The sequence below is a fragment of the Dendrobates tinctorius genome, unplaced genomic scaffold (assembly GCF_039654945.1).
Source record: "Dendrobates tinctorius isolate UK_male_01 unplaced genomic scaffold, ASM3965494v1 ptg000162l, whole genome shotgun sequence".
Lineage (NCBI taxonomy): Eukaryota > Metazoa > Chordata > Amphibia > Anura > Dendrobatidae > Dendrobates > Dendrobates tinctorius.
In genome coordinates this window covers 46,367,831-46,512,009 of record NW_027361829.1, presented here as the reverse complement: position 1 = coordinate 46,512,009, position 144,179 = coordinate 46,367,831, and the positions used below count along the sequence as shown (strand labels likewise).

Genomic DNA, 144,179 nt, shown 5'->3' with positions numbered 1-144,179 from the left:
CAATAATTAAAGCAAAATAAGACGACCCTGCTCGTGAGAGCTTACAATCTACAATGATGTGGGGGAGATGAGTACAGGTGTGTATTTACAATGATGGTCCAGCCATGTTGAGGGAGTGAGGGATAGATGGAGATAGTGAATGGGCTACACACGCACGCTTACACATAAAATGACTTTGATTAGTAAACGTGATAGGCCGCTCTGAACAAATGCATTTTGACGGCACGCCTAAAACTGCGCAAATTGTGGATAGTCCAAATTTCTTGGGGTAGAGCATTCCAGAGGATTGGCGCAGCGTGGGAGAAGTCTTGGAGTCGGGAGTGGGAGGTGCGGATTAGTGCAGAGGTTAGTCGAAAGTAGTTTGCAGAGCGCAGCGGTCGGTTAGGCCGAAAGACAGAAATGAAGGAGATGTAGGGGGTGCCGCACTGTGGAGAGCTTTGTGAGTGAGAACAAGTACTTTGAATTGGATCCTATAATAAATGGGCAGCCAGTGTAACGATTGGCGAAGAGCGGACGTGTCCGAGTACCAATTTGCCAGATGGATGACCCTGGCTGCTGCATTAAGTATGGACTGGAGAGGGGAAAGTCGAGTAATGGAGAGGCCAATTAATAGAGCGTTGCAGTAGTCCAGGCGGGAGTGGATCAATGCGACAGTGACGGTTTTTGTTGTTTCCATGGTGAGAAAAGGGTGAATTCTGGAGATGTTCTCTAGGTGTAAGCGGTAAGAGCGGGCAAGAGATTGTATATGGGATGTGAAGCAGAGATTGGTGTCAAACTTAACACCCTGACAGCAAGCCTGCTGCTGGGGCGTTATTATGGTGCCACCCACAGAGAGGGAAATGCCAGATTTAGGGAGGTTAGTAGACGGCGGGAGCAGAAGTTCAGTTTTTAAGGGGTTAAGTTTCAGAAAGAGAACGGACATGATGTTGGAGACTGCGGACAGACAGTCACTGGCGTTCTGTAGTACCACTGGGGTAAGGTCGGGGGATGACGTGTATAGTTGTGTGTCATCAGCATAAAGATGGTACTGAAAGCCAAATCTGCTGATGATCTGTCCAATTGGGGCCGTGTAAAGAGAGACGAGAAGAGGGCCAAGGACTGAGCCCTGAGGTACCCTGACAGCGAGAGGAAGAGGAGATGACGTGGAGCCAGTGAACAAAACACTGATGAGTGCAGTTTCAGTCGAATGTAGGGGGCGGAAGCCAGACTGTGAAGGGTCTAGGATGGAGTGAGTGGAGAGGTAACAGGTAAGGCAGGAGTAGACTAGGCGCTCGAAAAGTTTAGAGATGAAGGGGAGATTGGAGACTGGTCTGTAGTTGTTTGTGCAGGATGGGTCGAGAGCGGGTTATTTTAGTAATGGAGTAATGATAGAGTGTTTGAAGGAGGATGGGAAAATGCCCAAGGAGAGGGAGAGATTAAAGACTGTAGTTAGGTGAGTTGTGACAACTGGAGAGAGACTGGAGGAGATGTGAGGGAATGGGGTCGGTAGTGCATGTAGTCGGACAAGAAGAGAGGAGTCTGGAGACTTCTTCTGGATGGGATCAAATGTGGAAAGTGAGCCAGGGGAAATGCAGGGAGGGATGGTGTCACACTCGCACCTAGGCTGATTGGCGCGAGCCAGGGGGTTGTGGCCCCACTGTGCCACAAACCAGACTACCCTGGAAGGGGCGTGACTACGGCAGCTACCTCGGTCTTCACTGGAGCCTCTGATGGTGAGGTCAGGCTTGTGCGGCAGGTAGCTGCCAGGTGCCACTCCAGGGTGGTGTCTGGCTGTGGCTGCTGATCCCACTTGGGAACAGGACACCTGGACAGGTGCGAGTGACAAGCAGGCTGAGACACAGGGCAAGTGGGCATGGCTTGAGACACAAGGCAGGTGGGCACGGCTTGAGACACAGGGCAGGCGGGCACGGCTTGAGACACAGGGCAGGCGGGCACGGCTTGAGACACAGGGCAGGCAGGCACGGCTTGAGACACGGCAGGCAAGCATGGTTTGAGACACAGGGCAGGCAGGCACGGCTTGAGACACAGGGCAAGCAGGCACGGCTTGAGACACAGGGCAAGCAGGCACGGCTTGAGACACAGGGCAGGTAGGTGTGGTGTGCGAAGGAACAGGTAGGGTCCTGTTCACACAGCAGGAGCGGGTACTGGCTGGAAGGAATGGAATATGGAGGAACAGGTAGGGTCCTGTTCAAATAGGAGGTGCAAGTACGGGTACGGATAGGAGAGTGGAATATGGCAAAAGCAGGAGTGTGGAGTAGGCGGAGCTGCAGGAGTGCGGAGTAGGCCAAGCCGCAGGAGTGCGGAGTAGGCGGAGCTTGCAAGAATGCAAGGTAGGTGGAGCTTGCAAGAGTGCAAGGTAGGCGGAGCTTGCAAGAGTGCAAGGGACAGACAGGGAGGACACAGGGAAAGACACAGCAGGGAAAGGAACCACAGATAAGGAGACTGACAGACAGACAGAGGTAATACAGAGTTCAGACAGATACACAGTACAAGACAAGGTACCGGGACCGAAGGATACAGGGACCAGGATATTCTGCCTCCTGGAGGGCGAGCAAAGAAGTACCAGGCAAGTACTCAGACAAAGCTAGGACAAGACAGGAACCAGGATATAAGCCTCCTGGCGGGCACTCAGAGTGTACTAGAAATGCTAGTAGTAAAGCCTCTCAAGGAAGGCAAGACAAAGGACAGGGCCTGGCTACCTCAGTAGCAAGGAGCTGAGTATAGACATTGCTCAGGCAAAGGTTAGTGGGTGTGGCGACCCTATACAGTAAAGGGCTCCAGGTGATTGGTCGGGGACAGATTAGACTGCTGCACCCTGACTGCATAAGAAGCAGAGCGTTCAGGCGCTGCCCCCCTATACACACAGTCAGGAAACATGGAGAGCAAGCAAGAAAACAAGAGGCATAGCGCATGGAGCTGGCAGCAAACAGAAATCACTGCATGACCTGGAGCAGTGAGTAAGTTGGTGTGCGGGGAATGGAGGCTATGCAGTGATGCCAGCAGGGTTGTTACAGATGGGAGTCACAGCACTTGGTGGATGGGAGCAGATTTCCTGATGGATATTATCTATTTTCTCTATAAAGTGGGAGGCCAAGTCATCTGCTAAAATGTCTGTGATAGGGGCTTGTGCTTTTGGCCTGAGGAGGGAGTGAAAGGTGTCAAAAAGTTTCTTGGGATTTTTGGCTAGTGAGGAGATCAGGGTGGTGAAGTAGGTCTGTTTGGCGAGGTGAAGGGCAGAGTTATAGGTTCTTAACCTAAATTTGAAGTGCATGAAGTCTTCTGGTGTGCAGGTTTTTCTCCATCGGTGTTGAGCACTCCTAGAGCATCGCTGGAGAAGTCGAGTTTGCGATGTGAGCCAGGGTTATTTTACTCTGTGTTTGGAGGTTCTGAGGGTGAGGGGCGCTACTTGTTCAAGCTATCAGTTTTATTTACAGAAACGAAATACTGTTTAATGACATCAAGATTACCCTCCAAAATGGACTGCTAATGGTAACCATAGACTACAGAGACAGGAAGAACTAGATAGAGCAGTAGAAGAGCAACAACCTAGCAGAAGGACTGATATCTGCTGCTTTCAAAAATGAACAGAAGAGCCATACAAAAAAGAACTCCAGTGAACTATTGGCATGCATTTTTTTGACCAAACTGCCAGAAGCAGACTCCAGGATGAGGATGGCTTGAAGACCTGGCATCCAGTAGTGGGACCTGAGCTCACAGCCTAGAACGGGTGCAGCTTCATTCGCAAGAAAATACCAGAATTGGCAGGTGAGCCATTTGCACTACTCGTACTTCACAGATTCACATTGAGCATGTGACAAACATAAAAAGTGTGGAGAGGCTGTGGTGAATGTTGAGCTGTCCACACCATTATTCAGCATGAGTAGTTTGGCAGTGGGTCAGTGATGGATCGGGGATAGTCAGGGTCACACAAACCTCAAGTACCCTACTGTTAATCACCAGGATGAAATCTTCAGAGACAGTGTCAAATCTCATGCTAGTGTGAGCAAGTTGCGGGATGCAGTGATGGACAGGAGGCAGAGCAAGGGTTAACAAATTTTAATAAACACGGGAATACTCCATGCAGAGAGGTTCACAGTTGAACTGGGGATTAAACAGTACAATTTGCAAAGGATATTCTGAATTAAAGAACAAAGGATCAGGTAAAGGCAGTTCTGATGAATACAGCTAGTAAGTCAAGTAGTCCCCCAGACTATGAAGTCAATAGCATCGGTAATGGCTGGTGCGCTGTCTCTTCCAATGGGGTCCTGTGGGCATCAATGCCCCGTCTTCTGGCGGTAGCGGTCAGTCTCCGGTACCTTCCACTGAGCTCCTAGTCCATATGCTGCAGTGGCTGACAAGGGTGCGGACCACAGTCCTGTACGAGCCCAACGTGGCTCAGCAAATAATACACTGGCAGAGTCAGGACGCAAGTGTCTGTCCCGTCACTCGTATTTGACACATGCACTGTACTCACGAACATGTGTACGGCAGCCTTGCTCTCTGGTAGTCACCAGGCACACACTGCACGTCTCCCTCCCTCTGGTCGGTCTCCGGTACCTTCTGCTGAGCCTCTAGTCTAGTCCATAAACACATGCAGCACTCCCAGAGTGACGCGTAAATAGCAGTGCAGCGATTGGCAGGGAAGGCCACAAGCGTATGTCCGGTGCTCAGCTTTCTCTGCTCTGCACGTGTGCGGTATTCACAGTCACGGAGTGCACAGCACCTGTGGAGAAACAGGGTTAGTGGGTGCTCTTGTCCACTGGCCCAGCTGTCATTAGCAAGACTGCATGGACCAGGGCTCATACCACTGAACCCCTGCTCTATCTGTTTGTGGGAAGAACACTACACAGACAACGCAGGGTTATGGTAAAATAGTGTGGCCAAACTTTATTGAACCACAACACCCACTAGTAAACAGAACAATTCCAGCAATTTCCCCAAGATGGTGCACATTACAAGGTCTCACCCTTCCACTGATTCACCGGGATGCTAGTGGATGTTATGTCAGAGCTCTCAGGGTTGCTATTCCACCTGTGGTAGCACAGAAAGGAGGTCACCACAGGCGTAGGGAGATAACCGAAAGCAGTCCTGTGTTCTTTCCAGGGCTGTGGAGTCGGTAAGCCAAACCTGCGACTCCGACTCCTCAATTTCCCTTCCACCGACTCCGACTCCGACATATATTGCTTATATTTAAGTGAAAAATTTATTGTAGTACAATGTGAACATCAGACATTTAATCATTTTTATGATACAATAATCAAGACATTTAGATAGAACATAATATATATTTATTGGAATACAACTTTAGAACACAAAACACTGTAATAAATTGTAAATATGTAATACACTATGTAATATCGATTACATATATATATATAACACTATGTAATAAACTATGTAAGTGGCAAAAAACAGTTTTCAACAAAAACATACTAAATAACATTTGTGCAGTCTATGAAATTGTTCTAAGAAATAGAATTGTCTCCATCAGATCCTCCTTCATAGACCTAATAATTTTAAGGCCAGAGAACAACCTCTCTACACTAACTTGGGTTGGAGGCAAAGCCGTAACTACATGGGCAACATCTCTAACAATTTCCAAGTATAAAGGAATTGCCTCATGCACAGTCAGTTTTGATGAACGGTTGAATTTTTCTTTTTCTTTGAGAGCTAATGAAACATTTTGCTGAAATATGGTCAATCTGCTTGCTATAGGAGACGGAGTGAAATCTTTTTCCTTGCAGCAACGCTTTGCCTGCTCCATATCGTTCAAATACTTGTCAAAGTCTAACTCCTCATCTGATGAGGATGAAGATATGGCAGCAGTAGCACTGTCAGGACCCAAGTCCTCTTGCGCCTGGCAGTCCTCCTGTAGGCCACTCATCCTAACTGCTACCTCAGTCAGAGCTTCTTTTCCTTTAGTAAGCTGTTGATCATCAAGCAATATACGATGACTTGGGTCCACATAAACAGCTGCCAGAAAAAATTTATTTTCCAATAGCTGTGTCTCTCTCCGTTTCATTGAAGCAGAAATGCCATCAGCGATTAAATCTCCTCTTTGGGACAGGCAAAATAGCAAGTTCTTCCACTCCCTTATGAAAATGCCAAGAGTTAAATCCTCAGCTTGTAATTTTTTAGTCACGGTAAATAGGTGATTAAGCAATTCCTTCAATTCAGCCACCTGTGTCCATTGACCTTCATTTAGGGTTACCTGAGGGTTCGCCATATCTATAAGAAACAGTTTTAGCCAGGATCAAAACTAGGGGGGGCAGAACCTCATACTGTTCCACAGAATCTCATACTGCACACCTCAGCTGCTGCGAACCTCATACTGCACACCCCTACACTTGAAAATAAAGCCTGCACCTTAAGATGTGGTGGATGCAGTCTATTTATTCCAACTATCAATTGATGTTGATGTGTTACTGAAGACGAGCAATGCCTGTCCTGGGCGTCCTTTTGGGCAGCTATGAGGTGTACCTGACTGGTGCTAAAAAAAAAAGGAGTGTTAGTCTGTGTGCTACCCGGCTTTCATTCTTTTTGGTACAGATAAGATATGGATAGACAGATATGGATAAATGGATAGAGCAGATTTCTAATCTGCTTTTGCTATTGAAAACATTATCTATGAGCTCAAAAACCTTTCAGGTAATGCGGTTTTTTAAAAAGCTGATCTGCTTTTGCAGCTGAAAAACGTATCCTCAAAAAACGCAGCAAAAACGCTGTGTGTGAATGTAGCCTTAGATCAGGAATAGAACAGCCATTTATAGGACATTTCAGAACTTTCCCAAATTCCTATGAAAAAATACTCAGCACATTCTGCATTGAACTACTGTACCCAATTTATTATATATTTTAGGAGTCGGAGTCGGACCATTTTATACCGACTCCGACTCCACCAAAATGAGCTCCGACTCCACAGCCCTGGTTCTTTCAGCCGGGTCTGACATACCGTCAGCTGGGATCCTGAAGAGTTTCTTGTCCGTTGAGTGTTTAGCAGAATGTCTGGCTGGTGGCTGTTTGTGATGAGATGAGACCCCGTCTCTCTGTCTCAGGGTCTTTTTATAACTCAGGCAGGTAAGCTATTTTTAGAATTACCCAGTTTCCTTCAGTACACCCTCACATCCTTTCCCTATCTACATTCAAAGTTAACAAACTGATTCCAGAATATAAACAAACATTAGATAAGCACACACTATGTTACATGATATATCATTGTGCAAGTCGGTCTTCTTGACCCACCAGAATCCACACTTAAATCCACAAGCCAAATATACAAAGTCAATTCCTCCAGGCCTGCAAAAACATAGCCATCTGGGCAATTAAGATATACTCTGGTTTCTTCACAGCACCTTTCTCGGTTTCTGTCATGGGGCGCAAGGCACCTTTATCTCCCGTGGTCTCGCTGTAGACAGCGAACGTAGCCTGCCGCAGCGCCGATGCTCAGTGGATGGAGCTCGTTGCTCTCTCAGCTGTGCGCTGCTGCTGGTTATCGCCAAACTGACTGCTGCAGCCCACGCTTTTCCTTTTATCTTAGGCTACTTTCACACTTGCATTTTTTGCTGCGCGTTTTTTGCGCACACAAACGCATGAAAAAAACGCATCATGCGTTTGTGTGTTTTTTTGCGGGTTTTGGTGCATTTTTTTAAAAAACGCATGCGTTTTTTGCGCATACGTGCGCATTACAATGCGCACGTATGCGCACCCATAGACTTTAATGGGTGTTTTGCTGTAAAAAAAAAACGCATTGCGTGCGCATGCCGTTTTTTGGGGCAAGTTGGACGCACAAAAAATGCAACAGGATGCATTTTGTGCGCCCAAGCGCACACTGCAAAAAAATACATGCGCATACAAACGCGTACGTGCGCATATGTATGCTTACATATGCGCACCCATGTTAAAGTATAGGGGAAAAAACGCATGCGTTTTTTTGAGCTAAAAAGCAGTGCAAAAAACGCAAGTGTGAAACCAGCCTTACCCCGCCACCCTGGATCATGAGGTTGGTCCGGCTCCTCATTACTGCCCCATGCAACATGGGAGGCAGCCTCAACAGTTCCGGACCAGGCTCGGTACAGGGACCAGGCTCGGTACAGGTACCCACAGCTCGGTCTTCGTCCTTACAACAGCACCACCACCAGCAGTGTCACCGAGCATCTCCACCCCGTCCCATGGAAGTGTTCAGCTCTCCAACACCCAAACCCTATAGAGAAAGAGTAAATACACTACCCGCAGACTGGCCCTGGTCCTGAATAACAGCATTTACAAATTCATGGCTTTTGAAACACTGCATCTATTGGAGAAAAACAGTGTTAAAAAAGTGATGGTGGTGGCTGTTGTGCAGTACATGGTTCCCATCCACGACTAATTTTTCATGCGGGGCCATCCCTGTCCAGCACACACATTTTGCAGCCAAAATCAGGTGTGCACTGCGCAACGCCATCAGTGGCAAGGTACAGATAACTACCGATACGTGGAACAGTAAGCACGGGCAGGGACGTTACCGCGCAGGAGCTGTGGATAGTGATTAAACAAGAGACTGATGAATGGTTGGGGCCACTGAACATAAGTCTTGGCCTGGTGGTGTGTGATAATGTGCGAAATCTAATAGCAGCTCTAGGCCTAGCCTGTTTGATGTACATCCCTTGCCTGCCACATGTGTCAAATTTAGTGGTGCAAATCTTTATTAAAAATTACCCATATGTTAGAACTACTGCAGAAATTGTAGGTCTGTGCAAACTTACGGAGTTTACCTGCAGCTGCTCACCTGTCTGCACTGCAGCGTTACTTCTGCCTTCTTGCTCAGCGCCTCATATGCGACGTATCAACAAGATGGAAGTCAAGAGTTGAATATGTTGTAGACACTGCGAGTAGAAGCAAGCAATAATGGAGTTTCAACTGCAGCACGCATGGGTGAGTCGCTCTGCGGAACAACACCACTTCACCATCATGTAGTGAACACAACAGGGTGGCCCTCAAAGTCGCTCACAAGCATCACTGGAGCATGGCATGGAGGATATAGGACACAGACAAACACCTCCCACAGAGTAACAGCTTGTCTTTGCCTCTGGGCACCCTGGCACAAATGAGCCAATACATGCTGCTGTGCCTGTACAATGACCGCAGAGTTGCCCGATCATACCCCTCCTGATTACTGGGTTGCCACCCTGCTGGATCCCTGCTGCAAAGATAAACTACCATCATTACTTCCAACAATGGAGCGGGATGGCAAAGTGTGTGAATACAAGCACACGCTGGTACAGGCACTACTGACGGCGTTCCCACCTGACATGAAACAGATGGCATATGAGGAGGAAGTCGCCAACACACCTGGGGAACCACCTTGGAAGGGAGGGTTAGCATGGCTGAAATACGAAAAAAAATTCATCAGCACGCCACAACATCCACCACTACCATCTGATATGGTATCCGTACAACCAGGTGCCAGCGTTATAACAACATGGTGAAAGAGTACTTGTCCATGTCCACATGTGTGCAGGTAATAAGTGATGGGTCTGCCCATTTAACTTGTTGGTTTCCAAACTGGACACATGGCCTAGGCTTGTCCTTTTTTACTTGTAAGTCCTGGCAAGCCCCATGGCAAGTGTAATGTCGGAACGTGTGTTTATCACAGCGGGGGATGTAATCACACATAGGCGCATCCACCCGTCCAAAGCCAACGTGGGCACTCTCGCATTCACTAAAATAAACCAGGAGTGGAAAACACAGGACTTGTCTGTACCTTTGGTTGACTAGACAAATGTACCATCTGCACCCAGACATTGTTATACTCTCTTTGCCATTCAATTTAGTTTAGGGCCTCACCAAAAATGAAGAGAAAAAAATCAACAAAAATAATGTTGGATACCATCTGCCCTGCCTCTTCCACCTACACCGCAATGTCCACCTACTGCTCGTCCACCTACTGCTCGTCCACCTACACCACCTCCTCCTCCACTTGGACATCCGACTACTGAATCTACATTGTTCTTTTTTATTTTATTTTATACTATGTTATTTTAAGTGCTGTCCCTAAAAGATAAAGTAATAAAAAAAAACAAAAAAAAACAATAACTGTGTTGGATACCTCATCCCCTGCCTCTTCGACCTTCATCGCCACGTCCAACTAAAACTTATCCACCTACTATACCTTCTCCTACATTTGCACCTACGCCTCTTTGTTTCTAAATTATAAAAAAAATTCTATTCTCTGTTATTTTAAGTAATCTCAATATCCACATGTTTTCAGGGCTATTGTCCTGCTTACCCCCATTTTGTTCCCTTTTTCAGCTTTACCCCTTAATACCCCCCATTTTGCAGCACGAAAGTTCGAGACCACGTTGACCTCTATTGGCTGAGATCTGGTCTCATTAAGCTGGGAATGGCCCAATAAACATGAACCTTTTGTCACAGTCACGTGTGTCTGGACGCAGCGAGTACCGCAAGGCGAACCCATAAGACACCCGTGATACTGGATACACCGCCTCCAGTTGGGCGAATTTAAATAATAGGACGTGAAGCTGGATACACCACCTCCAACTGGCAAATTTAGATATTACACGTATATATAAAGTAGTCTGGAAACGCCGCCTCCAGTAAGGCGAATTTAAATAATAAAGGGGGAACCTGTGTAACAATAACAATGGTGGGCCCTGCAATAGTGAATAGGGAAGTGGAGACCTCCTGTACTCCCCTGAGCCAGTGTCCCTGCACTCCTAACGTTCCCTATGCCAGTTCCGCACCGGGCGACGAACAGGAACCTAAAAACCCTAGCTCGCCCTGAACCTAAACCCTCACTAGGGAATTGGTCGGTGCGGAAACTAATCCCACCACTGCACTAAACACACATGAGGGAAAATGACAATACAGGGGAAACACCACTTAGCTTTGCTCTGTTGCGTACGCTCCTAGCAACAGAGCCCACCACCTGTGTGCATCTTCTCCTCCACCCGGATCCATCACCATAACTGGATCCTTTACCATAGTGCAGCCTTGGAGCAGAGTCCACCACCAGCAGCAGAAGTCCAGTAACAGAGTCCCAAAGATGAGTTCAGCTCCTGCCCAAAAAGTCAAGCATGCTTGAGTCCAGTTCTCAGCAACCAAGTCCCGCATGCTGAGTGCAACTCTCTCCATAGTCATCACTCCACCTGTCACGTCACCGCCGCTCGCGTTCCATCCGACTCACCGGGCCACCGCTCCCCGGCGCGTTCCCGTCGGTGCCTCTGCTCCTCTGCCGGCGCTTGCGGCCTCCCGGGTGCGCGCTCCCCGCGGGTCCCGACGGGCACGCGCACTTCCTCTCTGAACCCGTCGCCTCTCCTGCTGGTAAGGAGGACCCTGACCCGGAAGCTCCTCCCCACTCTCCTACATCAGGCCGTCGCTCGCTAGTGACATTGCCTGATCGTCATTGGAACTTCCCCGTGACTCTGGCCCCACACTTGCTGGCGTCCTCTCCTGATCCCTCTGCGCGGCGCCTGCCTACCTACACCTAGCGCTGTTACCTCTCTCTCCTGTGTTTGCAGTGGGACAATCCTACCCTGGTCCAGTCTCCTGCCGTCCTACCCTGGTCCAGTCTCCTGTCGTCCTACCCTGGTCCTGTCTCCTTTGTTCCTGCCGTCCTACCCTGGTCCAGTCTCCTGTGTTCCTGCCGTCCTACCTTGGTCCAGTCTCCTGTGCTCCTGTCGTCCTACCCGGTTCCAGTCTCCTGTGTTCCTGCCGTCCTACTCTGGTCCCGTCTCCGGTGCTCGTGCCATCCTACCCCAGTCCAGTATCCTGTCTCCTGGCAGCTCTACCCTGTGTCTTCGGCTGTCTGGGTACCAGCTGCCGCGGTAAGTCTTCCCTGGGCCTGTCCCTAACACTCCCTGTATAGGGGGTGGTCCACTCGCCCAGGGGAGGTTCGTTGCCGTGGTCCACCCTCGGGCACCCTAACAGTACGATCAGGCCATGAATCCCGCAGGTACCTCAGCAACCACCCAGAAGGAGCTGGCGGCCCTCCGAGACAATCAGGCCCGGATCATGACCTTCCTAAAATCTATGGAGTCCCGGTTATCGTCCCTCCAGCCCTTGGATCCCGGAAATGCGTCGCAGCTGGCCAGTCTCCAGCAGGAGCTCGCCCAGCAACGCGATACCCAGGCTCATATTTTAAATTATATGGCTTCGGTGGATAACCGACTCCTTGCGCTCCAGTCTGCCGCGGCTGCCCCTGCCCAGGCCCCGTCTCCACATCCACCTCCCCGGTTAGCTAAGCCTCCGCGGTATGGCGGAGACCCCCGATTATGTAGGGGGTTCCTCAATCAGTGCCAATTGCACTTCGAATTGCTGCCTCACCAATATCCTACGGATCGTGCCAAGGTGGCCTTTGTGGTGTCCCACTTGGAGGGTGAGGCATTGGCCTGGGTAAACCCTCTCTGGGAGCGGGATGATCTGGTGGTCTCCCAGCTCTCCACGTTCCTCGAGACCTTTCGCAAGGTCTTTGACGAACCGGGACGCCTGGCCTCAACTACTGAGTCCCTTTTTAATCTTCGCCAGGGTACCCTTTCTGTAGGGCAATATGCTATCCAGTTTCGCACCTTGTCCTCGGTGCTCGGCTGGAACAATGACGCTTTGGTGGGAGCATTCTGGCGTGGCCTATCTCCTCGCATTAAGGATGAGCTAGCGGGTCGCGACACTCCCACGGCCCTGGAGGATCTCATTTCCTTGGCGACGCGCATTGACTTGCGCTTCCAGGAGCACTCCTGCGAGTCCGCCAGGGAGAAATGATTTCCCCGCGTTTCCCTAGCCACCCGCAGTCCTTCCGTTCTGCGGTTTGCCTCTACCTCCGCTGTCCTGGCTTCGGAACCCATGCAGGTAGATCGCCTCAAACCGGCAGAGCAACGTCGCCAGGAGAGGTTCGACAAGGGTCTCTGTCTCTACTGCGGCAGCTCTTCCCATCTTCTGCGCTCATGTCCGGTGAGGCAGGGAAACGCCTCCGCCTAGGACAGGTAAGAGAGGCCTTCCTAGGTGTTAGTGATACCTCTCCACCCTTGACTCAATCTGGGTACCTCCCGCGTGTCTGCTCTGGCTTACATTGATTCTGGAGCTGCCGGGAACTTCATCCAGCTCGAGGCGGTCGAAAAGTTGCGGATACCTGTCAGATCCTTGGCGTCTCCTCAACATTTAGCTTCTGTCGACGGTGCTCCTCTGCGGGAGGTCGTTACAATGGTCACCGAAGAATTGGAATTACAAGTCGGAGCTCTACATTGGGAGAAGATAACCTTCCTGGTATTGCCCTCACTTTCTCACACGTTACTCTTAGGCCTCCCATGGTTAAGGACCCATGAACCCATTCTTGATTGGCGATCCGGGGATATCCTTCGGTGGGGTCAGTAGTGCCACTCTTCGTGTCTCCTTCCTGTCCTGCCCATCAAGTCTCCTAGAACTCCTGTGGCGCCCGTGGGCTTGCCTTCAGCCTATTGGTCCTTCGCGGACGTTTTCAACAAGAAGGGTGCCGAATGCCTGCCACCCCATCGTCCCTATGACTGCTCCATCGACCTCGTTCCAGGCTCTTCTCCACCCCGGGGCCGAATTTATCCGTTGAATCCTCTGGAAACTCAAGCCATGTCCGAGTACGTCCAGGAGGCCTTGGATAAAGGCTTTATTCGGAAGTCTACTTCGCCCGCTGGTGCGGGCTTCTTTTTTGTGAAGAAGAAGGATGGGACTCTTCGCCCGTGCATCAACTACAGGGGCCTTAATGACATCTCTATCAAGAACAAGTACCCGCTTCCTCTCATTCCTGAGCTGTTTGATCGGTTGCGGGGGGCACGAATCTTCACCAAACTGGACCTGCGTGGGGCCTATAATCTTATCCGCATTCGCCCTGGTGACGAATGGAAGACCGCGTTCAACACCAGGGACGGTCACTATGAATATTTGGTCATGCCCTTCGGCCTGTGCAATGCCCCCGCAGTGTTCCAAGAATTCGTGAATGACATTTTCCGACACCTCCTTTACTCTTGTGTGGTGTATCTGGACGATATTCTCGTCTTTTCCTCGGATCTGGCGACCCATAGGAAGAGTGTTCGTCTGGTCCTCTCTCTCGCCTACGGGAGAATCACCTATATGCGAAACTGGAGAAATGCTCCTTTGAACAAACCCCTCTTCCGTCCCTGGGGTACATTGTTTCAGATTCTGGCCTAAGCATGGATCCACAGAAGGTGTCAGCCGTACTCAACTGGCCACAACCCCATGGAGTCAAGGCAATCCAATGATTCTTGGGTTTTGCCAATTACTATCGGCAATTCATCCCCCATTTTTCTTCCTTGACCGCTCCCATCACCTCTCTGATCCGTAAGGGGGCCAACCCGCACGTTTGGTCTTCTGAGGCCGAGGAGTCCTTCCTAGCCCTAAAGCGAGCCTTTGCTTCTGCTCCAGTCCTTCACCGCCCAGAGACCAACAAACCTTTCAATTTGGAGGTGGACGCCTCTGCCATCGGCGTCGGAGCCGTACTCTCTCAGCGATCCCCTTCCGGGCATCTTGTCACCTGTGGCTTCTTCTCGAAAATGTTTTCTGCTCCGGAACGGAACTATTCTATTGGTGACAGGGAGCTTTTGGCCATCAAGATGGCATCGCAGGAATGGCGGTATCTTTTGGAAGGAGCGGTGCATCCTTTTAAAGTCTACATGGACCATAAAAATCTGGCTTACATTCGATCGGCACAAAGACTTAACCCGCGACAAGCTAGATGGTCTTTGTTTTTCGTCCGTTTCGATTTCGAACTGCACTTCTGCCCGGGTAGGAAGAACTTTAAGGCTGACGCATTGTCCAGATCCTTTCTGGCCGTTGACTCCGAGGAGGCCCCGGCGCACATCCTGGATCCCTCCAAGATCATCATGGTGACTCCTCTCAGCCTGTCTACCCTGCCACCGGGTAAGACCTTCGTCCCGGTAACCAACAGGAGACGAGTCTTGCATTGGGGCCATTCTTCTAAGATTGCAGGCCATGTGGGCTTGAAAAAGACTCTTCTTCTGGTCTCGCGCTACTATTGGTGGCCTACTCTTCTCCAGGATGTTCGTAATTTTTTTGCCTCGTGTCCATCCTGTGCCAAAAACAAGGTCCCCAGGCAATTACCTTCTGGTCTCCTGCACCCGCTATCAGTCCCTTCGGCTCCCTGGCAGCATATTGCCATGGATTTCGTCACTGACCTGCCTCGTTCCTCTGGATATACGGTTATCTTAGTCGTTGTGGACAGGTTCTCCAAGATGGCTCATTTCGTTCCCCTGTCTGGATTACCCTCGGCTCCTGAATTGGCGAAGATTTTTATCTACCATATTTTTCGTCTCCACGGCCTTCCCCAACGTATTGTCTCTGATAGAGGAGTCCAGTTCACCTCCCGATTTTGGAGGGCGATCTGCAAGTTTATGGACGTCACACTGGATTTCTCCTCTGCATATCACCCTCAAACTAACGGTCAAGCAGAGCGTACCAACCAAATTTTGGTTAATTACCTCTGTCATTTTTCCAATGCTCACCAGAACGACTGGTCAGACTTGCTCCCATGGGCCGAATTTGCATACAACAACCACGCCAACGAATCTTCAGCCAAGTCTCCCTTCTTTATTGTCTATGGTCTGCATCCAGGCGTACCGCTTCCAGTTCCCCCTGTCTCGGGTGTGCCGGCCGCTGATCTTCTGTCTGGGGAGTTCTCCAGGATCTGGCAGGAGACCAAAACCGCCCTCGAACAAGCTCAGGTTAAGATGAAGAGACACGCAGACAAGAGGCGCTTGGACCCACCTCTCTACCACCCTGGCGATAGAGTGTGGTTATCCTCCAGGTTCATCCGCCTTAGGCTCCCTTCACACAAATTGGGTCCTCAGTTTATTGGACCCTTCGAGGTCCTGTCCCGCATCAACGATGTCTCTTACAAGTTAAAGCTCCCTGCCTTGCTTCGCATCCCCAATTCGTTTCATGTTTCTCTTCTGAAACCTGTGGTCCTCAACCAGTTCCATGCCTCTACCATCCGCACTCCACAGCCTGTTTCCGCCGATGATGTCTTTGAGGTTAAAGACATTCTTGCCATGAAAAGGCTAAGGGGAAAAATCGTTTTCTTGGTCGATTGGAAGGGTTTCGGCCCTGAAGAGAGATCTTGGGAACCTCGGGAGAACATTCAGGCTCCCCGGATTTTGGCAAGATTTCTTTCCAACCTCGGGAGGGGGGCGCGTAAGGGGGGGGGTACTGTCACGTCACCGCCACCCGCGTTCCATCCGACTCACCGGGCCACCGCTCCCCGGCGCGTTCCCGTCGGTGACTCTGCTCCTCTGCCGGCGCTTGTGGCCTCCCGGGCGCGCGCTCCCCGTGGGTCCCGACGGGCACGCGCACTTCCTCTCTGAACCCGTCGCCTCTACTGCTGGTAAGGAGGACCCTGACCCGGAAGCTCCTCCCCACTCTCCTACATCAGGCCGTCGCTCGCTAGTGACGTTGCCTGATCGTCATTGGAACTTCCCCGTGACTCTGGCCCCACACTTGCTGGTGTCCTCTCCTGATCCCTCTGCGCGGCGCCTGCCTACCTACACCTAGCGCTGTTACCTCTATCTCCTGTGTTTGCAGCGGGACAATCCTACCCTGGTCCAGTCTCCTGTGCTCCTGCCATCCTACCCTGGTCCAGTCTCCTGCTGTCCTACCCTGGTCCAGTCTCCTGTGTTCCTGCCGTCCTACCCTGGTCTAGTCTCTTGTGCTCCTGCCGTCCTACCCTGGTCCAGTCTCCTGTGTTCCTGCCGTCCTACCCTGGTCCAGTCTCCTGTGTTCCTGCGGTCCTACCCTGGTCCAGTCTCCTGAGTTCCTGCAGTCCTACCTTGGTCCAGTCTCCTGTGTTCCTGTCGTCCTACCCGGTTCCAGTCTCCTGTGTTCCTGCCGTCCTACCCTGGTCCCATCTCCGGTGCTCGTGCCATCCTACCCCGGTCCAGTATCCTGTCTCCTGGCCGCTCTACCCTGTGTCTTCGGCTGTCTGGGTACCAGCTGCCGCGGTAATAGTCTTCCCTGGGCCTGTCGCTAACACTCCCTGTATAGCCCAGGGGAGGTTTGTTGCCGTGGTCCAGTGGGTTCACCCTCGGGCACCCTAACACCACCAAGCCATGCAAGCACTTTTGCGGATTTCACAAAAAATCTGTTTAAAAAACGCTTAAAAGAAGCTTCCCATTCATTTTAATGCATTTTGCACTTTTTGTGCATATTGATGCGCTTTTTTCCGCAAAAATACGCTTCATGGTAAAAAACGGAGCATGCTCATTAATTTCATGGAAAATTCCACATTTCTGGCTATTTTTTATGTGTTTGGGGACCCGCAGAAAAAAAACATAAAAAACTAACGCTTTTGAGCAAAAACCGTGCAGAAAATGCGCAGGAAAAACACGTGTTTTCTGGGAAGGAGTCCTGCTTTTATGCAGATATTTTCAGCATACGTGTGCACATAGCCTAAATGTCAGCTATAAATGTGTAATCAGATGTCAGACCTAGTCTGCCGCTCAGTATTACTGCAAAAAATGACATGACAGGATTCCTATCTACAATAAGTGTCCTTCCGTCTCCTGGGAGTCAGCATTCTTATAGAGCAGGCTAAAGGACCTGGTCCCTCCGCCAGCCAGGAAACAGCCGAGACCCTGTGTGAGGACGCTACAGCCCAGTGCACAGAGGGACCACGTCCTTTAGCCGTCTGTCATTCCCCCTTTTGTGGGCGGCCGTGGCGTTCGGGCGGAAGCAGCCTGCGTTCCCGCTCCCTCATCCGCCACTCCCTCCTCCCATCTCCGGTCGTACGAGCGGGGCGGGCGGATTCCACAGCCGCAGCTCCTCCCACTCCGTGACGTCACCGTGTGGGCTGAAGTCGCCGCTTCCTTGCAGTCCGTAGACGTTGCGCGCACGGCGACGTCCCGGGGCTGTGTCAGTGACGGAGATCACAGAGACGCGCAGCTAGCCAGGCGGAGGTGAGGCAGAGGGTCCAGCACCGGAGTCACCATGGGTGAGTCTCATATCCGGCCTGTGCGGGAACAGCGGGCTGGGCGCCTCTGAATGAAGGGAAGAGGCCCCGGAGCAAGTAAGAGGGGAGGACAGGGACGGCCTGCTGCTGCTGACAGGCGGGCGGCAGGGACCGGCATTACCGGCGGCTGTGCAGTGTCCACGAGGAGCTGGCGGACACAGCTGGCGGGGAGGATGCTGGACTCTCCCACTGTGGCCTGAGCGGGGGCCACATCTGTGCTGTTTATGTGGACTGGACCATTGTGTCCTCCTCTATCACAGGAGCAGTGGTCACAGTGCACAGCAGGCTGGAAAAGTCACTTCAGAGGAAGCCAGGCCCTCACCATTGGTACAAGCGACATTTCAGTATGTGCCCGCACGGACGAGTGCCACCTCATGCCCGCACAGACGAGTGACCGTTGGGACCTTTTGCCATGTGACCGCACAGACGAGTGACCGTCAGGGATGAGTCGCCATGTCACCGCGCAGACGAGTGACCGTCGGGACCCGTCACCCTGTGACCGCGCAGACGAGTGACCGTCGGGACCCGTCACCCTGTGACCGCGCAGACGAGTGACCGTCGGGACCCGTCACCCTGTGACCGCGCAGACGAGTGACCGTCGGGACCCGTCACCCTGTGACCGCGCAGACGAGTGACCGTCGGGACCCGTCACCCTGTGACAGCGCAGACGAGTGGCCGTCGGGACCCGTCACCCTGTGACCGCGCAAACGAGTGACCGTCGGGACCCGTCACCCTGTGACCGCGCAGACGAGTGGCCGTCGGGACCCGTCACCCTGTGACCGCGCAGACGAGTGGCCGTCGGGACCCGTCACCCTGTGACCGCGCAGACGAGTGGCCGTCGGGACCCGTCACCCTGTGACCGCGCAGACGAGTGGCCGTCGGGACCCGTCACCCTGTGACCGCGCAGACGAGTGGCCGTCGGGACCCGTCACCCTGTGACCGCGCAGACGAGTGGCCGTCGGGACCCGTCACCCTGTGACCGCGCAGACGAGTGGCCGTCGGGACCCGTCACCCTGTGACCGCGCAGACGAGTGGCCGTCGGGACCCGTCACCCTGTGACCGCCCAGACGAGTGGCCGTCGGGACCCGTCTCCCTGTGACCGCCCAGACGAGTGGCCGTCGGGACCCGTCTCCCTGTGACCGCGCAGACGAGTGGCCGTCGGGACCCGTCTCCCTGTGACCGCCCAGACGAGTGGCCGTCGGGACCCGTCTCCCTGTGACCGCCCAGACGAGTGGCCGTCGGGACCCGTCACCCTGTGACCGCGCAGACGAGTGGCCGTCGGGACCCGTCTCCCTGTGACCGCCCAGACGAGTGGCCGTCGGGACCCGTCTCCCTGTGACCGCCCAGACGAGTGGCCGTCGGGACCCGTCACCCTGTGACCGCCCAGACGAGTGGCCGTCGGGACCCGTCACCCTGTGACCGCGCAGACGAGTGGCCGTCGGGACCCGTCACCCTGTGACCGCGCAGACGAGTGGCCGTCGGGACCCGTCACCCTGTGACCGCGCAGACGAGTGGCCGTCGGGACCCGTCACCCTGTGACCGCGCAGACGAGTGGCCGTCGGGACCCGTCTCCCTGTGACCGCGCAGACGAGTGGCCGTCGGGACCCGTCTCCCTGTGACCGCCCAGACGAGTGGCCGTCGGGACCCGTCTCCCTGTGACCGCCCAGACGAGTGGCCGTCGGGACCCGTCTCCCTGTGACCGCCCAGACGAGTGGCCGTCGGGACCCGTCTCCCTGTGACCGCCCAGACGAGTGGCCGTCGGGACCCGTCTCCCTGTGACCGCCCAGACGAGTGGCCGTCGGGACCCGTCTCCCTGTGACCGCCCAGACGAGTGGCCGTCGGGACCCGTCTCCCTGTGACCGCCCAGACGAGTGGCCGTCGGGACCCGTCTCCCTGTGACCGCCCAGACGAGTGGCCGTCGGGACCCGTCTCCCTGTGACCGCCCAGACGAGTGGCCGTCGGGACCCGTCTCCCTGTGACCGCCCAGACGAGTGGCCGTCGGGACCCGTCTCCCTGTGACCGCCCAGACGAGTGGCCGTCGGGACCCGTCTCCCTGTGACCGCCCAGACGAGTGGCCGTCGGGACCCTTTTTGGAATATTTCTGAGAAATGGCGGAAATAAGAAATCTGCTGAATATTAGTGGAGCGCGATGTTTGAAGAAAGGACAACTTTTCTTTCTGGTATGAATGAGAGGAATCCATGGGGGGAACCTGTCATGTTTACTATGGTAGTTGTTGTGCAGGCAGGAAGGCAGTCAGACACCCTGTATTTTATTCCGTGCAATCCCTGGGGTGTGCTAGGAGTCCAGTGGGTGGTGCTACTAGTGATTGACAGCCATCACTGCATACAGGGGGAGACTATGAATCCCTGGGTAGGACTGCCCTCCAGACTCCTATGCATACAATTGCCAGGGATTTCAAAGAATAAAAGACAATTTTTACTGAAACTTTTCCAAAACCCCCTTATATCGTTCTGCTTGGCTTGTCCTCTGTACCACGCTGTTCAGACCCATCTGCATGTGTCCGTTTCTTTCATGGTCACTGCACTGTCAGAGAATATCATCTGATGTGATGGATAATGTTGTAAATAATCTGCAAATCAGTTTATTTCTAAATTCATTTTTCCCCTCCCCCTAACTTACTCTCCATAGCTTCTTGTCACATGTAATCCGTCTCTAGAGGCAGACTACTGGAGGTGGTGGGCCTTTATGGGTCTCTTACTTTTCTGGCTGTCACACTGGGATAGAGTAGAGGAAGAGAAGTCATCAAACAAATGCAGGCTCAGTGCATACTGGGAAGTGAGGGAAAAGTAAGTTCCAGTTCCTGTAGTGCTGGCAGAATGTTGATGAAAGAGGAGCCACCCACTGAAAAGAAAGGCGAGCAGGAGAGTCTGACCAGTTTCTGGGTTTATTAGATTTGTATGTCTGGTTTTACCTTTGGGCTGATGATTGTAGCAGGGCCGTGTTTGTCTATATGAGCTGTGTGAGAGGGGGCAGATTTGCTTTATATATCCATCGTTGTATTTCACTTTCACATTTACACCTAACTCTGCATCTGAGGTCTTCTCTTGTCCTGTGCATGGGTTACATGATGATGTGGGATGGTAGTTGTGGCCTAGAAGGGATGGGTATCCTGTCCATGTGAAAGCCAGCACATGAGGTCATATTTGGCATCCATTACAGCCATTCACATCGCTTCCTTCAGGGTGCAGTTTAGCGTTCGTTTCCCTTACCACACAGACTGGTAGCGGTTTCACAGGAAGCTGCAGATCTTACACAGCAGCCATGGTAATAGGCTCATGGTGCAGAGCGGCCTATAGATCCATCTATAGCAGCCTGTATCCTGGCACAGAAAGCCATGGTTCATCTTCTCTACTGGGTCACTTATTTCTCTCATTAGCGGGAGTATTTTCTGGCAGATAATGGCAGTGTGAACGCTCTTTTGGTTGACAGCTGTCTCCCCTGGCGATACCCGTTACAATGAGATCAACAAGACTGGTTGGCCATATAGGCTGAGGTCAGGAACTACAGCTGTCATGTTGTTCAGGTCCCTAATCTGATGCTTGAGGTCCTCTACCCCATCGGCAGGTATTCAGGGGAATGAAGGATGGATGACAAAGTGTCTTCAAGGAGATAAGCTGCTGCCAGAAGCATTAGTCCAAAATACATAGATGCTCAGCATAGCATGGAGTCGGGAGAAAAATCTGTTGCGAGGACAGGCACTTGCGGGATCTTGTGTGTAGGCGACCCTTACACACAAAGTTCCATGCTTGGAGTTGTGTGTGCAGTTTACCTACATAGGGTGAGTGGGAGATGTGTGTGCAGACAGACCTCTGGCAACTGTATCTCCCTTGGGGGAACAAAGGAAGGGGGTTGGTGAAATTCAATATGCCAGATCCCTTCTTCCTCTGAAGGGATATCCCTCCATGGCAAACTGGCTGTTTAGAAGGCATATGTTGGCGGCTCGTGCCGCCTGTTTGTACTGGTCTGCTTCGCTGCCAGCACACACTACTATACAAGGGAGTATTCCAGGGTGTTTAATTTTAGGGAATAATCAAAAAAAAAAAAAAAAAGCAATACTTGTTGAATCTCCGCTCACTCATGTGGTCCACACTGGTATCAAATCAGTCACCTGACCCCTCCAGCCAATCACTGGCCTCAATCACATGCTGCACATGTCACCACTAAAGCTAGTGCTTGGCTGCAGCCATCATGTGACGGATGGATGGTACTTGGCAAGTTTTTGGTAATGGCGGGGACCACAGGAGCCGCAGGCTATTCAAAGTGTAAGTAATGCTTGTGTTTTTTTTTTACTTTTCCTCTACACCTGTGCGTAAAAGAAGAAAAACAACCTCCTGAAAACCCCTGTCTTTATTTTTCTTTATTTTGGCTTTGCATCATTTGTGGTGTTAGGCTGGGATTAATGTTTGCGCGGACAAGATTCCTCCGGCTTGTAAATACGGAAGTTCTGCAAATGTCAGCATAGGGCAACTCTGCTCCAATTCCTGATCCCTTTGATTGCGACCATTAGGAAGGCTCGCCTGTGAATGTGTCCATATTGCACTGGTGACTGTGGGAATGGGGCTGGACATCAGGAAGCGACTCCTCCCTCATAAAATGACTGGGGATGCGAGGGTTTAGCCGAGGGTGGCTATCAGTGTCCTAATATATGTCTGGGGGGCCGCATTGCTGTCCTGCCGGAAAGGCAGACGACATTGCCTTCATGCGGGAGGAAATGGAAGAACAAGAATCAGAAGGTGAACGCTTTCTTTTGTCGTTTCCTCTTGTTGCTCTGCCTCATGTATGTATCATCTGACAGCAATCCCTTACTTTTCTGGAATGTCAGGTTGGCTCTTGAAAATAGATTTAACTTACAGCGAATTTTGGTGAAACTATGGCAACTGTTTCTTGTAAGAAGGAGATCTGCTTCAGGAGAGGTATGGAAGTGATGTAGTCTTTCTCTGTGTTACTGATGGACTCGTCACACCTTTTCCTGGGTGAGGGATGCTGATCATTAGGATCTTACAAGATGACTGATGCATTCATGAAATGTCTGAAGTTGGGATCCCTCCCCTATATGTGTGCAATGAGAGGAAAACAATCCGGAAAAGCCGGCATGGTGCAAGTCATTTAGCTTTACAGGAGTGCTGTCAAACAGATGATGACATGCGCTTGATCTTGGATCATACAGGCGTATATGTGACTCGTTCCATCATTACATACAGCTGGGTTTTCTCCTTTTGTGTGCTATACTGTGCCACACCACGTGTTGCTGTCGATTTTGTAGATGATTTTCAGTAGCACAGTTGTAGTGAATGTATGCGGTAACTGCTACTGCCGACTCATCCGAATCACACACGTAATAGAGATCCATTGTGACCTACACCAGATGTAGTGTAGAAATTCTACATGTATAGAACGAGAGGGGAGGATTGCGTCTCCTTAAAGCGACCAGTTGAGTAATGAAGTCTTCAGGCAAGGTTCCATAGGAGAAAAGTATGTAAATTAGCTCTCAAAGAAAAAAAAAAATCTTTCCAGTTTTTCATTCTGGGAGAGTAAATCTGCGTTATACAGGGTGTCCCTAAAGTCTGGACACAGACAAAAATACGTATTTTCAAGAAATGAAATTTATTCACATTTTATTCAATTGGAATATGAAATAACTTCAGTATGATTTCCATCATTTGTGATGTAAAGGTTGATGCGCTTTGCAAATTTCTATTATAGTTAATACAAGTTCTTATGTGTCGAGACTTTAGGGACGCCCTGTACAGTATGTCGAGACGGCACTACTATAACCCATGTAGGAATTGGTGACCCTCCTGTGACAGATGCATGTCACTGTATTACTTAGTCTAGGTGACTATTTCCATTTAATAAAAAGCCTCATCCTAATGTTCTGTAGCTCCCGTTTGACTTTATGCATGGACTGTAGCTTTGCGTCCATGGCCATTTGCAGTGTAAATATGATGTGCACATTTGCTGACTTTAGGTTTGTACTCCTCCCCCCCCCCTGTTGAGTTCAGCTCTTGAAATGAATAGTATCAGCATTCTTTTATTTATTTGTTTGAGTTTTGTTTGATTCTCAGTGGATTATGATGATGCCATTGTAGTGAAATGCAAAAATTTCTGAGGGATGAAGATTGTACTCCCAAAAAATACCCCAGGCTTCCTGAGAAGTGAAGCTTTTCTTGGCTCTTCCAGTGGATTACAGAACATTGAGCTTCTGAAGAGAACTGCTTTGTGTTACGCTGGAACTGCAGAATTTGGAGGAACGCTTCATGCAGAGAGCTAAATGCCTCATGACTGCCCGGCCCTGGAACTTGAGCTGTGACTGACAGACCAGTTCCCATGGTTCTCGCACTGGGCAGAGGAAGTCCTCTCATCTGTTTAGTCTGATTCTTGATTCACATGGTTAGTAAAAATGAGAGCGCCAAGTTTTTTTTTTCAATTCATTGTTACATTGTTTTGCTGCTACTATACAACCAGTGGGCATTTTTTTTATAGGAAGTATCAGTGCTAGCCACATTCTGATTAATAAGCCCATTAAATGGGTTTCCTCCTAAGTAGAAAGGTTGACTTATTCGCTTAATGTAAAAGAAGCAAATAAAAAAAAAAGCAAATGTCCAAAATGTAACCTTTAATCAAAAGTATTTAAAATCAAATTTTGGCGAGTCCCAAAAATAGATAAAATCCTCAAATTTATTTCAAATATTTTTAAAACGCACCAGAAAGGCGTTGAGATGTATCCCCAACCTATATGATCTTTTAAAAATATTTGAAATAAATTTGAGGATTTTATCTATTTTTGGGACTTGCCAAAATTTCTTTCTTATAAGTCGCAAGTCACGACTATTGGCTGGAGACCCACTACATTGCAAGACGAACTGAATCATAATATAGGACACGGTGAGGCTATAATTTTTTTGTTTAAAATTAAACATACCAAAATGTTAAAAGTAGGTCACCCTTATCAAATCAGATGACTTGTTCACACACACAAAAACAGATAAAATCCAACTTCCTGTATGGGAGGAAGAACTATGGATTGCAACCATAAAATATATATATATTTATTTTATATCAAAAAAGAAACAGCCTCACCCATTTTATGAAGCAGTTGGAGCAGTCAAATATGTGTCCATGTACAATGGCTCCTGGTGCCTCAAAAAGAGTCCTGGTGTCAACTCTAAGGGTCCCTAATATAATAAGCCCAGAGACTCCTGCCCTGACCAGGGCAGTCCACAGCTGACCTTCATATCCTGAGTGGCACTGGCCGGTGCCTGCGTGCCTCCCAACACGTTTCCTCGTTTAAGATTCATCAGGGGAGAAGGCACCCATCCTGTCTTCAAGAAATACAGGGCTATAGTACCCCCTTCTGGAAATGTGCATAGACAGCTTCACTAGTGCCATTGAAAGCCATGCATGCCCATACCATCACAATGCCGCCACCACCATGATTTACCGATGATGTGATGTGCTTTGGGTCATGAGCTGTTCAACACCTTCTCCATACAGTCTTCTTCCCTTTTTTCTAATACACGATGATTTTAGTTTCATCTGTCTAAAGAATGCTTTTTCCAGAACTGGGCTGGCTTCTTTAGATTTTTTTGCAATATCGAAGCTTTTTTTTCTATTTTTTTTTTTTTTAAGGCTGAGTGTTTGCACTTTGTAGTGGACCCTCTCAATTTGCCCTCATTAAATCTTCTCTTTATGGTAGACTTAGATACTGAAACACCTACTTCCTTGAGTGTTCTTCACTTTGGATGTTATGAAGGGGTTTGTCTTCACAAGGTTCCTGCGATCATCCACCACTGTTGTGTTCCGTGGACATTCAAGTCTTTTTGAGACCCCAAAACTGACCAGTTTGCTCTTTTTTTGCAGACTGTACCAGACTGCTGTTTATCCACTCCTAACATTTCTGCTGGATTTCTTTTTTTCAGCCTAATGGTGGTCTTCTCTTCCATTGATAGGTAATTTGACCACGTGTTCTGGATTCACAGCAATAACTTCAAAATGCAAATGCCACACCTGGAATTCGCTCCAGACTTTTCACCTGCTTAATTGATGATGGATTAATGAGGGAATAGCCAATTACAGAGCTTTTTGAGATAATTCTCCAATTACTTTTTGGTAATTTTTAAAAGAGGCAGCTACATATCAAAGATCTGTTAATTCCTAAATCCTTACTCCTATTAAGATGTGAAATACCCTCCTGAGAGTCTGCACTTTTAAGCCCCTATTGATTATATAACTGTATCTTGACTATGTTTTGGTTTACAGCTAAAACTCCAAAACTTGTCACTGTCAAAATACTTTGGACTTTTCTGGACCCAACTGTAGATAGCTATTTATGTACTGCTCTTGAAAGTGCTGATTAAAGGCCTGGTAGATTAAAGGTGTTTCCTCAAGTTGAATCTTCAGTTACTCACTGCTCCTGGCCTTGGCTGTTTTGCTTTAATTATACTAAATTTGTTGATAGTTTACTGCAGTTGTATCCAACCTTTCTTTTCTTGAGAGTCACATTTCTGCCCTGGATAGAGGGTCTCGAGCCCGCATTTCCCCACTGTAGTAACGCCCAGATCCCCCATTACTGGTATAATGTCAACCAAAGTTTCCCCATAAATACCGCACCAAGACAATATACCTATAGGAGTTCCCACTTGCAGTATTCTTAAATCAAGTACTCCTAACTGCACTTTTACAACCAGCTTCCAGCACCTCTCTAACTGGCAGTATCATCCTATACCAAGGCCCAGCATATGCTCTTCTGTGCCAGGCTGCTCATAGGTCACCATCTGGAAACCTGATCTTCTGAGCTGTTAGCTAGACCCAGTGCTAATGCAGCAAGCTGGCAGACAGCCACGAGCCACATTTGGCTCTTGAGCCACAGGTTGGGGACCCCTGGATTAGTGTGTACATGATTTTACATTTCTACCTCCAGAAGTCGCCTTGTACCTTTCCGGCCTGTGTGCTAGATGGTTCACTCATGCTTCTGGAATTTCCTCTTCTGACATTTATGCATTACTGTGTGGTTTTCCTTTTCTTCTTGATCACTGTATGCTGTATGTCAGGGAAATCTCCTTTTCTGTGCAGAGTGCTGCGTTCACAATTTTCAAAACTGGTGTATAAAAAAGTCTCTGCTTTGCCTTCTTCCCTTCCTCATTATTTTGGAACAGGAATGGCCTTCAGCAATGTGGTGATCAGCCCACAAGCATGCTATTTTAACGTCTTGCTTGCCAGTTCTTGATGTCATTGCCTTTGTCCAGTCCTGAGTGCAGTATTAATATTTCAGTATGTTAGCGCATTGTTATTTTGTAAAGTTATTTTTCTTTTATATTCAGGAAAATCTGAACGAGCAGTATAAATCCAGATACCATAGAGCTGGTCACCTAGTAACTGAGAAATTGGCACGTGCTCCAACGTTGTATTGCATCTGTCTCTTTAAAGACCAAATACATGTGTCATGAAAGAAAATGGCGAAATACTCCATGTGACATTGGTTAATTTTCTTTTTTACTTGTTGCTATTTTAAAAAGCAATTATTTTATCTGAACACAAGCTCTATATTCAGATGCACATGGTAATCTATTTCAGTCTTTTCGGAGACCGTCCCATTATTTTTAATGAGGTTTGCTCCATGTGCTTGTTGTCCAAACAACCCATGTAGATGGATGAAACAGATTTTTTTTTATCACATATTTGGGCTACACGTCTACCATTTATGAGTATATCCTTCATGACATTCTCACAAAGACTCTAATCTCCAGTTGCCCCTAAGAGGGTACATGTCCTAGTGGGGACTTATGACGTCCACCATATTAGGCCAGTTGCACATACTATGAGATTGAGAGTCTCCTGATCCAAACTGCATAGCCTCATGTGCATAGAGAAGGCTGTTGTCCTAGGGTCTGGCGACCCAGTGGTGGAGTCAAATATTGGCTTTTGTGAATGTCGAATATGTGAATCCCACCTCAGCAAGAGCTGCTATCAGTGAGTGACTCTTGTAGACTTGGTCTGTTTATTATAGATTTTGCATAGTGATTCGCAGAGCCCAGTCCAGAGGCCACATCCGTATTCTGTGGTATTCAGACGTGAGCCCAATAAACAGCCTTTTATTTTCCAGCATCCGTGGCTCTTCTTTTGATTAGGTGTCCTGGCACGACGTGACATGTTCTTCATGCCACAATGATGACATATCACCAAGCTGGCTAACTGAAGGGGCAGTCAGTACCGTCATGTAGAAGGCCATTCCCTGAGCTCCCATCTGGCCACCACGGATCATCGAGGTGGCCGCGGGAGCGGATACTTCGTATCTATTCACACCATCTTTACTATTTATGCATTGTTAGGCCATTGATCTAAATGATCATCATGTAAGACTACACTTCCCCTGCAGTGGTCATAAGACTTTGTATGTAAAATAGTATAAATGCCAGTCATACCTCAGATGGCATCTATATAATGCATGGATTTCATTCATTCATTCATTCATTTAGAGGCATGCTTCTAATGATCAATGTGTTTTGTGACCAGTTGCCGTTTGCTGCTTTATTATTATTTTTTAATGGGAGGAATGTCAGTACTGTAATTGCTAAAACCGACATATCAGAAGAGTAGACAGATCTTATTCTATATCCTTTTAGGACACTCCTCTATTAATGGGACATTCCCATCATGTGATGTAACCTGCTGCTATGATAAGCCATAATATAATGCTAGTCGGGAGTGTGATCTCTGGGACAACATTCTATTCAACCATTGCTGTAATAGATATAGGGGAGGGGTCTGTACTGCAGCATGCAGTGGAGCATGACCATTGCTGTAATAGTTATAGGGGAGAGGTCTGTACTGCAGCATGCAGTGGAGCATGACCATTGCTGTAATAGATATAGGGGAGAGGTCTGTACTACAGCATGCAGTGGAGCATGACCATTGCTGTAATAGATATAGGGGAGAGGTCTGTACTACAGCATGCAGTGGAGCATGACCATTGCTGTAATAGATATAGGGGAGAGGTCTGTACTACAGCATGCAGTGGAGCATGACCATTGCTGTAATAGATATAGGGGAGAGGTCTGTACTGCAGCATGCAGTGGAGCATGACCATTGCTGTAATAGATATAGGGGAGAGGTCTGTACTGCAGCATGCAGTGGAGCATGACCATTGCTGTAATAGATATAGGGGAGAGGTCTGTACTACAGCATGCAGTGGAGCATGACCATTGCTGTAATAGATATAGGGGAGAGGTCTGTACTACAGCATGCAGTGGAGCATGACCATTGCTGTAATAGTTATAGGGGGATTGGTCTGTACTACAGCCTGCAGTGGAGCATGACCATTGCTGTAATAGTTACAGGGGGATAGGTCTGTACTACAGCATGCAGTGGAGCATGACCATTGATGTAATAGTTATAGGGGAGGGGTCTGTACTGCAGCATGCAGTGGAGCATGACCATTGCTGTAATAGTTAGGCTAGGTTCACATTGCATTAATGCAGTCCGTTCAACGCATAGCTTTGGCGGACTGCGTTAACGCTACTCCCTGCTGCGATCGAGTTATGCGATCCCGCTAGTGCAGATGTTTCATTTGCGCTAGCAGTGACGGACCCTCGGACGCTGCAGATCGCGTCCGAGGGTCCGTCACAGAATGACGGCACCTCGCTAACGCTTGCCGATTATGACATGCGTTAGCGATGTGCTCGTCTGTAGCAGTCTATGGGTGCGTTAACGCATTTGTTACATAGCGTTAATGCCGCTATGTAACGGATGCGTTAAACGCACCCCCTTAACGCAATGTGTACCCAGGAGAGGTCTGTACTACAGCATGCAGTGGAGCATGACCATTGCTGTAATAGTTATAGGAGGAGGGGGTCTGTACTACAGCATGCAGTGGAGCATGACAATTGTGTTTTGTCAGATTCTGCACAAATCCGACTTAAGATATTACCGCTACATACATCTCGATAATAGCATGAAGCTCCCATGGGTCCTCTCTATCCAGTCATTATTTTTCTGTAACTGTAGCACTAGCACAATAGGTGATGGCTTATGTATTCATTCCTTATTAAGATAACACATTGGGGTTTTTTGCAATTTTTATATTTGGCTAATTCCTGAATGTCGATTCTTACAGGGCAGTTGATATAAAGTAGCAGCTATTCCAAGTCATCAACTCCAATTAGCACTAGATACCATTAGGCTGTCATTGGTGTGACACGTGACAGCACAAATTACTGTACAGAGAGGCTCGCAGGCTGATTTCGAGAATACTGCAAGAAATAAAATGTATTTTTACTTTTCGGAAGTAGCGTGAGATATTTGTTTGTGTAAAGGATCTAGTTACAATGAGGTGGTGGCTGTTTTTAGTATTAATACCAGGGTTAATATAGTAAGTATTGTAGGTATGTTTTCTCCAGCAAGGTATTGGTTCCACTTCCCACTATCATTGTCTTCAGTTATGACTATTTGCTTTCATGACCATAGATCCTCACTCAGCTTGAGCATCCTTAATGGGTCACCACTGTTATTTCTGATGCTTCCTGGAACATTATTCCAGATCTACAGACTTTTTTTTTATTTTTTTTTAGAAATTCTGTACCATATATAGAGGTATTGTAAATGTAGAAAAATGCTGTTAATAGCCGTGTGGGCCGCTTCACTGAGAGCCTGGCTACTGGGAGGAAATTAGCCTTATTCCTCCCTGCAGCCTGAGCTTTCAGTCATAGGGGTGACACCAGCACGGCTTCAGTCATCGCTCTGAATAGTGAGCAGCGGCTGTAACCACGTCCCGGCCCTGACTGACAGCCAGCTCACCATTAAATATACTTTAAAAAAGGCATACATTAAAAGAAAAATAAGGTACAAATTAAAAAGTAAAAAAATTAGACAAAAGGCACAAATGTAACAATCGGAGGCCAAAAATGAATCCTGTTTATTATAGTTGACATAATGTCTTACATGGTTAAGGTAGTTTCCGTAGCCTGTAGAAATGTCTATAGATACACAATCCTTTTCTAATCTGAAGATGGATATCATTGTACTAACCTTGCCGCTGAAGGTTAGTGACGACCTTAGGCTAAAATCTTTACAGTGACAAAGTTACAGGCATTTGTGTAATTGTCCTACATTTTCCCGTGATGAGGTTGTTTGACGCTGTGTCCAACACATTGTATCTGTAGAACCAACGTGATGAGCTGTGCAAGGTTTTCTACTTTTAGAATGACTAAAACTCGGGTTGTGAAGCCTTAAGTGTAGATATGAGATGCCTGCAGATTCTTTGCTATACTCGCATCTACTTGTACCTGACTATTATGTGAAGTGAATCAAGGATCTAATTTTGGTACTTCATGTCCTCAATGTAATAAAGGTTCTCCATTTTACATTTAATAGGTCGGCGAGGTTCTTCATCCATTTGTGTCCTTGAATTTACCTTCATGGCTGAGACTGGAAAAACTCAGCCCAGGCACCAACCATAGATAAGCATGGTTGACCTATGTTGCTTCCATAACACCCATAGAAATGAATATTACTGGAACAGTAGCAAAAGCGCTCTCGGCTATGTCCGTAGCCCCACCTGCAGTGATTGGTGCCTGCATGGGGATTTTTCTGTCTCCACCATGATGGGGCAAGATGAGTATAACACTTTAGTAGGTAGAAGAGGAGATTTATCCATATTTGTTTCGGTATGCACGTGATGAAAATGAAACTGTATTATTACTATTATTATGATCTGAATGTATTTAGTAGGAGGAAGAGGATTTTTTTTTTTTTTTTGTTTGTGTATCTACTTAGGAAAGGGTTAGTATCCTTATGTGGCCCGGTATTGACTTATTAGGTGTTCAAGAATGTGCTGAATGGGTTAAATGTAAAATGTACTTTAGTTTATGTGCACAAATATATTATTTTTGCAGACACAATGGTAGCAATTTTTTTCTTAAATATTCATATTTGTGTTGTGATTTACATGAGATGTTTGTCAAGGAGACATTTAACTGACTTTTTATCTTTCTCTTCTCTCCCACCCCCCATTATGCCTCCTTCCTGCACCTCCTGCGCTCTTTTGGAATGGGTGATTTACCATTTGGACATTGATTACGCTTGGAATCCTTGACTGCTGGAACTATATTATTTACAAAGTAGCTGTAAGTAGCCCTCATATGTCTGATTTATGGTTATTCTCTCTTCCTTTTAGTTTACTTTTTTTTTTTTTTTAAATGACTCCTTGTTACTAGTTCATTGTGCCCTTTTTTATTACTTAGGAACATTATTTTAGTTCCCAAACTAAAGAGGCTGTGTTCACAAATCTGCATCAAAACGCCGTATTTCAGCTGCAGAAATCTGAGACTGACCCTTGTGTTTGTGCCAGAGATGTGCTGCAAATGCAAACACAGATAAGCCCAATCTTAACATCATCATATAGATGTCCGATTTTACTGGCAGTATTGATGAAAAGTAACAATATGGGTCCGTAAAAATCATGGCTAGCACACGAATGGCATCGGTGTGCTGTCTGCGATAAACATTGCAAAGTATTGAAGAATCTTTGTAAATTTTCCTACATGAAAATCACTGGCTATGTGCACATGTCCGGAATTCCCGTAGAAATTTCTGCTGGAATTCCGCAACTCCCTGCCGCGGGAAATACGCTAAAATTCCGCATGTGTAATTCCCGTGTTTTAACTAGCGTTTTGGAAGCATCGCTTGGAAAACTGACAGGTTGGTCACACTCGTCAAACATAGTGTTTGACTAGTGTGACCAACTTTTTACTATTGAGGCTGCCTATGCAGCATCGGTAGTAAAAAGATATAAAGTTAAAAATAATAATAAAAAAAAAAATCGTGTTATTCTCACCTTCCGGCGTCCCGCAGTGTCCCCAGGCCTCAGTGATGCTCCCGGCAAGTCCCGTTCCCAGCGATGCCTTGCGACAATTACCTTTGATGACGTAGTGGTCTCGCGAGACCGCTACATTATCCAAGGTTATTGTCACAAGGCATCGCTGGGAACGGGACCTACAGGGAGCATCGCTGAGGCCTGGGGACACTGCGGGGGACGCCGGAACGTGAGAATAACACAATTTATTATTTTAATACTTTTTTAACAGGGATATGGTACCCAAAGCCAGGAGGAGAATCTCCTCTCATCCAGACCCTGGGTACCATCCGCACATTTTCCGCTTACTTTGCTCATGGTGGGCATAGCCACATGCGTAATGTAAGCGGAACAATGCATTCTATGTGTGCGGAATTCCTGCGATTCCACACAAAGAATGAGCATGCTACGTATTTTTCTGTGATGCGTTTTTGCGGAATGCCATTGAATAGAATGGGTTGTTTATTTTATGCGTTTTCGCCGCGAAAAAACATGGCAAAAACGCATAAAATCCGCGGGAATTCCGGACGTGTGCACATAGCCTTAGCCGTCGTCCTGCTGTAATTGACGTGAATGACGCCCTCTGCACATTATTTCCACTGTAGATTTCTGGCAATAGTCTGTGTTTTGATGCAGAAAAACAGCTGCACTTGAACATAGGCTAATAGTTCTCTCTTCAGAATAGTGTTAATCCAGTAGGCTTAGTGGTTGATCGTAGTGAAAAAGAGATGGATACATTTTTTTACAGATAATTTATTTTTTTAACAGATACTAAAATAAGTTATGGTTTCTGGAAACAAATGGTTTGGGAGGTTTGAATGAGTAAAAAAAAGAGTGGCTGTGGTAGGAAGGGGTTAAACAATAGTTTTCTGATGACACATTACTTTTATCACAGCCACATCCTATGTAAGGGCTTTTTCCAGTCTGATTGCTGTTACAGTAAAGAAACCCTGTTAATTATAATGCCTTGCAGTTTATTATGGGACTTACTCAGAATTAGCTTTTTTTTGTATTTCTTGCTCTTACAGAGCAGTTTATTCAGTCTAAGAACTGTAAAAGGACACATAACTTTTCTATTTGTATATGAAGAATGACACTATTTTTAGCCATTATTTGAAATATGACTTGTATCCTGCTTTTTTGTCAGTTTTTTCCTCAACATGCTCTTTTGTGTGTTTCCGAGCTAGTTGGTAAATATGATGTTTCATATACACCGCGCACATGAACTTGTGGAATTCCTTCCTGTGTATGTAGCACATGTTTAGAAATAGCACAGAGGAACGTATAACTCAGCATAGAGGGCACTACCTCAGTGAGCTGTGTGGCTGTGAATCCAGCTCTGAAGTCAGCTAAAGTAACTACTAGAAGCTGCAGCCCTCCCTGCTTGTTTGTCTTGCTGAGAGCTCCTCACTCATCCTACCGTTCCACTTTCCATAGTTTAGTAGGAGCTGTAATCTGATACTACAGTGAGTTGGAAGTTGACCTTCCTTTGACCAAGACTGCAGAACAAGTTTGAGCTATTTTTCAGAGGGAATGATGAGTTCAAGGAACAGGGGAAGTAGGTCATAAGTAGAAAAAAAAGCATATTTCTATTAAGATTTTTCAAAAATTGTCAAAATTTGTGGAAACAGTGCTGACACTTTAAGACCCAAGTACACATAAGAAAAAAGTAAGCCCAACCAGCAATGATTGAGCGTGTAGAATTTTAATGACATAACATTGTGTTGTCTCAAGAGATAAGATACTGTTAAAGGCGTCTGGGCAGTGATTTTGCCGGATTTACACTTCCATATGTCGCGGTCTGAGTACGGACTGTGATGGACAGACTAGCCCATTGAGGTTGTGGCGTTCCAGTTAAACCCGTGGCTGTTCATGAAGCACAGAATGAGGCCTTACGCCACACTCCCGACTGAAGTGGATGCAAGCTATACTGAACCAACTGTGCATGTCTATGAACTATCAGAGAATATGGGAAGCAAGATGTTCCACAGTCCGCGCTGCTGAATCCACAAAATCACCTGGGATGCAAGATGTAGTAACAAAGTACTGCTTTATTCCTTCCTATGCGTTTCGGCGCCCTTCCTGGCACCTTCCTCAGGGATAGATATCCCTGAGGAAGGTGCCAGGAAGGGCGCCGAAACGCATAGGAAGGAATAAAGCAGTACTTTGTTACTACATCTTGCATCCCAGGTGATTTTGTGGATTCAGCAGCGCGGACTGTGGCACATCTTGCTTCCCATATTCTCTGGCAGTTTTTCCACTTTGGAGTGGTCGGTGGAGGTCCTGCAGCAGCTGATACTGTGTTATGTCTTCAAGCCAGTTGTGGGTCACACAACCGGAATAGGTGAGTGGAACTGCATTACACCACTCACATCGTAGTGTCACTAGTGATAGGGCACTATTGCACCTCTTGTTCCCCCACCCTTTTTGTATTGTCTATGAACTATGACATGCCTTAGCCCAAGAAGGAGTAATGGGGGAGATCCTGTCACCAGGAATGATGCTGTTAGCCTGCAGAGAAAGCCCTTATCTGCAGGTTAACAATGTTATGATGCTGTCCGGCGCCTGCACATAGCCGAATGCTATGATGTTTATTCGCCCCGCCAGGATTTGGTATTCAGTCATAGGGGCTGCGCTTATTCAGCCATTGCCCTGACTATACAGAGCAGCTACTTTGACTGACAGCTGGACGCAATATATAGAGCCAGTTTCAGTCAGGGCTGGGAGCGCGGTTACAATGGCCGCTCTGCATACTCAGAGTGGTGACTGAACCGGTGCCGTCCTCCATGACAGAATACTGAATGCAGGGGACAGTGAAGATCATTTTCTCCCTGCTGCATTTTGCTGCGAGCAGGCGCCGGACAGTGTAATAACGGTGTTAACCTGCAGATTAATCCCATGTCTGCTGGTTAACAGCATTATTCCCAGTGACCGGTTCCCTTAACCAAATTCATTCAGCTTATTTGATTGCTGTATGACTTTAATATTTTTATTTGAATCTAAAAATTGACTTTAGGCCCACCCGTGTTACCGTTAGTCGGGGCAGGCACAGTGAAGTAGGAGCTGCAGAGCAGCACATTCCCTAATAGCTGGAGGTTGTTTAAAGCGAACCTGTCAGCAGTATTTTGCTAAGCAAATTACAAGCTTTTTTAGATTGGCACTGTTTTACTGATTAAAATGATACCTGGAGTGAAGAAATCCGTTTTGTGGTTCTTGTGTAATCGGTGTTAGAAGTTTGCAGCTAATGATATGCTCTTGGTTTGGAGGTGGGACTGTAGGCAGAGTTTTATCTTCCTGCTCTAGGACAGGGAAACCAAGGAAAGACCTGCCCACAGGCCACCCCAAACCACAAATATGTTCCTCATTTAGACAGAGCGAGTCAGAATTTGTGTTTTGGGATAGCATGTGGGCAGGTCTTTCCTTGGTTTCTCTGGCTTAGAGCAGGATAGAGCAGGAATATAAAGGTACTGTCACACTTAGCGATGTACCAGCGATCCCGACCAGCGGTATGACGTGATCAGGATCGCTGGTACATCGCTAAGTGGTCGCTAGTGAGCTGCCACACAGGCAGATCTCACCAGCGACATCACTGGGGACGGGGGTCGCTACTTGCCTGTCACACCAGGCGATCCTGCGTCCTCCCGCCCGGCTCCACGCTCGTCTCTCCACAGGAAGCGCCGCAGGAAGCTGACGACGAGAAACAGTCCTGGACGTTCTCGCGCGATCAGCGATAACCAGCGGGGGAGCGGGTTGTAGGTAAGTATCACACACAGCAATATCGCTATAATGTCACAAGTTATAGCGATATTGCTAGCGATATCGCTTAGTGTGACAGTACCTTAAGACTCTGCCTATAGTCTTGCCCCGGAGCATGGGCATCTCATTAACTGAAAACTTCTAACACTGATTAAACAAGAACCACAAGATGGATTTCTTCACCCCAGGTGTCATTTTAATCAGTGTAACAACTCCAAACTGACAGTGTCTGTCATTTAATTGGCAATATCCTGCTGACAGGTTCGCCTTAAATGCAGGGAGGGTAGTTAAAAAGTAGTTGTCTCCCTGTATTTGCTCCTGTCAGCTCCGGCTGGACGGTTATAAAATAGTGCATTACAAACCTTGGGCTAAGTATCCTTAATTAACACAGGGCCAACAATGAAGTGCTCTCATACTTATCTTCCATGGTACCACATACAGCGGCTTCTCACAATGTTAGAATATCATCAAAAAGTTAATTTATTTCATTTCTTCAATACAAAAAGTGAAACTCCTATATTATATAGTTATTACAAACAGAGTGATCTATTTCTAGTGTTTCTGTTAATGTTGATGATTATGGCTTACAGTCAATGAAGACCCAAAAGACATTATCTCAGTAAATCAGAATAATTGACAAAACACCTGCAAAGGCTTCCTAGGTGTTTAAAAAGTTCCCTTAGTCTGTTTCAGTAGGCTCCACAGTCATGGGGAAGACTGCTGACTTGACAGATGTCCACAAGGCACAAGGAAAGTAAATTTTAAATTTCATTCGGGAATCAAGGTCCCAGAGTCTGGAGGAAGAGTGGAGAGGCAACAATCCAAGTTGCTTGAGCTCTAGTGTGAACTTTCCACAATCAGTGTTGGTTTGGGGAGCCATGTCATCTGCTGGTGTAGGTCCACTGTGTTTTATCAAGACCAAAGTCAGCGTAGGCGTTTAGCAGGAAATATTAGAGCACTTCATGCTTCCCTCTGCCGACAAGCTTTTTGGGGAGGAAATTTCATTCTGCAGCAGGACTTGGCACCTGTCTACACTGCCAAAAGTACCAATACCTGGTTTAAAAACAACAGTATCACTGATTGTCCAGCAAACTCACCTGACCTTAACCCCATGGTGAATCTATGGGGTATTGTCAAGAGGAAGATGAGAGACACCAGATCCAACAATACAGATGAGATGAAGGCTGCTATCAAAGCAACCTGGGCTTCCATAACACCTCAGCAGTACCACAGGCTGATCGCCTCCTTGCCACGCTGCATTGATGCAGTAACTGATGCCAAAGGAGCCCCGACCAAGTATTGAGTGCATTTACTGAGTATACATTTCAGTAGGCCAACATTTTGGATTTTAAAATCATTTTTCAAGCTGGTGTTATAAAGAATTCTAATTTACTGAGATAATGACTTTTGGGTTTCCATTGGCTGTAAGCCATAATCATCAACATTAACAGAAATAAACACCTGAAATAGATCACTCTGTTTGTAATGACTCTATATAATGAGTTTCACTTTTTGTATTGAAGAACTGAAATTAACTTTTTGATGATATTCTAATTTAGTGAGAAGCACCTGTACCTCCCCCATCCTTCAGTGCTTGTGTTCTCTATTCCCCAAACTTCTCTTCCCTTACTGGGCCCGCTTCAAGTAAGAAAATGTATCCTGGTTTTCATCAATAGCTTGTTTTAGCAGTAGTAGGAACGTCAGTATACCAATAATCCAGGGAATACTATCAAATTTGATGGTTAAGCTTTAGGCTTAACCAGACTTGATAATGGTATCTCTTTAACCTGACACATTTGCATTTTTTTTTTTTTTAATTATTCCCTGCGTAAATAAAGGATATTACGGGTTCGCTGACATCCTACAATTTTTTTTTTTTAAATATTGAATGACTGATGTGGGCTGATCTGTGTGATGGAGTTTTGCATTTCCATCCCCCCACCTCTATATGTGCCTTCTGTGCTGGTTCCAGTTCTTTCTTTTGGCATTGTTGTATCAGCACAGGACAGATGCAATTATTTCATGTTACCACACCTTAATGCTGAAGGTCAGTATAGAGAAAGGGCAGGGTGGACACAGAAGGGGGGTGAGTGTAGTGGGTTTTGTTTCATTGTAACTTTAGCTACCCTAAAGGTGGGTTTCTATTACTGGATTTGGTAGCTTTATTCGACCACCAATTGGGGATCGTTTGGTAGTCTTTCAGAGGTAGACCGCATTTAAAAATATGCAGTGAAAGATCTTGAATAGATCGTTCAGTGCACATAGGCTGCCTTTGTTCTGGGCAGTGTTAGTCCTATTTACGAAGGATGATGCGATGCCAAGAACGATGATGTTTTGTGAAAACCAAAGATCATTTCCCGATGAACGAGTGATCGGCGGCCTGTTTAGACTGCAAGATTATCATGAAATGAGTGTACCTAGGAACATTCATTCCTGATAATTTTGCAGTGTACCGTAAAGTCAATTTTAGTTTAGCAAAACGAGTAGAAAATAAAGACCAAAGGCAAGAAAATGGCTCTAATAAAAAAGTTTGAGATTTTATTTTTAGCCAAAATCAGTCCTAGGTAGATGCATCTAGCTAAACAATCTAATAACAAGTGTCATTAAAGGTTCTAAATTATTTAGTTTTGATAGAAGTATTATTGATCTGAGAAAAGTAGAACTTGATATTCTTGTGCCTTTATTCAGTCTAAGTGTCTGTGTAACCTCTTGACTATCAAAGCAAGCTATTCTAACACTGGAGTAAACACAAATCGAAACCCATCTATGAGACTGTGTGCACACGGTGCGGATTCTGCTGCATTTCCGCAGCGGTTTTGCCCCTGCGGAAACGCAGCAGTTCCGCTGACCAAGTACAGTACAATGAAACCCTATGGGGTTTCAAAAACGCTGTGCTGACGGTGCGGTTTACAAACCACAGCATGTCAATTGTTTGTGCGGTTTCCGCAGCGGTTTCACACCTTTAACATAGTAGAGGTGTGAAACCGCTGGGCAAAACCGCAGACCAAGCCGCAGGTCACTTTACCTGCGGTTCCGCGCGGAAAAAAACGCAGCGGAATCCGCAACGTGTGCACAAACCCTTAGTCTCCAAAAGATAGCAACTGGGCAAGCAGCTCTAACTCTGGAGGACTGCTGGCCTCTCTCAAATGACTGGACTTTCATTGCTGTTGGGGAAAAAGACATTTGTCATCTAGTTCCCCTGCCACAGCTGTTTGGTTCTATTCTAGCAGCTTACAAATTGGGTAATTAAATGTACATCTAATGCCGGTATCACACGTTCACCATTCACAGACTATCATGTCCAGTACAGCCGTGGATTTGCTTTCTCTGACTCAACAGCCTTGTGGCATATATTAGTCTGTTGACTTGAGGTCGGGCCAGGAGACCCACAGAAGGTCTGGACACTGTAGCGCTTAAGGGCCTGACACACTAGGCGATATAGCTAGCAATATCGCTATAACTTGTGGCGTTATAGCGATATTGCTAGCGATATCGCTGTGTGTGATACTTACCTACGACCCGCTCCCCCGCTGGTTATCGCTGATCGCGCGAGAACGTCCTGGACTGTTTCTCGTCAGCTTCCTGCGGCGCTTCCTGTGGAGAGACGAGCGTGGAGCCGGGCGGGAGGACGCAGGATCGCCTAGTGTGACAGGTAAGTAGCGACCCCCGTCCCCAGCGATGTCGCTGGTGAGATCTGCCTGTATGGCAGCTCACTAGCGACCACTTAGCGATGCACCAGCGATCCTGACCGCGTCATATCGCTGGTCGGGATCGCTGGTGCATCGCTAAGTGTGACAGTACCTTTACTCGACCTGTGAATGTTGGACCTGTGAAACTATCCTACCAGAAGGTTAAAGCTGTAAGCGTTTTTTTTGCGTTTGTCCCAGTCAAAACGCTTCAAAAACACATACAAGAAGCATCCCATTCACTTTAAATGAATTCCGCACTTTTTGTTCACATTGATGCGTTTTTTCCGCGAAAAAAACGCTTCGCGGTAAAAAAACCGTAGCATGCTCATTAATTTTGCGGAAAAGTCCACGTTGTTAGCTATTTTCTGTGAGTCAGAAGACGCGCGGAAATAAAACACACGTTTTCTGGGAAGGAGTCTGGTTTTGAAGCAGAAATTTTCTGAAAACGTGGGCACATAGCCTAAAGGGGTTTTCCACAAAACAAAATTTCATGGAATAATAATAATTTCCACAATTGCATGTGTTTAAAATGTTCCTGTGCTGAGATAATCTTATAAATGTGCCCCTGCTGTGTACTGTGTAATGGCTGTGTCAGACCGTACAGGAACATGGTCTGATCATACCACAGCTCCTGGGCAGGGGAGGAAGCAAAAGAGGATACAGACATTACAGCATGAGATCACAACTGATTCTTCTCTTTTGAGGTAAAATATGTCACTGCCTGATTTTAAATAATGTTTTATTTCAAAGACTACTTTGTGATCCCGTGCTGTAGTGCCTGTACACTTAACCCCCCCGAGCCCTCTGGCCAGTAGCTGTGGTATGATCAGACCATGTTCCTGTACGGTCAGACACAGCCATTACCCAGTACACAGCAGGGGCACATTTTTAAGATTATTTCAGCACAGGAACATTTTATTTAAACACACAATTGTGGAAATTATTATTCTAAGATCTATTGGTTAAAATTAAATTTTGTTTGTGGGAAAACCCATTTAAATTACCCAGCGGTGCCTAAAGTGACAAAATTAACTAGTGGTGTGTAACAAACCAAAGCCATGTAACTAAAGATAAAATATTCCAAGCAATCCTTGTATTGAAAGCCATTTTCATTCTAAATTCCAGTTTGTGATCTTAATAATATTATTATACATTTATATAGCGCCATTTATTCCAGGGCGCTTTACGTGTGAAAAGGGGAAATAGACAAGTACAATAAACATGTGCAAGACAAGGGACACACAGGTACAGAAGGAGAGAGGACCCTTCCCGCGAGGGCTCCCAGTCTACAGGGATGGGTGAGGATACAGTAGGAGAGGGTAGAGCTGGTTGGGCGGTGGTTCAGTAGACCGAGGATCATTGCAGGCTGTAGGATTGGCAAGGTCTATTCAAAATGTCTTTGTACAGACAGATTTCTATTGAAATTAAAATGTCCTACAATTTACCGGACATGTGGCAAATATAGGAAATCTTTAGAGAACTTAACAAAAGAAGGTGAAAATGTTCCACGTTAGATAAACCATTCACTATGTATGTCTACTTTCCATGGTCACAAAAAAGCCTGTACCACAAACTGAAAAGAAGGCAAAATGCCAAAAATGATGGTTGGATGAATTATAAATATAGTATCCACGCTTGGGTCAATTCAGCTCCTTTTCATACGTGAAAGACAATTTGTAAGACCCGCATATACTATTTTAGGCTGGCATGCGCCATCCGATGCGAGATGGCAATGACCCTTAGCTCCTGCTCTGCTGTGGACGGGAGCCGAGTGTCAGTGCTCTGTGCTCCAAACCTCTGGCATGAGAGAATCGCTGCTCAGATGCAGAGGAGACCAATTAATTTCTCAATCTCCTCCATCGCTTGTCTCAATAAGTACTGCTGGAGAAAAGTTAGGCAATAGGGTCTTATCTGAGATACAAATGATTAGTTGATCAGATTGTACTCCCCAAATAGAGCAGAATGACAAGCTCATAGAAATATTCGTTGCTGCAGATCCACAGGTCCACTCGTGACCACCAGAGAGAGAGGAATTGGGTATCAATATATTGTGGTGTTCCTGATGAGGAAGTCTTGTACTTTGAAACGTGTTGAATAAATCCACAACTGAATTAATACATGCCCGGACCTTGAATCATTCAGCAGTGCAGAAAAAATCCACGGCATGAAAAAATAATCAGATGTGATCTGCCCCATAGAGAGCACTCAGCCCAGTGTCAATGTGATGTTTTCCCTAAAGTGTCTCCTGACCTACAATAGGTTGGAGAAAATTGCTTAAAGAGTAAAAATAAAAGCGCTATCAAAGTGAATAAATATAAAATGTGATACCAAATTTTGGGAGTATCTATCAATTTGTTATTTGCATAACTGTGATGGCATCTCAGGTGTCTACAAACGTGTAGTCAGTCTGCCTATTTAAAGGGTGAAAATTAGTCACCGTGTTTATCATGATGCCTACCACACTGAACATGGACCAAACAAAGCTAAGGAGCTAGTTGTCTCAGGAGATTAGAAAGAACATTGTGCACAAACATTAAAGGTAAAGGATAGAAGACCATCTTCAAACAGCTTGATGTTCCTGTTACTATAGTTGCACAAATTATTAAGAAGTGTAAGGTCCATGGTAGCCAACCTCCCTGGATGTGGCCAAGAAAGGAAAATTAATGACAAATTGAAGAGACAGAGAATACAAATGGTAACCAAAGTGTCCAGAGCAACTTCTGAAGAGATAAGAGGTGAACTTGCAAAGTCAAGGTACATCCGTGCCAGATCGCAACATCCAGAGGACTTCGTGGAAGACGATTAAGGTGGAAACCATTGTTGAAAGCGAATCATACAAAAGCGAGACTGGAATTGTCCAAAATGCATATTGACAAGCCACAAAGCTTCTGGGAGAATGTACTTTGGGCAGATAAGACTAAACTGGAGCTTTTTGTTAAGACACCTCACCAGCTCTAAGTGCAAAGACACAAAAAAGGAATCATATGAAGAAAAGCACATTATACCTACTGTGAGACTTGGAGGATTTTATGGTTCAGGGCTGTTATGTTGCATCTGGCACAGGGGGTGTCGAGTTTGTGCAGGGTACAATGACATCTGAAGACTACCAAGGCATACTGAAGTAAAATGTGCTGCCCAGTGTCAGTAAGCTTAAAAAGGTATGTCGCCCCATTGAACATTTTTAGCTAATATGGGCATACAGGTTGTGTAAAGCTGAAACTAGTCATACCTGTGTGCCTCATTGATGATGCCTTGTTCATTAAAAAAATATCAATTTTTTTCGATTTGATCTTCCAGGCTTTGGGGCGTATGCTGCCCTGAAGATAAGACTGCCTCCTCTCTCATTATGCTAGATTTCTCCTCCCAATTCCCTGCTTGCCTTTGACGTCATGTTTGCGGCAAGAAGTCCTGCACATCCCGGCTGCCCTCTCGCCTCTGCACTGTTTCGCCCTTCTCATGGCAGTGGCTTTGAAGTCCTGATTTTAACTGGTTGATATTCAGTAAATTTAAATAGAAAATTTACTTTTGTCACTTTCAGTGACCTTTTCTGGGTTTTTCTTACTTTAACAGAAGGGCATCAATAATTTTGTCAATGTGTCTACAATCCCCTCGCATGCATAGTATAATGCTTGCTTACTTGGTTCCTTTTAAAGGAGTTGTCCGGTTAAAACCATATAGGTAAAACTGGTTGACCGTGGGGATTAGAACGCTGGGTCCTGTACCAATCGGCAGAATGGGAAACTTTAATGCCCATTATGGAGCGTCAATGCGCGTGTTTGACTGCTGCTCCATTCATTCCCTATAAGGCTGCCTTGCTTTTTTCTGGCAGCCCCATAGAGAATAAATGAAACAATCAGAGGTCAGACGGCAGACCTGCCTCTCCATGTTGTAGTGAGGTTGAGACTGTGTGACCACGTTGCGTTTTTAAGCGTTTCCGCAGCGGCAAGGCCACACTGGAAACGCTTAAAAAAAAAAAGCTAGATAAAACGCATCTAATGCAATCCTATGGGATTCTGCAGTTGCTGTGCCCATGCTGCGGATTTTTCCGCTGCTGAACAGCATTGCGGAAAAATTTGCAGCATGTCCATTAATTTGGTGGAATCACGGCGATTCTGCTGCCATAGGATTGCATTGAAACGCTCACTTCACGCATGTGGCCTTGCCCACCATGCATGAAGTGAGCATTTCATGTGCAGATGGTACCCAGGGTCTGAAGGAGAGGAGACTTTCTTCCAGGCCCTGGGTACCATATCCCTGTTAAAAATAGAATTAAAATAAAAAATAGGGATATACTTACCCTCTGTTGGCCCCCGGAGTCCTCCCGGTCCTCACCGGTGCACACGGTGGCTTTCTTCCCAGGCGTTCTTCGCGCCAAAATGACTTTTGTGACATCAGAGGTCATTCTTGCAATGAATCACTGGGAACGGAACTTGCAGCTTTGAGGATGGTCATGAGAGCAGCGTTTATCAGATACAACTTTCTGGAACTGTGCCAGGCATTCCTGATATCTCAAGTGTATGGGGGCTTTAGTGACTTTTTGGTTTGTTTTGAATTATTTAGGAGAGTTTTAGTTTTTGTTCTTTGCCATATTTTTTAATTGGAGCAATATTTTTGTAAAACAAATGCGTCAGTTTTGCACACATTAAGAAATTGCCAAAGAAACTTTGACCACAGCTATGATAAAGTTCGCAACTGATCAACGGCGTGGGTTCCCCTGTGTTTTTAAATTTTTTAAAAATTTAAAAAAAATCGCGTCTGGTTCCCTCCATTTTTGGCAACCTGCCTTGCTAAAGCAGACATCTGGGGGCTGGTATTCTCAGGCTGGTAAGGGGCCATGGACATTGCCCCCAGCCTAAAAATAGCAGCCCGCAGCTGCCCAGAAAAGGCACATCTATTAGATGCGCCAATTTTGGCACTTTACCCAGCGTTTCCCACTTGCCCTGTAGCGGTGGCAAGTGGGGTGATGGTTGGGGAGGTTAAAGTCAACTTTGTATTGTCAGGTGACATCAAACCCCGAGTGTAGTAATGGAGAGGCGTCAATAAGACAGCCCCATTACTAACCCCATAATCACATTGTAAGAAAACAGACACCCCAAAAAAAGTCCTTTAATTGAAAGAATGACACAGACTCCTTTAATAATCTTAATTAAACCATACTTGCGACCTCGCCTAATTCCACCGAAGCCCTCGCTCACCTGTAATAAAACTAAAATAAAAAAACAATAATATACCATACCTGTTGGTTGTTCTGTCCCACGCCATAATCTGTCTGGGGGATAAATTGTTTTCAACCTGGACGGTGACAAAATGCGACCGTCCAGGCTGAGAACAACTGGTGACTGAGTGGCTGCGAGTGTGGCCTCAGTGACCGGTGGTGAAGTCATCGAGGTTACGTCCGGTCACTGAGGCTCCGTTCCCAGCCGAACTGCGTTTTTCTCATGGTGCTAGCGGTGATCTCACCGATGTCACCGCAATTTAGCCCGGCTGGGAACCCAGCCTCAGTTACTTCACCGCTAGTCACTGACGCTGCGCTCGCAGCAGGTCATTCACCAGTGGTTCTCAGCTTGGGTGGTCGCATCTTGTCACCATCCAGGTTGAAAACTCTCTCCCCCAGACATGGATTACGGCATGTGACAGAATGACACAGGTATGGTATATTGTTTTATTATTTTAGTTTTATTACAGGAGCTCAAGGGCTCTGGTGGAAATTTTTTCCCGTTTTCCAGTACACAATATGGTAAATTTAAAGGTGTCGTTCAAAAGTACGTCTTGTCCCGCAAAAAACAAGCCCTCACATGGCCATTTTGATCAAAAAATAAAAAAGTTATGGCTCTGGGAAGAACTGGAGCAAAAAAAACGAAAACGCAAAAATGAAGATGCCTCCGGTCATGAAGGGGTTAAATACACTCTTAAGGAAAAATGAGAGGTTTGTAGCAAATTGATTTAGCTTTGGAGGGAAATGCCATACACTAGTACTAGCAAAGAAATGTATTGCGAACCTGGGCTATGTGATGTGGGCCAAAAAACTGTACATCAGATTAGGCTGGCTTCACCCTAGCATTTTTTAGCGCTGCAGATGGCCGCCTACTTCCTTCTTCCATCCTCTGTTAACCCCCCCCCCACTGCCGTACCTTTTCCTTCAGCTCCGCCTACGTCTGCATGCGTCCTGCGTACCCCATCTTTAATATTGGGTACGCAGGCCATGCAGATGTATGTTGACGCATCCGCATGCATCGTTTTGACGCTTTACCGAGCTGCGCCAAATGCAACAAGTTGCAGTTTGTTGCGGTCGGCAGACGCGTCAAAACGACGCATGCGGATGCGTCAACATACATCCGCATGGCCTGCGTACCCAATGTTAAAGATGGGGTACGCAGGACGCATGCAGACGTAGGCGGAGCTAAATGAAGAGGTGCGGCAGTGGGCGGTGCTTAATGGGCGATGAAAGGAGGAAGTAGGCTGCCATCCGCAGCCCTGACGAATACTAGTGTGAAACTAGCCTTATCTAAACATTGTTTTTTTTTTTTGTCTAAGTAGAAACAAAATATTTAATACCCAGTTATTACTTTTATATATACTACTTATTGGAGTGAAGTGCCGTGGCTGTTTCCTTTTGCACCCACGATCAATAATGGATGGCCTATGCTATCTATGTTTAATTGCTATAGAGCCTATATTAATGAGGTTTCTCTGGTCTGCAGCCATATTTCTGCAATCATCCTGTGACTGCAGGTTGCTGGACCGTGGCAGTGTGTATTACACCCACTGTCAGGATTCCGTTTTGTTCCCAGCACAAGTGGGCGGTCACGTGATCGCAGGTATCTGATTTGCAGACTTGTGCTCCAGTGCTGACTTGGTTCCCAGCTCCTTCTCTCGATTAAAAAACTGAACTTTGGGAGAAGGGGATGAAAATCTAGAATGCACATGACTGCAACTATGCAAATCACATACTTACGGTATGTGACTACTGGTACTACAGGAGAATCATGACTGTGTGCACAGTGCATACTGTTTGAATTCAGCAAGTTGCAGTCACATGGTGTGACAGCATAAATTTTTCTAAAACCCAGAAAAATCCCTTTAAATTACCATGGTCCAGCTAGGGATCAGTCTCTTGACATCGGATTTGATGTACTTAGACTTGGTGTATGTTGATTAGAGAATGCGGCCTACAGATGACTTCAGGCAGGGATTGTATGTAGTACACCTTATATCTGATTATAGCTGTCATACATGGACTGATGAACTTTACTGCAGTGCATAAACGTTGGGAAATGTCAGTGCTGGAATTTGATCATTATTGCCTTTCACAAATGGGACACCACTTGGCGAGTGCTGACAGATTCTTGCTGGAAATTGCACTAGCCGTAGGCCTGGGGAAGTAGTGACCAGCGAGTGTGAATCGTGTATGACCTGGAAGTCCCGGGGAGCAGGGTTTAGAGCTGTTTGGGAATGGAGTTCTCGCTTCAGACATCTCCACCTCTTCATCACTGTCAGACTCGGAGCAATCCCCTAGGTTTTAGTATCCATCACTCACACTCCTTGACATTGCTTTGTACTCCAGAAGATTCTTCCTTTAACATTGTGGGCCCACCAGGATTTAGTAAAATCATAAATATCTCATTTAACCCCCTTAGTGACAGAGCCATTTTGCAGCTTAATGACCGGGCCAATTTTTACAATTCTGACCACTGTCTCTTTATGAGGCTATAACTCTGGAGCGCTTTAACGTATCCCGCTGATTCTAAGTTTGTTTTTTCGTCACATATTGTACTTCATGTTAGTGGTAAAATTTCTTCGACATGACTTGTGTTTATATATGAAAAAAATAACGAAATATGGCAAAAAATTTTGGAATTTTCAAACTTTAATTTTTTATGCCCTTAAATCAGAGAGATGTCACACACATTTCTTAATAAATAGCATTTCCCACATGTTTACTTTACATCAGCACAATTTTGGAAACAAATTTTTTTTTTGGTTAGGAAGTTATAAGGGTTAAAAGTTGGGCAGCGATTTCTCATTTTTACAACAAAATTTACAAAACCATTTTTTTTAGGGACCATATCCTATTTAAAGTCATTTTGAGGGGTGTACATGACAGAAAATACCCAAAAGTGACACCGTTCTAAAAACTGGACCCCTCAAGGTGCTCAAAACCACATTCAAGAAGTTTATTAACCCTTTTCGTTCTTCACAGGAACTGAAGCAATGTGGAAGGAAAAAATTAACATTTAACTTTTTTTGCAAAAAAATTAATTTAGAACCAATTTTTTTATTTTCACAAGTGTTAGAAAAGAAAATGAACCAAAAAATTTGTTGTGCAATTTCTCCTGAATACGCCGATACCACATATGTGGGGGTAAACCACTTTTTGGGCACACGCCAGGGATTGGAACGGAAGGAGCGCCGTTTGACTTTTTCAATGCAGAATTGGCTGGATTTGAGATCTGACTCCATGTTGCGTTTAGAGAGCCTCTGATGTGCCTAAACAGTGGAAACCCCCACAAGCGACCCCATTTTGGAAACTAGACCCCCTAAGTAACTTATCTAGATGTGTGGTGAGCACTTGCAAACCCCAAGTGCTTCACGGAAGTTTATAACGTACAGCCGTAAAAATAAAAAATCATTTTTTTTCACAAAAATGATCTTTTTGCCCCCAAATTTTTATTTTACCAACGGTAGCAAGAGGAATTGGATCCCAAAAGTTGTTGTGCAATTTGTCCTAAGTATGCTGATACCCCATATGTGGGGGTAAACCACTTTTTGGGCGCACGGCAGGGATTGGAACGGAAGGAGCGCCGTTTGACTTTTTCAACGCAGAATTTGCTGGATTTGAGATCTGACATCATGTTGCGTTTAGCGAGCCTCTGATGTGCCTAAACAGTGGAAACCACCCACAAGTAACCCCATTTTGGAAACTTGACCCCTTAAGGAACTTATCTAGATGTGTGGTGAGCACGTTGAACCTCCAAGTGCTTCACAGAAGTTTATAACGTAGAGCCGTGAAAATAAAAAATAATTTTTTTCCCACAAAAATGATTTTTTTGCCCCCAAATTTTTATGTTTACAAAGCTAACAGAAGAAATTAGACCCCCAAAGTTGTTGTGCAATTTGTCCTGAGTGCGCCCATACCCCATATGTGGCAGTAAACTACTCTTTGGGCACGCGGCAGAGCTCAGAAGGGAAGGAGCACCGTTTGACTTTTTCAATGCAGAATTGGCTGGAATTAAGATTGGAAGCCATGTCGCGTTTGGAGATGCCCTGATGTGCCTGAACATTGGAAACCCCCCCACAAGTGACCCCATTTTGGAAACTAGACCCTGTAAGGAACTTAGCTAGATGTGTGGTGAGCACTTTGAACTCCCAAGTGCTTCACATAAGTTTATAATGCAGAGCAGTGAAAATAAAAAATAATTTTCTTTTTCTCAAAAATGATCTCTTAGCCTGCTATTTTTTTTTATTTTCCTTAGGGTAACAGGAGAAATTGGACCACAAAAGTTGTTGTGCAATTTGTCCTGAGTACGCTGATACCCCATATGTGGGGGGAACCACTGTTTGGGCGCATGGGAGAGCCTGGAAGGGAAGGAGCGCCATTTTGAATGCAGACTTTGATGGAATGTTCTGGGGGCATCATGTTGCGTTGGCAGAGTCCCTGATGTGCCTAAACAGTAGAAACCCCCCACAAGTGACCCCATTTTGGAAACTAGACCCCCTCAGGAGCTTATCTAGATATGTGGTGAGCATTTTGAATGCCCAAGTGCTTCACAGAAGTTTATAAACGCAGAGCCGTGAAAATAAAAAATCATTCTAAGGCTAGTTTCACACTAGCGTATGGGCGAGCTGCGGAGGGCTGCAGACTCTGCAGCTCCGCCCACGGCTGCACCTCCCATAAGCTCCGCCTACTTCGGAATGCGTACCCTATCTTTTGCATTAGGTATGCAGGCTGTGCCGATGTATGCGGATGCCTCCGCATGCGTCGTTTTGACGGTGCGGTGACCCGCGTCGAACGCAACATGTTGCATTTTGGTGTGGTCGCCGCACCGTCAAAACTACACATGCGGAGGCATCCGCATACATCAGCACGGCCTGCATACCCAATGCAAAAGATAGGGTACGCATGCCGAGGTAGACGGAGCTGACGGGAGGAGCTGCGGCCATGCCATAGACGGAGCTGCACAGAGGAAGTCTGCAGCCCGGGCATACGCTAGTGCGAATCTAACCTTACCCTAACCCTAATTCTAAGGGTGTATGCACACGTTGCGGATCCACAGCGGATTTGGCCCTGTGGATCCGCAGCAGTTTCTGCTGCGTTGTACAGTACCTTCATTTTCAATGAAAAATGCAGTGCACACGCACCCTAAGGGTGTGTGCACACTAGGGTGACCGGATCTCATATGGGGGGGAAAAAATGTCAGAATCTTGTTCGTCTGGACCCCACAAAACGATTCCCCTTTCCAGATATTGAGAGAGCCAAAATTTGAGCTCGATCAAACGACGTTAACCCGTGCCGCTCGTCGCTCAAAGTTTGAAAAAATCCAAATTGAGGTATTTTAAGATTTAGGTATTTTGCATAGTCTGTTAGACTATAAAGAATGTGACAACAACATTGCAGAAATAGCCCTGACCAAATTTTCGAACCATTTGTGGTATTTGAATGCAGAGTTGGTGGGATAATCGTTTTTTGATCCCACCATTACAGACAATGAAAAGTTGTTAATGGCTAATAAATTGCTCAGTAGCACAGATGAACCATCAGAGCACGCTAACCTACATGAGTTGATAATTTTACATAGTTATCTAATCTATTCTAGAGCTTTTGTTAAAGTAGTTTTTGAAACGTCAGAATATAATGCTCGGCATTTGCTTACAACTTGCAGGACATATTGCTTTTGTTCTTCATCTTTTGTCAGAAGGTCGTTAAAGTCGGTTACTTCCTACCTCTTTTAATTTTTCTTTCCTAACTTTTGGATTTACAACCCTAGCGTGCTCTGATGGTTCATCTGTGCTACTGAGCAACTTATTAGCCATTAACAACTTTTCATTGTCTGTAATGGTGGGATCAAAAAATGATAATCCCACCAACTCTGCATTCAAATACCACAAATGGTTCGAAAATTTGGTCAGGGCTATTTCTGCAATGTTGTTTTCACATTCTTTATTGTCTAACAGACTATGCAAAATACCTAAATCTTAAAATACCTCAATTTGGATTTTTTCAAACTTTGAGCGACGAGCGGCACGGGTTAACGTCGTTTGATCGAGCTCAAATTTTGGCTATCTCAATATCTGGAAAGGGGAATCGTTTTGTGGGGTCCAGACGGACAAAATTCCGACATCGATTTTTTTTTGCGGTCACCCTAGTGCACACGCTGCGGAATGCTCTGCTGATTTTTCCCCTCGGGTTTGAGAAAAACCGCAGGTAAATCCGCAGGTCAAAAGACCTGCGGATTATGATTATCTGCAGTTTTTCTACGGTTTTGCCTGCGGTTTGACACCTGTCATTGAGCAGGTTGCCAAACCGCAGCAGAATCCGCACAAAGAATTGACACGCTGCGGATTTGAAACCGCAGCAAATCCGCGTGGAAAAATCCGCAGCATGTGCACTGCGGATTTCATTTTAGATAGATTAGAATGGTACTGTACACCGCAGCAGAAACTGCTGCGGATCCGCAGGACCAAATCCTCTGCGGATCCTCAACAGAATCCGCAGCGCGTGCACACACCCTAATTCTAACCCTAGCCCTAACCCGAATTTTAACCCTAGCCCTAATGAAAAATTGGGAAAAAAAAAAATGTTTATTATGTATTAGTGTGTGTGTGTGTGTGTGTGTGTGTGTGTGTGTGTGTGTGTGTGTGTTTTTTACTTTTTTTTTTTATTTTGATCACTGTGATACTTTATCACAGTGATCAAAATAAATGTATGGAATCTGCCGTTTGGCAGATTCCAGGCGGGCGCACTGCGCATGCGCCTGCCATTTTCCAAGATGGCGACGCCCACTGGAGCCCAGGACCACCGGAGGGGACCCAGGACCATCGGTGAGTATAAGGGGGGAATTGGGGACCCTATTTCTCTCTCCTCTGATGTGCGGCAGCCGAGACCCTGGAGAAAATCCGACACTGGGGGGCGCTATTTACTTTCTCCACAGCGCCGTGAATTTGTGGCGCTGTGGTTTAAGTGGCCTTAATTACCGTCGTTAAAAGGCGTTTCGGTGGTTAAGGGGTTAAAGTAGGAAATAAGTTAATTAAGTGCGAACGTAATTTTTGCTCGATGCTTGACATTTGACAATTTTTAAAACATTCTGTTGTTCAGATTAATAGTTTAAAACTAATAAAACCTTACATTTGCCATATGGAAATTCTGGGCACCAATTCAGATACCACATGTGTAGTGCAACCTACTGTAAAAACACTTTTATGCCTAAAATGGCAAAAGTATTCTAGGAGTGATACAAAATATTTATAATTTGCAAGCCTTCAGGCAAGGGTTTGGTTTTTTGGAGCCTCTGTGTTTTGAAGGCTTGAAAATATAAAATGTTTCAGGTTAGTTAATAAAGGTATTACCCCTAGAATCCTTTTGTCTCTTAAGCATTTACATAGATTTTTGTGGCCAGCACTTCACTACAATATAATGTTCATTGTACTTCTGCAGCGTACTCCGATGCCATAGACTGTTGGTTCAGAGATTGGGTTTTGTATGTATTTTGGGAAAGGGGACCTTTATTGATCTGAATTGTTTCATTACTCTGTATAGCATGAATGGGCTATCTAGCAGTTTATGTAAAAGATGACACTATCGTACATGTGCTGTCGGGTTTTGCGACTCAAACCCATTCACCTGAAAGGTGCAGATCTGTAATACCAATATATAGCTCTACTTTGAATAGAAAGTACAGCCCTCCCTTTAACCTTGGATGTTCCCGTTTAATATGATGTCAGCCAATGTTGGCTTACCCGTATTCTGAAATATGCGCAAACATTTCAATAGAAGCGCAGCTGTCCGTGTCTGTAACCTGTAGCACCTAATATTGTTTTCTCTGTGTTGACTGCAGCAACAGAAGAACCTTGAAGGATATGTGGGATTTGCCAATCTGCCAAATCAAGTATACAGGAAATCTGTGAAGAGGGGGTTTGAATTCACACTTATGGTTGTAGGTAAGAGATTTCATTTCAAAATGTATTTGCATTTTAGAACTTCCTTAAAGGCTTAACGACCAAAAATATTTATAATCGTTCCAAAGCATACGTCCATGTCGGATTGCTGGGACCCCCACAAATTACGAGAGCAGAGTCACAATCTCCCATTCACTGCCACATTGTGTAGGAATGGACGATCAGGACCCCTGTTTTCCTGATCAATGAGACTCTCCAGCCATCCAGTATTATTTACCCATCCTGTGAATACATAATAAACATCGTCATATGAGTAACATCCTTTTTGAAAAATCATTGTACTAAATTTTCAAGTTGTTACTCCATCACTCTTGTGTTTTTTTTTTTTCTTTTCCTGGAAACTACGGTTTTCTAACTGTTTGTGTTTTGAGATTTGACTTCCTATTTGCCTTGTTTTAAAGGGTACTGATCATTGAAAAGTGAAAAAAAAATGTCATAGTGCGGTGTCAGAAGTTTTGGTTCATGGGGGTGTTGGTGAAGGGACCCCCATGATCTCTAAAAGGAAGGTACAGAAACACTCATGTGGATCATTGTACTCTGGCTGGCTTTTGCTTTCTACCATTCAATCTGTTCTCCAAGGAAAGTGAGCAGATGGGGTTTGCTGTAGCACAGCACTTGGATAAGCTGTTCAGCATCTTCCTTCATTACTTTCTGAGTTTGTCTGGACCTCCACTGGTCAAACTTTCTGGCAACGGACTTTTAAAAAATGATGAACACTCTTCATAATGTGGGAAACTTTTTTATCTGCAATATATTGTGTAGTCAATGCCTAAAGTTTTGAGAGTGACACAAATTTAGGTTTTCACAAACTTTGCTGCTTCAGTGTTTTCAGGTCTTTTAGTCATAAGTATTTCAGATGTTTTTACACTTTATTGACAAATTCATCAAGTGTATGCAAAGATTTCATATATAGGCTGTGTGCCCACGTTGCGTTTTTTTAAGCGTTTTTGATGCGTTTTTCGGGGTCAAACCGCATCAAAAATGCTTAAAAGAAGCACTCCATTCATTTTAGTGTATTTTGGCCTTTTTGTGCCAATGGATGCGTTTTTTACCGCTAAGGAAACGCTTAGCGGTAAAAAACGCAGCATGTTCATTAATTTCCGCTTAGGTCCGTGGCTATTTCCTGTAGTCCAAAAGACGCGCGGAAAAAAAAACGCATAAAAAACGCGGTTTTTGTGCAAAAAACGTGCAAAAAACGCGCGTTTTCTGGGAAGGAGACCTGTTTCCTGAGCATTTAAAAACGCTACTGTGGGCACATAGCCTTATAGTGCTGCTCGTATTTCAATATTTCTGCAATTCGCCCTGACAGCTACAGTGGGGAAAATAACGATTTGATTCACTGCCGATTTAGTAATCTTTCCCACCTACAAAAAATGGAGAGGTCTCTAATTATTATTGTAGGTACACTTCAACTGAGACACAATCGTAAAACAAAAAAAAAATCAACATTGTATGATATTTTACATAATTTGTATTTTATTGCATGAAATAAGTATTTGATACAATAGAGAAACTGAACTTAATATTTGGTACAGAAACCTTTCTTTGCAATTAGAGGTCAGACATGTCTTGTAGTTCTTGAACAAGCTTGCACACACTGCAGCAGGAATTTTGTCCCACTCCTCCATACAGATCTTCTCCAGATCTTTCAGGTTTCGGGGCAGTCGCTGGGCAGCATTGAGTTTCAGCTCCCTCCCAAAGATTTTCTGTTGGATTCAGGTCTGGAGACTGGCTAGACCACTCCAGGACCTTGAAATTCTTTTTACGGAGCCACTCCTTAGTTGACCTGGCTGTGTGTTTCAAACGGTCATTGTCATGCTAGAAGACCAATCTTCAATGCTCTTACTGAGAGATGGAGGTTGTTGGCCAAAATCTCGCTATACATGACCCCATTCATTCTCTCTTCAATACGTTGCAGTCATGTCCCCTTTGCAGAAAAGCATCCCCAAAGTAGTGATGCTTCACGGTTGGGACGATGTTCTTGGAGTCTTACTCATCCTCCTTCCTCCAAACATGGAGTCGATACCAAAAAGTTCTATTTTGGTCTCAACTGACCACATTACCTTCTCCCGTTCCTCCTCTGGACCATCCAGAAGGTTATTGGCGAGCTTCAAATGGACCTGGACGTTTGCTGGTGTGAGCAGGGGGACCTTCCGAATTTAATCCATGACGGCGTAGTGAGTTACTAACCATAATGTTTGAGACTAATTTCAGCTCTCTTCAGATCATTGACAAGATCCTCCCGTGTAGTTGTGGGCTGACTCCTGACCTTTCTCAGAATCATCCTTGTCCCACAAGGTGAGATCTTGCATGGAGTCCCAGGCTGAGGAAGATTAACAGTCATCTTGTGTTTCTTCCATTTTGTAATAATTGTGCCAAGAGTTGTTGCCTTCTAACCAAGCTGCTTGCCCATTTGTCTTGTAACCTATCCCAGCCTGGTGCAGGTCTACAATTTTTTTCCCTTGTGGCCTTAGACCGCTCTTTGGTCTTGGCCATGGTGGAGAGGATGGAGTGTGATTGAGTGTGTGGACAGGTGTCTTTTATACAGGTAAGGCTGGTTTCACATAAGCGTTCTTGTGCACAGCGCATTGTGCGCAATAGTAACGCATTCAAAAAGCGCATCATGCATTTGCGGTTTTTAGGCCCATTCGTTCTGTATGGGTAAATCCAGTGTCTACACATTTTTACGACAAAAACGCATGTTCATCAAAACGCAGGCGTGCGCATTTCCAAAAATGCAACATGTTGCGACTGGAGTGCAAAGGTGCACACGACTAAAAAACGCATGCGCACGTGTGCAAATGCAAGACCATGCGCCCCCATGTTAAAGATAGGGGCGCATGACACATGCTCATGGATGCGCCGCAAACGCGCACAAGAAAGCTAATGTGAAACCAGCCTAAGGGTATGTGCACACATAGTTTTTAGTCTCTGCGGATTTTGTAGAGAAAACCGCAGGAAATCCGCAGGACAAAGTGCTGCGGTTTTTCTGCGGTTTATCTGCGGATTATCTGCGTTTTTTCTGCGGTTTTGCCCTGCGGTTTTACACCTCATAATGGATGAGGTGTAAAACCGCAGCGTTTCTGCACCAAACAATTGACATGCTGCGGATTGTAAACCGCAGCAAAACCGCGCGGAAAAAAACGCAGCATGTGCACAGCTTTTTTTTAATTTCCATAGGAAATAAAGGTACTGTACAACGCAGCAAAATCTGCTGCGTTTCTGCAGAGCCAAAAACGCTGCGGAAACGCAGCAGAATCCGCAGCGTGTGCACATACCCTTACTGGATCAGAGGTGCAATTAATTCAGGTATTGAGTGCAGAGTAGGAGGCTTCTTAAAGAAAAACAGGTCTGAGAGCCAGAATTCTTGCTGATTGGTAGGTGATCAAATATTTGATGCAATTTAATTGTGTAAAAATCATGCAATGTGATTTTCTGTTTTTTATTTTTTTTATTTTTAGATTCTGTGTGTCACAGTTGAAGTTTACATTTTGTAAAAATTTCTGACCCCTCCATTCTTTGTAAGTGGCAAAACTTGCAAAATCGTCAGTGTATGAAATACTTATTTTCCCCACTGTAGGTATCAGCTTCTGGGCCAAATCTTGACTGATCAGTGCTTGATTATCACAATTTCTGTATTTTTGTCTGTCCAAACCACTTTTTGATGACTGACCAGAGGTTCTCAGTGGGATTGAGATTTGGGAAGCTTCCTTGCTATGGACTCAAAATTTGAATGCATTGTTGAATGCATTGTTGAATGCCACTCGGTCATGACTTTTTAACTTGTGACATGGTCTCCATCATGTTGGGAAAAGCATAGATCACCACCAAATTGCACTTGGATTGCTGGGAGAAATTGCTGTTGGAGAATGTTTAGATGTCATTCTTTATTCATGGCAGTGTTCTTAGGCAAAATTGTGAGTGAGCCCACTCCTTGGATGGAAAGCAATCCCAGATATGAATGACATCAGGATGGTTTACTGTTGGCATGACAGATAACTCATGGGAGTGCTCACCTTTTCTTCAGATGCTGCTTTGCTTCCAATAGGTGGTGCTAGAGTTCTGGTCCTCTTCCTCTCTGAGATGATTTGCTATTTAATTTTCCAGAGTAGCATGCATGGCTTATAAGTCTCCTCACTCTGACATGCCATACTTGGCTTGTCACTCTCCACAAGGAGAAATGTTACCCCTTAGACTGCTTCTCCAGACAATTTTTCAAGCATCACACCTTTTCACGTGCATTGTCTAGTTATAGCAACTCATAGGTCTAGCTGCAATGCTATACACGACCTGTGAACTAGTGGGGCACTGTTTTTAGAAGAATGCAGCCAAATCATTCTAACTTTTTGAAGATTCAGTACAATTTCAGACATTTACCCTATTGTCTATCTAGCTCCTAATCGTCCCAGTGTTTTACTCCATCTTGGGGACAGAGACCATTCCATAGCTCTGTGTCTCCCGGCTGATAATGTGTTGCTGCCTGAAGCTGCATTGTGCTGGTCTGATGTAGCTGCGCTGTGCATAGACTCAAAGAAGCCTGCAGTTAAATGGCATTGGCAAACAAAGACCCATATGTTTCAGCTTGGATAATTTTTTTTCCCCTTCCCACATCTGTTCAAAGCAGCTTTTATTGGTTTACACATGGAGATGGTTCCTTAATGAATTGATTGTCCTGAACTTCATTCTCAGCACTCTGATGTTTGCTGGATTTTGTCTAATTTTAGCTAATGACAGACATAATCTGTAATACATGTAAAAATCACATAAAGGTAGTGTCACCATTTCTTTGGTTTACAGGTTTATTGAGCAAAGAATATGGCAGCAGAAACCCTATAGTTCCTGAACTATAAGCTCCATTGCACTGTTGCAGCTCCTGGAAGCAGAACTATGTTGTGCCTGCAGTAGGGTTATTTGTGCCTCTCAAGCCCATAGTCAAGCAGTCAGATCACTTATAAAATATTCCTATGGATTGCATATATAGCATGGCCAGACACAGCGAAAGAGCACTTTTTAGCCTTTTTCTGCCACTGAAGCACTATGGACACATTTAGCATGTACATCAGGAGATTTCCCAGCGTACGTTATGTGAATGATGCTCTACTATCAGATTGCTCATAGCCTTGATATATGGACATCACATGCTGATCCAGTGAATTAGGCTTCAATCAGTAAATTATTGAGGATGGTATTATGTTCTTACATTAATATTAGCACAGTACATACGGTATGTAGTTATTTTCATCAATGATTCATGAAATTGTATCTTGAAGTGCAATTTGCAAGCTTTAAAATAAAATCCCTAAAGCACAGTAATAAGAAAAGCACGATCAACCAAGTAGAGGTTAAAAACAATTTGTGTCTTGGCATAACTCTCTCCCCATCCCCCAAGTTCCTCTTGGTTTGGTCTGGGAAACTTCCTGTGTTTTTTATTCAGGCAGCCAGAGCTTACAGCTAAAGGACTGAACTGAGCTTTTACTGAATGGATTGATGTGTTGGAATCCTTAATTCTTGAATTTTTAGGAGAGCCACTCCCCACCGAGCCATAGAAAACTGGGCGATACCTGCTCTGGTTATGTAATCAATTTACATCAAGGCACAACAGAGGCTTTTCTAGTTCTAGGCTGTTTTAGGATGAGGTTTTCCATGCAGAATGAGTTCCTCCAGATCGTGCAAGTTAATTAAGATGATGGACTGTTTCCTAATGCCACAAGTGACTAATATCACCCTGAAATGTATTTTTGGTATGGATTAATCATACCCACATTTTTTATACTTTTAAATCTGGTTTGACTGTCAAGGAAATGGGGATGTAAAGTGCCAGATAAAACAGAATCAAGCTTTGATAATGGGTTATATAGTTGTTTGGCATGAGCCGAATCTGGGACCTGTAATCAGTTTGTTTTGCCAGTCTCATATTTGTGGATGGAAGTGGTTTTCTGTACCCTTATCTCCTTAGGCCTGTTTCACACTTCAGTTTTTTTACGTCAGTCAAAATCTGCCAGTTTTAGAAGAAAAAAGGGATCTGCCACTTTTTAGGCTGACCTGTTTTTCCCCCATAGACTTGCATTAGCGGCGGATTTTGACTGGCGGTCATCCGTTGTATCCGTTTTTGAACAGATCCCCCTCTTTCCCCCCCCTCTTTTCCCCCCCGTACTTTGGCGGCTGCAGCGGTTCTGACCTGAAAACGGATCCGGTGCATCCGGATGCGTTAACGCTACTCTAATATTCTGATCGCTTTAGCGCACATGCTCCATCTGCGCTAGCAGTGACGGACCCTCGAACGATGCAGATCGCGTCCGAGGGTCCGTCACAGAATGACGGCACATCGCTAATGCATGCCTCTTATGACATGCGTTAGCGATGCGCACAGTAATGGGAGTGTATGGCAGCGTTAACGGTTACGTTACATCGCGTTAATGCCGCTTTGTAACGCAATCCGTTAAATGGACTGCTTAAACACTATGTGAACCAGGCCTAACTTGAAGTGATGAAGATGTTGTGCTCTACATGACTTTATTGGAATTATTTTTTTTCTGCGTAATAGCATGTCGAGGCAGGTTATTTTTGTTTTTTTTATTCTTTTTTTTTTTTTTCAAGCTCTTATAGGCATAGGCAACACTTTTTTCAGTGCTTCAAAAACATCAAAATGCTGTGTATTATTTTTTTTTTTTATTTTTTTTTTTTTTTAATATAAAGATTAGCAAGGACTAAAACCAGTGCTCAAAAACTATGGAATAAACTACTCAGTAGAAATAACAATAAATGTGGTTAAAAATGAATTGTTATTATTCCCTTAATCCTCTTTCCCACCCTTTTCCCTTTAATTCCCTTTCTTTCCCTTCTTTCCCTCCCCTTTTCCCAACCCTTGTTATTTACTAAAATCCAATAAAAATGTTTGAAAACAAAAATGAATTGTTAAAAATACAGTAACTATCCCCATGAATTACCTTTTACAATAAAGTTAACACCTTTATGGTGGTAAAACATGTTGCAATAAAGGTATAAAATTACTTCTTATCCTGAAAAAAAGAACCTACACATTTGTAGCAACGTAAATGTAATTAAATCGTGAAGTTGGGGCAGGGGATGACAAAAAAATTGGAGTGGTAAAACATTAAGGCCGCGTTCACAAGTTCAGTATTCAGTCAGTATTTTAGGCTAGGTTCACAATAGCGTTAGAGTCCGCAGCGTATCATCCGCAAACGCATGCAAAACGCATGTTTACACAGTGTTTTTATGCGCATCATCTTACGCATGACGGGAAAAAAACGCTGCGTGTGCATGCGTTTGCGTTGTTTATGCGCATGCGTTCGATATGACATCAGACAAAAATGGGCATGTCTCATGGGATTTCTATTTACCTTTTGAAGAACGCATGCGTGTCTAACACATGCGTGCCAATGCGTTCCTATAGACAATAATGTGTTTTTTTTACGCATGCCTGCGCATATTTGATGAATTTTTGACGCCTCAAAAATGCAACATGTGTCTGCCGGACACCGCTGCACACCACGAAACGACGCATGTGTACGCAAAAGCATTCAAACGCATGTAAACTCATGTCCCTGCGTGCACCATGTTAAATATATGTACGCATGACGCATGCGGATCTCTGCAAATGTGAAACCAGCCTAACACAGTATTTGTAAGGCAAAACCAGGAGCGGAACATTCAGAGGAAACGTATATTAGAAACACGTCATCACTTCTGGATTTCTCACCCACTCCTGGTTTTGGCTTACAAATACTGATGGAAAAAACTGAATGTGTGAACGTGACCTAATGGTGTTAACACTGACCACTAATTTCCTATAATCCATTTTAAGCTTAGATCTATATAGGATTCCACATGACTCGCTGAACATTACCGCACCGCGCAGCTCTCCTATTATAAGGCTGTTGTGTTGCATTCTCTCTTCCTTGTGGCTCCGTGTTATGGCTGGCATGTCTAGCGTTTGTTGTATCTACCACGCCTACAGCCTAAAGTGAAAATGACCCCGAATTCTGTGCCAAGAATACGAGCTTCCCTTGGAAAGACTTCCGATTTTAATCCCCACTGAAACCATTTGTTGCCAAAACGTTTGGAGTATGACACCTGGCTCACATTAGATTGAGAGCATTCCATGGAATTTCTTTTAGCCTATAATTAATTTCATAAGAAAGTTATTCATATACTCTAGTCTTGTCTGTGCATACTTTAAATGGGACTGATCTGTAGAAGAGGTTTTATCATTTCCATATATAATGCTAAAAGAACCGATGTTATGATGTGTACTTTAACTAAAGGGTGTATACTTCTACAACCTGTATTTTTTTTTTTCTTCAATGGATCATTGATAAGTGTTTATAGCGATTTATACTTCTATCTATACCGACCTTTTTTTTTTTTTTTTTGTTTGTTTTTTTTTGTGTAGACCGCTCTTATGCAGATGTGTTACCATGGTTACAGAATGTGAACAAACTATGCGGATAGTCTCCCACAGTAATATATTATGGCACTTTTGCACAGTCTGTAAATCAACTGCAGATCAGCTTTTTGCAATTCAATTGGCGCTCATTTACAGATCTGTTCAGACAGACCGATGAACGATGCTCCAATCCCACAGTCGTTCAGTGTGCATACAATCTGGCTATCGGCTGCACATCACCTGTTTACACAGGGTGTAATGTGCTTCTGAGAGCTGTGAGCTTTATGCTGGCTTGCATATTACAATCACCCAATGAATGAGTGATTCCTGCAAACCTTGTGCACTGATTGGCAATACCTATGCCTGCTCTTGTTGAGAACCCATGAACCTAAAAGGCAGAGCACATGCCTATAAGACTATACTCAGATTTTGTTTTTAGTGTGTAACCATGGAGATGCATGGTGAATTTTTAATTAGGTATAACGTCAAAGTTTGAGTTTACTAATCTGTGGAATGTGAGAACTTCCTTACCACTGGGGCCAGAAGAGCTGCATGACAAGGAAGTGGTGGTCAATCTGCGCAGTGCCTCTCGATTCTTGGTGGGTCCGCTGGAGATGCAGAGCGCTGCACTCAGCTAGTCATTGGCTCTCCCAGAAGACTGAGTGGAGCAGCAGTGCACATAATGGACCACCGTTCTTTTCACAAGGCTGAGAAGGCTTGCTAAAGGGAATGCACGTGGTTGTTTAGCATGCGGCCATAAATGTTGGTTTAGCATGCCCTGTTCTGTAAGGAGGTTCTGGTGACAGATTTCGCTGTCTACCATTTTGAAGCTTAGGATGTGATAGTCCTTCTTTTGCCTTCTTTAGGTATCTTCTTTAGCTTGTGACTTGCGGTCTTGTCAGAATTTACAGATTTCTTTGCAGGAGTATCCTTAAGCGGAAGGAAGGGAAAGGAATGTGTAACAAATGTTAACTCTTTGGCTGTGGGGGGGGGGATTCGGTAATTTTGAACTATTTAGAAATGAATTCATTGACTGAGAAGACCGGGACAAAACCGGAGCGATGTAGTGACCTGATAAATGACTGCTGGGTTTCCTGTTGACACAGTTTCATTCTTTTCTCAGTGGATATTGCAGATTATATGGTTTGTCGCTGACTACAATTCATCTTGATAGATATTCAGGAATAGGGTATATCATTTTTTTTCTACTTGCATGTTATCTGAACAAGAAAGCCAATATGAATAACATAACTTGCACTGGCTGAAAGAAAAACGCTAAACTCTTTCAAAAGCGTGTGTTTTTTTTTTTTTTTTTTTTTAGAAGTTCAAAAAAAGTGGAAATACATAAAGCTATAAATGGAATAGGAAATTTACCCTTTTTTTCCTCTCTCCATGGAATAAGACTTTGGGTCATCCATCCAATAGCGCTCTACTTTTTCCTTGTTTTTGCAGCTGCTTGTAGGCATTCTTCCAGCTGCTGCTTGAAGTGTGCTCTTCAGCTAAGGCCTCTTTCACACTTCCGTTTTTGACCATCAGTCAAAATCCGCTAGTTTTTTAAAAAAACGGATCCGTCATTTTATTTGGCGGATCCGTTTTTTCCCCTTTGAGTTGCATTACCGGCGGATCTTGACGGATGGCCATCCGTTGGATCTGTTTTTTTGCGGATCCGCCAAAATGTTTGCGTCCGCTGGCATGCCTGGACGGACCCTGCAACGTTTTTTTGGCTGTAGGATCCGCATTTTACAGTGCGCATGCCCAGAGAAAGGAAGATTTAACCCTGAAATCCTCTCTGGCGGTGGAAAAAATTCTTTCTCTCTCTCTCTCTCGGACTGCGGTTCCTTTAAAATTCTGCAGTCAACGGATCTGTCAAAACAACGGTCCGTTGGCATCCGTTTGCATAAGTTACAAACGGATCCGCTTTCCGCCATTTTGGTGGATTTTAACTGACAAGAAAAAACGGAAGTGTGAAAGAGGCCTAAACAAGGTGAACGGATACAAGCGTCACAGAGCAGCCAGCAGAATGTTCTTTTGTGCTGAATTCTGTGACTGTCATCCTGGACCACTGCACCATGTATGTGCTTTATGCTACGCAGGCCCTATTCCCTCTCCAGCATATAGCAGAATATATAGATCCTCACAAAGCTGCATTGCACTGTTCCTGTTGTTCATCCTAGACATTTCTGAATAAATTGACAGCTGGCCATTAGTTGGGAATGTCCCTCTAAAGACTGACACTACCCGAACAGCTACATGAAGGTGAAACGGAAACGTCTTAATAATTAACGTCGATGCTTGGTTAGCATGGGAATTGCTAAGAATTGGAAAAATGGACTTAAACTAAAAGAATGACGATAAATGGATTTATACACAAATGGGGTAACTGCAGCCTTAACATTCAGATGAGCTTGAAGAGAAAGTGTTTCTTCTGGCTCAGATGGAATGGGAAGAGAGAGCCATGAGACTGGTGGGGGTCTCGTAGATGACTATTTTGTTTTAATGTCCAAATTGATCTAATTTATATACTGGTACATAAAAATATACAGTATTTTATAACCCTTTCAAACTGCAATGGTGATGTGTGCATGTGATAGGATGTCAAGAAGACGCATGGAGTGATTATGCACAGATGTGACATAGACATGTAACGTCTGTGTGAGACCATGGACATGACTTTGACAAGCTCTTTTTGAGGTTGTCTGATGTGTGCTAACACTAAAGTATGAAGTAAGTTTCTAGCCAATTAAATGACTCCGTACCCCTCCAAACAGCTTACCGTATATACTCGAGTATAAGCCGACCCGAGTATAAGCCCACCCCCCTAATTTTGCCACAAACAACTGGGAAAACTTATTGACTCGAGTATAAGCCTAGGGTGGGAAATGCTCCATAGATTATTCCCCATATGCTGCCCCCATAAGAAGCTCCATAGATTATTCCCCCATATGCTGCCCCCATTAGAAGCTCCATATTGTTCCCCCATATGCTGCCCCCATTAGAAGCTCCATATTGTTCCCCCATATACTGCCCCCATTAGAAGCTCCATATTGTTGCCCCATATACTGCCCCCATAAGAAGCTCCATATTGTACCCCATATGCTGCCCCCATTAGAAGCTCCATATTGTTCCCCCATATACTGCCCGCATAAGAAGCTCCATATTGTTCCCCCATATACTGCCCCCATTAGAAGCTCCATATTGTTCCCTCATATGCTGCCCCCATTAGAAGCTCCATATTGTTCCCCCATATGCTGCCCCCATTAGAAGCTCCATATTGTTCCCCCATATGCTGCCCCCATTAGAAGCTCCATATTGTACCCCCATATGCTGCCCCCATAAGAAGCTCCATATTGTTCCCCCATATGCTGCCCCCATTAGAAGCTCCATATTGTTCCCCCATATGCTGCCCCCATTAGAAGCTCCATTTTGTTCCCCCATGTGCTGCCCCCATTAGAAGCTCCTTAAGATTATTCCCCTATGTGCTGCCGCTGCTGCTGCATGTAAAAATAAAAAAATGACATACTCACCTCTCCGTCACTGGGTGTCAGATTCTCACCTGTCCTGCGTCCATGGCTGCTCCCCGCTATCTGCCACGTCATCGGTCAGTGACGTTCAGACTGCAGGGGGCGCGACGCGCACTAACCACGTCACCGCGCCCTCTGCTGTCTGAAGTCACTGACCGATGACAGACAGCAGCAAGCAGCCATGGACGCAGGACAGGTGAGTATCGCTGTACTTACCCGTCCTGACGCTGTCTTGAGCCCCCAGCTTCTCCGCGCTCTCTCTTCCTGCCTTCATCAGTCACGTGGTGCCGCTCATTAAAACTCATGAATATGCGCATATTCATGAGTTTTAATGAGCGGCACCACGTGACCGCTGAAGGCAGGAAGACAGAGCACGGGGAGAAGCTTGGGGGCTCAAGAGACAGTGTCAGGACGGGTAAGTATGACCTGACACCCCCGTCCCCCTTCCCCTCTGACCCCCCGGTGTATATGACGCGAATATAAGCCGAGAGGTGGACTTTCAGCCCAAAAAAACGGGCTGAAAATCTCGGCTTATATTCGAGTATATACGGTATTTGTTTTAATCCATCTATGGTCCAGGTGATACAGCTCCCTGTCCTAGCTGGTAGCAGTGCTAGCACTGACACCATGGATGGAAATAAATTTTTATTCAGTGATCACAAACATCCTGAAAATGATGTAGCATTAAATGCAGAGGTGATATATTTATTGTACTCACTTTATTTGACTCACTTATATAGCGCCATTCATCCCCCAGCACTTTACAGACATGAGCATCACTGCCCCCATTGGGGCTCCCAAGCTAAATTCTCAAACAGTATGTCTGAGTGGGAGGAAACGAGCACAAACACTGGGAGAAAGTAAAAGGTTTTCTTTGTATGGTCCTTTTTTATTCAAATATTTTTTTTTTTATAAACACTTTTCTTCTCTGGCTGCTATTGAAACTTGGACTAAATACTGTAGTTTCCAATATTTTCCATTAACGGGGTTTTTTGTTTTCATAAACCCCACCCTAAGGCAGTTTTTTTTTTTTTTTTTTTTTTTAAATTTAATTTACATAAAACAAATCCTGTGCACTAGTCACTCTCCAGGGTCCAGGTCTGAGCCACTGCTGCTGCTCCCCTTATCTGTTATTTTCCCACGGTCAGTAAATGCTGTGGGTTGGACGCTTCATCCAACTGCAGTGGCCAGATGTTACAGCATAGTAGATGGGATTTCATGTATGCACCGGCACCCGCGGAGATGGACATGTGATGCGTCTTTCCAGACCGCAGCATGTCTATTTATCTTGCGGAGACGCGATAAATGTCACCCGTGCAATGTATAGGATGCGGTGATTCTGCACGGTTCAATGAACACATGTGGAATCGTCTACATTCTGCATGTTTGTTTTTTTTGTTTTTTTTTGGGGGGGAGGAGGGGCATTAAACTTTATCAGCATGCAAAAGAGACAATAAAATTGCAGCAAAACTTGCTTTTTGTATGCAGCTTCTTTACTGCCAAGAGAGCAGGTTTTGCCTGCAGAAAAAATAGCAAAAACTCAACATGTGAACACAGACCAAGTCTCATCAGTGACACTTTTTGGGGGTTACTGTTTTTACATGGCTTCTCTTCTGGGGTTCAACAGCTTATCTATACTTTACTCTTATAACTTCTTAGATCAGATTGTTCATGGAATGATAATGGCACTGTCCACTGGTTGGAGTGCCAGCAGGATCAGGGTGGCACATGCTCAGGCCACTCATGTGGTGTTTTGCTTGGTCATCATGGATTTGGTACCACATAATTCCTCCCAACATGGTATGTAATCCGGAGCAGAGTATTGGTTATATGGAGCTCCTAAATGTGTAAGTCCGGCCAAAGTAAGCATTTTCTTTCTCAAGCACAATCATCTTTGATCTCCTATCCATACCATCTCCAGTATGTAAATTCTTCCACAGAGAAGTGTCTGCCGCAGAAATACCAATGGCTGAATGTGGGTAAAGTGTCGAGGTCTGCATCTGCTCTTAAAACTTTCTACAAACTCTTCCATGTTCTCAATTGGCTGCAGACATAGTTATTCAAAGTTATTAGAACAGCACTAGCATGCCTCAGATTCTTCACAAACCACAAGACCTTCTGACTAGAGAAAGAAGTCCTTCTGTGTGGTCACATGAAGATGCAGAAGAGCGCTCCTCTCTGCTGGCGTTTCTTTACGATCAGTTGTTTAACCTTGCTTGGGGCAATGAAGAGCTTTGTGATGTATGCCTCCGCCATCAGAGAAGGAAGTTCATGATGTTCAGGCTTATTGTGCTGAGAGGTACCCACATATACTGTAGATTAGATAGAAGTCAACCAAACCAATAGTAATGTTCCTGTGCTGAGATAATCTTATAAATGTGCCCCTGCTGTGTACAGTGTAATGGCTGTGTCAGACCGTACAGGGACATGGTCTGATCATACCACAGCTCCTGGGCTGGGGAGGGAGCGAAAGAGAGGATACAGACAGGACAGCACAGGATCACAGCTGCGGCTTTCTGTGAGGTGAAACCTTTCCCTGCCTGTTTAATTTCTCGTTTTACCTCACAGAATCATTTGCGATGCCCTGCTGTAATGTCTGTATACTCTTTTGCGTCCTTGCCTGCCCCAGGAGCTGTGGTATCACAGAGCATGTTACTGTACGGTCACACAGCCATTACACGGGGTAAATTTGTAAGATTAGCTTTAGGTCAGGAACATTTTTTTTCTTTTTATTTATTTATTTATTTTGTTTTACTTTTAACACATTTAATTGTGGAACTTGGAGTAAAAATAAAATTATTAATTAAAATGTACTTTGTTCTTAGGACAATCCCTGTAACACTTAAGGCCACATGCCCCCGCCCCATACACGCACATGATGGCAGATATCAAGAGGGCAAAAAATGACTGGTCATGCTGGATTTCAACATACCTGATTCTTTTGCTTTTATAGGAGATTAGTGGCTGGCAGAGATGAGCCTTCTTCCCAGGAATTGGTGCACATTTTTTATTACAGACCCCAGGATACTGTTTTAAAGCAGCCATATTTATCCTGTGACACATCCACTTTTCTCACTTTTAGCTCTCCAGTGAGTATCTAAATATTTGCACAGAAGCTAGAAGAGTGTAATTTCGTTCCCCATGGCCACCTTCGAGCACAGTTAGTCGGTTCATTGCGGCCTACTTTCCTCCATGGTGCTGCCTGTACATCTCTGCAGAGGGGAATAACCGCAGCATACCTTTGGTTGTAGGAAATGAAGCCAGCGTTGTTCTCTCCGGCAGGGAAGATGCATAGTATAGCTAATTTGCAGTGAGCCGGTGTGGTTCTCCTGCAGGTGCCCTCGCCCTGCTGTATTTGCATCCTTATATGTGCCAGCTCAGGGTTCCTACTGCTCTATTTGAATATTTCAGTATTCAGCATGGTTTCTCTGTATTAGGAATGATTGTTTTCTACTAGACGTGCTGTCCCAGTGCCACGTCTCTCCTATTCGTCTCCTATTTGGAAATATTATTTGAAGGAGAGTTCCTATAAAATATGTACTTTATTTACTCATTTATATAGAGCTAACAGATTCTGCAGCGCTGTACAGAGATTGTCATCACTCACATCCGTCTATGTGCCAATTAGGTTGTTTTGGAGTTGTGAGCCCGTCGGTATGCCTTTGGGATGTAAAAGGTAATGCACACAAAGGCGAGGAGAGCTTACAAACTCCAGACTGGTGTTGCCCTTGGAGGAATTGGTTCCCAGCTCTGTAAGACAACCGCGCTAACCACCCTGCCGTAGGGCTGCTATGAATGTCTGATCGGTGCTGGTGCCATAGGAGTGAATAGAGAGCAGCACATGTACCCGGTTACCACATTATTCATTGTAATCTGGGGGGACCCTAGTTTTTGTCCAAATTACCTCTGGGGCTTCATGTTTGTTATTCTGTGGGTTCATTAAATTGTCCATTTTTGAGTCGCCAATTCTGTTAGAATGAATGCCAGTAGCTTGTACCAAATATGTAGATCTGGTTTTCTCATTCATTCGCTTTACCTTCTGGGCTGCTGAGCAGATCTAATGGGTTCTTTGGAAGTAAGATGAATTAAAACATCTCAGGTCTTCTTGTCTTACAAAGGCTTTTGTGACCATCCTGTGTCTAACTTCCAACGATTTGTTCTCTTTGATGTTCTCATTTTCTCATTTCCAGCTGAAAACTAGAGACTTTACTTTCACAATTCAAAATGTATTGGCATTGCATAAACTGATCTACAATCGGCATATTTGTTAGATATATACAATGATCATTTTATATCACTCTATGGAGCTTTTCACATGGATGTGTAAAGGAGACCGCTTAAAAAACTAATAATAATGCGCTGTGCGCTATATAATGCCTTTGTAGAAAGTTAAGACTAGGAAGACATCCAAATGAGATTCACATTTTATCAGTACTGGATCCAGTAGCTCAATATCCTTTGTAGAAGACAGCTAAGGCATCATTCACCTACCAATATTCTGATCAGTATCTGTATTTGTAAGCAAAAATCTGGAGATACTCTCAATGGAAAGATTTGCACTACCATGTGTTTCATGTTCCATTCCTGATTCTGACTTGCAAATACGGACACTCGGACAATTGCTATTTTTACAATTTTATTGAATATTTGTAGAAATTTTAATCTTTAATCCATTACTTTTGTATTTGTCTCCTCTCCTTTCACCAATACTCCAACATTCTTTTCACAATTTGACAAAATCCTGTACTTAAGTCAAAAGAGAAATGTTAATTAGCCATTAATACAACTGTATTGCTTACATGGCTATCTGAGCATGGCATGTAGCTATCATTGACAGTCACTTAAAGAACAAATGGATCTGTTGTTGATCAAGCACATGATCAACTGCATTTTGGGCAGCCTTCATTCTCGGTGCACATGGGTGAATGCCTCAGTGTCATATGGCACGTATGGGCCAAGTAATGGTGGAGGATGGATAAGAATTTAGACAGCCAGAGGGTTGACAGTAGAAAGAGAGATCTCTCTAGGGAAGAAAGCTGCACTGGTTAGGGAGTACTGAAAAAAGGAAGGCTGTTCAACTACTTACACACCCCCAATGCCCTTGCAATCTAATTAACATATGAAGTTGCAGTGTGATTTCTCTGTGATTCTATATTGATACCTGTTTTGTAGATTTCTGAAGACCGATACAGTACTATCACTTTCTCCATCACTAAAGGCTCCTTTACTTTGTCCTAATTCGCTGTCGTCTTTTAAAGCATTTTTGCTCTATTTATTCCTTACCCAATGCAGTTGCTGCTACCACTTTATATAACACCACAAGAACTGCAGCTCTCGAATTTGTTGCGCTCTACACAGACACACACCAAAGCTCACACATTGAACAGGCAACCCTGGCACACCAGCCTGACTAAAGAACTGAGACGGGCTTCAAGGGTTTCTGAGCTAAGATGGAAAACATCACACTCCAACGAGCTCTTAATCCCATTCAAACAGTCCCTTACTACTTTCAAGTTCCCACTCACTGTAGCAAAACAAACAAGTCTCATTTCTCATGTCCTCCCCTGTCTCACATCTCTAAACGGCTGTTCAACACTTTGATTTCTCCCCTACATCCCCCAGCGCCTCCTCCCTCTCCGTTGATCTCAGCGGAAGACTTTGCCTCATTCTTCAAGCAGAAGATTGATAACATCAGAGAAAGCTTTGGCCTACAGTCCCCACAGCCTTTCCTCATAACTACTCAGCCCTCCTCCTCCAAAACCAGCTTTTCCACCATTACAGAAGATCCGTTTTCCTCTCTACTCTCCAGATCACATCTCACCAGCTGTGCTCTTGACCCGATCCCGTCCCACCTCATCCCAAACCTCACCACTGTCATCAGCCCAATCATAGTCTATCTCTTCAAACTGTTACTAACCACTGGTGTCTTCTCCTCTTGCCTCAAACATGCCTCTATCACACTCCTCCTCAAAAAGCTCTCACTTGAGCCATCGTCTGTCTATTGATCACCCAACTATGCCTCAAAACTACTGGAACATGTCCAGCTTAAATTGTCATCCCATCTCTCCTCCTGCTCCCTCTTTGACTGCTTACTATCTGGTTTCTGACCGTATCATTCCACTGAAACTGCCCTGACTAAAGTCACCAATAACCTACTAACTGCCAAATCCAAGTGACACTACTGTCCTCCTCCTGTTGGACCTGTCCTCTGCCTTCAACATAGTGGACCATTCCTTCTTACTACAGATTTTCATCTCTTGACATCAAAGACCTGGCCCTATGCGGGATCTCTTCATACCTTGCAGACTGGATATTCAGCGTCTCCCACGAACACACCACCACCTCATCTTGCCTATGTCTGTCTGTGTCCCCCAAGATTAAGTTCTAGGACCCTGCTCTTATCAGTCTACACCTTCAGCATGGGAGGACACCTCAGAGTCCCACAGCTTTTAATATCACAGTATCTGACACACAGATCTACCTCTCTGGTCCTGATATCTCTTTTCTAACCAGAATCCCACAATGTCTGTCCACTATGCTTCTCCTCTGCTATATTTCTAAGGCTGTGTGCCCACGTTTTTTTTTTAAGCGTTTCCGCGCCGGTTTTAGACGCGCGTTTCTGCCGTGGAAACGCTTAAGAAAAGCATCCCATGTAATCATAATTGAATCTGCACATCTTGTGCTAATGGTGCGTTTTTTTCTGCTGCGGAAATGCTTAGCGGAAAAAAACGCAGCATGTTCATTAATTTTACGGAAATGCGTGCTTTTCCGCATACATACAATTGTATTGCAAAAACGCATGCTAAAACGCTTAACAAAAGCGCTTCATAAATGCATGCGTTTTCCCGGGAAGAGGGTGTGCGCTTCCGCTCAGGAATATTCTGCTTCAAAAAAGCAACGTGGGCACATAGCCTAATACTTAACATGGAAAACACAGAATTGGTCATCTTTCCCCCATCTCGCTCAACCCCCCCCCCCAATAGACTTTTCCATCAAAGTCCATTGCTGCTCACTCTCCCATGTCCTGCAAGCTCTCTGCCTCAGGGTAACCATTGACTCTGATCTCTTTCAAACCACATATCCAAGTCCTTTCCACTTCCTGCCAACTCCAACTCAAAAACATTTCCCTGATCCACACATTCTTTAATCAACAATCTGCATGCCCTCACCATCTCCCGATTTACTACTTGAAACTCCTGCTGTTCGGCCTCCCTTCTAAAGGGCCCGTTACACATAGCGATATCGCTATAACGTCACTGGTTTTGTGACGCAGCAGCGATATTGTTAGCGATATCGCTACATGTGATACTTACCTCCGACCGGCTCCCCCACTGGTTATCGCTGATCGCGCGAGAACATCCTGGGGCATTTCTCGTCGTCAATTTCCTGCTGTGGCGACGAGCGACGCGTGGACGCGGGCGGAAGGATGTCTTCATCGCCGCGTCTGACAGGTAAGTAGCGACCGCCGACTGCTGCTATGCTGCTGGTGAGATCTGCCTGTTTGGCAGCTCACTAGCGACCACTTAGCGATGCACCAGCGATCCTGACTGGGTCATATCGTTGTCGGGATCGCTGGTGCAGCGCTAAGTGTAACGGTACCCTGACACTCTTGTACCTTTCCAAACCATCCTAAACTGTGCTGCATGACTAATCCACCTGTCCCCCCGCTATTTCCCAGCCTCTTCTTTGTGTCAGTCCCTTCCCTGGCTTCCAATTGCTCAGAGACTCCAGTTAGAAACCCTAGCTGTGGCATACAAAGCCATCCACAACCTGTGTCCTCCCTACATCTGTGACCTCATCTCCTGGTACTTACCTGTACTTACCTGTACGAAACCTCTAATCCTCACAAGATAGTTCTCCCCTTTTATCTCCTCTTCCCACAATCGCATACAAGATTCCTCCCGTGCATGCCTCCTACTCTGGAACTCTATACCCCAGTCCCAACATATCAGACTCTCACCCTCTGTGGAAACCTTCAAAAAGAACCTGAAGAACCACCTCTTCCGACAAGCCTACACTCTGCAGTAACTACAGATCCACCAAACTGCTGCACGACCAGCTCTCCCCTCACCTACTGTATACTCACCCATCCCTTGTAGATTGTGTCCTCTCTCCTCCTGTACCAGTCGTGACTTGTTTTGTTCAAGATTATTGTACTTGTTTTTTATTATATACTAGATAGAGGCCCGATGCTATCGTTAATGTCACGATGAGGGCAGGCTTTGTAGCATTGAGAATCCCCCCCCCCCCCCCATGTACTCACCCACCTATCCACTCTCTTTCCCCACTTGCTGCCTTCTCCAGTCTGTGACGGTGGTCACATTAAAACTGCGCATACGCTCCTCCTGTACAAAGATGGCAACGGTCAGTGAATCATTCGGCTGATCCCAGCGCAAGAGGCTGCGTACGGCATATACAGTGTGTGTGTGGTGCATATGGCATATACAGAGTGTGTATGTGGTCTGTACGGCGTATACAGTGTGTGTGTGTGTGGTGCATACAGCTTATACAGTGTGTGGTGCTTATGGCATATACAGAGTGTGTGTGGTGTGTACGGCGTATACAGTGTGTGTGGTGCATACAGCTTATACTGTGTGTGTGGTGCATACAGCTTATACTGTGTGTGTGGTGCATACAGCTTATACTGTGTGTGTGGTGCATACAGCTTATACTGTGTGTGTGGTGTATACGGCTTATACAGTGTGTGTGGTGTATACGGCTTATACAGTGTGTGTGGTGTATACGGCTTATACAGTGTGTGTGGTGCATACGGCTTATACAGTGTGTGGTGCATACAGCTTATACAGTGTGTGTGGTGCATACAGCTTATACAGTGTGTGTGGTGCATACGGCTTATACAGTGTGTGTGGTGCATACGGCTTATACAGTGTGTGTGGTGCATACGACTTATACTGTGTGTGTGGTGCATACGGCTTATACAGTGTGTGTGTGTGGTGCATACGGCTTATACAGTGTGTGTGTGTGGTGCATACAGCTTATACAGTGTGTGTGTCTCCCCTCACCTACTGTATACTCACCCATCCCTTGTAGATTGTGTCCTCTCTCCTCCTGTACCAGTCGTGACTTGTTTTGTTCACGATTATTGTACTTGTTTTTTATTATATACTAGATGGAGGCCCGATGCTATCGTTAATGTCACGATGAGGGCAGGCTTTGTAGCATTGAGAATCTCTTCTCTTCTCCCCCCCCCCCCCCCCCCCATGTACTCACCCACCTATCCACTCTCTTTCCCCACTTGCTGCCTTCTCCAGTCTGTGACGGTGGTCACATTAAAACTGCGCATACGCTCCTCCTGTACAAAGATGGCAACGGTCAGTGAATCATTCGGCTGATCCCAGCGCAAGAGGCTGCGTACGGCATATACAGTGTGTGTGTGGTGCATATGGCATATACAGAGTGTGTATGTGGTGTGTACGGCGTATACAGTGTGTGTGTGGTGCATACAGCTTATACAGTGTGTGGTGCTTATGGCATATACAGAGTGTGTGTGGTGTGTACGGCGTATACAGTGTGTGTGGTGCATACAGCTTATGGTGCATACAGCTTATACAGTGTGTGTGGTGCATACAGCTTATACAGTGTGTGTGGTGCATACAGCTTATACAGTGTGTGTGGTGCATACAGCTTATACAGTGTGTGTGGTGCATACAGCTTATACAGTGTGTGTGGTGCATACAGCTTATACAGTGTGTGTGGTGCATACAGCTTATACAGTGTGTGTGGTGCATACGGCTTATACAGTGTGTGTGGTGCATACGGCTTATACAGTGTGTGTGGTGCATACGACTTATACTGTGTGTGTGGTGCATACGGCTTATAGTGTGTGTGTGTGTGTGTGTGTGTGTGTGTGTGTGTGGTGCATACAGCTTATACAGTGTGTCTCCCCTCACCTACTGTATACTCACCCATCCCTTGTAGATTGTGTCCTCTCTCCTCCTGTACCAGTCGTGACTTGTTTTGTTCACGATTATTGTACTTGTTTTTTATTATATACTAGATGGAGGCCCGATGCTATCGTTAATGTCACGATGAGGGCAGGCTTTGTAGCATTGAGAATCTCTTCTCTTCTCCCCCCCCCCCCATGTACTCACCCACCTATCCACTCTCTTTCCCCACTTGCTGCCTTCTCCAGTCTGTGACGGTGGTCACATTAAAACTGCGCATACGCTCCTCCTGTACAAAGATGGCAACGGTCAGTGAATCATTCGGCTGATCCCAGCGCAAGAGGCTGCGTACGGCATATACAGTGTGTGTGTGGTGCATATGGCATATACAGAGTGTGTATGTGGTCTGTACGGCGTATACAGTGTGTGTGTGTGTGGTGCATACAGCTTATACAGTGTGTGGTGCTTATGGCATATACAGAGTGTGTGTGGTGTGTACGGCGTATACAGTGTGTGTGGTGCATACAGCTTATACTGTGTGTGTGGTGCATACAGCTTATACTGTGTGTGTGGTGCATACAGCTTATACTGTGTGTGTGGTGCATACAGCTTATACTGTGTGTGTGGTGCATACAGCTTATACTGTGTGTGTGGTGTATACGGCTTATACAGTGTGTGTGGTGTATACGGCTTATACAGTGTGTGTGGTGCATACGGCTTATACAGTGTGTGTGGTGCATACAGCTTATACAGTGTGTGTGGTGCATACAGCTTATACAGTGTGTGTGGTGCATACAGCTTATACAGTGTGTGTGGTGCATACAGCTTATACAGTGTGTGTGGTGCATACAGCTTATACAGTGTGTGTGGTGCATACGGCTTATACAGTGTGTGGTGCATACAGCTTATACAGTGTGTGTGGTGCATACAGCTTATACAGTGTGTGTGGTGCATACGGCTTATACAGTGTGTGTGGTGCATATGGCTTATACAGTGTGTGTGGTGCATACGGCTTATACAGTGTGTGTGGTGCATACGACTTATACTGTGTGTGTGGTGCATACGGCTTATACAGTGTGTGTGTGTGGTGCATACGGCTTATAGTGTGTGTGTGTGTGTGTGTGTGGTGCATACAGCTTATACAGTGTGTGTGTCTCCCCTCACCTACTGTATACTCACCCATCCCTTGTAGATTGTGTCCTCTCTCCTCCTGTACCAGTCGTGACTTGTTTTGTTCACGATTATTGTACTTGTTTTTTATTATATACTAGATGGAGGCCCGATGCTATCGTTAATGTCACGATGAGGGCAGGCTTTGTAGCATTGAGAATCTCTTCTCTTCTCCCCCCCCCCCCCCCCCATGTACTCACCCACCTATCCACTCTCTTTCCCCATTTGCTGCCTTCTCCAGTCTGTGGCGGTGGTCACATTAAAACTGCGCATACGCTCCTCCTGTACAAAGATGGCAACGGTCAGTGAATCATTCGGCTGATCCCAGCGCAAGAGGCTGCGTACGGCATATACAGTGTGTGTGTGGTGCATATGGCATATACAGAGTGTGTATGTGGTGTGTACGGCGTATACAGTGTGTGTGTGGTGCATACAGCTTATACAGTGTGTGGTGCTTATGGCATATACAGAGTGTGTGTGGTGTGTACGGCGTATACAGTGTGTGTGGTGCATACAGCTTATACAGTGTGTGTGGTGCATACAGCTTATACAGTGTGTGTGGTGCATACAGCTTATACAGTGTGTGTGGTGCATACAGCTTATACAGTGTGTGTGGTGCATACAGCTTATACAGTGTGTGTGGTGCATACAGCTTATACAGTGTGTGTGGTGCATACAGCTTATACAGTGTGTGTGTGGTGCATACGGCTTATACAGTGTGTGTGTGTGGTGCATACGGCTTATACAGTGTGTGTGTGTGTGGTGCATACAGCTTATACAGTGTGTGTGTGTGTGTGGTGCATACAGCTTATACAGTGTGTGTGTGTGTGTGTGTGGTGCATACAGCTTATACAGTGTGTGTGTGTGTGTGGTGCATACAGCTTATACAGTGTGTGGTGCATACAGCTTATACAGTGTGTGTGGTGCATACAGCTTATACAGTGTGTGTGGTGCATACAGCTTATACAGTGTGTGTGTGTGTGGTGCATACGGTATATGCAGTGTGTTTGTGTGGTGCGTACAGCGTATACAGTGTGTTGTGTACGGCGTATACAGTGCGTGTGTGTGGTGCGTATGTTTACAGTGTGTGTGGTGCAATGGTGTTCCGCTGGTGGTACCGCGCAATAGGTTGGTACCACCAGCAGTTTGCATATTGAGACACCCATCACTTTGGTGTCCCAATATGGTAGTCGGTGAACTTCCACCGCTTGGAATTCTGGGATCCGGACACATCTGGACGGAACAGGATGTGAAGACACCTTACGAAGACTGGAAAGCAGGTATTTGGAAGTCGCCTTGCTACACTTGTAAGGAGAGCTTTAAACTAGAACAACATGGGAAGGGAAGCAAAAGACCAGAAAAAGCCATACACCTGACAAATGCTATTGAGAACTCTGCTATTAGAAGTGGAAAGGAAGAACAAAGACGAAAGAATCTAATTAATAAAAATATTGGAGAAAGAGAAACCAATCACAAACTAAAATGTTTCTATACTAATGCACAAAGCATGGGCAACAAACAAGGAGAATTGGAACTACTAACACAGGAAAAGAAATATGATGTCATTGGAATCACTGAAACTTGGTGGGACAATACACATGATTGGAATACAAGACTAGAAGGATACAACTTATTTGCAAGAAACAGACTTGATAAACGAGGAGGGGGTGTCGCATTGTATGTTAGAAATGCGTATATCTGCACAGAGATTGAAGCTTCAGAGACTGGGAGTTCTGTGGAAACTGGGTAAGAATACAAGGACAGAACAATGGAAAGGACACCATTGTAGGCATTTACTACAGGCCGCCTGTGCAAGCTGAAGATATGGATGAACTCTTTATGCATCAAATGGCCAAGTTCTCCAAAAAATATGACATAGTTGTCATGGGAGATTTCAACTATCCAGACATTTGTTGGGAATCTCTCTCAGGCAAAACTAACAGGTCAAGGAAATTCTTATCCTCTCTTGCTGACAACTTTATCTTCCAAAAGGTAAAGGAGAAAACAAGGGGAACTGCTACCTTGGATCTAATCCTTATAAACAGGGAGGAAATGGTTGAGGAGGTAAAAGTGGCTGGGACCCTAGGAGGTAGCGACCATGCTATTTTAGAATTTTGGATAACTAGAGGCGGAAGACCTGTGAAGACTCAGACGTCAAGGTTAGATTTCAGAAAGGCAGATTTTAAGGGATTCAGAAAGAGAATTGGAGGGATCCAATGGCTGGATATCCTTAAAGACAAAAATGTCCAGGAAGGATGGGAAATCTTGAAAAATGAAATTCTCAAAGCACAGTTGTTAACAATTCCGAAAAGAGGGAAGAATAGGAAGCATTTAAGGAAACCAGGATGGATGAACACAGAACTTAAGCACATGCTAAAAAGGAAGAAAAAAATGTTTATAAAATGGAAAGAGGGAGGCATATCTAAAGAAGAATATAATGCTGTCTGCAGAACCTGCAGGGCACAAATCAGATTAGCTAAAGCTGAAAATGAATTGAGGCTTGCAAGAGATGTCAAAAGCAATAATAAAGGATTTTGGGGATATGTCAAAAGTAAAAGAAAAGTCAAAGATGCTATAGGATTTTTACAGGATGAAAATGATGAAATGGTAAGACAGGATGTTGAGAAGGCTGAACTTTTAAATTCCTATTTTGCATCTGTTTTCTCTCAGAAAGGAAATGTAACATCAACTGTTATTCACTGTCCTATTAAGGGAATAGAAGAATCCAGGATATCTATAAACAGAAAGATAGTGAGGAAACACTTAGCTAACCTAAAAGAATTCAAGTCTCCAGGTCCAGATGAATTACACCCCAGAGTACTGAAGGAGATAGCAGAAGAAATTTTTGAACCCCTCTCCATAATCTTTGAAAATTCTTGGAGAACAGGAGATGTGCCAGAAGACTGGAGAAGAGCAAATGTTGTTCCTATCTTCAAAAAGGGGAAGAAGGTGGACCCAGGCAACTATAGGCCGGTGAGTCTGACTTCTATACCAGGAAAGATCTTTGAACAAATTATTAAACAACATGTATGTCAATACCTGGATAAGAATGAAGTGATTAAACAGAGTCAGCATGGGTTTGTAACTAATAAGTCATGTCAGACTAATTTAATTTCCTTCTATGACGGTATTACTGATTGGGTGGATCAAGGAAATGCTGTAGATATAGTATATCTTGACTTCAGCAAAGCATTTGACAAAGTCTCTCATACAATCCTTATTGAAAAAATGACTAAGTATGGAATGGACAAGGCAACTGTTAGGTGGATTCATAACTGGCTTAGTGATCGGACCCAAAGAGTGGTCGTAAATGGCTGCACATCCAGTTGGAAGAATGTCTCAAGTGGGGTACCACAGGGCTCTGTCCTGGGCCCTGTATTGTTCAACATCTTTATCAACGATTTAGATGAAGGAATTGAGGGTAAACTGATTAAATTTGCTGATGACACAAAGCTAGGAGGGATAGCTAATACTAGAGAAGAGAGAGAGAGGATTCAAAAAGATTTAAATAAACTGGAGACGTGGGCAGCAACTAACAGAATGGTTTTTAACAGGGAGAAATGCAAAGTACTACATCTGGGCAATAAAAATGAAAAAAGCATATATAGAATGGGAGGAATAGGGCTAAGTGACAGCACATGTGAAAAAGACTTGGGTATACTAATAGATCACAGACTGAATATGAGTCAACAGTGTGATGCAGCAGCAAAAAAGGCAAATGCAATTCTAGGATGTATTAACAGAAGCATACAGTCTAGATCACGTGAAGTAATTATTTCCCTCTACTCCTCTTTGGTCAGACCTCATCTGGAATATTGTGTCCAATTTTGGGCACCACATTTTAAAAAAGACATCAACAAACTGGAGCAAGTTCAGAAAAGAGCGACCAGAATGGTGACCGGTCTGCAAACCCTGTCTTATGAGGAAAGGTTGCAGGATTTGGGAATGTTTAGTTTGCAAAAGAGAAGACTGAGAGGAGACTTAATAGCTGTCTACAAATATCTAAAGGGCTGTCACATTGTAGAAGGATCAACTTTATTCTCATTTGCACAAGGAAAGACTAGAAGCAATGGGATGAAGCTGAATGGGAGGAGACACAGATTAGATATTAGAAAAAACTTTTTGACAGTTAGAGTGATCAATGAGTGGAACAGGCTGCCACGAGAAGTGGTGAGTTCTCCTTCAATGGAAGTCTTCAAACAGAGGCTGGACAGACATCTAACTGGGATGATTTAGCGAATCCTGCTTTGAGCAGGGGGTTGGACCAGATGGCCCAGGAGGTCCCTTCCAACTCTACGATTCTATGATTGATTCTATGACATTACAAGGTAAGTATTATTATGTATGCCCCTCCTCACATGTAAAGCGCCATAGAATAAATGGCACAATAATGATTCCTGTTTCTCCCTTGAGTATTAAGTTTGTTTTTTTTTTTGTTTTTTTTTTAAAAATCTTCAAGTTCCAGACATGTCTTTTTTTTATTTTTTTATTTTTTTTTTTTTTATTCAGTGTTAATTTGTCGGGTCTTCTTTAACAGGGTAATAATGCAGAAATGCCTAAAAACATGCCATAAAATTAGCACCAAATTAAAAGGCCCATATCTCTGGAACAGTGTGGCTTATTAAATAAAAAAAAAAAAACGTACTTGAGGACAAGAGGAATAAAAGCAAGCACTGGCCACTTTTGACTGCTGCCTACTCTTTAAAGGAGCACCATAATTTTCCAGTTTAGGTACTTAGCATTTTGCTCTCTTTAGTCTGAGGCTTATTTCCTTATGCTTGGCATTCTGTCTTTGTCCCCACCTTAGCAACGAAACACAAGCAGCCCCCAACATTGGCTCTAACATGTGTTATTCAGCATCCTAAATAGCGGATATAGCTGAATAGTTTCTAAGGAGGAAAAAAAATCACATCCAGTTTGTCTTTTCTGCGCTAGCTGCCAATGACCTGTCTTGTAGCTGTTTAATGAAGGAACATTTGGCTTCTGAATATTATGCTTAGGATTTTTGTCTTGGGCTGGAGGAGGTTTATACGTGTTCTGTTGACAGGCTAAACTCCATGATATTGGATTTTCCAGAAAGTAGAGCTTCCTGAAGTATCTTTACATCGCCTTAATTGCCGTAGCAATTCCTACTTAATTGACTAATCTTTGATATGATACGTGCAGTTCCGTAGAGCAACTTGCTGACCGTTTCCTGACATACATTGGCTGGACCTTTGATTTACTTTATGGAGGGATGTTGTATTTCCTATTTGACATAAGTCTTTTCCAATAAGTAACCTTTTTGCAGCCATTATTTTAGGACATCTAAAGTAAACAAATATGCAATGGACTTGATAAAAAGAAAAATACTACAATGTTGTGTATGTAGTTCTTGTATCCATGTGTCAGGAGATCTGACAGTAGATTACCCCCACCCATCCAAGCTGCATATAGGAATGTAAATCCATCAACTCCTTTAAATCTTCTGTGACTGCATTCCTGAGATGTTAGTTTTTTTTATGCATATTCAAATAAGGTGTTAAGTGCTCTGGGCGTTACAGGACAGTTAAGGAGCCTCCGCCTCCCAAGGTTGTTTGTGCCCAGTGCCATCCTCTTTAGCTTGATAGTTCACTGGGTAATATCTGGTGCCAGCGAATATAGCTTGGAGGGGTTCCCAAATATTAAAACATAACTTTTAATCAATTATTAAAAAGACAAATATCACAAAAAAACAAATGACGTGCTTGTGCAAACCAATGCTCATTAAAAAATGGTTTGGTCTCACCACTGTTAACGGACAAAAGATCCCGGTCTCTGTCCGGAAGTACCTTGCCGGGAGATGGATCCAAATAAGGGAAAGGGGAATATATATATGGGGAGAGAGGAGTAAGCGGTATGTATTAATTTCCTAGACTCCCTGTCATGCCCCAGTATTGCTCCTGTCCTAACAAGGACAGGTCCCAAGTGGACTCTATAGTGATCTCTTCAGGCCCCAAGTGGACCCTCAGTCCAGTCAAAATACGGTTTGACCCGGAACAAATTCCAAGAAAGCGTTTTATGATTTTTGTTTATTACTATTATATGTGGGGAACAACATATTAAAAGTTTTTCAAAAATTGATCACCACAAAGGTCCTAACTATGACATAAGACGATGACAGCCATCGCACTAAAAATAATGAATATTTCCCTATTTCAAAGCTGTAGCTTTAGGTTACAGAAGAGTTTGCATTTTGTATACTATATATTGTCATATAACAATTTTTATAGAAAATTTTATACTAACTACATGGACAGGCGAGGTCATGACGTCATCAATGATGTCATGACATATATGTACATTTCTAGAAATTATAGAATTAATACACAGTGCATTTTAAGACCTACTTCATCACTGAATAAGTGTGTCAGGTCAATAGTCACTATTTTCATCATCATCAGACACTGCTTCCTACTCATATTGTCACAATGCCCTACTTGACATGGTCCGCATACCTGTGAACAGGTAAGTCCGTGTCTTTTGCAAGTGCACCGAAGTGTACTACAACCACGAGAACAATTGCAGTGAATTATTTTCTGAAGTGTTTCTGGCGTGGGTGAAGTATCCATCATCACTGGAGCTAGACTGTTGTTCTGCAATTCCCATCCCCATTCAGTAGTGTCCATGGCCTCACCATTGTCCATCCAAAGCATCACTTGGAGGTAACTCCGAAGGGCATGATACTTTGTTGCAGAGGAGGTCGGTGGCAGCCGTTCAGATGTAACAAAGATTTTGGCTGAACCAACTTTTTTGCAGAGAGTAGAATACCTCATTGCAAACAGATTGTCTCCAGGTTTGCCCCCGAACAATGCCACCATCGCTTTACACCCAGCGTCTTCAATCTCAGCTCTGTTTTTGTTAGGTGTGGAAAAGATTTTAGCACAGCTATTTAAGACCGAGTCTCCCTTCAAAACCTTGTGTAGACCGAGTTTTTTTCAGATTCCAAAAACCGCGGAAGTGGTATCGCAACCCGTGAATGCATGAAGGAACAGAAGACTGCTGCAGACATTGTTTCCCAGGAACTTCTTCATAACCTGAATGTCGTATACTGTTGCAGGACTCCCTTTATCTGAGTAGAAATAAAGCTTGTTGCCATTGCTGGTTGACGCGTGAAGTAACAACACCAAAAGATCTGTATCTTCGCCAATGAGACTAGTACTTTTGTTGGATGACATTGACACTGCTGCCTTAACAATCTCCACATCTGCATCCCCCTCTGATTGTATTACGTGGCAACCTCTGTCATTCATGCGCTGGGAAACGAGATTGATAAGAGACTGTTTGTTCTACACATTCGAAAGGAAGTCCTCCTTTTTCCCGACAAATTTCGTTCCTTCAGCAATGTTCACTTTGTTACTTCGTTTTTTGCGCCGTCGCTGATGGGTAATGTCCTTAGTGTTTGGTCCTTCAATGTAACCATCGAATACTATCGTAGCCTTACCATAGTGCTTTAGTGTGAAAGATGCATAGTCTTCAGTGATTGAACAATATGTCTTTCCTTCTGACCACTTCAGTCGATGGAGAAGAGAACCTCCGTCAAGAACATAATGTTCCACTTCTGGTACATCCTTGAGTACTGCGTCATCTGAACTCTGTTCTTTTATAGCAGCCATCAGTTGTGCTTTGTTTGGTTTGCGTAAGAGATGTTTTGCCTCAAAGAGGGATGGTGGGTATGGTGAAAGTTCATAGGCCATCACCTCATCAAGGGAAAGATCAGCCGTTTGAGACACCACAAGAAACCTTTGGAACAAAAGAGCGGGGTCTATTGTTTTGTCCTTAGCAACGTCAATAGCCTCACTGGATGCCAGGGTCTTGGCTTTCATTGACCGCTTGTACTTAACTGAAAACAGTGATTGACCCTCCATTGTTGCCACTATTTCTCTGCCAATGGTGAACAGGTTATGGACATTCACATCCTTATTTGCATTAGCATCGGTGATAATGTTGCGAAGAGACACTTCATCAGAGAAAAGTGAAAAGGTCTTGAGTTTATCTGCAATTTTCTCCAGGTCTTCACGATCTCTTCTCGTCCTTGACGTTCTTGCCTCCTTGTGGTGTTCACTGGTGACAAAGCTCTGGCGAATGAAACCCTGCATTGCATCACTGTAGGAAGAGGACACTGGCACAGACAGAGTCCACAAGGCCCTCTGATGTTCAGACATTCCACTTCCTCTGGTGAGTCCTCCTGCAATTTTTAGGGAGCGCATTAGAGCTTGCTCGATGACTAGGTCGCAACCCAGACCTGCCCAGTACTGATCAGTCCGCCTTATAACATGCAAGCCATTCATAAATCTATGGAAGACTGGTGGCATATCATCTTCCAGAGTGGTCATAGACTGGAGGTAAAGGTAGGTGGCCTTCACATAGTTCCCATGCCCAGCAGCTGCAAGAATGGGCAAACATTCGGCTACAGCATGAAGGTGCATCAGCCAGGATCCTGTACGATCGGCCTCGATAAGCTCCCTTGCAATCCAACCATCTGTTGGTAATTCAGCCATAGTTTACTGGTGCGAGAGTGAGCGGATAATCCGTTTCTTTTGGTGGACACGAGGTGGACAATTTCACTAAGGCAGCGTTTTCCTCGAATCGCTGAACTTCCGAATATGATGAACAATATCCCATGGCTGAGAGACTGTCTACAAGAAATCGAGACCTGAAATGATGATGGAGCTGGACTGCTAACCCAAGCTGCAGTGGAGCTACTACAGCCCTGGGACGTACAGCCTGAGCAACTGATTGTCCAATGTTTGCGACCTTCCTGTGAATGTCCTTTCCAACGAAGAGGGTTTCAAGCAAGCAAAGCAAACTCAGGGGGTGATAATCTAAGGCAGACTGACATTCAAGCGAAGAAGTCCTCGGATATTCATCGGTTGAAGATGGGATCTTAGACTTGATATCGCTCTTGATTAGTTTGGCCGCAGTCTATATGATGGCTCTCTTCTGGGCTTCTTCATCCGTTTCCTGACTATGGAAATAGTCCCTCAGGATTATTCTGGTCTTTTCACGGAACGTAACAATGTTAGGCAACCCTTCACACTCTGCTATGAATAGCGAATCGCCATACTTCTCCTCCAGCCTATACCTCAGCCATTTATTACTATAGGCAGCACTGTCTCCTTCTACAAGATACTCCGTCATTTTCTTTGCAAGATCTGTGACAGTCAATTGCTCTTCATCGTTGTCCTCGAGAAATGCACACATTCTCAAGAACGCTTGCTCTTGGTCCATGTTCATCGGCCTCCCTACCTTCCGCGGTTTCTTTGATCTACCACCATGACGCATAGGAATTCCGTAATTTGTCTGAAAGTTAATGTCACATGAACGATGATAGAGACAGTGTGCAGCATGTAAGTTCTTCCCAAAGTACGCGATTTTCCCTTGAATGGTGATTGCCCAGTCATCATTACGCTGCTTGCAATGTGACAAGATGGACCTTACAAATCCATCCGTTTTAACAAAGCTATAGTCATCGAAATCACTACTAGATCTTGTCTTCACCACTTCATGTCCACAGAACAAACACTGCGTCGTGCTATCATAGGATCCAGTAGACACCCGTGTACCTCTCTTGGCAGGTGAACGATGAACGGAAGTAGCTTTCTTATGCAAGTCTATTTGCTTCTTGTTTATGTAGTTCATGCGACATCTCTTGTGCACCACTGCTCCAGCAGCTACCACAGTGCTAACGCCCCTCTCAATACTGGCTTTATTGATCCCTTCAGCTCCTTTCGCACCAATCACCACTCTTTCTTCGTCATCTTCTACTTCATGGCTGCATAAAGGGCAAGTGTCTTGACTTTCCATCATTCTCAGCTCTGTAAAAGAAGATAAATAAATCGTTAAATAATAAATTTAATAATAGTAGTAATTGTAAAAGAAATATGATAGACACTGAATGGCGAGTCGCATTTAACATTTTACAGCTTTGGTGGCCATATTCTTTGACGTTACATTTGGACCCTTTGTGGTAACCCTGTCTTGGTAAACTTTTAGTATGTTTTTCCCTACATGTAATACTAAAAAAAAAATAAATAAAATAAAACGCTTTCTTGGAATTCAGGGTAAAGGATTTTTTTTTTTTCGTATTTTGACTGGACTACCTATAGTGATCTCCTCCAGGCCCCAAGTGGACCCTATAGTGATCCCTTCAGTGATATGGGGCTGAATACTCCCTACGTGTTTCTTCCCCAATAGTGGGGATTAATCAGGGGAGTTTATAAAGATTTGGGAGGTAAGATAAAACTAATCCAGTCCGTAAGTCAAAGCAGGCCTTGCAGTGGCAAAGTGCCAGGTCAAAAAAAAAAAGTGAGTCACTTTGACAGTGACATGGGCAGTCAGTATTTTGATTTTGCTGACAGATTCCGTTTATGAAAATGGCCACTTAAGGTTTTGTTTTCTTTTTTACTTTCATTTTATAACTAGTAGCATATAAATGTCTCCAGAATTGTGTGGTGTTATGTGAGTTACAATATGTTTGGATTTTTATAAAATGTATGTCTATTTTTTCCAACAATATGTTAACTGAGGGTTTCTTTATTTTGTAGGTGAATCTGGTTTGGGAAAGTCGACTCTCATTAATTCGCTCTTCTTAACGGATTTATATGCCCCAGATTACCCTGGTCCATCGCACAGAATAAAAAAAACTGTTCAGGTACAGTGCAATAATCAGGTGACAACGTCACTAAAAATGTAGTGTTTATTATGTGCTTCTGTATAGTATAGTGCGGGAAAAGGATTGAATAGCCCATGTTACTGATGATTCTGTGTTTTGCATGAATGAACCTGGAGAAAAGTAGTTGTAGTGATTCTTTTCTAAGTTATTAAAAGTCACAAGTGTCCTAATAGATATAGTGTACTTTGAATGGTATTGCAGTGCTGACTTGTGATCAAAATGTTATTTTAGACTCAAAGTACAGCTTGACTATGAACATACACTCACTGGCCACTTTATTAGGTACACCATGCTAGTAAGGGGTTGGACCCCCTTTTGCCTTCAGAACTGCCTCAATTCTTCGTGGCAGAGATTCAACAAGGTGCTGGAAGCATTCCTCAGAGATTTTGGACCATATTGACATGATGGCATCACACAGTTGGCGCAGATTTGTTGGCTGCACATCCCTGATGCGAATCTCCCGTTCCACCACATCCCAAAGATGCTCTATTGGATTGAGATCTGGTGACTGAGGAGGCCATTTGAGTACAGTAAACTCATTGTCATGTTCAAGAAACCAATCTGAGATGATTCGAGCTTTATGACATGGCGCATTATCCTGCTGAAAGTAGCCATCAGATGTTGGGTACATTGTGGTCATAAAGGGATGGACATGGTCAGCAACAATACTCAGGTAGGCTGTGGCGTTGCAACGATGCTCAATTGGTACCAAGGGGCCCAAAGAGTGCCCAGAAAAAATTCCCCACACCATGACACCACCACCACCAGCCTGAACCGTTGATACAAGGCAGGATGGATCCATGCTTTCATGTTGTTTACGCCAAATTCTGACCCTACCATCCGAATGTCGCAGCAGAAATCGAGACTCATCAGACCAGGCAACGTTTTTCCAATCTTCTACTGTCCAATTTCGATGAGCTTGTGCAAATTGTAGCCTCAGTTTCCTGTTCTTAGCTGAGAGGAGTGGTACCCAGTGTGGTCTTCTGCTGCTGTAGCCCATCTGCCTCAAAGTTCGACGCACTGTGCGTTCAGAGATGCTCTTCTGCCTACCTTGGTTGTAACGGGTGGCAATTTGAGTCACTGTTGCCTTTCTATCAGCTCGAACCAGTCTGCCCATTCTCCTCTGACCTCTGGCATCAACATGGCATTTCTGGCCACAGAACTGCCGCTCACTGGATTTTTTTTCTTTTTCGGACCATTCTCTGTAAACCCTAGAGATGGTTGTGCGTGAAAATCCCAGTAGATCAGCAGTTTCTGAAATTCTCAGACCAGCCCTTCTGGCACCAACAATCATGCCACGTTCAAAGGCACTCAAATCACCTTTCTTCCCCATACTGATGCTCGGTTTGAACTGCAGGAGATTGTCTTGACCATGTATACATGCCTAAATGCACTGAGTTGCCGCCATGTGATTGGCTGATTAGAAATTAAGTCTTAACACACAGTTGGACAGGTGTACCTAATAAAGTGGCCAGTGAGTGTATATCTCCTATTTTATTTTTTAATTTTTTTACAGTGAGAAGTGTTTCACTTTTAGTACAATTTTAAATAAGGTTCATTAATGTCCTCAGTTCAACAGAGTATTTGCTTTTACGAAATAGATGCAAATAGTATAGTCGGTGGCACACATGCAAATTTTGCCATGGGTTCACATTCAAATTAATAGTAGAAAGTCTATCTAGATCAGAGATGTCAAACTCCTATACACAGAGGGCCAAAATTAAAAGCTTAGACAGTTAGCAACTTTGATATTTATTTAAAAAAGTCTACAATTGAGAGTTTTTCCTTATCAAATATAACGATGAGCTTTTTCATATGGAAACAAACTTCAAGGGGTTGTCCAACAAAGTGCATTTTAATTAATAGGTCTTAGAATAAAATATTGAAATATGTTATGTAAGAGCAGTAAAAGCATATGGCTCAATGACCTAATTTAAATATGTAATAAATGAGAAAACTTGAATAATGCAGATAGTAAATTATGATGCAAACACGTGCCATAAAACACTTTGATACCCCCCCAGTAAATTCCTCCACCGTACCCGCCACACACACACTATGATGACCCCATTACAGTATGCTTCTCCAACTGTAATCTCCACACAGCACTCAATACAGTATAATGGCCACAAAAAGTGCCCCATTAAGTATAATGGGCCCCACATAGTGCCCCATACAGTATAGTGGCCCCGCATAGTGCTCCAAACAGAGTAGTGGCCCCACACAGTGCTCCATACAGTATAAGGTGCCCACATAGTGCACCATACTGTATAATGGTTCCACGTAGAGCTCCATGCAGTTTAATGGGCCCCATGTAGAGCTCCATACAGTTTAATGGGCCCCACATAGTGCCCCATACAGTATAATGGGCCCCACATAGTGCCCCATACAGTATAATGGCCCCACATAGTGCCCCATACAGTATAATGGCCCCACATAGTGCCCCATACAGTATAATGGCCCCACATAGTCCTCCATATAGTATAATGGCCCCACGTAGTCCTCCATTCAGTGTAATGGCCCCACGTAGTCCTCCATACAGTGTAATAGCCCCACGTAGTGCTCCATACAGTATAATGGCCCCACGTAGTGCGCCATACAGTGTAAGGGACCCATGTAGTGCTCCATACAGTGTAAGGGACCCACGTAGCGCTCCATACAGTGTAAGGGACCCACGTAGTGCTCCATACAGTGTAAGGGGCCCACGTAGCGCTCCATACAGTGTAAGGGGCCCACGTAGCGCTCCATACAGTGTAAGGGGCCCACGTAGCGCTCCATACAGTGTAAGGGGCCCACGTAGCGCTCCATACAGTGTAAGGGGCCCACGTAGCGCTCCATACAGTGTAAGGGGCCCACGTAGCGCTCCATACAGTGTAAGGGGCCCACGTAGCGCTCCATACAGTGTAAGGGGCCCACGTAGCGCTCCATACAGTGTAAGGGGCCCACGTAGCGCTCCATACAGTGTAAGGGGCCCACGTAGCGCTCCATACAGTGTAAGGGGCCCACGTAGCGCTCCATACAGTGTAAGGGGCCCACGTAGCGCTCCATACAGTGTAAGGGGCCCACGTAGCGCTCCATACAGTGTAAGGGGCCCACGTAGCGCTCCATGCAGTGTAATGGGCCCCACATATTGCCGCTCTAAAAGGGAACCAATCATATTTTTGTTTCCTGAGCGGTGGCATGAATCCGACACTGTCTGCACGATTGAAGCCAGATATGTGTTCGCCCATGTTCACACATTCAGTATTTGGTCAGTATTTTCCATCAGTATTTGTAAGGCGAAACCAGGAGAGGAACATTCAGAGGAAAAGTATAATAGAAACACATCATCACTTCTGGATTTATCACCCACTCCTCATTTTAGTTTACAAATACTGAGGTAAAATAATGACCAAATGCTGAACGTGTGAATGTGGCCTTGCTTTGATATGCTGCGGCTCGGGCAATGTTTCAGAGTAACCCATGCCTGGTTGCAGTGGTTATTTTACAGGTTCCCTTTAATTTGTTATTCCCATTTTAGGAAGTGATAAACTTTCCACAGGATAGGTGTTAACTTGCCGATCAATGGGTTCCGACTACTGGAGTCAAGTTGAGAATAGGGCTCGTTGGCAGTGTGTAATGTGCATAACCGCTCCATTTCCTTATTCCAGCATCCGATAATCCAGAACATTGATCATCTGTGCACACATTTCACTTTAGACCTGCAATAGAACATTTAATTTGCAATTAGAAAATTAGTTAATTAAAAAAGTGTCTTTTATTTGGGGTTTTTGTGCTTCATCCTGTACAGCTCTCAGTCACGAAAGCATAAAGAAATGTTTGCGACTTGTCAGTCAGTGTCACCTAGTGGGTGGGGGGTGGATGTACAAAGTAAATGCGTCATACAACTGTGCTGCTCTCCCAGCTATACTGAGGAAAGATCCTGACGAGCTTCCCCACCTGTGAGTGTTTGATGTCAGGCATTGTGCGCTCATTTATTGTCCTACGCTGTATGCACAACCCTGCTACTACTACATTCCACAGTAAGGCTCCAAAGGGCCGCAGATCTGTAAAATGGATGGACGTGACCTGCCGTATGGAGTGCATGGGAAAGAAGCCATTTGGAGTCAATCTGCTGAGAAAAGTTTGAAATTCCAGAACTCAACATAATTTGTTTTCCATGAGCCTCTTGGGAATTCTGGCAAAAGCAAATGATGGGATGCAGTTGGAAGTGTAACGGTGAAGGCCGCTGCTATACAGTTCTGTTTTCTTGGATCACTTCCAGATGTGTTACTGCGTGTGTTTGACCATGTATGGGCACAGAATGCTATAGGCCGCTGGATTCAAACCTAGCGAAGGAAAGCCCACGCTGCCTCGCCTCCTTCCTGCACATTCTGGGAATTACACTGATGAGATACATGTGCTTGTAGCTGTGAGCACAGCCAGCAGCAGAGCCTAGAATAGACCGGAGTGTCTGCCTTTATCGAGTAAAATATTGTGTATTTCTTCATGTAGGTAATGTTCACTGATGTTTATTAATCTATAGATTTACGGTAATTCTTGGGATTTTGCCATCCAAAATGAATATTTTACGAGTAACTGCTTATGACATTTTTGGCTATGTTTGCATCCTCACCAGAGAGTACTAATGTGTTAGGTCTAGGAGACACCTGATGTTTTTGCAGTAGACCTTTTTTCTGTAGAGTAGGAAGGATATACCGGACCAGAGCCCTGTGAACCGCCTCCTACCCACCAGTATTCCTAGTGATTAGCAGGCCCGACACGTCATGCAGCCATCAAAGGCAATAGACATGGCCGGTTCCTTTAGAGGCAAAGACGTCAGATATTGCACATCACACTGTCCTTCATCCCCTAATTCTAGGACCAAATGGAACTATTGGTGACCTGAATTCTCATTTAACTACAGCTTTTGTGTAATATATATACATTTTATATTCATGTCACATTTTATTACCTAAACTCCTGCTGCAATTTTTGATATTGTAGCATTTTCCCACGATTCTGCTGTAGACTCGGCACTGAAAGACAATATAACCATAATGTCTGAGTATACCCTTTGAAAGCAAGCTTACATTCATATCTGTAAAAACAAACAAAACAAATTATTTAATTTTCTTTTTTTTTTTCCCTAGGTTGAGCAGTCAAAAGTTTTAATAAAAGAAGGTGGTGTTCAGCTTCTCCTCACAATAGTAGACACTCCGGGGTTTGGTGATGCAGTTGACAATAGTAACTGGTAATGTTTGTTCTGTTCTCCCTGTCTTACTGTACAGATTGACTTTGTAGTTAAATATTCTTTTCACTCTTTATAATAATGAATAATTGATGAATTTGACTTACTGTCTGCATTTCATAAAAAGGTGTATTACTACCAACTCACTATTTTTTTAAGCCATTTATTTGTTTGTTGATCTATCATTTGGCAAAGATCTTAAATACGGTAAAATGTTCCTTAATTTCCAGTTGGCAGCCAGTTATCGACTACATTGACAGTAAATTTGAAGACTACCTTAATGCAGAGTCTCGTGTCAACAGACGTCAGATGCCAGACAACCGGGTGCAGTGCTGCTTATACTTCATTGCGCCTTCAGGACATGGGTTAGTTTTTGTTTTGTTTTTTCATGTATTTATTTTATTTATTTATTTTTAAATATTATTCTTTTTTATGTGTGGACATATTTAGGTGGTAAATGATAACATACTTGTATAGGGCTTAGTTGCATAGTGAATTCATAAGCATTTTTTAGACGCAGAAATTCCAAAGAGGTTTGTGACATAAGTCCCACACATTGAATGGTGAGCTGAACCAGCATGCTCTCAGTACATGCAGTTGCAGCAATCCAGTATTTTGTGCTGCTGTGGTACATTACTTCAGCACATTGATCTTCCAGTTGTCTTATGTGTTATAGCAAATTGAATTTTATGGGATAAAACAAGGTTTTCTTTTTTAATTGTTCATTATCCGTTATAGCCTCATGGATCCTGAGAATGAAGTCTATGCAGCTCTGCTTTAGGACTGTGTATCTCTGTTTTTGCTGCATACTGGTGCTCCCAAGTGTGCAGGGAACTGCAGCCAGCACCATTTGCCTTTAGTATATTAGAGAACTGGAGGCTAGTACAATATTCAGCTGCGCACGATTCTCGTGCAAGTCTTTCGCATGAAAACCTGGGACTGCCGCCGGCACTTGGACCGAAGCGTGAGGCTACATGTATTTCTATGCAGCCGCACAATCAGGTCCGAGTGCCGGCGGCAGTGCTGGGTTTTCATGCGAGAGTGTCCACACCTCGCAGCATTCTACTCACCAAAGACACATTATACAAGAATGATATTTTTTCACATCACTGTTTATTTGCATTGGTTTTTTTTCATTTAACTTTTTTGTTTTTTTTGTAGTTTTATTTGTAAAGCGATGTTTTGACGATGTCACTATGGGAACATTTTGCAGATAAGTTCTGAAGGCCACTGGCTGTGCCTAAACTTTCAATGGCAACATGTCGCAGATGCCTCTCCAAAAATGTAGCCAATGATAATGTGTCGGCAAAATAAAACTGTTATTAAAAGGATTATCCTGTTTACATTTTTTTGTTCAATAGGCTAGCAGTGTCATAAAAAAACAAACTGAGCTGATACATTGCCCTGTGCCGACTATCCACTGATGCTCTGGGGATTGTTTGAGGTACAGCGGTGACATCACAGTGCACATTACAACTGCGGCCAATCACTCAGCTTTGAGGGCACGAGCTGCTGAACTTTGTAATTGACTGCAGCCGTGATGTCACTGCCACCCGTAATCAGTCACCAAAGCGGCAACGTAGAGCCGACACTGCAGCAGGAGAATTCAAGTACCTGCTCCGTTTGTAGCTCTGCTAGCCTGTGCAGCAAGAGAGCAGAGGAGTAAATTGCAAAGTTGCCTTTTTATTACAAACAATGCTAATCTGTTACCAGGATGCCCTTGTAAGCATACAGTGCCTACAAGTAGTATTCAACCCCCTGCAGATTTAGCAGGTTTACACATTCGGAATTAACTTGGCATTGTGACATTTGGACTGTAGATCAGCCTGGAGGTGTGAAATGCACTGCAGCAAAAAAGAATGTTATTTCTTTGTTTAATTCTTTTTTAAATTGTGAAAAGTTTATTCAGAGGGTCATTTATTATTCAACCCCTCAAACCACCAGAATTCTGTTTGGTTCCCCTAAAGTATTAAGAAGTATTTCAGGAACAAAGAACAATGAGCTTCACATGTTTGGATTAATTATCTCTTTTTCCAGCCTTTTCTGACTATTTAAGACCCTCCCCAAACTTGTGAACAGCACTCATACATGGTCAACATGGGAAAGACAAAGGAGCATTCCAAGGCCATCAGAGACAAGATCGTGGAGGGTCACAAGGCTGGCAAGGGGTACAAAACCCTTTCCAAGGAGTTGGGCCTACCTGTCTCCACTGTTGGGAGCATCATCCGGAAGTGGAAGGCTTATGGAACTACTGTTAGCCTTCCACGGCCTGGACAGCCTTTGAAAGTTTCCTCCTGTGCCGAGGCCAGGCTTGTCCGAAGAGTCAAGGCTAACCCAAAGACAACAAGGAAGGAGCTCCGGGAAGATCTCATGGCAGTGGGGACATTGGTTTCAGTCAATACCATAAGTAACGTACTCCACCGCAATGGTCTCCGTTCCAGACGAGCCCGTAAGGTACCTTTACTTTCAAAGCGTCATGTCAAGGCTCGTCTACAGTTTGCTCATGATCACTTGGAGGACTCTGAGACAGACTGGTTCAAGGTTCTCTGGTCTGATGAGACCAAGATCGAGATCTTTGGTGCCAACCACACACGTGACGTTTGGAGACTGGATGGCACTGCATACGACCCCAAGAATACCATCCCTACAGTCAAGCATGGTGGTGGCAGCATCATGCTGTGGGGCTGTTTCTCAGCCAAGGGGCCTGGCCATCTGGTCCGCATCCATGGGAAGATGGATAGCACGGCCTACCTGGAGATTTTGGCCAAGAACCTCCGCTCCTCCATCAAGGATCTTAAGATGGGTCGTCATTTCATCTTCCAACAAGACAACGACCCAAAGCACACAGCCAAGAAAACCAAGGCCTGGTTCAAGAGGCAAAAAATCAAGGTGTTGGAGTGGCCTAGTCAGTCTCCTGACCTTAACCCAATTGAAAACTTGTGGAAGGAGCTCAAGATTAAAGTCCACATGAGACACCCAAAGAACCTAGATAACTTGGAGAAGATCTGCATGGAGGAGTGGGCCAAGATAACTCCAGAGACCTGTGCCGGCCTGATCAGGTCTTATAAAAGACGATTATTAGCTGTAATTGCAAACAAGGGTTATTCCACAAAATATTAAACCTAGGGGTTGAATAATAATTGACCCACACTTGTATGTTTAAAATTTATTAAAATTTAACTGAGCAACATAACTTTTTGGTTTGTAAGATTTATGCATCTGTTAATAAATCCTGCTCTTGTGTGAAGTTTGAAGGCTCTAACTTATTTGCATCTTATCAAACCTACTAAATCTGCAGGGGGTTGAATACTACTTGTAGGCACTGTACATAACCCTCCTGTAGCAATGCACTTCCCTACTTCCTTTCTAAGCTTACTGATTAGACAGTCAGCATTCTGTGGAGTTTAATTTATGTGAATGTATTTAGAAACTAATTGTCTGATAAGCGTAATACAATTTTCACATTTATCAGAAGGCGTCAGACTCCGATCCAGTTATGCTCTGTTTCACACCCTTGTAGGAGGTTGCTGTTAGCATCACCTAACCAAATTTCAAGTTCACAATTGCATAATCTTCCTTATATTCATTCTTTTCTGTCACAACAGTAATATAGGCTATGAAATGAACCACGTCTCCATTTAATAAGATAAAATGTTTATATTTTAGTGAATCACAAGGTGAACCTGCCTTCAAAGTTTGTTCGTACCTTTTCATTTTTTTTTTTTTTTACTGAGATATTAGAATGTTCTCTAACACTTCATGGCAGACATGTTTGCAAGGGTGACAAAAAAGAGAAACCACATAGGTTGTCACTTGTAAATTGTGTGTGTATGTGCGTGTGTGTATATATGTATGTACCGTATATACTCGTGTATAAGCCGACCCCCTAATTTTGCCACAAAAAAAAACTGGGAAAACTTATTGACTTGCGTATAAGCCGAGGGTGGGAAATGCAGCAGCTACTGGTGAATTTCAAAAATAAAAATAGATACCAATAAAAGTAAAATTAATTGAGACATCAGTAGGTTAAATGTTTTTGAATATCCATATTGAATCAGGAGCCCCATATAATGCTCCATACAGTTCATGATGAACCCCATAAAATGCTCCATACAATATACACCCCATATAATGCTGCACAAAGGTTAATAATGCCCCCATAAGATACTCCATAGAATATGCCCCATATAATGCTCCATAGGTTATGCCCCCATAAGATGCTCCATAGGTTATGCCCCCATAAGATGCTCCATAGATTATGCCCCTATAAGATGCTCCATAGATTATGCCCCTATAAGATGCTCCATAGATTATGCCCCATAAGATGCTCCATAGATTATGCCCCTATAAGATGCTCCATAGATTATGCCCCTATAAGATGCTCCATAGATTATGCCCCTATAAGATGCTCCATAGATTATGCCCCTATAAGATGCTCCATAGATTATGCCCCTATAAGATGCTCCATAGATTATGCCCCTATAAGATGCTCCATAGATTATGCCCCTATAAGATGCTCCATAGATTATGCTGCTCCATAGAATATGCTGCTCCATAGAATATGCCCCCATATGCTGCCCCATAGAATATGCCCCCATATGCTGCTGCAAAAAAAAAAATACCATACTCTCCTCTCCTGCTCAGGACCCAGCACCTGAGATATTCACCTGTCCGGGGTCCATCGCTGCTCACCGCTGTCTGCCGCTGTCTGGGCTGTAAATCTTGGCTTATACACGAGTATATACGGTATGTGTGTATATATATATATATATATATATATATATATATATATATATATATATATATATATATATATATATATATATATATCCATCCTCAAAAATGAAAGCAGCACACCATACTGGAGTCAAGTCATGTGTAGTTTAACTGCCCATCTGGTGACGTTTCGGTGCCAAAAATGTGGACCTTTTTCAAGCCCAAGGCTTGAAAAAGGTCCATGTTTTTAGGACCGAAACGTCACCACATGGGCAATTAAACTACACAAGAATTGACTTAACTATGGTGTGCTCTTTTCATTTTTGAGGATATATCTCGTAGGTTTGGTACATACCTGGAAGGCCTTTGCACCTAATGACTGCTTTTTGTGTTGCTTTTTCACTATCTGGTTTCTGGTATTGATGGATCACATGACATAATTAGAATTGCTTGACATTATATTTTCAGCTGTGCAGAAGGAGCTGCTACAAGTAGAAAGGCACATATAATGACTAAAGGCCCCGTCACACTAAGCGACTTACCAGCGATCCCGACACCGATATCAAGGTGTCAGGATCGCTAGTAAGTCGCTATGTGATCGCTGGTGAGCTGTCACACAGACAGCTTCACCAGCGATCAGCACAGCGATGCCGAGCGTGCGGCATCGCTGGCCACCCCTGTAGAAAATAGAATTAAAATAAAAAATATTGTTATTCTCACCTTCTGATGTCCCGCGCAGTCTTCCAGCCTCTCTCCACACTCCAGTCCCAGTGATCCTTTGCGAGAATGTCACGGTCTCGCGGCAGCGCGACGTCTCGCGGTCATTCGTGCAAAGGATCACTGGGACCGGAGCATGGAGAGAGGTGGGAATGCTGCGCGGGACATCAGAAGGTGAGAATAGCAATATTTTTTTATTATTATTATTTTTTACACCTGATCGCTGGTCTCCCGCCTGTCACACACAGCGATGCGTGCTGGCCAGCAGGAGACCAGCGACCAAAGAAATGTCCAGAGATTTCCCAGAGCGATCAGCGATACCGGCAGGGGGGCCGCTTGCTGATCGCTGTCACACACAGCGATCTCGCTGGTGAGATCGCTGTTACGTCACAAAAGTTGTGACTCAGCAGCATCTCGCTACCGAGATCGCTTAGTGTGACGGGGCCTTTATCTTTGACTTGTACCAGTGGCATGATATTACCACTGATTGGTAAGCCTTAACTGAATTGGCGACCATTTAATATCCATTTAATGGAGGCAGACCACTGTAAATGACATGCAGAGTGACTTATACTAGTTTGCTGAGTGCACACAGCCTACCATGGTTCTTGGCAGTGCGCGTTCTGTTTACACAAGTGTTATGCTCATTCATCGGTATTCGACAGCCTGTTCACACTGCAAAATCATTGTTAAACTAGTAATGTTAAGAACACTCCACTCGTGCTTGATTGTCTTAGTGAAAATACAGCTTGAGGACCACCCTTGATCTAGAGTTGATTTTTCTTTGCTGGATTTTTAATTTCCCTATCCTCCGTGCGTGTTGACCTCATTGTTGAGAAGACCATCCACCAAGTTTGATTGGTTGGTGGAGTATGTGGTATATAAGAAATTTTAGATTAATATTTGATATAGATCCCATTCAAAAGCACATATTTGAAGGAATTTAACCCACATGGCGCTAGATACTGTGTATGCCTTAAAGTTTTAATACAAATATTCAAAGCAATTCTAATAATGTTCAATCATTTGACTTGCATGTAATACATTACAATGAAGGCTGCTCCATGCTGTTATTTCTGAACTTTCTGACTACTGTCTGCAGCCACTCTGACCTCTCCTGATGATAATCTAAGGTTAAAGGGGTCATTCACTTAAAAAAAAAAAATCCCAGTCCACTGGCACAGTTAGCAATATATATGAAACAAACTGCACTTTACTCGCCATTCCTGGGTCTACCTCTGCTGCTCCATATAGCTGCTATTTTCTGCAGTGCTGATGTTGAGATTGAATGTGAATATATTCTCCGCAGGGAAACAATCATAGCTACAGATTTAGTGTAGAGTTGCTTGTTACTATATAGCCCCCAGCATTGCATGTGAAGTACTGGTATAATCTTACTTTAATATAATGCATACATTTTGGTTCATGCAGATAACATAGACTGTTTCCACTTTCAGTAAACATTGCAGTTTGGGCGCTGCGTACAGATGTTACAGCATAGTTTATGAAATCCCATCTCCACCATGCGTTAAAAGACGCAGGTGGCAGACCCGCGTATACACACATGCGGAGCGTCTTTATAGACCGCAGCATGTCTTTTTATCTTGTGGAGACGCTCAGTTTCCTCAAGATAAATATCACAGTCTATGTATAGGACGTGGTGATTCCACATGGTTCAATAAACACATGCGGAATAACTGCACGTACAACAGCCGGCAGTTCTTTTGATGGAGTGGGCATGTCCTGTGTCCAAAGCCCTGCCAATTCCGGACCGTGGAAACATACCCATATAGTGCATAGGTTGTCACCTCATCGAGGTTCGCTGACATTATGTCTCATATGAGTAATACTAATTCTTCGGTTAATATTGCATCCTATGATATAATCTAATTCCATTCGGAACTGAGGACTGTGTATAAGGACTTGACAACATTACCCAGCTTATATATTGGGTGCAGATAATTCATCGGATTTCTTTTGCAGAACTTTATGAAACCTAAAAAGCCCTGCCACTAATGTGGATAATGTGGAGAAGAAATGGCTGTTGAGTTTTCTGAGCCGCTCTTGGCTCTGTCGGCCACATGTAGGGGAGTGTGCGCACGGTCCATTATAAATGCATAATAAGCATTGTGAAGGTGGTGTGCAGATGTTGATGGAATTCCTTCTGTATGTTTGAGGCTGGCGTCACAGATTCTTCTCATTGTGCATGGCTTTTTTTATACTTTTGTAGCCCTACTGACTAAATAAGACACTATATTTTTTTTCCTTTTATAATTTCTGCTGAAAGATTGCAACGTAAAATCTGTTGTAACAAAGCCTTTGTGCATTTTTAGATTTGCAACTTGAAGCCGTTGTTTCTGGTTTGCGACGTCTGCTGTAATAAGGTTATTTTTGTGCTAATATGCTTTGCAGTGTCCCTCTCCATTCTCTCTTCTATTTATAAGCATATTAAGTGCAGACCTTGCGTGTGGTTCACTTGTTCTTCTAGAACCATGTCTATCATATAATTTGATTTTGATGGTTGCATGACTCAAGAAGCCAAACTACGAAATTACTCTGCACAGTATAACTTTAACATAGTATATTCCTAGCATGTTAACTCTTATAATATAGATATGTCGCGTTCGTTCTTACCACAGGAAGCGACAAGACACACGTGAACCCACCAGAAAAAACTGAACTATGTGGTGGTTAGTGCACATCTGAGTTGCTTTCCTGTGCTCTGCAACCAGCGACGTGCTTTATACTATTTTGACTCTCTTCAATGTCTTTACATAAGTCAGATTTTCCCACCTTTCCATTTTGGTGATTGCATGATCTTTGCCTTGGTGCCACTCCCAAGGACCCATTTGAATGAATGGATCTGAGTGGCCTTCCATACATGTTGCCAAATCCTTGTGACTAAAAAGACTAAGGCCTTGTTTCCATATATCCTGCCATTCATTATTTTTTCAGTTTCTCTTTTGGTGCTTCACTACCATACTGGATTGACCTTGATGTCAAAACTGATTCTATTGTTTTTCCTATGGGATTTGATGCACAATATTTTTGATATGTCTGATTGGTCCTAGAGTAAAATGAAACACCATTACATGATCAAACATGTTAGCCAATGCAGAAACTGATCAGCTCAGACATAAAACAACTGATATGTGAACCAACCCTAAGGCCTCATTCACACATCCATGTTGCACGTACAGGTTGTATATGTTTTTTTTCAGGGATTCAACAACTACCCATTACAATCTGTAGTGCTTTTCACATGTCTGTGTTTAATGGACTATGTGTCTTTGGACTATGTGTCTTTGCAAATACACTGAGACTTGTTTTTTTTCCAGCAGAATGGATGAGAAGGGCCAATTCAAGTTTATGGGTCCATGAAAACACATGTAACACTTGGATGGCATCAGTGTGCCGTCCGTATTTAAAGGGAACCTGTCAGCACTTTTGTCCGATATAAGATACGGCCACTGCCTTTCAGGGCTTATCTACAGCATTCTGGTTCGGCGCCTCCCATTTTCTTGCGATGCCGCCCTCCTGCTTGCTTCACGGGCTCTGTTTGTTGCACCTGTGTTGCTGCCGTCTTTAATTGGGTACTCTGCACCCTGATAGTGCTTTTGTTTGGAGGCGTGGGTAGGTAATCATCTCTGCTTTTTTTTCTGGTGTTGAATAACTTTTGGAGGATTTATAAGTCCTCTTTTTGTGGTTTTGCTTCACAGGCTCCCCGGCATTGCACTTCTGCAGAAGCGTACTTATCTGCCCTGTTGAAAGCATCCCGGCGCCTGCACACTGCAGAACTTTGTTTTGCCCTCTATAGGGCAGAGAATTATGCCTGCGCAGGAGCGCGATGCCGGGGAGCGATGAAGCAAGCAGGAGGGCAGCCTCGAAAAAATATGGGAGGCACCGGACCCGATCCTGCGACACCCATCGGACCGGACCACCCTCCGGGTGAGTATAATAAAACTTATTTTTCTTATCTTTCAGGTCGGATCAAGGGCTTATCTACAGCATTATAGAATGCTGTAGATAAGCACTAAAAAGCAGTGCCCGCATCTTATATCGGCCAAACCTGATGACAGCTTCGCTTTAACATTACAAAGTATAGTAGAAGCTTTATAATTTATCCATCAGTGAAAAACACTTGACAACACGCGGATGGGAAGAGCTGACACATGGACTGTACACTGATCACACACTGATGGAAAAATTGGACACATGGACCCTACACAGACGCGTTGATGGCAAAAGCTGAAAAATGGATTGTACACTGATGTGAAAAGCTGACACGTGGACCAATCACTGATTACTCACTGATGGGGGAAAAGCGGACATATGGACCAAACACTGATGACATACTGATGGAAAAAGCGGACACATGGACCAAACACTGATATACTGATGGGAAAAGCGGACACATGGACCAAACACTGACATACTGATGGGAAAAGCGGACACATGGACCAAACACTGATGACACACTGATGGGAAAAGCGGACACATGGACCAAACACTGATGACCCACTGATGGGAAGATCGGATGCATTGACAGTACACTGATGACATACTGATGGGAAGATCGGATGCATGGACCTTACACTGATGGGAAAAGTGGACACATGGACTGTACGCTGCTGACACACTGATGGGAAAAGCGGACACGTGGACCGTAAACATATGACACACTGATGGGAAAAGCGGACACGTGGACCGTAAACATATGACACGCGGATGGGAAAAGCCAACCTTAGGGTTAGGTTTAAGCTACTTGATCATGCCAAGATTGTCTTATCAAAATGTGGTTGTATTTAGCAAAAGGGACTGGGCATGGCGCAGGGTGATAAATTTACTATAAGGTGTGTTCCAGAAAACTGGTGCACATGGTAGGTGAAGTCTATCCCACCTCATTGCTGAGGTAAGTTTCATTTTCACCAAATGTATTACTTGACCCCCATCTCTTAATAAATTTAGCGCACCTACTTCAGCAAGCTATAGGTTCAAGACTGGGGTCTGAACCACCAATCATAATACATTGATTACTTGTCTATCAAGGTTCTTTTATATCCATTTTTTCCTGTACTGCAATTGTAGGTGGATACATGCATCTCTCATGGTACCTGTGTATCGTGTAGCAAGTCCTAATTATATATATAATATATATATATATAACAATTGTAATTATAGCTGTCCAGAGTTCTGTCTCTATTCTGTATCGCACTTGATCATTTTCATGCATTTTGCAGTCCTGACGTCACTTGCTATTTTTCTTTAATCTCTCATTTAGTTTATTTTCTGTTTCTTGTCTGCATTGACTTAGTGGAACATATGGGTGAGTGCAGCCTTTCATACAAAGAACATTCTTCTTTAATGATAGTAATCGGACATGTGCAGAAGAATTTGTCTGAATGCTCGTAATGGCAAAATCAAAGTGCTTCAGGCTGAAAGTATGTGTCCATCTGATGAACATTGATCTGTTGAGACACGTCTGAATGTCTGATTTTGTGTCATTTCTAGTTTAGTGGTCTTCCACATTTAAGCTTGTTCCACGTTGATGTTCCCTGAAAAGATATAAAACCCCCCTCACATAATTATGTTTTATTGCAGGCTGAAGCCATTGGACATTGAGTTTATGAAACGTCTCCATGAAAAAGTCAATATCATTCCTCTTATTGCTAAAGCCGATACCCTCACACCAGAAGAATGCCAGCAATTCAAAAAACAAGTAAGATGAGATTAGTGCACCCTCATCTTAGTAAATGGAGGGCAACTAAAATTACACTGTTTTTAAAATGTAATTTTAGTAAGAAGTCCTTCTTGATGTAAGTGGATCTGATCTAACACCACTGAAACAAAATTTTGAAATGGGCAGAAAATTATTTATATCTGGTTTTAGTTTACTTGACAGATTTTAATTGCAATATTGCTTCAGGTAACATTGCTTCCCTGCCTCCCAGCTTGCTGGGGACGATGCAGTCCTGATGATTTGACAGTTCAGATCAGCTGCACAGTGTGGCTGCTGGCCCGAATTGTGCGACGTCAGAAGCTACATGCAAAGACAGCATTGCCTGTGCAACACCTGAAGACCTCAGTGACACTAATGCTGACTGGATCCAGCTTATCCAGCCAGCTTCAGAGCAGTGCTTGTGAGCTCTTTGCTAAAGAGCTTGTAAGTGCTGCACTTATTGCCTAGGTTTCTGTCCACCTCTGATACATTGAGAGTCACCTCTAAATCCCGCTCTGTTTTGTTCAGCAAGTGTCTGTGCTCTGTTGTGAAGAATTATGCTGAAAACAAGAGACTTGCAGAGCTTCTCAGCCTAACAGAATCTTGCTCTGTTATACAAGAGCTCAGACACACCCGACTCGAGCAGCGTTTATTCAGACTTTAACCTGTTACTTATGCTTTCCTAAGATGACATGCAGTTTGAAATAGGTGACGGCAGCCATTTTGGATTACTTCCCGGAAAACTCCTTCAAATTAATTCCCAATCCTAACACTTGCTCTTATAATAAACAATGAACACAATACGTGGGAAAGTGATGGGGGAGGAAGATTATTCAGATGGGTTTTCCAGGCTGAGGACAGACTTGAATCATTTACACTTTCCAGTTTTTATCTGTTTTTTGACATGAACATCTTTTTATTATAAACCAGAAAATAGTCAATAATGTACTGTACTAGTTTTTGTAATATTGAAATAATACTGAACATCGTCAAATGGAACAATATATTGTAGTATTTTTAATTATGCAAATAAAAGCCATATATTCAGGTCCTGTTTTGTGGTTTTAGTATTTTTTTCAGTTTGTTACTGTATGCAGTGCGTGGAAAAAATGTCCTGTTGCTCCCTTTAAGTTAATATTAGAAGCCAGGCTGCTGTTGACTTGTGCCGTATGGCTAAAATGACGTGGAGACCTGATTATTACACCCTATAAGATGGGCTTGTTGGACTTCCGAATCGAATATCTTGGGCATTAACAGGGAGTTTGGTCTCCTTTTTAGTGTTTTTATCTGAAATCTGTGTTTTCACCCCTACAGCATGCGGTCTTCAGATTACATAGCAAAAAGCTAATGACACATTCCTTTTAAAAAAGGGTACAAATAGAATAATGAATTAAGTGCAAATAACAAAAAAAAAAGCGCAAAACAGATGCAAAGGCAATGATGAATCTATAGTGCATGGAAGAATTGGCAGTAAAAGCATAATGCAAGATTATTTTCAGATGGCAAATTATTTTTTTCCCCAAACCTATACTGGGACACTTTTGGTCCTTAGACCTTTAAGCCATAGGAGTCCATTCAGAACCCTATACAAAGAGTATGTTTGTTTTCTAGATAATGAAGGAAATTCAGGAACACAAAATAAAGATCTACGAATTTCCTGAGACAGATGATGAAGAAGAAAATAAGCTGGTGAAAAAAATTAAGGTTTGATACAGTTGTATATTCACATTTCCAGTAACCTAAATAAATTTGAATTTCAACTAAAATGAAGAAATACCTTTTTGTATAGATTTCCAAAATAAAAACTTAATTGTAACTTGTTTTTTTCCTGTAGGACCGTTTACCTCTAGCTGTGGTGGGTAGCAACACGATCATAGAAGTGAATGGCAAGAGAGTAAGAGGAAGGCAGTACCCATGGGGGGTTGCAGAAGGTGAGAAAATGAAGAGAAGAAAAAGCACACAAAATAATGTCTTATTTTTCAGCCTTCAGTCCAACAAGTTAAAAAGAAAAATGTGGTTTACAGAATGTACAAACACTGATTACACCCATCTCGGTGCTGAAAATGACAATAAACCTTTTGAGTGTGAATAACCTTGGAAGCGAGACTCAATAATTCTGTAAAGGTCCTGGCTGACGATTGTTGTATACATTCATGCTGCATGAAAGAAGTCGGCTGAACATTCAATCTAAGGTGTCTGTCCACCTTAGCCGCACACAACAACCCTGCAGAATGTAACTGGTGACTAGAGAAGTAAAGCAGCATGTAACTCACAACCGCGGAGTATCTACAAAGTGACACCTTTTACATATTTCAGCTTTGAAATGTTGTATTTTGGGCTTATTAGCAGTTTCCCTTTACTGCCCTCATATATGTCTGTATATGGTGCTGCTGAGAAACCATTGTGCGTGTGTAATGCTGTTCAGTAGTGGGGGCATAGTAGTTGTGCTCTTAGGCTATTTTATTTTTTTTTTTAATAAAAATGACAATCACATTATTTAGCCTGGACGTGAGAAGTTAGAAAGCTGTCAAAATAGCTTTTTTTTTTCTTCTTCTCACCAAATGAATTATAAAAATGGTGTCTAAAGAAAGCTAGAGCTTACGCTGTAAAAATCAAGTTCTTGAAAGGCAGAGATGTACTGTATACACAAAAAACCTGTCTCGGTCTAAAACTGGTTGTGGCTTTTATGGGGTTAAAAGCTGCCATTATCCAAGAACATTAAAACTGACTAGGTTCCTGAATGTCAGAATCTGTGACGCGCCCTCTCTCCACTTCTTTTTTTTTTTTTTTAAGGGTCGGTTTAGGCATCTCGGGGTGTCCTTCTGCTATCCTCCTCAAACATGAAGACTAGTGTAGACTATCTAATCCGATTACTGCTTTTCTCTTTGGAGGGCAGAAAATGGTTTTGGTAGTCTGTGTTCCTCACATGGATATTCTGATAAACTATATGTACTTGGTGATGATGCCCTGTACTTGGTACACACATCTAAGCATCTTCCACACAAGATTTCAAAGATCTGAAAAGCCAAAAAGCGACTTTATGATTAAAGATTAATCCTAATGGAGTGCAGTTTAGACATTGAAATTACATCTGTATTATGTTTGTTTTTTTTATTATTATTTGCTTTGTTAGAGGTGCTCAGATCTGGAACCACATGAGTTAAGTGTAAAGTGAAAGCATTGCATTTGTTGTTGGGTATGTGGAGTGTGTGGTTAGTAAATGACATGGTCACCTCCAGGGCCGGACACACAAGCCTGGATTGTGTACAGGAGTACAATTGTGCCTTTCAGGAGAACATCCCTCCCTGGCGGTGCAAGGATGATTCCTGACCCATGCAATGCCGGCATCTGCCTGATTAGTAGGCTTCATTGTCTCTCTTCCCTTGTAAACATACAGTAAAACAGGCATGCTTACATGACTTGTTTTGTGTTTTTCTATACATTTTGTCTAAAACATCCTTAAAATCCCAGAATTGAAATAATGTTTTCTTTTTTGGCTATTACAATTTACTTTTTCTGGTTGCACTGTTATTAATAGGATAATCCATATGCTATGTAGCACATGGACTGAGGGACTTGAACTCTTCTCATGGTTGCTTTGATGGCTTTTTTTAATATGATTTTTTTTTTGTTTTGTTTTAAATAGTTGAAAACAGTGAACACTGTGATTTCACTATACTGCGGAACATGCTGATAAGGTAACTATATCTACTGTGATTTTTACTGATGCCATTAGAGGGTATGGAAGGACAAACAAGTGCCAGATAGAATATAGTGTATTTTAAGAAAGGTTATTAGGGATAGATACTAATTGAATGTTCTGTTTCTGCACATATAACATGTGATGTGTCATTTAAACTTCAGTGAATGTCCTAGAAAATGATACAAGCTGGATTCTCTTGTCTATGCCAGTACTGTCAAGTTAAATGTATTGACAAAAATCTGTAGACTAGACTTCTTGAATCGGTCGATAATCTGTATCCAGTTTGGCCTGATTCCTGTGGTGGTAGTGACTAAGGTCATTTGTGGTCACAATAGTGCAGAATCCACAGAGACACAATCCATGTAGAGAACAGACGTCACAAGGATGGGTATAATCATTTTGACATCTGCATTTTCTTGATGCCCAGAAACACGAGGAGCTCAGTGCTGTTATTGAATGGCAGCTCAGTAATTGATTTTGTTTGCATCCTATTCTAGAACTCACATGCAGGATCTGAAGGATGTCACCAATAATGTACATTACGAGAACTACAGAAGCAGAAAACTAGCAGCTGTCACTTACAATGGTGTGGATAACAACAAGAACAAAGGACAGCTAACAAAGTAAGTGCCGGCCACAGGTCACATCTCTGCCTTCTCTCTGCTGGTATCACCTCTCCATTTCTTATCATTCCATTTCCTTTTCCATCTTGTTACATCATTTGTCTGCGTCTCATATCGGTCTGTTGTGTCCACAGTCATTCACCATTATTACACAGAAATATAGAGCCTTCTGTGAATTGTAGATCGGCTTTCTTTGACCTCGTATTGTTACTGTTCGGTGTCTTGTTTGTCTGTGCAGAAGCGTCAACTGTTCTATAAAAGTAGAGGTGCCACATGTTCTATATTTTAGAGCACACTGCCATTATCTAAATGCTTAATGCGGAAAATCATGTCAAGCGGAGTCCAGACTTTCAACACTGCGTCAGAGAATTGAAAAATCGTAGCATAACATATACACTGCGTGCAGAATTATTAGGCAAGTTGTATTTGAGAGGATTCTTTTTATTATTGAGCAACAACTATGTTCTCTATCAACCCAAAAGACTCATAAATATCAAAGCTAAATATTTTTGGAAGTTGGAGTGTTGTATTTTTTTTTTTTTTTTTTTAGATTTGGCTATCTTAGGAGGATATCTGTTTGTGCAGGTAACTATCACTGTGCAGATTTATTAGGCAACTTAATAAAAACCTAAAATATACCCATCTCACTTGTTTATTTTCACCAGGTAAACCTATATAACAACACAAAATTTAGAAATAAACATTTCTGACATTCAAAAACCAAAACAAAAAAAATCAGTGACCAATATAGCCACCTTTCTTTACGATGACACTCAAAAGCCTTCCATCCATAGATTCTGTCAGTTGATTGATCTGTTTACAATCAACATTTTGTGTATGTTATAGTCAGTTTCAAATAAGCTGGGTTTGGATCCCACTCGATTATCCATTTATCGTGGTGCCCCTGTTTCTTTGTTTCCATATGTTTACGATCAACATTGCGTGCCGCAGCCACCACAGCCTCCCAGACACTGTTCTGAGAGGTGTACTGTTTTCCTTCCCTGTAGATCTCACATTTTGAGGGACCACAGGTTCTCTATGGGGTTCAGATCAGGTGAACAAGGGGGCCATGTCATTATTTTTTCTTCTTTTAGACCTTTACTGGCCAGCCACGCTGTGGAGTATTTGGATGCATGTGATGGAGCATTGTCCTGCATGAAAATCATGTTTTTCTTGAACGATACTGACTTCTTCCTGTAACACTGCTTGAAGAAGGTGTCTTCCAGAAACTGGCAGTAGGTCTGGGAGTTGAGCTTCACTCCATCCTCAACCCAAAAAGAACCCACAAGTTCATCTTTGATGATACCAGCCCATGCCAGTACCCCACCTCCACCTTGCTGGCGTCTGAGTCGGAGTGGAGCTCTCTGCCCTTTACTGATCCAGCCTCGGGCCCATCCATCTGGCCAATCAAGAGTCGCTCTCATTTCATCAGTTCATAAAACCTTACAAAAATCAGTCTTAAGATATTTCTTGGCCCAGTTTTATGTTTTATCTTATGTTTCTTGTTAAAAGGTGGTCGTTTTCCAGCCTTCCTTACCTTGGCCATGTCCCTGAGTATGGCACACCTTGAGCTTTTTGATACTCCAGTAACGTTGCAGCTCTGAAATATGGCAAAACTGGTGGCAAATGGCATCTTGGCAGCTTCACCCTTAATTTTCCTCAATTCATGGGCAGTTATTTTGCACCTTTTTTTATCAACATGCTTCTTGCGACCCTGTTGGATATTTGCCATGAAAGGCTTGATTGTTCGGTGGTCACGCTTCAAAAGTTTGGCAATTTCAAGACTGCTGCATCCTTCTGCAAGACATTGCACAATTTTTGACTTTTCAGAGTCCGTCAAGTCTCTCTTCTGACCCATTTTGCCAAAGGAAAGGAAGTTGCCTAATAATTAAGCACACCTTATATAGGGTGTTGATGTCATTAGACCACAGCCCTCCTCATTACAGAGATGCAAATCACCTGATTTACATAATTGGCAGTTGGATTTCAAGGCTATACAGCTTGCAGTAGGACAACATATAATAAAATGGATGATGTGATCAAAATACTCATTTGCCTAATAATTCTGCACACAGTGTAGACTTCGTTCTTGCAAAAACCCTTTTTGGCTGGGACTAGACGGCGATGTGTCGTGCAACAGCAATTCCCAGACATATCATGTGCAGAAAAACATTTGTGTAACTCATCTGAGACCATTTTAATAAAAATTGCATGCAACATGCAGTGAGGACTAAGGCAAGTGAGCTGCATTTGACTTGTAGGCAGGAAGAGAGAGTTGAAGACATCTGGAAATATTTGTTACTCTGTGTTGCAGTTGAGATCAGTTGCAGGTCACCATGCAACACCTTAGGAAATCATTAGACGGGATGAAGCAATTTGTTACCACCATCTTAGTTTTGCCAAAAACATTTCTACCTGTAGCCCTACCCTTAAAGGGGTTGTCAGCTACTGGAAGATGACTTTTAAATCGCCCTTGCTTATATTATAAAATATAAAAGGGTATACTTCCAAATCTAACCCCGCTACTTGAAGTTTGTCACTTTCACATACCTGTTGGGGAGCTGACATCGTGGAACAGCGTTGATTCAAGTGTTTAAGCATAATATTTTTTTATTTTATCATGCACGTCTGGTCATTTCAGAAGGCGTTCTCCAGTAGTAGACAACCCCTTTAAATGAGACATAGAGGAGTGCAGCTTCAGTGATGCTGCATATTACTTGACTCCTTAGACTAGGCTGCGTTATCTTGGGTCCCCCCCAACCCACCAAAATGTGTATTGGTAGATCTGATTTGTGTACCAGGAATGTGCAGCCCAGGCCTCAATGGTGCGCTTCCTTTGTAGTGTAGGGTCTGGTTTTAATTTAATTTGAGGCCAATTAGAGTTCAGGATGCTGAGGTGGGAGTGGTGGGGTATTGGGATCTTGTGTATGTGGTGACCCCTACTGGCTCAGTAGAGAACATTGTGTACAGCAATAGTAGTCTTACTCCATCGTTTGATTCACCACTTTTCTGGTTTTGGTGTATTTTAGAGGTTGTGTTATGATCCTTTAATGTGAACCTAAATTTCCAAATGGGTTGTCTACTCCTCTCAGACCCCTGTCTGTATGTCTTGTTAGGGTAGACTTTTAGCTGATGCTGCTCTAACCATAAATTAACACGCAGATATGAAAACAATACAACTTTCGCCTTCATTTTTCAACAGTTCCTAAAACGAGTGCCATGTACCTTCTGTCTGTATACATTGTGAGGACTGTGATACAATACTGTGTTTTTATTATTAGGACCCTATAAATGAGAGAGTGAATTTTCATGCCTATTTTATTTATCCTGATACAGCAATCAAACCAAGACTTGTAAAGGCAATGCCCCTTCTAAATGTATACAGAGCGGAAACTCTAGGTCAACCACCATAATTGCTTTAAAATAGTGTTTTTCTGGGTATTTTGGTTCTCTTCTCAATGATGATGACTGACAAATCTCTCACCGCAAATATCTGAATTTGGGGGAGGTCTTCCTCAAAAAGTGGTCTCTGCAGAGGTTTAGGTCTGTTTCTGTATGTAGGAGGTGCCATTAGTTGTTCTGGGTGTGTTGACCATGCAAGTATTGGTGGCTCGTTTGCTGATGTCCCTGTATTGTGTCTGTAGAACATGAAAATAACTATCCCAAAGTTTGTCAATGAATATAGTTTGATTGTGGTAAATGTTTCCTCCAATCCATAATCCCCTTTGCCTTAAACCCTTGGCACTCCACCACCACATACCTTTTATATGATTTTATACCAGTAATGAAAGTCGCCTTCATCCATGAGTTCAGAAAGTTCTTAGAAAGTTTTCTTCAATGAATGTGTAATTAGAAACAATCCTATATGTTAAATCAGACTTTATTTTTTTTTTCTTAATCCTTGATCATAGGGGGCTTCTTCCAATTTTCCATATCACGTAATTATAAGCTAAACAAACTCACGCTGACCTCTAACCTAATACTAGACTCACACTTGCTGTTCTGTACAGAAGATTTTTCAGTAGTTATCAGAGCAGGCAGGATTACAGTGGCAGGCAAACCAGGATTCATCATTCACAATAGGTGATGGATCATGGTTGACCTTCTCTTAGATCAAAGCATGCCTAGAAAACTCTCCTGTTCTGGTCAATATCCATGTGTCTGCTGAAAACAACAAACAGAAGTATGAGCTTGATGTTTGGCTTTGATGCCAGTGTAAGGCTGTGTGTACACGTTGCGATTTTTAAGCATTTTTGCCACGATTTTCGCCGCGAAAACGCTTAAAAACACATACAGAACGCACTCCATGCATCCCTATGGCATTCCGCACATGCTGTGCAAATGCTGCGATTTTTTTCCGCGGCGGAATCTCATCGCGCAAAAAAAAATGCAGCATGCTCATTCTTTTTGCAGAATCACAGCAATTCCGAAAAGAATTGCCGCGATTCCGCACCCATAGGAATGCATGAGATCCACTTACTTCCCGCATGTGGCTATGCCCACCATGCACAAAGTGAGCGGCTCATGTGCGGATGGTACTCACGGTGTGGAGGAGAGGAGACTGTCCTCCAGGCCCTGGGTACCATATCCCTCTAAAATCAAAAGAATAAAAAATCGGGTTATATTCACCTTCCAGCGTCCAGCGCAGCCGTCCTGGGCCTCAGCGATGCTCCCATTCTCAGTAATGCCTTGCGGCAAGGACCTGTGATGATGTACGATCTCGCGAGACTGCTACAGTATCGCAGGACTTTACGTCATCAAATGTCTCACAAGGCATTGCTAGGAACGGAAGCATCGCTGAGGCCTGGGAAGGCTGCGCGGGACATCGGAAGGTGAGAATATCACAATTTTTTATTTTTAATATTCTTTCTTTTACTATTGTTGCTGCATAGGCAGCCTCAATAGTAACAAGTTGGTCACACTCGTCAAACACTATGTTTGACGAGTGTGTACAATCTGTTAATCACATTCCAAGTGATGCTTCAAATTGCTTGGAAAGTGCTTGAATTTCGCACGCGAAAAACGCGGAAAAAAACATGCAAAAAACGCGGAAAGACGCAAAAAAACGCGCACGTTTTTCCTGGGAAGAAGTGTTTTTCTTCTGCATACGTGGGCACATAGCCTGAAGATAGTGATATTTTGTTTTTGCATATCTCTAATTAAACAAAAATACCATTAACATGAACACCTGGTCTAAACAATTGCTCCGTTTATGATTTACACATTCCCTTTAACACCCAAAACATATACTGATGGGTTAGTTTGCTTTCAGTAAATCTTGCCCTAACACATAAGTAACTCGGGAAAGTCTAGTTGTGTTATTACTTTCTGTGTTCTGCACCGTGACGTGAGTTGACGCTATATAATCTGTATGAAATGAAGACAGCTGCTGTTTGGAGAACTTTTGTAATGTTCTTCGCACACAAAATACCGTAAGAATAAACCACAGAGGTACTTCCTGTCCATCAGGTATTCTGTAATATTGGCAATAACATAAGGGAATAGTCTCTTAGCCCTTCTTTTTTCTCCAGTAGTCAGGTGTAGAAGGACTGGCTTACCGCTTGTGTATCTTTGCAGCACATTTATCTTTTATTTTTTGCAAAATTGGCATTTCAATATCCCCCAAGATTGCTAAGAGATGTAATCTTTATTTCTGAATGATTAGTTTCTATGAAATGTAATGCATGAGCACTGATTGCACTATTCCAATGCACTTTTGCACCAATTGATGTTCTACCCCTTTCCCTTTACAAATCTAAAATGACTCAAAATCTCAACTATATTTGGCTGTTTGTCTAATCTATAATCTGAGTTTAGCTTCTTTAAAACTGATCTCCGTTTTCTTTACACAAAATTATTTTTCTTTTCTAGATGCACCTTTACAGCTTTTCCTTAATGAATTAATTTTAATTTGCTTAATTTACGCATGCTAAGTCCTTGTGTTTTTTTTTTTTTTTTTTTGTTTTGCTTTTCCTTTTTAGACTTGAAACAGTTGAAGGCATGTAAGTGGTCTTTTTAAAACTTTTCCCAAATCACTTTTTGCTTGTCTGTCGAATTATTTACCACCTTAATGTTCTGCCACAGGTAAAAGATAGACCATAATAAATGTAGTATCACTTATTAGATACCAGATTGCAGCAAGAGGAAAAATAATTGTTTGAGGATTGCTTTTAATATGTGCCAATACATATGAAGTTCCTCTACAGAGAGGCTTAAAGGAAGTCTTCCCATCCTACACCCACACTTGAGTGAGCTGCCAGACACATCTTGTGGCATCTTTTTTTTTTTTTTTTCTCGATGAAGACTTGTTCTTACAGACTTTCCAATGTACCGTAGCTGCTAAACCTTTTCATGTTGAGCTGTATTGGCTTTTGGGTAAAAAAAAAATGCATCTACCTTTAGCTCTTGGGTATGGCGAAAGCTCCATTATAGTGTAGAGATCATCTCATTGGAAAAAAACAAGTACCGTATTTTTCGGACTATAAGACACACCCCAAATTTTCAGAAGGTAAATAGGGGAAAAAAATGTGTCAAATGGGGATCCGTCTTACAGTCCGAAATAAGCTTACCAGAGAAGGGCCTTACCAGAAACCTGTCTGATGACAAATGCACATCTAGCAGGATGCAGCTGGCCTCCGCTAATAGAGGCAAGGGGCAGCTCAGGTGCAAACTACTGATAAGAACAACCACCCCACACCTAACAAACCATGGTGGGGTTGGCTGCCTAGTAGGAAAAATGCACACAGATAAGGCTTGCATAGGACGTCAGTCACACATATATAAGTGTGATGCAAAGTGTCTGGCTTGCAACCTATTAATGACGCCCATAGTATTAGCGGGCGGGCTGCTACAGCACTAAAATATGCAACACACAGTGACAGACGCCCCAATAGACCAAGCCAACAAAAAGAGGCCAGACTGCACCCTGCAAAAAATGATGTAAGTGCAAAAAAAAATTAATGCATACAATGATTACATTAAATGAGGAATTGGTTAATATTTTGGCCAAAATAGATATAGCCTGCAAGCCAACGTCAAGGCTCTTCATGATATTGCAGGTCCCTAACACTAATATGAAAACAGCTAACATAGAAATAATTAAAAAAAACTCACACAACAAGATATGGCCTAACCTGAAACCTGTCTCATAATAAATGCACATCTAGCAGGATGCAGCTGGCCTCCGCTAATAGAGGCAAGGGGCAGCTCAGGTGCAAACTACTGATAAAAACAGCCACCCCACACCTTACAAATGATGGTGGGGTTGGCTGCCTAGTAGGAAAAATGCACACAGATAAGGCTTGCATAGGATGTCAGTCACACATATATAAGTGTGATGCAAAGTGTCTGGCTTGCAACCTATTAATGACGCCCATAGTATTAGCGGGCGGGCTGCTACAGCACTAAAATATGCAGCACACAGTGTCAGACGCCCCAATAGGCCAAGCCAACAAAAAGAGGCCAGACTGCACCCTGCAAAAAATGATATAACACTAATATCAAAACAGTTAACATAGAAATAATTCAAAAAAACTCACACAACAAGATATGGCCCTACTATTAGTGGAGGCCAGCTGCATCCTGCTAGATGTGCATTTGTCATCAGACAGGGTTCTGGTAAGGCCATATCTTGAGTGAGTTTTTTTGAATTATTTCTATGTTAGCTGTTACCAGAGAGAGGATCTGCACAAGTGCAGGAGTGATCACAGGGGTTGTTCGGTGGTCCAGGCTGGTGTGGCGGCCTCTGGGAAATCCCATTCCAGGCTGGTGGGGTGGCGGTGCTTTGTTTTGCTGCGGTGGGGTGGGGTGGCTTGGGCTCTGTGGGGCAGCAGCGGCTCTTTGTGCTGCGTGGGGGGATCCGCCGGCATTTCATCAAACCCGGAAGCCCCCGTAGCTCCGTTGCTGCGTTGCGGTGGCCATCTTTCCGGAGGACCCCTCGTCACAGCAGCAGAGCTGTGGGAGCTTCCGGACTTTGATGAAATACCGGCGGCGGCCCCCACATAGCACAGAGCCCCGCTGCCGCCGCACCAGCCTGGGAGGGGAGGTTGCATCGAGACCGCCGCCACAAGATTTGTAAGTATATTGCGATCATAAAACGCACCCCCATTTTCCCCCAAAGTTTTTTTGGAAAAAAGTGCGTCTTATGGTCCGAAAAATACGGAAACTATTTAATCATAATCAGAACAAATGGCATCAGGGATAGCGGCTGCTAGCATTGGATTTTCCTGCCTTTTCTAACTTCTACCAACTCGGACTCTATTACAGAAACCATTTATTTGCTTGGATTTTTCCTGATCATCTACGACTTTGTGCACAGATTAGAATATAATTTACAGATCTCATGTCAGGTCCCCGGTTATCTGCACCTTATTACATTTGTCTAGATGGATTTATTAGGTTATGTTCTCACAGAAAAAATATACTTTAGAAATATCTGCATGGATTTCCACTTTGAAATGCTGTTGGTCTATTTTTTAAATTGTTTTTTTGTAGGCATTATTTATTCAGATCTTGGCACTGAATTAATGCATCGTCTGTCCTAAAACCCACGTAAACGTACCTTAAATACGCTGGAAATGAAAGGAAACAAAAAGGAATGTTTTTCTCCATTAACGTCCTGAATTTGCATATTTCCAGCATTTCTGTAGAAAGATAATAGGCCTATTAGTTGTATTAGATCTCTGTTGTTTAGTGACAGTCGTTAATAACTCATCACTTCATCCATTCCATGATTTTACCATTTCATTATTTTCTTTCTTTTATTTAGCCATTGGCTGTGTTTTTTTTTCTAGTTGTAGTTTCTGCTGCTTTAAATAACTTATGTTTTCCATATATTCTAGGAGTCCTCTAGCTCAGATGGAGGAAGAGAGAAGGGAACATGTGGCAAAGATGAAGAAAATGGAGATGGAAATGGAACAAGTGTTTGAGATGAAAGTCAAAGAAAAAGTCCAGAAGCTCAAGGATTCCGAAGCAGAAGTAGGAACCAGCGTAAACTTTTAGGGACAGGGTCAGAATTGAGTTGTGTAAAAAATGTGACTCTTGCCATTTTCACAAAAATTTTTCTGTTTTGCCAAAATGAATAGAGCTGGGACAGGGACGCGGCGAAGAGTGATGCCACAGCTCATCTTATTCATGAGCCGTGACATTCCTTAGGGCAGAAATCTCACTCCAGTCCCTGACTGGAATAAGATACATGGCGATGTGCATGTCACTCGCCAGAGGCTACTGATTCATTAAAAGGCGTGCATTGCTTCATGAATTGGGAGCATCTGACTCTTACACACACCCTCATCAAGACCGATGTGAACATTACCAGTCTTGATACATTGGGGCCATATTATGTTTTTTTTTTTTTTGCTTTTGTTATGTCTGCCTACAACTGTCCTATGTTATATTTTCATAGCTCCAACGACGTCACGAGCAGATGAAAAAGAACCTTGAGGCTCAGCACAAAGAGCTTGAAGAGAAGAGGCGTCAATTCGAAGAGGAGAAAATAAACTGGGAAACTCAGCAACGTTTACTGGAACAGCAGAATTCTTCCAGGTACTGCACTCCATTGCTTTGTATTTTAGGTGGTGGAGTTGTATGTGTTTGGAGGACCTCCAGTTTGCAGGCTCGTTTCTTCAAAATGTACTTTTGCCATAAGTCTTCAAAAGCGGTAATGAGATGAGCGGATCTGCCAGTTTTCAAATTCGACAAATTGTGTGGATATTACAGGGAAATTTGATGTGCAACAAAGCTATTCTCTGCATATTAAATATTCTTTATTATGCTCTGGGGGGTTTTCAGACCCAGAGATTACCATATTTTTCGGACTAGTATGCATGACCCCATCCCTATCCTGATATGCAGGGCCCCCATCTCGTCCTAGTATGCATGGTCCAATCCTTATTCTGGTATGCAGGGCTCCCATCTTGTCCTAGTAAGCATGGCCCTATCCTTATTCTGGTATGATTGGTCCTCCCCATCCTTATAATTGGCCCCCACCCCAATCCTGGTATGCATGGCCCCATCAGAAAACATTAAAAAAAAAAAAAAGCAAGCCATTACACTTACCTTCCCAGCGCTCCCTCTCAGCGTCCTGCTCCGTTGCCAGCTGCTGCTTTATGCTTGTATGCAGCGCATGGCAGGGACGTCATGCACTGCTCACAAGCAGAGCACAGCTGCCGGAATACTCACTGCTCTGCACGCCGGGACTGTGCATGCAGAGAGTAGTAAGTATTCTTTGCTCTTCAGTAGCGCGCACAGTGTCAGCCGCCGGCTTCCTGCAGGTGCCGGGCGGCCACGTGTGCCGCTACTTAAGAGCAGGGCTGTAGAGTCGGTATGAAATGGACCGACTCCTAAAATATATAAAAAATTGGGTACAGTAGTTCAATGCAGGATGTGCTGAATATTTTTTCATAGGAATTTGGGAAAGTTATGAAATGTCCTATAAATGACTGTTTTATTCCTGATCTAAGGCTACATTCACACACAGTGTTTTTGCTGCGTTTTTTGAGGATACGTTTTTCAGCTGCAAAAGCAGATCAGCTTTTTAAAAAACCACATCACCTGAAAGGTTTTTGAGCTCATAGATAATGTTTTCAATAGCAAAAGCAGATTAGAAAAACGCCGCACAAACTGACATGCTCATTCAGCCCAAAAACGGATCCTCACAAAACGTGTCTGAATGTCATATCTTGAAACCCATTGAGTTTGCTGGGATGCCCAGAGTAGCTGCATTTTACTGCAAAAAAAACAGATCCGCAAGAACGCTGTGTGTGAATCATGGCCGTAGCCACGGGGGGGCAGCCGCCCCCCCCCCTAGAAGCAGGGGCACGCACCTATCAAAACTCGTATGCTGCAGTGCTCCCGTCCTGCACCGACACCAGACTGCAGGGGTCAATCTCCCCTCCTCTGTCCTGTCTTCTGCTGTCTTCACCAGAGAGAGGAGGGGGAGGGGTGCCTGCCCTGCACAGGATCCGATTTCTGGGCCCTGAGTTGGAGAAAGTGAAAGTACTGCTGCTCATCTCTGTCACAGGAAGGTAACTAATGCTAATATTGTAGGTGATTATTATGTGCTCTCTCTGTAAAAGGAAGATCTTAAAAAGACTCTCAAAAGACGCTTCATGTTTCTTAAAATGGTTGCCTGCACACGTCACAGAGGGAACTATTTTGCCATCAATGTTCGATATGTTTGTGACAACAAAGAAATTGTTACCGAGACACTGGCAGTAAAAGATACTAAAGCTCATCGAGGCCTTAGTGGAAAAAGTTCTGCAAGATTACGAACTCTAAAAAGAACAGGTTCTTGCTATTGTAACGGACAATGCTTCAAATATGATAAGTACAATTAAACTGATGAATGAGAGGAATGAACAACAGCTAGAAGAAGATTTAGGATTCAGTATGTTTGAGATGGAAGGCCACAGTGCTGCTCATGTAACTGAGGAAGAAACAGATATTACAAGAGAAGAACAGCTAAATTATACTTTAGAAATTGATGATCTTGTTGAAGCTGCTTCAAAACACTTTCATATTCATCACATGGCTGTGTTGTGCACACGCTGCAGCTGGCAATAAGAGAGAGTCTGCAAGAGGATAATGCTGGAAATCTGATTGGAAAAGTGAGGAAATTGGTTATTGCCGCCAGAACCCCTAAAATTGATTCCATCTTGAAGAGACGTGCTGGGAAAGGGGCAATTGTCGATCAAGCCACTCGGTGGGGCAGCACTTATTTAATGATTGAGCGATTGCTTGAACTAAAACCGTTTCTTATAGATATGGCAAACCCTCAGGTAATCCTAAATGAAGGTCATTGGACACAGGTGGCTGAATTGAAGGAATTGCTTAATCGCCCATTTACTGTGACTAAAAAATTACAAGCTGAGGCTTTAACTCCTGGCATTTTCATAAGGGAGTGGAAGAACTTGCTATTTTGCCTGTCCCAAAGAGGAGGGTTAATCGCAGATGGCATTTCTGCTTCAATGAAACGGAGAGAGACACAGCTATTGGAAAATAAAATTTTTCTGGCAGCTGTTTATGTGGACCCAAGTCATCGTATACAGCTTGATCATCAACAGCTTACTAAAGGAAAAGAAGCTCTGACTGAGGTAGCAGTTAGGATGAGTGGCCTACAGGAGGCCTGCTAGGCGCAAGAGGATTTGGGTCCTGACAGTGCTACTGCTGCCATATTTTCATCCTCATCAGATGAGGAGTTTGACTTTGACAAGTATTTGGATGACATGGAGCAGGCAAAGCGTTGCCGCAAGGAAAAAGATTTCACTCCGTCTCCTATAGCAAGCAGATTGACCATATTTCAGCAAAATGTTTCACTTGCTCTCAAAAAAATAGAAAAATTCAATCGTTCATCAAAACTGACTGTGCATAAGGCAATTCCTTTATACCCGGAAATTGTTAGAGATGTTGCCCATGTGGTTACGGCTTTGCCTCCAACCCAAGTTAGTGTAGAGAGATTGTTCTCTAGCCTTAAAATTATTAGGGCAGATTTGAGGTCATCTATGAAAGAGGATCTGATGGAGGCAATTCTATTTCTTAGAACTAATTCATAGACTGCACAAATGTTATTTAGTATGTTTTTGTTGAAAACTGTTTTTTGCCACTTACATAGTTTGTATACACTATATATACTCTATATGTAATCAATATTACATAGTGTATTACATATTTACAATTTATTACAGTTTTTGTTCTAAAGTTGTATTCCAATAAATATATATTATGCTCTATCTAAATATCTTGATTATTGTATCATAAAAATGATTAAATGTCTGATGTTCACATTGTACTACAATAAATTTTTCACTTAAATATAAGCAATATATGTGGCAGTCGGAGTAAGGGAAATTGAGGAGTCGGAGTCGCAGGTTTGGCTTAACGACTCCACAGCCCTGCTTAAGAGAAATGAATATTCACCTCTCTTTGCGTGGCGAGTAGTGAGTATTCTGGCAGCTGTGCTCTGCTTGTGAGCAGCGCATGACGTCCCTGCCATGCGCTGCTTACAAGCATAAAGCAGCTGCTGGCAACAGAGCAGGAAGCTGTGAGGGAGCACTGGGAAGGTAAGTGTAATGGTTTGTTTATTTTTAATGTTTTCTGATGGGGCCATGCATACCAGGATGGGCCATGCATACCAGGATCGAGGTTGGGGGCCAATCATACCAAGACGCTGTTAAAGAGAAATGAATATTCATTACCCTTTACGCCCATGGGCGTGGAATGCAGTGAATATTCATTTCTCTTTAGCAGCGGGCTCTGGAATTAGCCGCAGTTGCCGGCTCCAGCCTCCTGTGACTCGCTGCTCCGTCGATGCCGCTCCCCCACCTACCCACTTCAGCCAGAATAGGTACATCTGGACTATAAGATGCACCTCGCAAAAATGCGTCTTACAGTCCAAAAAATACAGTAATAAGCATAGGTTGTTTCATTTAATTTTTTTTTTAATACCTCCCTACTTGCCTGCCTTGCCGTGCTTGTAGTCTGGTCCTTGGCGCTTCTTATTTTTCCATTACCTTGTCGCGTGCATTCTCTTCGGCAACTTCAAGCCATCTTAAAGCTCCACTAGACCTCAGACAATCTCATTATGATGTGCGTTGCTTAAGTGATGGCACGATGCAAAGTGACATCAGTCAGAGGCTTTGTCGAGTCGGAAGGCAGGTGACAGAGTGAAGAAGGTCAGAGGAAATATGTGCGATGGTGGACTTTCTGGTAGATCGGATCAAAGAAATGACATGATGTAAGCATTCTCTTGTGCTAGACCTTTCCATGTTAGATGTCAGCAGTACTGTAAGAGAGAGGACCTTTCCATGTTAGATGTCAGCAGTACTGTAAGAGCGGGCCTTTCCATGTTAGATGTCAGCAGTACTGTAAGAGAGAGGACCTTTCCATGTTAGATGTCAGCAGTACTGTAAGAGCGGGCCTTTCCATGTTAGATGTCAGCAGTACTGTAAGAGAGAGGACCGTTCCATGTTAGATGTCAGCAGTACTGTAAGAGAGAGGACCTTTCCATGTTAGATGTCAGAAGTACTGTAAGAGAGCGGACCTTTCCATGTTAGATGTAAGCAGTACTGTAAGAGAGCCAACCTTTCCATGTTAGATGTCAGCGGTGCGGACCTTTCCATGTTAGGTGTTAGCAGTACTGTAAGAGAGCGGACCTTTCCATGTTAGATGTAAGCAGTACTGTAAGAGAGCTGACCTTTCCATGTTAGATGTCAGCGGTACTGTAAGGGAGCGGACCTTTCCATGTTAGGTGTTAGCAGTACTGTAAGAGAGCGGACCTTTCCATGTTAGATGTCAGCAGTACTGTAAGAGAGAGGACCTTTCCATGTTAGATGTCAGCGGTGCGGACCTTTCCATGTTAGGTGTTAGCAGTACTGTAAGAGAGCGGACCTTTCCATGTTAGATGTCAGCAGTACTGTAAGAGAGCGGACCTTTCCATGCTAGATGTCAGCAGTACTGTAAGGGAGCGGACCTTTCCATGTTGGATGTCAGCAGTACTGTAAGGGAGCTGACCTTCCAATGCAAGGTGGACAGCCCAGAACCCCAGCAGCATTTTATTTGGTAGCATATGGAAATAGTTGTCATAGTGATGTAGCTATTATGGGAATATACAGTTTCAGTGTGTAAATTATTGTTACTATAGTAACAGGCTGAACAAGGTAAAATTATTCCTCTTGAAAACGGGCTTGTCAGGCTACAGATCCAGATAGACTGTCATTTCAGCATTCTTCGCCCACATTTTAATGTGCAACTATATTTCTCATTCCGCTAAAAACCTTTTTAAAATGGTGAAGTGTGCAGAAATATATAATTCCTCTTGCACATATATGCATTATTTCTTGAGCAGATCTTGGTGTGATAAGGCGGGCCATAGTCTGGTAAATCTGCTATATTTGATGCCAGTAATTCACATAAATTATAGTGCAAATCCAATTAATTTTCTGCTGTACACACCACAAGGAATGTGCCCATTTTTTAATAAGTGCATTTTGCTCCCACAGACTTTTTTCCCTATTTGGATTGACTTTAAAATCTTCTTCATAAACGGCTTGTACACTTTATTATTTGTTCCTGTGGATTCTAGGAGTTCATGGTCATTGCTGAAAACAAAGGGGCTTAGTAATAAAAAAGCGCTTTTCATCATGGCATGTCAGTGACACATGGAAATAGTAAATCCTCAGCCTTGTATGTGGCCTCTGTGAAATAACACCATGACACTGACTTCTCACATCATCTGCTTCAATGTGAGATTATTATTTTGCTATCAAGGGGTTGTCCAGGCTTGGTGTACAAGTCTGCAGTTACTCTGTGTGACGGCAAACTAGTGAATCCTCGCAGCTTGTACAGTGCCCACTGTGAGGATTTTCTGGTGCTGGGAGCAGGTTGCTGCATGACTGCAATTATATGATTTGCATACATGCAGTCACAAGCTGACTAGACGTGTGCGGCCTCTCAATGCAAGTGTGTTGAATGAGGCCAGACACGTCTGTATGTGGCTGGGAGTATGACAAGCGCATATTTGCAGTCACATGACCCCCTGAGAATGCAGGTACTGCTCACTGTGCATGCTGTGAGGATTTGTATAAAGACTGTGTGACTGAGACTTGTACCACAAGCCTGGACAACCCCTTTCAGTAATTCACAAAATGGTGGAAGATATTTCACAGAAAGGGACAGTATATTAACTACGAAGTCTCTAGAGACCCCTAACAGGATATCATGTTACTGTATGCTAAGATCTACTACCTAGGAATCAACATCCAGAAACAGTTTTTCATACATAATTTTTGTTTACATGTGATTGACAGTACACAACAACTCAGGTGCGCAGATCTGTGTCCTACATCAATAAAGCTAGTTTCACACCAGGTCTCGGTTTCCACTTGTGACTTCTGTAGACTTCCACCTGAAGCCCCAAAATACTCTGTCTCAGGCACAACTTCCAACAGAGTCATTTGAGAACAGTGCGGCATACTGAACCCAAAGTCGCCAACTTTAGACTCCGTTTGGCTGCCTTTTTGTTGTTTTTTTTTTACCCAGATGCAATAGTGCAGTTTGTCAGGCTTAAAAAAAACCTCCCGAATGGAGGCCAAATAGAGTCCAAAGTTGGAGATTTTGGACTCCATTTGGCTCAGTGTACGCAATGGCTCTGTTGGGAGTTTTATCTCTCTTTTGGGGGTTCAGATGACTGCCCCCGATGGAGGCTTGGAGATGGTGTGAGCCTAGCAGTCAACCGGTAACTGTCAGAAGTTTTCCAGTCTGTTCCTCAGCTGTTCCAGGCGTTACTATTCAGTAAGCATCAAGATGGACCAGATGTAACAGTGTGATACGATGTGTCCTACATGGCAAATCTCCACACACCTGGCTCTTGTATTTGGCAGGTTGTATGCTTGTCCACAACTACTTATTTTCTTCTGTGTTTTCCCTAGGACTTTGGAGAAAAATAAGAAGAAAGGGAAGATCTTTTAAGACATTTGTTGACCACCATACTCTGTATCAGTTGCCAACTTGCCAGCACAGACATCAGTGTTTGTTGGAGCCATTCAGCCACTTTTGAAACCAGTTGCATCCATAAATGTTGGATTAAACGGCATGACCTTTTTTTTATTATTATTATTGATCTTAGTGGAAAATAAGATGATGCCTTGAATTGTTTGAGGTTATTTTTTGCATACTTGGAGAACTATACACTGCAGGAAAATGCTCCCTCTTTCCTCCCTATCTCTCTTTTTAACTCACGTCTTCATTTTAAAATCAGGAAAAGCATTTTACTGGTGGCTGGTAGCAGGATACTCCACAATACAAGGACTCTGGCTTAACAATAAAGAAAACCACCATCTTCTAACTCGCGCACATGTAATAGAGAACTTCCATACATACGGTTTCTTGTCTTTTACCTTTATTTCCTTCCTATTTTGACACTTCTATTGTTTAAGATACACATGGGAATTATAGGCTTACAGTGCACAGTTGGCTTTTCTCTTCTTTCATTTTTCCCCAAGAACCAAACTCTAGCGAGTGGGGAAAACCTTAAATATATGCTTTTCCATTTAAAACCTTCTTTCCAGGAGACTCTACTTACTGCTTCCTTTTTGTAATAACATTTAGATATTCTTTCTGAGTATGGGCCCTACTGATTTAAAGTATATCCTATTTCTTTGCGGTAGGAGTCAGTGAGTAAAACCTTTATATATTTTTATTTTTTACTTTCTGCCTCTTTAAATATTACCCTATGTTTTGTGGTAATGCAGCAGGAATGATGCGTTTATAGGTCATTTCTAGATAAAATAACATTCTGTTCCTTCCCTATTGTGCAGTCTATTTTATGTTTTGCTAGAAATGGGAATCATGGCCTCACAAGGCGAGGAACATCACACTTTTGCATTTGGCTGTATTCCTATACTGCATTCTGTATTTTTTTTTTGTTTGTATTGTACAAAGTCACATAATAAACAATGTTGTGATGTAAGACTAGCACTTGCTCTTTCCTTTGACTTTGTTTCTACGATAGTTGTGCAAAAGGACCTATATAATTTTAGGTCCAAACCTCTGTGTTCATTAATTTTTTTTCCTGTTGCTTAGAATAAAAGCCTCTACCAAGGGAAGTGGAGGTGCTTGCTGCATACTGTGCAACTCCTAATTGTCCTCTACTGGTGGTGTGGCTGCAGGCAACCAGTGTCAGATATTTTATGAAGTAGTCTTAAAGATGTTTTCCACTTTTAGAAAATGCTGGCTCCTCACCACTGTTCCAATATATGTGTATTGGTTGCCGCTGTGATGTCATGTTGACGGCTCACATCACCTCTGCAGCTAATCACTATGCTCAGCGTCTCTGCCAATGGCACAAGCAGCTGAGCTCAGTGATTAGCTGCAGCTGTGAAGTGAGCTGTTGTGATGTAACCACTGCAGCCAAACTGAAAGACTCGGGGATGGGCGAGTACTATCTGTGTTATCTTACACTGTAAGAATCTTTTGAAGTCCAGGTTTCTGAAAGTGGAAAACCAGTTGAAAAAACTAAACCTAACTACAGTTTGGAGTAAAACTTTCCCAATGACAGCAAAGAATTGCCCGATCTATCAAAAAAAAAAAAAAAAAGGATTAACCCGATCGCTTAACGGCGTAGAGCGAAAAAAAATCAAAACGCCAGAATTACGATTTTTTTTGTCACTGTGACATTGCATTAAAATGCAATAACGGGCGATCAAAAGATCATATCTGCACAAAAATAGTATCCTCAAAAACGACAGCTTGGCACACAAAAAAATAAGCCCTCACCCAACCCGAGATCACGAAAAATGGAGACTATACGGGTATCGGAAAATGGCGCAAATTTTTTTTTTTAGCAAACTTTGAAAGTTTTTTTCACCACTTAGATAAAAAAGAACCTAGACATGTTTGGTGTCTATGAACTCGTAATGACCTGGAGAATCATATTTGTGGGTCAGTTTTAGTATTTAGTGAACCTAGCAAAAAAGCCAAACAAAATACAAGTGTGGATTGCACTTTTTTTTGCAATTCCACCGCACTTGGAATTTATCGGTCGTCCATGACAGCACCACCTGAGAGAGGGGATCCGCCCTTCAGGAACAGGAAACCTACAGATACAAAAGGGCGGCACCTCTCCCACGCATCAGTTGGTTTCCTGTTCCTGACAAGGACAGAACTCCCTACAGATCGTCCGTCATGGATAACCGAATTCCCAGGCCAGCGGACCGACTCAGGTAGCGGGGGGTTCTCCTACCTCGGTCTCGCTGGAGGCCCTGGATGCGCCACGGTGGGTCCGGGTAGGATTTCCACGGCAGTGGTAAGAGCAGGCGGAGACAGGGTCCGGTGGGCGCCTTCTCCATGGAGCCGGTGAGGTAAGCGGGTCCCCCTGTGTCTCCTTCCCCCGGGGGTGCGGTCCGTTCGGGCGGGCGCCGCCAGCGGTGTCCCACAAAGGGAGCGGCGGTTCCGAGCCGGCGGCGCAGTGCTAGCCCCTTGCCGCGCGTCCCCGCCGCCTCTGGCGCGCGGCGGAAGTGACGGGGCGGAGGGGGCGGGGCCTAGCGCCGAAACCGGAAGTCGGATGCCGGTCGACTTCCGGTTGTTGAGGACGCGCGCCGATGCGCGCCCGCCGCCTGAGGGGGCCGGGCACCTGAAGGGGAGGGGGAGGATCGTGGGGAGCGGTCCAGTAGGGGGCCCGAACGCCGGACAGAGTTCCTGCTGATCCGGAGGGGAAGCCTTCTTAAGACAGAAGGCAGCGCTGCTGAGGTGCTTCTGGAGGCCCAGCGATGGACACGACAGAAGCCCCCATGGACCCACAAGAGGTGCAGCCCGTGGCAAAGCACCCCAGTGACCAGCCTAAGAGGCGGAAGGAGGGACGTTCGAGTGGACAGAGCCACAGTAGTTCCTCTAGGTCAAAGGATCCTCCTGCAGCCCCCCATGATCCTGTACCTGTCCTCATCTGCAAGGGTAAGAGATTTGCGAGAAAGTACCCTGATGCAGTGTCCCCTTATGTTTTTTGATTCTCAGGGGAAGAAGGCCACAGGGAAGCAGAAGCACAAGGAATGTGCCCTCTGTAGTTGCCCCTTACCAGATGGCCACCCTAAAAGATTGTGTCAGTCTTGCGTGAGACAGACGGTAGGGACGGAGATGAGGGGTAGAACGTGAGTGGAGTATCAGACTCTTACACTCTTCCCTATTTATGCAGGTAGCGGAAGAAGCTCCAAGCTTCGCTACAGACCTGAGGCAGTTAATCAGGACTGAAATAAAAGCCCTATCAAAAGAAGATTCTTCTAAAAGAAGACGGGCTAGTGGTTCAGGCTCAGAATCTTCAGTCGGCCCTAGGAGGGAAGATATCTCCTCAGAGTCCTCGGCCTCCTCTTCTTCTCCCGAAGAGGATTCCAGCCGGTTCTGTTTTCCCTTGGACCAAATGGATAAATTAATTAGAACCATAAGGTCAACCATGGGGATAGAAGAAAAAAAGACAACTGTCTGCTCAGGACATTATGTTCGGGGGTCTAGACCCCAGAAAGCAAAAGACTTTTCCACTAAACGAAAGAGTCCAGAGCCTGATAGACAGGGAGTGGAAAAAAACGGAAAAAAGGGGTTCTATGCCGCCTGCTTTCAAGCGAAGATACCCCTTTGAGGACCCAATAGTAAATCGATGGGATAAGGCCCCCAAGCTGGATGCAGCGGTAGCTAAGGCCTCCAAAAAGTCATCTATACCCTTCGACGACATGGCCTCCCTTAAAGACCCTCTAGATAAAAAGGCAGATTCCTTTTTAAAGGGCACATGGGAGATGTCAGCAGGCGCCCTAAGGCCAGCAATAGCAGCCACGTGCGCAGCCAGATCCATGATGGTTTGGCTGGATCAATTGGACTCCCAGCTAAAGGAGGGAACCTCGCGAGCTTCCATCCGTAAGTCTCTTCCAATTATCCAAAATGCTGCTGCCTTTCCGGCAGACGCCTCGGCAGACTCAATAAGCATGGCGGCCAGGTCTGCAAGTTTGTCTAATTCAGCCCGAAGAGCCCTCTGGTTAAAATGCTGGCCGGGAGATATCCAAGCCAGGTCCCATCTCTGTTCTATCCCCTGTGAGGGTGAATACTTGTTCGGCCCCGTCCTAGACGAACTGTTAGAGAAAGCCGGGGATGACAAAAAGAAATTCCCGAGTCTGCCGAATACATCCTGGAGACGTCCTTTTTCTAGGAAAGGGTATTCCCGCAGGAGGCAGGCCAGAGATCAGAACAGATGGGACAACAAGAAAACCAGAGGTACGGGCTTCATGTTTGGAGGAGGGGGGCGCCAAGAAGGTCCATCACGGGATAATAAGAAGCCGCCCCAATGACTAGTGGCCCCGGTAGGAGGAAGATTATCTGCCTTCTACCCGGCCTGGGCCAGAATCTCAAATAGCAGCTGGATATTGGGGGTGATAGCTACAGGACTGCATCTAGAGTTCTCCTGCGTTCCCCAAGATCGGTTCAGGGTAACTCCGCTCAAATCTTCCCCGCTAGAACAAGCTGCCCTGGAGACCGAGGTCCTCGAGCTACTGGACAAAAAAGTCCTGACGAGAGTTCCAGAGGAAGAGAGGGGGAAATGCTTCTATTCCCCCCTGTTCTTGGTCCGTAAACCGGACGGCTCATTTAGGGCTATATTTAACCTAAAAGCCCTCAATAAATTCTTGGTCGTACGTCCGTTTAAAATGGAAGCTATTAACACCGCAATAAAAATGCTGTTTCAAAACTGCTTCATGGTGGTCCTAGATCTGAAAGACGCTTACTACCATATACCCATATGTCTAGCACACCAACCTTTCCTTAGACTGGCGGTTCAGTTGGAGGGGTCAATCCAGCACTTCCGGTACGCGGCCTTACCCTTCGGGGTGGCAGTTGCGCCCCGAGTATTCACCAAAGTGATGGCAGAGGTGATGGCCCACCTGCGCGAGCTAAACATTCTAGTCGTTCCCTACCTAGATGACCTCCTTATAATAGGCAGTTCAGCCGAGCAATGTTTAGAACAATTACAGAAAACAACGGCGGCTCTAGAGCGGTTGGGATGGCTACTTAATATTAAAAAATCCCGTTTGCAGCCATTAAAAATTCAACAATTTTTAGGCCTAACCCTAGATTCTAAAAAGGAATGCCGTCTGCCCCCAGAGAAGCTGCTGCACCTGCATGGCCGGGTCCTGAACGCTTCCAACAACCCCTCCATGTCCCTCAGGAAAGCCATGTCCCTGTTGGGTTCCCTCTCGTCCTGCATTCCCGCGGTCCAGTGGGCCCAAGTTCATACGAGAACTCTACAGGGCGAAGTTTTATGGTATCAGAGGATTCTTGGGGGTAACTTAGAAGGTCGACTGACCTTATCCAGAAACACAATAGAGTCCCTGGAGTGGTGGCTAGAAAGAAATAATTTGTCTAGAGGGGTCCCTTGGGAGTATAACATTACCCGCGTGGTCACCACGGATGCAAGTCCTTCCGGTTGGGGGGCGCATATGGAGGAAATTCTGGTCCAGGGCCTATGGGAACGGGATCAGATACCAATGTCTTCTAATTTAAAAGAATTGACAGCGGTAGTACACGCAGCTAAAGAGCTCCTTATGTATCTACAGGGCCATCACGTACGAGTTCTCTCGGACAATCGAGTGGTCGTGGCCTATATCAACCACCAAGGCGGAACTCGATCCAAAACTCTGATGAATGTGGAAGGACAGTTGTTCCAGCTAGCAGAGCGGCATTTTTTATCTCTCTCGGCTCTTCACATAAGAGGGAAAGAAAACGTCGCGGTAGATTTCCTAAGCCGCAATCTGTTAAAACAAGGAGAGTGGGCCTTAAACACCTCCATTTTCGTTCAGATCGTGCAGAGATGGGGTCAACCAGAGGTGGATCTATTCGCCACCAAGGAGAACTCGAAAACGAGACAGTTTTGCTCCCTAAATCCCAGGGAGACTCCTCTGGCAGTAGATGCGCTACTGATAAAATGGGACTTCACGCTAGCCTACGCCTTTCCTCCCCTATCTCTACTTCCTCTGGTGTTGAGGAAGATCAGGAAGGACAGGGCAAGGGTCATAGTCATCGCCCCGTTCTGGCCCAGAAGGGCATGGTTCTCGAACCTCAGGATCATGTAGGTAGACGATCCTTGGGTTCTCCCGGACATCCCGGACCTTCTGTCCCAGGGCCCGGTCTTCCACCCTCAGGTGGCTAGCCTACATCTCACGGCGTGGAATTTGAGCGGTCACTGCTAAAAAGTAAAGGCTTCTCCCCAGACCTAATTGACACTCTACTAAAAAGTAGGAAAGTGGTGACAACTAAGATTTACGTCAGAATTTGGAAAAGATTCCTCCAAAGCTCAAATATAAATACTGATGATTCCGTCCCTATAGGCCAGATCTTGGAATTTTTACAAAAAGGGCTGGACCTGGGTCTCTCCACCAGTACCCTCAAAGTACAGGTATCCGCCTTAGGGGCCCTCTTTAGCTGCAACATCGCAGCTAATTACCGGGTCAATAGGTTTATCAAAGCAGCGAGTAGATCCAGACCAATAGTAAAGAATAGACTCACGCCATGGGATTTGAACCTAGTCCTCACAGCTATGACAGAAGTGCCATTTGAACCCATCTCGTCAGCCTCTATTAGGAGCCTGTCCCTCAAGATAGCTTTCCTGATAGCCATAACGTCAGCCCGTAGGGTAAGCGACATTCAGGCATTGTCTAGGCGCCCACCTTTTCTTCAGGTAAAAGAGGATAGGGTAATACTTAGACCTGACCCAGCGTATTTACCAAAAGTAGCCTCCAGCTTTCATAGGTCGCAGGAAATAGTCCTTCCATCCTTCCTCCCTAAACCAACTAATGAGAAAGAGGAGAAGCTACACACTTTAGACGTTAGGAGATGCCTCTTGGAGTATCTAGCGGCTACCGATCCCTGGAAGAAGGACAATGCCCTCTTTGTCTCCTACCAAGGCCCTAGGAAAGGTCTTAGGGTGTCCAAAAGTACACTAGCCAGATGGATTAGAGAAGCAATCTCGCTAGCTTACACCTCAAAAGGTAGAGTAGCTCCGGAGAAATTGAAGGCGCATTCCACCAGCGCCGTGGCGACCTCGTGGGCCGAGAGATCGGAAGTCTCCATCGACCAGATTTGTAAGGCGGCCACTTGGTCCTCTCCGAGCACTTTTTATAGTCATTATAGGCTAGACTTGGGTGCTTCTGCAGACCTCTCCTTCGGTATCAGGGTTCTGCAGGCTGTAGTCCCCCCCTAAAGTGGTGATTACTCTCTGTAATTCTTTCAGGTGGTGCTGTCATGGACGACCGATAAAGTCTTAGTTACTCACCGGTTAACGGTGTTTTTCAGAGTCCATGACAGCACCCGTATATTCCCTCCCTTTAGTTTAAATTTGGGTGTGCACTTCTTCCTCTTGTATGTACACTGGTAAGGAATAGTTGTGTAAAAGTACTGTATATAAATTTTGCCATTAACCATTGTGGTCCTCTTGTGCTCTGTAATCCAACTGATGCGTGGGAGAGGTGCCGCCCTTTTGTATCTGTAGGTTTCCTGTTCCTGAAGGGCGGATCCCCTCTCTCGGGTGGTGCTGTCATGGACTCCGAAAAACACCGTTAACCGGTGAGTAACTAAGACTTTTTCTTCCTGTTTTTTGTTACACGACATGGTAAAACCAATGGTATCGTTCAAAAGTACAACTCGTCCCGCAAAAAATAAGCTTTCACATTGCCATATTGACAGAAAAATAAAAAAAAGTTAGGGTATGTGCACACGTTGCGGATTGCTGTGCGGAATTTTCCACGCGGAATCTGCATCTCTTGGATTTATTGCATATTTTGTGCTGATTTGGCATGCGCTTTTACACCTTCAGATTTCTATAATGGAATGGGTGTAAAAACGCTGCGGAATCCACACAAAGAATTGACTAGCTGTGGAAACTGAAGCACTGCGGATTCCGTGTTGAATTTTCTGCAGCATGTGCGCAGCCAATTTTTTTTAAAATAGGTTATCATTGTACTGTAAATCACTTGCGGATCTGCAGCGGATCCGCAACAAAACCGCAATGTGTGCCCATACCCTTATGGCTCTGGAAAGAAGGGGAGCGGAAAAAGAAAACACAAAACCAAAAAAAGCTCCGGTCATTAAGGGGTTAACTCATTCTGTCCACATGTAAGTCTGGTCGGCCCGTGTAAAGACGCTATTAAACGACCACATACATTTCACAGGTTGGCAATTCTGTGTGACTGTGGAATAGTGTGACAACCTTACCCAGAGCCTTATGCTGGAGCATTAGAAGCAGCCATAGATTTGGGTGACGGGGTGCAGCGTTCCTGAGCATGCAAGAACATTATAGGAGATAGTCCAGAACTGAGGTAATGGGAATCTGACAACTATAGATGAGTCTGCACAGAGAGAAACTGCTGATCAATACATCATACTGATGCCATTGTGCGCAGAAATGTTACTCAAGGGTCAATTCTGAGAGTTCACCTGAAATGATGGCTACACCTTGATATTTAGAAACTGTTTCTTAACAGGAAATACTCTATAGCTTAACATTACTGTCTTTCAAGATGTCAGTGTAAGTATCCATTCCCATGTATGCATGAAGATTGACAGAACTTGGCCAACGCCCAAACTTAGCTGCAGCATAAGTAGAAATGCGTCCGTTACCCTCCTGCACCTAGCTTTATTTACAGCCATCGGTGAGATTACAGCTTTCATTCTTCTAAAACGGTTGCACAGCCGTGCCTGCAGCTTAACTCCAGTATTAGCTGGTATGCATGCAGAATAGGAGCATGTTCACACTAACCATAAAACAGGCAAAACCCAAGACAGAAACATAATGAACATATACCCTGCTGTAAATAAATAAATTTGCGCACTTAGTGCAGGTGAGGGTGGCCTTTGAACTGGGCATTAAGTTTACATAGCTTCCCATTTGCTGGGTGTCCATTCAGGACCCAGTCCTGCTCGACCCTTATTCACATTGACCTCACTTTGGCACATGGTAAGGTTTTAATACTAGAGGTTAGGACCATTCCGATTATGGTACACCTTGATTCACCCTGGTGAAATAACTTTTTTGCTTTTTTTTTTTTTTTTTTTTTTAATCAAAAACTGTTCATGAAGTTATTTATATGCACTATTACTTACTCACAGCAAGGTATTTGCTCATTTCCTTTGTCATGGGTTTTCACAGCGTTATCTGGACTGAGGGTCACCTTGTCTTGAATGACTTCCAAGGACTAAAGAAAATCTTACCTCATGAGCGGTTTATGGCATATCAAACTATACCTTAAATGTCTGAGAAGCAGTTTCCTCTTCCAGGACTCCAATATACAGATGCTTCTCACAAAATTGGAATATCATCAAAAAGTTAATTTATTTCAGTTCTTTAATACAAAAAGTGAAACTCATGTATTATATAGTTATTACAAACAGTGATCTATTTCAAGTGTTTTCTGTTAATGTTGATGATTATGGCTTACAGCCAATGAAATCGCCAAAGTCATTATCTCAGTAAATTAGAATAATTAACAAAAAACACCTGCAAAGGCTTCCTAAGTGTTTAAAAAGGTCTCGTAGTATTTTTCCGTAGGCTCCACAATCATGGGGAAGACTGCTGACTTGACAGATGTCCTAAAGGCAGTCATTTACACGCTCCACAAGGAGGTTAAAGCACAAAAGGTCATTGCTAAAGAAGCTGGCTGTTCAGAGTGCTGTATCCAAGCATATTAATGGAACGTTGAGTGGAAGGGAAAAGTGTGGTAGGAAAAGGTGCACAAGCAACCAGGATAGCCACAGCCTTGAAAGGGTTAAGAAAAGGTCATTCAATAATTTGGGGAGAGTCATAAGGAGTGGACTGCTACTGGATCATTGCCTCAAGAGCCACCTCACACAGACATATCCAGGAAATCAATGTCCCAGAGACTGGAGGAAGAGTGGAGAGACACCCAGTGGAAGCTGTTTGAGGTTTACTGTGAAGTCTCCACAATCAGTTATGGTTTGGGGAGCCATATCATCTGCTGGTGTAGGGCCACTGTGTTTTATCAAGACCAAAGTCAGTGCAGCCTTCTACTAGGAAATTTTAGAGCACTTCATGCTTCCCTCTGCCGACAAGCATTTCGGAGATGGAAATTTCATTCTTCAGCAGAACTTTGCACCTGTCCACACTGCCAAAAGTACCAGTACCTGGTTTAAAAACAGTATCACTGTGCATGATTGGCCAGCAAACCCGCCTGACCTTAACCCCATAGAGAATCTATGGGCTATTGTCAAGAGGAAGATGAGAGACACCAGACCAAACAATGAAGACAAGCTGAAGGCTGCTATCAAAGCAACCTGGGCTTCTATAACACCTCAGCAGTGCCACAGGCTAATCGCCTCCATGCCACACCGCATTGATGCAGTAATTGATGCAAAAGGATCCCCGACCAAGTATTGAGTGCATTTACTGAACATACATTCCAGTAGGCCAACATTTCTGATTTTACAATCATTTTACAAGCTGGTGTTATAAAGTATTCTAATTTACTGAGAAAATGACTTTTGGGTTTTCATTGGCTGTAAGCCATAATCATCAACATTAACAGAAATAAACACTTGAACTAGATGACTCTGTTTCTAATGACTTTATTTAATAGGAGTTTCACTTTTTGTATTGAAGACCTGAAATTAACTTTTTGATATTCTAATTTTGTGTGAAGCACCTGCATACGTCAAGCTGAAATACACAGAGGGCCAAAATTAAAAGCTTGGTCCAAGTCTGGGCCAACATTCTTCTTAATAAACAAAAAAATGTCCACAATTGAAGTTTTACCTTATCAAATAAAACTAATAACTTTTTCCTATGGAAATAAACTTAACCTTTTCCTGACGGAACCTGTTTTCACCTCAAAGACAACGCCAGTTTTTACAATTCTGTCCAGTGTCAATTTATGAGTTAATAATTTTGGAACCCGTCAACAGATCCAACTGATTCTGAGAATGATTTTTCATGACAAATTCTACTTCACGCTAGTGGTAAATTTAGGGCGATTTTTTTTTTTTGCGTTTATTTGTGAAAATATCCGAAATTTAATGAATATATTGAAGGTTTCGCCTTTTTCAAACTTAATTTTTATGCCCCTAAACTAGTGTTCTGTTGCACAACAAAATGGTTAATAACATTTACTGCATGTCTACATTTCTTCTGCATAATTTCGTAAACTTTTTTTTATTAGTTAGGAAGTGATTTTCTCAACAAAATTTAAATCACAGGAATTAAAGCAATGTAGAAGGGAAAAATAAACATTTTAATTTTTTAAACAAAAATGTTATTTTAGCCCCATACAATCCTATGAGCAGCTGTCATTGAAATTTTGCTTGGTCTTGCAGACTTTATCGTTACCTCCACTATTCCTGTTAACTGCCATTTCTTAATTACATTTCGAACTGAGGAAAGAGCAACTTGAAAACGCTTTGCTATCTTCTTATCCTCCTGCTTTGCCGGCCGCCACCCTTTTCATTTTCAGTGTGTTAGACAGCTGCTTAGAAGAACCCATGGCTGCTGTTTTTTGACACAAGTAACTACACCAAAAACATCCTCTATCCTGTAACTGAAAGCCAAAGAAAGCCACCATGAAACAAAACACTTATAATAAAGATACTTTTAGCTTTTTATAAAGCCTCATTTTTATAACAATTTATTAAAAACGATATCATGCAAAAGCATGTATATGAGATATAATCTAAATGAGAGGAGTAGAAATACAGGAAAAAGGGGTGGGTATGCCTGGATTAAAAAGCATGAGCTACTCTGCCTAAAAGGTCAGCGCCTAAGAAAAACTGTTTGTTGCTACCAAATTGTGTCTTATAGATAGCAATATAAAGCAAGACTAAGAATTTGTTAGGATTCCCACATCCTATCAATGATATACAGTTCCAGTATCAATGAGTGTAATTATCAAAAGAGGAAAGTAATAGTGGACTAATATTTTGTGCTCACAAGAACATTGCATCCACAAAAGAGACTCAAAAGAACAGCATCAAAACGACAACAGGCATAAACATAGAGTACTATGTAAAAAAGAAAAGAATGGCACTCAAATCTAAATCTTTATTTCATCATTAAAAAAACTTCGGCAGAGGAGCAATATGTCAGGTATGGACGACAGCCTTTTCGCGGGTGCAGCAGTGCCTAATTCTTTTCCTCTCATTCATTGACATAAGCATAGAGGACCTATAATATAAGTAAATTTACCAGCAGTGCAGGGAGCCAGGGACCCACCACACCCCATGTACGTTTTGCTAATGAAAGCTTTCTGTATTTGTGCTCCCCTTATTTAGATTTTCTCATTATATATGCTTTTGCATGATGTTTTAATTGTTATAATACAGATACTTTTAGCCTTCTATAAAACATCATTTTTAGAAGGGTTTCATTTTCTCTTTCGTTTCATTGGGGACACAGGAAACCATGGGCGTATGCTGCTGCCACTAGGAGGTTGAGACTATGCAAAGAAAAGGGTTAACTCCTCCCCAGCAGTATATACCCACCAACTGGCAGAAAACTATTCAGTTTTAGCTTAGTGTCAGTAGGAGGTGGACACGGGCTGCTCTCAGCCCCGTATTTACCTTTAGGTTTTGTTGTTTTTTATTAATGATGTCTATTTTTCAGGTCCAGCTTGTGATTCAGGCAACGGAGTGTAACAGCTCACTCCACTCTTCTCCCTAGAGACCGGGAGCACAGTCTGGGAATGCGTCACTACTAGTGTTGAGCATTCCGATACCGCAAGTATCGGGTATCGGCCGATACTTGTTGTATCGGAATTCCGATACCGACTTCCGATATTTTTTCAATATCGGAAGTCGGCATCGGAATCGGAAGTTCAAAGTTGATTGACAGCCGAAATGACGTCATCATGATGCGCGGTGTGTGCGCATCATGATGCGCCGTCATTTCGGGCCTTCCGGGGGGCTGTGTGGACTGCCCGGGGTCTGTACCGGCCTGCCGGGGGGCTGTGCCGGCCTGCCGGTGGTCTGTGCACCCTGTGGGGGTCTGTACCGGCCTGCCGGGGGGCTGTGCCGGCCTGCCGGTGGGCTGTGCACCCTGTGGGGGTCTGTACCGGCCTGCCGGGGGGCTGTGCCGGCCTGCCGGGGGGCTGTGCTGATGTCCGGGGGTCTGTGCAAGCATCGTCCGATGGGACTATAAGTCCCATCTGGCGATGCCTGCTACCATGACAGTGATTGACACATTAGCCAATGATGGGACAGTAGTAGTCCCATCATCCGGCTAATGTGTTAAATGTTAAAAAAAAAAAAAAAAATACTACATACATACTACATACATACTACATGCATGCTACATACATACTACATGCTACATACATACTACATATATACTACATGCATGCTACATACATACTGCATGCTACATACATACTACATACATACTACATACATACCATATATACTACATACATACTACATACATGCTACATACATACTACATACATACTACATACATGCCACATATATACTACATACATACTACATGCATGCTACATACATACTACATACATACTACATACATACTTGCATGCTACATACATAACATATATACTACATGCATACTACATATATACTACATACATACTACATACATACTACATGCATGCTACATACATGCTACATACATACTACATATATACTACATGCATGCTACATACATACTACATATATACTACATACATACTACATATATACTACATACATACTACATACATACTACATGCATGCTACATACATGCTACATACATACCACATACATACTACATACATGCTACATACATACTACATATATACTACATGCATGCTACATACTGCATGCTACATACTGCATGCTACATACATACTACATACATACTACATGCTACATACATACCACATATATACTACATACATACTACATACAATACATTCATACAATACATACATAGACATACAGTACATATAACATAGAGTAACATACCAATACTTGTCACATTGTTCCCCGAAGCCATTGTCTTTTACGGAATAAATATTAACATAACAAACCACAAAAATACTCACCCACGATCCGAAGCAGTCCACGAGTGTGTCCCACGACGATCTTGGGTAGAGAACTGCAGCATCAGCTGATGCTGCCGTTCTCTACGGGCTGCAGGAATCCAATGAAGGAAGGTAGGTATCCTTCCGCACTGTATTCCTCCGCCACTTAAAAAAAAAAAAAAAGTCCCTAGTCTCACTTTATGCCATTGCTGCGTGGGATGCAGCAGTTCTCTACCCAAGATCGTCGTGGGACACACTCGTGGACTGCTTCGGATCGTGGGTGAGTATTTTTGTGGTTTGTTATGTTAATATTTATTCCGTAAAAGACAATGGCTTCGGGGAACAATGTGACAAGTATTGGTAAGTATGTTACTCTATGTTATATGTACTGTATGTCTATGTATGTATTGTATGAATGTATTGTATGTAGTATGTATGTAGTATATATGTGGTATGTATGTAGCATGTAGTATGTATGTAGTATGTATGTAGCATGCATGTAGCATGCAGTATGTATGTAGCATGCATGTAGTATATATGTAGTATGTATGTGGTATGTATGTAGCATGTAGTATGTATGTAGCATGCATGTAGTATGTATGTAGTATGTATGTAGTATATATGTAGTATGTATGTAGCATGCATGTAGTATATATGTAGTATGTATGTAGCATGTAGTATGTATGTAGCATGCATGTAGTATGTAGCATGCATGTAGTATGTAGCATGCATGTAGTATGTATGTAGCATGTAGTATGTATGTAGCATGCATGTAGTATGTATGTAGCATGCATGTAGTATGTATGTAGCATGCATGTAGTATGTATGTAGCATGCATGTAGTATGTATGTAGCATGCATGTAGTATGTATGTAGCATGCATGTAGTATGTATGTAGCATGCATGTAGTATGTATGTAGCATGCATGTAGTATGTATGTAGCATGCATGTAGTATGTATGTAGCATGCATGTAGCATGCATGTAGCATGCATGTAGCATGCATGTAGCATGCATGTAGCATGCATGTAGCATGTATGTAGCATGCATGTAGCATGCATGTAGCATGCATGTAGCATGTATGTAGCATGTATGTAGCATGTATGTAGCATGTATGTAGCATGCATGTAGCATGCATGTAGTATGTATGTAGCATGCATGTAGTATGTATGTAGCATGCATGTAGTATGTATGTAGCATGCATGTAGTATGTATGTAGCATGCATGTAGTATGTATGTAGCATGCATGTAGTATGTATGTAGCATGCATGTAGTATGTATGTAGCATGCATGTAGTATGTATGTAGCATGCATGTAGTATGTATGTAGCATGCATGTAGTATGTATGTAGCATGCATGTAGTATGTATGTAGCATGCATGTAGTATGTATGTAGCATGCATGTAGTATGTATGTAGCATGCATGTAGTATGTATGTAGCATGCATGTAGTATGTATGTAGCATGCATGTAGTATGTATGTAGCATGCATGTAGTATGTATGTAGCATGCATGTAGTATGTATGTAGCATGCATGTAGCATGCATGTAGCATGCATGTAGCATGCATGTAGCATGTATGTAGCATGCATGTAGCATGCATGTAGTATGTATGTAGCATGCATGTAGTATGTATGTAGCATGCATGTAGTATGTATGTAGCATGCATGTAGTATGTATGTAGCATGCATGTAGTATGTATGTAGCATGCATGTAGTATGTATGTAGCATGCATGTAGTATGTATGTAGCATGCATGTAGTATGTATGTAGCATGCATGTAGTATGTATGTAGCATGCATGTAGTATGTATGTAGCATGCATGTAGTATGTATGTAGCATGCATGTATGTATGTAGTATATATGTGGTATGTACAGTGCCTACAAGTAGTATTCAACCCCCTGCAGATTTAGCAGGTTTACACATTCGGAATTAACTTGGCATTGTGACATTTGGACTGTAGATCAGCCTGGAAGTGTGAAATGCACTGCAGCAAAAAAGAATGTTATTTCTTTGTTTAATTTTTTTTTAAATTGTGAAAAGTTTATTCAGAGGGTCATTTATTATTCAACCCCTCAAACCACCAGAATTCTGTTTGGTTCCCCTAAAGTATTAAGAAGTATTTCAGGCACAAAGAACAATGAGCTTCACATGTTTGGATTAATTATCTCTTTTTCCAGCCTTTTCTGACTATTTAAGACCCTCCCCAAACTTGTGAACAGCACTCATACATGGTCAACATGGGAAAGACAAAGGAGCATTCCAAGGCCATCAGAGACAAGATCGTGGAGGGTCACAAGGCTGGCAAGGGGTACAAAACCCTTTCCAAGGAGTTGGGCCTACCTGTCTCCACTGTTGGGAGCATCATCCGGAAGTGGAAGGCTTATGGAACTACTGTTAGCCTTCCACGGCCTGGACAGCCTTTGAAAGTTTCCTCACGTGCCGAGGCCAGGCTTGTCCGAAGAGTCAAGGCTAACCCAAGGACAACAAGGAAGGAGCTCCGGGAAGATCTCATGGCAGTGGGGACATTGGTTTCAGTCAATACCATAAGTAACGTACTCCACCGCAATGGTCTCCGTTCCAGACGAGCCCGTAAGGTACCTTTACTTTCAAAGCGTCATGTCAAGGCTCGTCTACAGTTTGCTCATGATCACTTGGAGGACTCTGAGACAGACTGGTTCAAGGTTCTCTGGTCTGATGAGACCAAGATCGAGATCGTTGATGCCAACCACACACGTGACGTTTGGAGACTGGATGGCACTGCATACGACCCCAAGAATACCATCCCTACAGTCAAGCATGGTGGTGGCAGCATCATGCTGTGGGGCTGTTTCTCAGCCAAGGGGCCTGGCCATCTGGTCCGCATCCATGGGAAGATGGATAGCAATGCCTACCTGGAGATTTTGGCCAAGAACCTCCGCTCCTCCATCAAGGATCTTAAGATGGGTCGTCATTTCATCTTCCAACAAGACAACGACCCAAAGCACACAGCCAAGAAAACCAAGGCCTGGTTCAAGAGGCAAAAAATCAAGGTGTTGGAGTGGCCTAGTCAGTCTCCTGACCTTAACCCAATTGAAAACTTGTGGAAGGAGCTCAAGATTAAAGTCCACATGAGACACCCAAAGAAGCTAGATAACTTGGAGAAGATCTGCATGGAGGAGTGGGCCAAGATAACTCCAGAGACCTGTGCCGGCCTGATCAGGTCTTATAAAAGACGATTATTAGCTGTAATTGCAAACAAGGGTTATTCCACAAAATATTAAACCTAGGGGTTGAATAATAATTGACCCACACTTTTATGTTTAAAATTTATTAAAATTTAACTGAGCAACATAACTTTTTGGTTTGTAAGATTTATGCATCTGTTAATAAATCCTGCTCTTGTGTGAAGTTTGAAGGCTCTAACTTATTTGCATCTTATCAAACCTGCTAAATCTGCAGGGGGTTGAATACTACTTGTAGGCACTGTATGTAGCATGTAGTATGTATGTAGCATGTAGTATGTATGTAGCATGCAGTATGTATGTAGCATGCATGTAGTATATATGTAGTATGTATGTAGCATGCAGTATGTATGTAGCATGCAGTATGTATGTAGCATGCATGTAGTATATATGTAGTATGTATGTAGCATGCAGTATGTATGTAGCATGCATGTAGTATATATGTAGTATGTATGTAGCATGCAGTATGTATGTAGCATGCAGTATGTATGTAGCATGCAGTATGTATGTAGCATGCAGTATGTATGTAGCATGCAGTATGTATGTAGCATGCAGTATGTATGTAGCATGCAGTATGTATGTAGCATGCATGTAGTATATATGTAGTATGTATGTAGCATGCAGTATGTATGTAGCATGCATGTAGTATGTATGTAGCATGTAGTATATATGTAGTATGCATGTTGCATGCATGTAGTATATATGTAGTATGTATGTTGCATGTAGTATATATGTAGTATGTATGTTGCATGTAGTATATATGTAGTATGTATGTTGCATGTAGTATATATGTAGTATGTATGTTGCATGTAGTATATATGTAGTATGTATGTTGCATGTAGTATATATGTAGTATGTATGTTGCATGTAGTATATATGTAGTATGAATGTAGTATATATGTAGTATGAATGTAGCATGTATGTAGCATGGAAATTTTTTTTTTTTTTTTTTTTACATTCAACACATTAGCCGGATGATGGGACTACTACTGTCCCATCATTGGCTAATGTGTCAATCACTGTCATGGTAGCAGGCATCGCCCGATGGGACTTGTAGTCCCATCGGACGATGCCTGCACAGACCCCCGAAGCCTGCACAGACCACCGGCAGGCCGGCACAGCCCCCCGGCAGGCCGGCACAGCCCACCGGAGCCTGCACAGACGGCCGGCACAGCCCCCCGGCAGGCCGGCACAGCCCACCGGAGCCTGCACAGACCACCGGCAGGCCGGCACAGCCCCCCGGCAGGCCGGCACAGCCCACCGGAGCCTGCACAGACCACCGGCAGGCCGGCACAGACCACCGGAGCCTGCACAGACCCCCCGGCAGGCCGGCACAGCCCCCCGAAAGGCCCGTACAGACCCCAGAGAGGCTGTACAAGGCAAAAACAGGGTTTTTCTTATTCCGATACCGGAAGTCCCATAGACTTGAATGGGACTTCCGGTATCGGAATCGGCGATACCGATACTTTTTTTTAAGATCGGCCGATCCATTCCGATCCGATACTTTGAAGTATCGGACGGTATCGCTCAACTCTAGTCACTACTGTACCCTCTCGTGTCTACCAGGCAGGACCCCATGCCTCCTAACACTTCAGACGTGTTTGGGGCATCTGCAAGACCGAAGATGCAGACTTGTCCTGGCCACTACCCCCCTTTGCCGCCCGCCCTCCATAGCCGGTCGCTAAGGGGAGGAAAGTGAAAATGCAGACTGGTCCGTGCCGCTATCCCCCTACGCCGCCTGCCCTCCGAAGCCGGTCGCTCAGAGGAAGAAGACGGATTCATTATCCGACGGCTACAGGAGACGCCAAGTGGCCCGGAGGTACATCACAGATTCATCTTCCAGCGCCGCATCTGCGAAGAGGCATACATTTTTCGGTGCGACAGGTATGAATGCGGCAGTGGGGGTGCTCCCTTACAATTAAAATAATTTTTTTTTTTATATACATAGAGAGGAAAAAAAAAACGACCAGCACCTCCTAATGTGAACACGTGCAAGCTGCAAAAACTGCACAATATAGACAAAAAGAATACAGCAGCACATGGGCATGAATCTAGGCCATTTTGTGTGTGTGTGTATGTATATATATATATATATATGTATATATATATATATATTATTTATTTCTTCCATGAGGTCTGCCCAAAGCTGAGGTTTATGCCCATAGGTTTTCCGTCCTTACGTTCCCATCCCTGGCCCCTTCGGCTATCTGCAGCTCCCACCGCGCTCCCCCCCCTTCCACCTGTGGCCTCCTTTCGCTAATTTACTTTGTGCCTACTTCAGGGCTAGGCCACGCCCCCCAGCCGGCCATTCAGGGGCACCGACGCTCTGCCTTGCCCCGCCCACTCAACCCGGCCTATCAAAGCTCTTTCTCCCCCTTCCCTGCAGCACCGCGTGCCTTCTCACTTCTGCCGAGCATCTATGCGCCTCCACCTGGATTCCCTCCTCCCTTCTGGCCTCAATAGAGCTCAGATTTTGCACGCCCAATAGGCTCCGCCCACGAAACGGCGCCATTTCCTCTGCGCTCCACAGCTCA

General features: G+C 44.0%; 1 protein-coding gene across 2 annotated transcripts; it reads left to right on the top strand.

Moving 5' to 3' along the window:
- Positions 1-53,342: 53,342 nt before the first annotated feature.
- SEPTIN7 (septin 7) lies at positions 53,343-125,359 on the top strand. 2 transcript variants are annotated; one of them, XM_073549999.1, is made up of 13 exons: positions 53,343-53,468; positions 87,055-87,161; positions 92,315-92,415; positions 92,643-92,777; positions 103,447-103,564; positions 105,176-105,268; positions 105,399-105,495; positions 107,211-107,262; positions 107,765-107,890; positions 113,872-113,892; positions 116,731-116,866; positions 117,294-117,433; positions 124,315-125,359. In XM_073549999.1, exons 1-13 carry the CDS (start codon positions 53,459-53,461, stop codon positions 124,352-124,354), a joined length of 1,176 nt encoding a protein of 391 aa, XP_073406100.1. In that variant the 5' UTR covers positions 53,343-53,458; the 3' UTR covers positions 124,355-125,359. The 2 variants fall into 2 exon arrangements, with proteins under 2 accessions (XP_073406100.1, XP_073406101.1); XM_073550000.1 differs by lacking the exon at positions 113,872-113,892.
- The last annotated feature ends 18,820 nt before the right edge of the window (positions 125,360-144,179 follow it).

Bases quoted from the DNA above. Each gene is read 5' to 3' on its own strand.
- SEPTIN7 (XM_073549999.1), top strand. The intron at 105,269-105,398 runs GTTTGATACAGT...TTTTTCCTGTAG, and splicing joins AGCTGGTGAAAAAAATTAAG to GACCGTTTACCTCTAGCTGT. The intron at 107,891-113,871 runs GTAAGTGCCGGC...TTTCCTTTTTAG, and splicing joins AACAAAGGACAGCTAACAAA to ACTTGAAACAGTTGAAGGCA.